General features: G+C 38.9%; 1 protein-coding gene across 1 annotated transcript; it reads left to right on the forward strand.

Annotated features, from left to right (window-relative positions):
- Positions 1-13952: 13952 nt before the first annotated feature.
- On the forward strand, positions 13953-103162 carry vangl1 (VANGL planar cell polarity protein 1). The gene is made up of 8 exons (XM_066706980.1): positions 13953-14071; positions 34734-34998; positions 51653-51779; positions 78716-79323; positions 87828-87961; positions 94569-94701; positions 99925-100159; positions 102138-103162. The coding sequence occupies exons 2-8, from the start codon at positions 34928-34930 to the stop codon at positions 102396-102398; spliced, it is 1569 nt and encodes a 522-aa protein (XP_066563077.1). The 5' UTR covers positions 13953-14071; positions 34734-34927; the 3' UTR covers positions 102399-103162.
- The last annotated feature ends 12945 nt before the right edge of the window (positions 103163-116107 follow it).

Genomic DNA, 116107 nt, shown 5'->3' on the forward strand with positions numbered 1-116107 from the left:
GGTGGTTCAAAGGCCTGTACGATTAACACATATTCACTTTGGCTTGTAGTTATAACAACCAAGAGAGTCCAAAGCTTACAGAACAAGTCTAGACTCTCAGCAAGTGTTTTTAAGTGATTTAGACTAAATATCAGCTAAGAGAAAAGTAAAATGAGATTAATAACAGCATGCAAAGTTTTGGTTAGGCATACTGGTGTTAACCATATCCTCTTTTCATAACTATTTTGCAATCACTTTTAGTTGACAGGCAGTTGGCCTGACTTTTCTCTCCATGAAGACACGTCAAACAATAAAAGATTTGTTGTCAAGTTATGGGTGAAACAAGTTCTGCCTTTCCATTGCGGTATTATACAATTAATAAAGGATTGGCTGTATGTATTTATTTATTTGCTTGCGTGCAACTGTGCACTTCCTCAGTACCCCTTATTCTTTACTGTTTTAAAGGTTTCATTAATTTAACAATTAAGTATAGCCAAAGGCTGGAGAAGCCTATTGTTATTGCCAAGATTATCAATTTTTTTAAATTGTTATTATTATTATTATTATTATTATTATTATTATTATTATTATTATTATTATTATTTCCCGTCTGCCCAAAACATCATCACACATGTATGAAAACACATACCTATATAGATGCACATTATCACAAAAAGAAGAGAGAAAAAAGAATGATTTTCATCTATTGCTGTGGAACCATGGTGAGAGTCTGTGGTGAAAGCATACAACAAACATCCTGAATATCTTGTCTCTGTCAACAGGATTAATTCAAATTCAAGAGTTTTTGTTGTTGTTTGATGTGTCAGATCTGGGCTTGCTACAACACATCTGACTGAGTTGCGATAGTGAAAAACAAATCTTAAAATGCTTCACCATCACAGGGAGGCTGTGATAAAAGTGAGAATGTCAAATCTAATTGTGTTGATAACATATTGCTCATTTATCAGTGACACCCTTTTGAGTTTGTGGAACATTGATTGAATCAGACAACACAAGAATCCAGATTGATCGAACTGTGTGCTGTGAAACGTTGGACTCTGTTGATCTCTATGTCAGCCCAACACTTATACCCCCCAGCCTCAATTTTGATCTATATACATTTTTTACAGTCAAATCTCAACTCAAGATAGAGCGTTGCATCTAAAAGTTGTTGTTTTGTCGTCGTCAAACTTTGAGATTACCGAAAATGATCCAGGTTTAAAACAAAGTATACCTTACCCTGGGCTGATGTAATATACAGCCTGTGTTTTGCACTCATTCCTTCATGCCCTGTAATTTGGAAATCACATCTGACGGAGAGTTATGACCTTGATAGGGTAATAAAAAACATCTTGTTATGACTGTGGAAAACATGTAATGGTAAACATGAATGTTCTGAACTTGGAGAGAAAGAAGGAAACAGCAGAGATCACTATTGTCACTTCTTGATGATGTCACTGAGCACACTCCAACAGCAAAACAATACTTTGAATAAGCACAGAAGCACTGTAGGATATTGTTACTTGCCAGTATGAGTACACGCTATTGACAGTAAGTAGCAGTAAAAGTTCTGGTTTCAGTTATTTCTCATTATAGGAGGATTAAAACATTGAATTAATTCACCAATTCCAATCTGTTGATTCCTATGTACTAGTTTTAGGCCATCAGATTAAATAATACAAACAAATACATATATGCAGCCACAGACAAATGTATTGGCAACTTTCCATAGAACCAGATGTCTTTACTAATTCATTTAGTTTAATGTGTTTATTAAACTGTAGTTATTTAGCAAAGATATCTTTTTCAAAGTTTATTGATTCATCCTCCTGTGTAGCACTAAATATTTCAGTTGAGTGCCAATGTATCTATCTTTCTTTCTGACATAAATGGGGCCTATTGGTATTCCCTGTCTTAACTCAATTCAGCCAAATAGGGATTAGTAAAACTTCTGTTCAAACGAAGGATGACAATATATACATCTAAATATACAAGTTATAAATAAATATATAGAGCTGCTAGATCAACAACAAGAGATTGATAATCGAGTGTTACTAATTCTGTCTGGGGATGGTCAGCATACCATTTTGAATAAACACTTTGCATGGACTATTATATGCAGATATATAAATATATCTTTATGTACATACATATATTTGTGTGGGTGGAAAACGTTTGTCTGAGCCCCTATTGCAATATATCTGGAACATTCCTCAATACAGCCAGAGTATTGTTATTATGGTGTCTGTGGTCAAATAAATCAACCACTCCACAGCAGACAGATACATTTTCCAGCAGGAGGGAGGGAAATTTATTGCAGCCAACCTGATGTTTTCTGGATTGCCTGGAAGTGTCTCATTCAGCACTTCCAATACACAAGACAAGGGATCTGAGTTACCATCAGGGTTTGCTGAAGATTCCTCAGAAGGCTGCTTTTCCGAGGACAGCAGACAGACACGTTGCTTGAACGCTGCATTCAGACACGTGGGATTAAGATAAATGTGTATTTACATTCCAGTTAAAGTGTCTGTTGCAGGCCCAGGTTGATGCCTTTGTTATTTATAACTGACTAAATCAAAACACTCAGCTATAGCTCTACTAAGCTGATATATCTGCCTGTAGTTAAATATTGATTTTGTTTTCATCCTCAAAATACACACATAGATATCCTTTCATGTTGAATATTTTACCTGCATTTAGTTGACTGTCTTTATCCACAAATGATTGCTTTGTTTTATTTTGTCAAGAAGTCTTCACCTGATCTTCATTTTAAAAAAGGGCAAGTTCATTTTCCTGCTTCCAGATAAAATTGATTGTTAGGTATATTCATGTTATTTTTGATAACTTTTATTTGTCTGTCCGTAGTGGCAAAGTGCTAATGATATTTGGAATTCCACTTCTGGGAACAAGATGGGGACCAAAAAATATTCAGATCCAGAAAGTTAGTACTTTGAGAGACAATTAATTATAGATAGTGAGGGTTTTTGTTTCACATATAGATCAAGCAATTAATTAAGTGACACAGAAAGGGAAAGATTTAAAGACAATCTACAAGATTGGATTTCCAAGGAAATTGAGAGGTGGTGCAAAAGCAATTTTCTGACTAAAGATGGTCCGGTCACATTCAAGAGTGAAGCTAGTATAAATGGCTGACTATATATGAGGTTTTAGGCAGGTGTGAAAAAATGCTTTAAAGTAAGAATGGTTTCAAAAATAGACATTATATTATATTATTATATTATATTTATCAATTAACTAAATGCAAAGTGAGTGAACAGAAGAAAAATCTACATCAAATCCATATTTGGTGTGACCACCCTTTGCCTTCAAAACAGCATCAGTTCTTCTAGTTACACTTGCACAAAGTCAGGGATTTTGTAGGCATATAGTCAGGTGTATAATTAAACAATTATATCAAACAGGTGCTAATGATCATCAATTCAATATGTAGGTTGAAACAATCATTAACTGAAACAGAAACAGCTGTGTAGGAGGAATAATACTAGGTAAGGAACAGCCAAACTCAGCTATCTATATATAAGAAATACAAGACTAACAAGTTATCCAAATGCAATAGTTTCTAGAGGCTAGCTATCACAAAAAGCCTTTTGAATTAGAGTCGGTTCTTTTCAATTTTTACTTGTACTTAAATTGCATTTTGGGCATCCTCTAAGTATAGTCATTCTGCATTCAACCAGTTAAGGGAACCTCTCTCAAGCCCATAGCTTGATTTGATGGAATCTTGTTTCTTTCCCTGGCCTTCTGTGTGACCGCTGGAGGGTATATTAGGGATGCGTAACCCTTTCCATGTTGCTTTTCTGAACCTCTGTAGATACAACACCCTTTGGTGATCAATTGCCATCACTGTAGGATAAACTGATTCTGGTTTTCCAAGAGACACACACAAAAAACACTTTTCTGTTATCTGGTAGTGGTAGTTAAAACCATGTCAAACAGATTTCAGTAAAAAAGGGTATTTTAATATGATGGGAAAGCATTGGCTTCTGTAAAGGCAGAGATGAATCCTGAAACAATGATTGACTGAAGGCTGTGTTTTTATACAGTTTTCTGGAGGTGACATGAGGTGTACCTAGGGATGTTATAAGATGCACCAAAGCCCTAATGCTCACTAAAAATGACACCTCTTGAATGTGTCAGTTATTAGTTATTACATTTTCATGAATAATATATCATCTTAATTTGCACCCCCCACTAAGGTAAGTAATTATAAATGACAGCTGATCAGTGGTAATTATTGTGCTGCAAATTAGGGTGATGTATTCATTAACAATGTGAGAACAGCACGAAACGAAACAACGCAAACTGTATCAAGGTGCATTTTAGGTTTAGGTTCAATTTCACAGTGGAATTTTGTACTGTCAAAACACATCCTGGCAATTAAGCAAGAGTATCAGAGTAAAAGTCTAACATTCAACATACATGATCAATGTTAGAAATAACACTCAAGTATCCATTGATTTCACCCCCACACTGTTTTATTTAGTGATAATAAATTAGACATTCAAAACAAAACTGATGAAATACTGAAACACTGAGCCCTTCTGTATTAAAGTGAGTGCCCTCCAAAACTATCAGCCTCTTGCAGGTGCATGGAAAACACTATATGATGCACAATGCTAAGCTAAAAGAAACTGATGTGTTGGTGCTGGCTCCATTCTATGCTTGGTGCTGTGCCACACAAAAAATGTCACATTGAACACAGGTTGAAATTGGGCAATTGCATCACCTCCATCGGCACATTTATTTAAGCTGGATGGGGGGCCCTGTTTATTTTCAAACAGGAGGTGTAAATGAGTGGCTCTGAAGGAGAGACAGGATCTGTCGCAAAGGAACAAGGCCGTTGACCCCGGTTCTTCGGCTGGATTTCTGTCTAGAAGCTTCCCTTCATCACTTTCCCATTTATTTCAGGGTCTCCAAGGGAATAAACCTTAAGATGAAAGCTGTCCTGAAAACAGGACAGGGTACATTCTTGAAAGAACCTGTGCTTGGATAACATTTAAGCCATCCCCTGTAGTCTCATTATATTTTCCAAGACTTTTCCTCCAGTGCCTTCTCCGAGGCCTGTTCTACTGAGAAATTAAAATGGAAATGGCAGAACTGACAGGAATGTGTGTACTTGTAGAGATCTACAGCAGCTCCAATTTGTGATTCTGACAGTTTGGAGTAATTCCAGACCACTCTCAAAATGTGCAGTTTGTAACGTGTTAGTAAATATAAAATCAACAGCAAGTTTGACCAGGGAAAACTAAACAAAAAACAAACAAACAACAACAGAGTGTCTTTTTTTCAAGTATATTTCACATATATATTTATATATAAATAATTGCTGACAAATACCATCACTGAGTTGCCTGTAAGCAGAATTTATAATAAATGAATACACCTAATAAAAAATGTGACCTACCTGCGAAATGAGTGCAAATCTGTACCCTATCGCAGTCTAATTTACTGCAGACAAACCAGTCTGTGTTAATGTTTTAAAATGGCCGATAGTTTTGATACATTTTATATGTAGTGTACTGCTCTTGGCAATATAAAACCAGAAACACTGAAGCAGAATTCATGGTAACCCTGAAACATAATGCAAATCATAAAAGTGTTACCAATCACAATCATATTGTGTGCCTGTCCTTATAAAAGATGAGTGTCATGTATCAGGGTAAAAGCCTAGTCAGGTGTATTAAAGCACAGTCAAATAATTGTGAGTGATAGGAAGAGTGGACATTATATCCATGGACATATCTTGAGGAAATGCAATGCAAATTAAATGAAAGAGTACACATACATTCAAGGTAATATTAAGCATTAGACGAACATGGATCAGGAACATTCATTATGAGAACGTAGTTCGTTTTATGGAAATGCAGCAGAAACCCTTATTACTTCCCATCTGGTTTTGATTGTTTTACTGACCTTCCTGTCAGTGAGAGTGACAAGTACAGAAAGCCAGTGAGCCTGGGTTTTCAACACAACACAGTGTGTGACTAGGCCCATTTGCACACTAGAATAACAGAAGAATATTTCTACAGGCTTTAGAAGTTCAGCAGAAGTTGCTCAGGGACACATGCATGTTTTATATGTAGCTGTAATTACATCAGCGTTCCTAGGAGATTGAGGCTCGATCCAAAACATAGCTCAAATCGAATATATTCTTACAATCCATTTGACGCAAAGTTATTCAAAGACTGAATGTGTAAATATCACTCATAGGAGAATACTTATGGATCAATTTGATGTGTTCTGAGTTCATTGAACACAAATTCAATACCTTAGAGGAAACTGGTGGATTGAACTGCGGAGAATTGTAAACCATTGACTGCCATTCAATTGATTCTAAAGTCCCAGCCAACACCCACACAAAAGACAAAACTCCAAGACCTTGGAGTATTTATCCTAATCTGTCTAGATGCGATTAACTTTGTTTATAAACAAACAAACTGCCAAAGAACCTGCAGGTTCCAGCTTTGTTCCAAGATCAACCTGATCAGAAGGAAGCACAAAGAAAGTACTCAATAATCAATACACTGTGTGGCTATTCAAGGCAGTATCTGCAGGTATTAAAGCAGTCTGAGGTCTTCAAGAATCATGGTGTTTCCTTTTGTGTATTGTTTGCTTTTTAAAGGGCAACAGTTTCAAAGCAAAACATGAAATCTCATCTAAGATCAACTCATGTGGCCTTGCCAATGTAAAACTATGCAGACATCTATCTTTATATTATGTAATTCTTAGCTTTCTGTATTTTAAACAGTGAAAGCTCTGAAGGGATAACATCATAATGAATCAGATACTATTTTTATTGTATCAATAATATAAGAAGATATTGGTTGAGGTCTGGCAATACAGGTGCTAATAGTGGGGTTGGGAAAAGTATACTATTTCTATAGTAATTTCCCTGTGAGTATTTTCTTTTATATTGTTTTGTGGAGGTCAATATATACATTCATACAAATACAACTGAATATCTGTAAAATTAAGTGGAATTATGTGTATTTCTCTTCCATCAATGTACTTATTTTCTTAAATGTTCATATTATGCCTTGAAATTAAAGGTTTCATACATTTCCTACATTTATTTAGGGAAGCAAAATAGTATCAGCAAGTGAAGCCGGAACTGGTCACGTACTTGTCTTATTTTCTTTTCATTGTTTCCTTTTAAGACAAAACCAGAGAAAAGTCTGAAGAAGCATCAAAATAATAATAACAATAATAATACTTGTAATATATATGCAACAGAGTATCTGAGTGGAATTATATTTATTTTTAAGAATAAAAAATACATATATATTGACATTATTAGCAAGATTTTAACAAAAGCACCTACATTTGACCTATCAAACCTTACTTATATGACTGGATCTCTTTGTATTTGTACAGGTGGACACATAAAGCATTCTATATAAAGCCTTTCGGAAAGAGTTTAAGTGGTCTGAATGAGATTTTGGAAATTACTTTGTTTGCCACATTCTTAATTTGCCTCTTTTGAAAAATAATCTATATATATTTACATCATTCAATTGACTCCACATACTTTTTTTGTCTCCTGTTAGCATAAATAGTTTTAGCTCATTTTAACAGGCAATTACTGCTCCCCATCTTTAGCAAGTTCTCTTTCTCCCCTGACACTCTTAGCAGCTGTGACTCAATTTCAGCATGAAATCAACCTTCCTACTTCCTTCTTGGCTCCCCTCACCTTATCTATTATACTACGAGAAACTGGGACATTTTCCAGCAACTACAAGATGCTTGGCAGTCCTGTAGCTCCTAGATTCCCCTGTCTTCTGAGGCTTTGTGTTAAACCAGCCACATGTGAGGTCTTTTGTTAATGCTACCTTCTGTCTTGCTGTTTTATATGAAGAGTAGTGCTCCACCCATGATAACAAGATTGTTGCCGTCACCGCAGGCAAAATGTCCCCTTTAATTTAATTGTGATATCTGTTCATGTGCTGGGACCACTAGCGCTCGAAACAGCCAACCAGCAGTTGTGAAAGTGGTAATTGTGAGTATTCAGGGTGACTGTCAGAGAAGCCAACTGGATCAATTTTCTTGGTAGATTAATTGTTGGGTGGAGATTTCAACCTGTCTTGATTTACTTTTTTTATGGCTGGAAGGTTTCTCCGTATTTGGACCTGACCACTACCTACAACACACCACTGAACTTAAACACTGATTGCCCTGGAAAACAATGCAACAGTAGCCCTTTGTGACAACTATAGTTTCACTCTAAAATTTAAAAAAACAACCACAAAAATAGACTGTTTTGCCATCACACCCTAGGACATATTAACATGCATGCAAAAATGTGTTGCAATTTTAAACACTATGGTCAACACAGTTGTTAACAAACATCAGAGTTCAGTTTATAGTTTACTTGTATTTAAGTGAATACAATATTGCATATTACTGTTTTAACTGTAGTCGCTTTAAGCTAAACTATGGATTTTCTTTTCTGATCCTACAAGTTCCTAACAAAGTAAATTAAAACTTCTCATGCAGCCCATTTCGTGTACAGATAATAGATAATAGTATTTTTCAGGATACATTATTTTGATACAGACATTATTAATTTGATTCCTCTTATTTGTGATCAAATAGAATCAAAACACCATCTGGGAACATTAAGGTGATATTAAGGCGATATATGTTTGCAATTTGCAATTTACACCAATGTATGATACCCTTTGTGAAGGTGGCCCAGTAATGGTGCCCAGGTTTATTGAAAACTGTGTTAAAAGCTGAAATATTTGCAATGACATGGGGACAGTGTGGGACAGAGGAGATTGAGAGACGTAAATGCTTTATTCCCTCTGCCATCCGTGAAGCGAGTGCTGTCATACACCTCTGTCCTCGTATTTCTGTGGCCATCAATTTTGTTGGTGAAATAGAATCCTGCCTGATAGTAATTGTTTACAGCCAAGGTCAAGGAATGCCTGTGCTGTTCATTATAATTTAATAATATTGCAGGAAGCAATTGTGAGGGTTTATTACAATATGTGAAATATAAAATAAAATCTACCCCCCCAAAGAAAGAAAACAAAAAATATTTTCCCAAACTCACCTTCAAAAATTATTGCCAGACAACATTTAAACTGAATGATATTCCCTCCCAATCCCCCCCCCCACAACACACACACACCCCCTCCTGCCCAAGGCGAATCAACCTGAAGCAATTCTCCCAGTTTATATTCAACACGAGGGCTAGTGCCACTTCAAAGCGTAGTCATATTGCTCTGTTGCTCAGAGGAAATTGCTTTTGAACTTGATGGCATTGTCAGTTGAAAAATAGATACAATATCTATAGATATATCTCTAGAGCTAAAGCTAAGGTAGTTTTGGGAAATGGAAAAACTTCAGCTGATCATGTTGTTTTACTATTAACACTTTTTCTTTTTTTACAATGGGTATTTACATATATTAGAAGAAAGTCTAAATGCAAGTGAATCTCAGAATTATCTGTATTATAGAACCACAACAACTTTAATAAGGGTTATATACAGTGCATCCGGAAAGTATTCACAGCGCTTCACTTTTTCCACATTTTGTCATGTTACAGCCTTATTCCAAAGTGGATTAAATTCATTATTTTCCTCAAAATGCTACAAACAATACCCCATAATGACAATGTGAAAGAAGTTGGTTTGAAATCTTTGCAAATTTATTAAAACAAAAAAAGCACATGTACACAAGTATTCACAGCCTTTGCTCAATACTTTGTTGAAGCACCTTTGGCACAATTACAGCCTCATGTCTTTTTGAGTATGATGCTACATGCTTGGCACACCTATTTTTGGGCAGTTTCTCCCATTCTTCTTTGCAGGACCTCTCAAGCTCCATCAGGTTGGATGGGGAGCATCGGTGCACAGCCATTTTCAGATCTCTCCAGAGATGTTCAATCGGGTTCAAGTCTGGGCTCTGGCTGGGCCACTAAAGGACATTCACAGAGTTGTCCTGTAGCCACTCCTTTGTTATCTTGGCTGTGTGCTTAGGGTCATTGTCCTGTTGGAAGATGAACCTTCGCCCCAGTCTGAGGTCCAGAGCGCTCTGGAGCAGGTTTTCAACAAGGAAGTCTCTGTATATTGCTGCATTCATCTTTCCCTCGATCCTGACTAGTCTCCCAGTTCCTGCCACTGAAAAATATCCCCACAGCATGATGCTGCCACCAGCATGCTTCACTGTAGGGATGGTATTGGCCAGATGATGAGCGGTGCCTGGTTTCCTCCATCTCAATCTTTGTTTCATCAGACCAGGGAATTTTGTTTCTCATGGTCCGAGAGTCCTTCAGGTGCCTTTTGGCAAACTATCGAGTGGCTTCCGTCTGGCCACTCTACCATACAGGCCTGATTGGTGGAGTGCTGCAGAGATGGTTGTTCTTCTGGAAGGTTCTCCACTCTCCACAGAGACATGCTGGAGCTCTGTCAGAGTGACCATCAGGTTCTTGGTCACCTCCCTGACTAAGGCCCTTCTCCCCCGATTGCTCAGTTTGGCCAGGCGGCCAGCTCTAGGAAGAGTCCTGGTGGTTCCAAACTTCTTCCATTTACAGATGATGGAGGCCACTGTGCTCATTAGGACCTTCAATGCTGCAGAAATTTTTCTGTACCCTTCCCCAGATCTGTGCCTTGATACAATCCTGTCTCAGGGGTCTACAGACAATTCCTTGGACTTCATGGCTTGGTTTGTGCTCTGACATGCACTGTTAACTGTGGGACTTTTTATAGACAGTTGTGTGCCTTTCCAAATCATGTCCAATCAACTGAATTTACCACAGGTGGACTCCAATCAAGTTGTAGAAACATCCCAAGGATGATCAGTGGAAACAGGATGCACCTGAGCTCAATTTTGAGTGTCATGGGAAAGGCTGTGAATACTTATGTACATGTGCTTTTTTTTGTTTTTTATTTTTAATAAATTTGCAAAGATTTCAAACAAACTTCTTTCACATTGTCATTATGGGGTATTGTTTGTAGAATTTTTAAGAAAATAATTATTTTAATCCACTTTGGAATAAGGCTGTAACATAACAAAATGTGGAAAGAGTGAAGTGCTGTGAATACTTTCCGGATGCACTGTATATACACCGATCAGCCATAACACTATGACCACTGACAGGTGAAGTGAATAACACTGATAATCTCGTTATCATGGCACCTGTCAGTGGGTGGGATATATTAGGCAGCAAGTGAACATTTTGTCCTCAAAGTTGATGTGTTAGAAGCAGGAAAAATGGGCAAGCGTAAGGTTCAGAGCGACTTTGACAAGGGCCAAATTGTGATGGCTAGACGACTGGGTCAGAACATCTCCAAAACTGCAGCTCTTGTGGGGTGTTTCCGTTCTGCAGTGGTCAGTACCTATCAAAAGTGGTCCAAGGAAGGAAAAGCGGTGAACCGGCGGCAGGGTCATGGGCGGCCAAAGCTCACTGATGTAAGTGGGGAATGAAGGCTGGCCTGTGTGGTGCGATCCAACAGATGAGCTACTGTAGCTCAAATTGCTGAAAAAATGAATGCTGGTTCTGATAGAAAGGTGTCAGAACACACAGTGCATCGCAGTTTGTTGCGTATGGGCCTGCGTAGCCGCAGACCAGTCAGGGTGCCCATGCTAACCCCTGTCCACTGCCGAAAGCACATACAATGGGCACGTGAGCATCAGAACTGGACCACGGAGCAATGGAAGAAGGTGGCCTGGTCTGATGAATCATGAGTTCAAGGTGTTGACTTGGCCTCCAAATTCCCCAGATCTCAATCCAATCGAGCATCTGTGGGATGTGCTGGACAAACAAGTCCGATCCATGGAGGCCCCACCTCGCAACTTACAGGACTTAAAGGATCTGCTGCTAACGTCTTGGTGCCAGATACCACAGCACACCTTCAGAGGTCTAGTGGAGTCCATGCCTCGATGGGTCAGAGCTGTATTGGCGGCAAAAGGGGGACCTACACAATATTAGGCAGGTGGTCAAAATGTTATGGCTGATCAGTGTATAACTTACCTAAAAATACGTATCATGCACATTATATATATATATATATACACACATACAGACAGGTGACAAATTAAAGGAAAAAACAACATAAAGTGTCTCAGTAAGGTGTTGGGCCACCACAAGCAGCCAGAACAGCTTCAATGCACCTTGGCATAGATTGTACGAGTCTCTGGAACTCTACTGGAGGAATGGAACACCATTCTTCCAAAAGATATTCCCTAAATTGGTGTTTTGAAGATGGTGGTGGAGAGCGCTGTCCAACACGTTGGTCCAAAATCTCCCATAAGTGACCCCTCTTTCAAAGTCACTTAGATCCTCACAGCATAACAGAGCCTCCGGACCCCCTCACTGTAGGGGTCAAGCAGTCAGGCCTGTACTGTTCTCTTGGTGTTGCCACACATGCACTCGCTCACTTGTCGAGTGCACTATCCAGTTGAGCAGTCTTTATGACTGAAGCTCCTGCCATTCGTGCCCTAATAATGACTCCTATTTCAAAGTCACTTCGATCCTTTCCTCTTGCCATCTTGATCCAAAATCGAGGTCAACTGGGCCTGCTCAGCATTTTTATACATGCCACAGAGCATGATAAGATGTTAATTGTTTAATTGTATCATGCAGGAGGCATCCACATTCGTTATGTATCTCCACTCATTTATTCAGGTTTTTCCTTTAATTTGTCACCCGTCTATATACAGCTCTGGAAACAATTAAAAGACCACTGCAAAATTATAGGTATGTGTTTGGGCAAAATGAACAGTTTTGTTTTATTCTATAAACTACTGACAACATTTCTCCCAAATTCCAAATAAAAATAGAATGGAATGGAATGGCTGCCATCCATGTAGAGATGTGGATTTAAGAAAAATGTGCAGTGGTCTCTTAATTTTGTATATATATACACACACACACATATACACAAACATAAATACATATGTATGTATATGCTTGTATCCATTACAATTAAAAATAACTTCTAATGTTGTGCTTTTACTGTATCTACTGTTTCTAACCCCTGGCCTGGCTGCTTGCATACACACACACACACATTAATTTGAATATATATTATTAATTAAAGCAAACTACATAAACAATGTTTTTAGTTCTTTCTGAGATTATTGAACACTGATATCACCTCGAGGGAATTCCAGTTGATTGGGCTGAGTTAAGAAAGTGAGGGGTAAACTTTTGACAGCCCGCTAGCTTCATACATATGCATTGGTCTTGCTATTACGTGCCTCTCTCCTGCCTTTGAAACTGCTTCAATCTTTGTTAATTCTCCATTGAACCAAACCCACACAAAGTGATTTTCGGGACGATTCTACAATCTAGTTATCTGCTCGAACCTAAGCTATAATTATATCCAGCAGAATCTACAGGATATAATTATAGATTAAGCCCTGATGGACGAGCTACCCTTTGCTGTCAAGTTGCCCACTTCTATTCATTTGGAAGATGACTGTTTCCCTAGACCTACCTGCATTGGACTAAAGAGACAAAATATATCATGAGGTAGGACAAAAATGAATTCAGTATGCATGGATCTATTAAGAACTGTGAAAATATTGCATATATTATTGTTATACTATTATAGTATCTCTTTCTCTACTACTACTATTACTGTTATTACTGCTATTACTACTACTACTACTACTACTACTACTACTAATAATAATAATAATAATATAAATAAAAGTATTTGAAAAGAACCAAACAATATGAAAAAAGCTTGCTTAAAGAGGCACTCAAGATTTAAGACAGGTGTTCATCAATAATCATTAAAATACTGAATCTGATAATAATAAATCATGATTTATTTATTTTGTTAAAAACCTTTTGCGTTGAACGATGCATGAAATAAACAATTTGATTAAAATTAAATCAGTCCCATTTCTCCCCTAGCGCTGCCTTTTAGCCACTACACCCCGTTTCCTTTCGGTTTGTCACTAAGTGCTGCCCCCTGCTATTCCCCGTGTAAATCGACTCCTGCGGTTTCTATCCGGGTTAGTTTGTGTGCCCTATGTGCAGTGCTGCTTACATTTCATTTTTCCTTTCTTTCTCGAAACAAGGGATATATCTGTGAGAATGTTACCATTGTAAAGGGTAAGTTTCCTCTTCATAACATGTTCCTAATTCATAGGAGCTCTTTTAATCCTGTATTATATTCCGTGTCTTGAAGGGGGCTGGTGATTTTTTTCTCTCCTGTCTCGCTGTAGTCCAATTCCAGATAGCAGAGTAAAGTTATGTATGTCCCGGTTTGATTTTTTTCCACTTTAAAATGGGCTGATCTGTTGATATTTTCTTTCTTTTTTCATTTCGGTGTTGGTTACATTTAGTATTTGTTGACAGTCCGTGTGTCCTTGAATGTTTCTGGGTGCTTTTTGTGATTTAGATAGCCACACTATTTCACGTTGTAGCGCAAACTGGAGTCCAGAGCGCGGTGCGCTAAGTGTGAACTGCCGCATAGTGTCATTTTAATGTTAAAAATGCGGGGTTGTTTTCTGGTCGTGTTGCTAATAATCAAAGTGGATTGTTCTGTATTTTAGCTGCCTTTGCCTTCCATTATGTTGTAAGCAAGTGACACAAACGCCACTCCTGTAAATTGGCTGTAGATGATGCATGTTGCATGCACTACTCCTGTGTTGTAGTTGAGCATGCCCATGCCTGGTTGAAGGTCTCCCCCTGCAAGGCGTTTTATAAAGCGTGCTGTTCAGACCAGCTCCATTCCTATACCAACACGGGCTGACTCTTCTCAACAGCATTTTTATTTTTTGGGGGGGATTATTATTGTGCGTGTGTTTCCGTTGTCAACTGTAACTACAGCTTGGCTTGCCCACCGAGGCCCGGTACAGCCAGGGAGTTTCCTATCTGAGTCCGCCATTTGGGATGCAGTACAGGTAGGGCATAAATAAATAAATAAACAGAAACAATGTGATTGGACAATGGTGTTAAAAGCTAATTCGTTAATGAATCGCCACTGAATAGGGCACGATTGTGTTCCCCATTTCAACTAGTTTTAATCATATGAATAACAAGACCATCCGAATGTGTGTTTTAATCATGAATACAAGTATACGCCCGAAGTGTATCCTTAGTTACCTGGCTGCGTTACGGTTCCAGTAGTTGAAGCAGCAGTGCATTACAGTGAGAAGTGCCGTGTCCAAATCTGAACATGTTACTTTCGAGGTGCAGCGTTAGGAGCTCTGTGTTTCATTGAGCATCAAGGGATTTAACAGTGGAAGTCCTCTTTATGAATGCAAATCAGCCCAACTCCCTTAGCTGTTGTACAACGCAAGCGTGGAAAACACACACACACACACACACACACACACACACACAGGGAAGCAGTTCACTACCTCGCTGATGTGCAACAGCATGCATCTGCTCACGGGGCTGGTGGTTGTCATGCACAAATGGAGCAAATGTAACAAGCTGGACAGTGAATGGCATATGCATATTGCACTGCTTTTATCCGTCGGCAGGAATTCCATTCATTTTCTCTTTGTATCGGAATTGTACTGATTATATTTAGTAACAAGAGCAATACGTACTTTAGCAGGTTGTTATGAGGGGACACTGGCAATGGGCAGTTTGAATCTTGGAAAGTTAGACCCCTTGCTTGATTTCAAATTAGATGGTTCGATTGCAACAGGCATTTATAGGATGCTATTACACTGAGGTATTGTTACACAAAACATGTGTAACAGTATTTAATGAATAGACAGTTTAAATTGCATTACATCATATATATATATGTCTAAAACAAGAGCTTAGACTTAGACCATACATTGTTTGTAGTAGAGTGTACATTTCCACCCCCCCCCAAACAGGGTAATCATTGTATTGCAGATTCAGGAATTTATGTTCACATGCTCAGGATTTAACATACCCCACTCAAATAAATGAGACGGGTATGCAGGTGCACACTTTTCTCACTCACCTTTGGATAAAACCTGTCAAATCTGCATGAAAATAGTTTAGGCACAGCCTGTGTTGGGCATGCAGTCTGTTGCAATGACTTTAAGCAGTACAGTGTTTTAAGAAGTACAGTGATATGTTAGAATGTTTTAATGACATCTAAACTGATAGTTACATGTTCTTTTTTAATTTAAATACCCTGAAAACAAAGAACAGAAAAACAATACTTTTAAAGCCCACTGTTATGTAGGCTAGGATTAAATAAAATCTTTGACCCTCCTGCTAACTTACCACCCCTACAACCCCTGTATTCCACAGGGCCTATTTGCTTGATGAGGAGGCTTCTCACTTCTGCCTCTCTAGACCCCCACCCCCAACAGATGGGTTGTAGTATTTATTTTTTTCAAAATCCATGCCTTAAAAATACCAGATTAGCCTAAACTGAAGCACAGCTGTTACACTGAATTGGGAAAAGCCTTTTTGACACATCATGGTCTTTATTGGCTGCAAATGAGGTCATGGACAGGCCTTTTTACAATTTAACTTTTTATCCTCATTTAAACTTGCTTGTATGTTTGAAGTCCTATTATAACTCTTGAACTTCCAATTCAAGGGATGGGACAGCTTCTATTTTCACCTGTTCCACTGTTATTTGACTAACTTGAAAGGAGGTTGTATCTCGCACACCTTGGCATCTCCCATAACTGCATCCCTCTGTCTCCCCCATCCCAGTCTTGCTTTCGCTCTCCACTTATTGCACTATGGTTTCCTCACCTTCCATGCTGAGGCAGAACTGGGACTCCCTCATTGGCCAAATGACTAGGATTTGGATCTTAAAGCCAAGAGTAAAAAGGAAAAATCATCATTGTTCACTCGCTTTTGAACTGATAGGATTCTTACGGTTTCTTCACATGCATTATCTCACAGTTGTCCTGCAGAGTTCTAAAGGTTCCAAGGAAGACGTTGCTCCTATTTGTTGAGCAACATCATCAAGCATTTGTTGAACAAAATGCACATAGTAGAATCTTACCCGTTGTTCACAGTCCTGCTGATTTTCAACCAGGTTTTAGGTTTTAGGTATTTCTTCAAGCTCACACGAGTTTTGCAGGTGTCACACTGATCCCCAGCAGCTGTATTTTTGTTTTTAAAGGAAGGAGAGTAAAATTCTCTGTATTGTACAACATGTATATGCTGTCACAGAATGAAATGATAATTTGTATGGAAACACTGTCTGGATCCTGTCCTAATAAATAATTCAGTGATGTCGTTTCTTAGACTTTTATCTATCTCATGCAGCTCAGTTTATAACATTAGAAAATGTGTTATTGTAGGTAATATCCTCTTGGGGATTTGACACTTCTTTTTCCCCTTCTTCTCCTTCTCTAATTGCTGTACAGTATGTGTATTTACACATTTTACACTGCTGTGAAAATGATATGTAATGCAGCAGTTGTGCTGTCAGATGCTTAAATCATTCTGATAGACAGGTAGTGTGAACCAGTGCCTTGCATTTTCGTATGCCATGCCCACTGTGAATTTACGAAAAGACCTGAAAGTCTGCCTAATATAGCATATATATACACCATTGCTTGTTTCCTTGTTTTTTAAATTCTGGTGTGATTCTTATGTAATCTTTTCCCCTTATAATATTTTCATAATTTATACTATACTATGGATATAAACACCATGTCACAAGACAAGGATACTTCAGGTTATCATAAAACATTCATGACCATTTTATGGCTGCATCTCCAAGACAACAAGCCATACCAGTTGATATTTAAATGAAGAAAAGAGAGGAAGAGCACTAGGGCACTTCCTCCCTACCCTTCCTTGTTAAACCTTTTCTTTCTAACAGCTCTCCTGTTCAGATGATACAGGTGAAGCCAGCATATGAGAGGGGTTTTGTATATCCCCCATCTGCAGACTGTTGAATTTTTCTGTTTCATGGGCCCTGTAATGCATAGCCTACATTTTTCAATTACTGCTGGATATGTTAATCTCCAGCCTCCTCATTAGTCTCCAGAGACGAAACGGTCCTCCTCTCCTGACTTGACAGGAATTCTTGCATTTTAAGGAAGAGGCTGTCCGTGTCTGATGGACTTAAGATGCCTTTGTGCCAAGTGTGGCAATGGCTAGGGGATTACCCGTCCTCACAATGTGTGGCTGTGCAGATTTTTGACTGTGTTAACCTGAACCCCTTTTCTTTCTGACTGAACCAAGATCAGATATGAAGAAGTATCTACTAAGTCTTTGAGTTGTTTTAATTTGTGTTTTGTAGGCTTCTAGTTGATATCTTTATAGGCGCTAGGTTTTGCAATCTTTTGTTGAAGATGTTTTTAAATTGTGCTGGATTTGCATTGACTTCTCATTACACTTTAGCTTTCAGCATCCTTTAAATGGCTACTTGGTGTGCATCACTTAAAAAAAAAATGTCCTTTTTACATTGTCTAGAGACTGCATTGATGGGAACATTAAACCTGCATCTTTGTTGTAGTTAGAGAATGTTTTTTATGGGGCACATTCTGAATGTATGATGTAATCCTCAGTTTCCTTTGCCTCCTCAGTCATGACAGAAATCATCTTCTGTTTGGTTCTTCATTATTCTTCATAATTGATTCTTGACCTAGGGGGATGTGAATTAAAACATCAAAACAATTGTAATTAGGAAAATTAGTTACTCGGATATGTAGAGTGGTTTTTTAACAGCATAGAATGCTAGTTTAGCCCTTTGTGAATTAATTTCAAATCTCAGAAGAACAATATGTTTACATTTTGAGTACCATTGCCTGCTAAAGGAAAAGGTTATGCAAAAACAGTGGAATAGTCTAAATATGTGGGCTGCTGCTAGGTATTGGATCTTGGGTGTATATGGTGAATTTCCTGAGAAACTTAAATCAAAGGATTTTATAGTGCTCAAAAACATTAGTTTCTAAAAGATGCACTTTAAAAATGAAATATTATTTGATGTTTTCTAATCACTGGGCCGGTTTGCGAACTTCATAACTGCGTAAATCCATTTAACCTTTTTCTTTAAAATGAAATCTTAATTAGATTTTACTGGTGCCTCTCAGGCTAAGAAAACATTCAAAATGATTTCTGCCGATGTTGATGAACTTCGATTGTCGGTTCACCATTTGCTAATTGAATTGCTGCACTTATGACTTTCCTGCTCTGCGATCATAGAGTAAATATGCAGAGGATTAGGGGAGTGGTGTGTCCTAAACCACCATTGCTGCTGTCACGTGCTTATGCTACTCTTTGCAGCTCTGTCCCAGCAGTGTGACTGAAGGCTAGGGTAATTTGTAGATTAAGCTCAGCTCCCTTGCTAATTGATAGGGGTGGTTACATCTTTATAATGATAGGCAGACACAATTAGCATTAATTGCTACCTGACAGGCCAGAGGTTGGCTGTATGTGTAGTGGCTGAACTTTGGTGACCTCTCCTGTCATCATTAGGGGGGGTCCCTGGAGGCTACATTACTGACAAAGGACATACAAGGGGTGACTGTATTGCCATGTGCTGACCAACATCACCAGTGCAATTTCTAAACAGCTGTTTATGAAATAATTGTGATGCCGTTACTCACTTTTCCTGTACCATGTGGTCCCAAGAGGAACAAAAACATGAAGCTTGTGAAAAAAACGTGAATACTGTGTAAACTGCAGTATTTTGGAGCGTATCATGCATTCCTTCCTGATCCGTAAAAAAATATGACAGATCACCCCTCCTCTAATCTTGGGAACGTCTCCACCAAGAATTAAAGCTGGAACCCTGGATGTATGGTGAGGGTTCTTGAAAAAGGATGTTGCGTCTTGAATTGTCACCTGTTTAAATGAAGGCTAAAAAGACTATTGCCTTTTTACATAGCCCTTAACAGAATTGCCCCAGAATTTGCTCAGCAGAAGGAAAAAAACAAAAGAAAGAGAGACCTTTTACGCAGTCCATTGGCTCTCCCGGTCAGCGAGCGAGTGCAGCTGCAGACCCCTGACTAGAGTCATTAAAATGAGCGGCCGCTCTGAATGCTGAGAGCTCTGGGATTGATCGTCCTGTCATTCCTCCTGCATTGCTTCAGTTTCCAGAGACGATCTAGGGGGCCGACTGTCTCATCTCTGCTGCTCCGGTGGGGAAACAAGCGCTCAAATTAGAAAGGCTGATTGCGTCTGGAATTAGGCTTTGCCTGCGCCAGCCGCATTGAATATCCACTGCTCTGGGTGGCTTGGATTTTGGTGCAGTGGTGTAGGAGGCCTGACTTACCCAAACCTTACCCTCAGCCCTCTAACCCTAGATGAAACTCTAACTTAAGCTGACCCTTTGGAATAATTTAATGCCCTGGGATTTCACCCTTTTCTTCCCCAAACTGGCTTTTCCTTCTGTAGCTTTCCTGAGTGAAAGATGTTCATCAGTTTCAGCATTGAACTGACCATAGTATTAAGACTTTCCACACACTATTTATTTTTGCAAGGCACAACACAGTATACATTTATTTTCTTAGAAAGCAGACTGTTGTTGTAACAAGAGAATAGGTGTCACGGGGGTCAGACTAGCCCAATGTATAACTGCACAGTTTAAATATACCCACGTAAGCGCTTTATATTAGCGTCCCTAATGAACTAATTTGAGTTCTCTATAGCTGTATTTGTGATGTCCATAACTGTTTCCAATTTAAGGATTTCAGTTTCCCATTTCCCCACCCCTTTTTTTTGTTTGGATTTCACAGTTGGTAGGTTTTTGGATGTTGCTGCCAAAAGGATTCAGTTCCATTGACAATGAGAATGATTTAGTTACCAGCAAATCCAAAACGGTCAGAGAGAGCTGTCCTTGCGTGCTCTTGCTGGTTGTATTGGCAAAAGAAAGCCTCAGCCAGCATTGGGCATGCTGTACTGTTTAAACACTAATACAGATAGACTGACTGACATGCAGTGAGCTTTTCAGCAGCAATCAGAATCATTTTTAGTTACTGTGGTTACAACTGCCCGTTTTCTTTTGCAGTTCCATTTCATTGTTCAGCACAAATGTTGCATTAAAATTTCTTCATATCAAATTGCCTTTTAGTTCTTCTTTTCCAATACGTTTGAACATTCTCATTTGAGTCTTTCTGTGATGCACTGCAAGTTTGGTTGTTTAACATTCTCATCCTCGCTTTCTTTGTTTTCAGTAGGCCATAAAAATGATTAAGCCAAATCACTCAAAAGTTCTCCACTAAAGATAACCAAGACATGAGTTATGGAATGTATCTCGTTCCTGAGCTGAAACTGGTTGAAAAGGGTTGTGAGAAGAGTGAGCTATAAGAAGTACTTTATGTCATTCTTGACCCATTTAACAACATCATGTTCTGTGCTTGGCTCTTATTATTGTTTTTTTTTGGGTTCACATTTGTCCTGTCAGCTCATTTTTTAATAATACACTAGCATCTGAAGGTATACACTGGGTATACATTTGGAATTGTAGAAAAGTCAGACATGGTCTTATTCTTAGCCCTCTTTCCTGCTCTGAGTCTCTAAGTTATGATTCTGGTTGTGGCTGTTTGGTAGACTGTGCTTCAGGGTGACCATTCTGACCTTTTTGGTGCCATCTTAGTGCATATTTTTGCATTTGTTTGTGAGAGATGCAATGATGTGAAGAACTAAGTGCAGGGGTGTTGGTGGCCGTCAACTCCCAGTTGTGACGATTGATGTCACAGATTTGATTAATCAGTCGTACAAATGTATCTCTAAAGTGACACTTAATCACATGCATCTCATACACAACAGCAAGACCAACAAAGGACACAGAGCAGAGTTAATTAAAAGCAATTCAAATTCATAATAAATCCTGAGATTGTATGACAACCTTTGTGTCTTTATAGTGCTCTCTCTGCTGCCTGGTTTGACCTCACTACTTGGGCACACTTTGGAAGGTTATTGTCTGGCTTATAAGTAGCATTGTCTATCCCGGGCTAACCTGGGCTTAAATTTAGAGTTGCGGTGCTTGAGCACGTCAGGTTTTTCATCACGCACAGGTACTTTTGCTGTCTGCACTCTGCATTTTTCATCTGCTTAGCTTGTCATTTGATCTCATTTGCATTTTATAGACTTCGAGTAGTCGTGATTCTCATCCTCAGTTTTCAATGTTATGTTTTGTTTGTGGGAGAAGCTTTCAGTCAACAGTATTGCCCAGAGAAGCTTGCAGCTTAAGAAAAGTCTCTTTCTCTGCTACTCTGGGTTTTATCTCTGGGCCACAGTTACCATGTTTAGACTGACAACTTAGACCTAAGCTGGATTAGGTCTGACAGATAGCAAGGATATTTATCTTTTTAATGTTGCTTTTGCAGTTAAAGGGGTGTGTGTGTGTGTGTGGGGGGGGGGGGGGTGGAGGGTGTGGGGATGGGGCATAATCTGATTAATGTCAAGACCTGAATGCACTTACTCTAAATTAAAGGACATATTGGCTGATGTCTTGTGAGCTACTCTATAAGAAAGGAGTTTTCCATTCCCCAAAACACAGAAACAGGAGCAGTTATTTAGCATTAGTAGTTGTCAATGTTGATGGCCACCTTTCCAGCTAAAATATATAAAAAAAAGACCTGCTGATTGTTTGCAATTGTTCTGAAACTTGCTGTGGATATATTTTTTTCCCTGAGGCTGCTAATTTACTGTTTAAAAACTCACTTGACAATTATCTACACATGTAAGTACTCAAGGATTTAAATTATTTATTGGTAATTGTCAGGGTTTTCTATTATTTCAGATAGGGGTTCTGCAATGACTGAAGAGGTTTTATGTCCTGTTTGAGCCATCCTAAAGACCTAAAGTTTAAGCTTAATCTAGCTCTGAGGTATCTGTGGAGACAGTTGACCTGGAGACATTTTATACAGATCAATTATCAAGTGGATGTTTTGATAACTTTAGAAATGTAGAGATAATTGGAAGCAAACATCTGAATGTTCTTCAGTCCCTTACCTGTTAGTGACTTGCTTGAGTGATGTGTGCCCCCTTTTTAGAAATTGGTGATTACAGCTGAACTATTATACAGTGAGGGAAAAAAGTATTTGATCCCCTGCTGATTTTGTACGTTTGCCCACTGACAAAGAAATGATCAGTCTATAATTTTAATGGTAGGTGTATTTTAACAGTGAAAGACAGAATAACAACAAAAAAATCCAGAAAAACGCATTTCAAAAAAGTTATACATTGATTTGCATGTTAATGAGGGAAATAAGTATTTGACCCCTTCGACTTAGTACTTGGTGGCAAAACCCTTGTTGGCAATCACAGAGGTCAGACGTTTCTTGTAGTTGGCCACCAGGTTTGCACACATCTCAGGAGGGATTTTGTCCCACTCCTCTTTGCAGATCCTCTCCAAGTCATTAAGGTTTCGAGGCTGACGTTTGGCAACTCGAACCTTCAGCTCCCTCCACAGATTTTCTATGGGATTAAGGTCTGGAGACTGGCTAGGCCACTCCAGGACCTTAATGTGCTTCTTCTTGAGCCACTCCTTTGTTGCCTTGGCTGTGTATTTTGGGTCATTGTCATGATGGAATACCCATCCACGACCCATTTTCAATGCCCTGGCTGAGGGAAGGAGGTTCTCACCCAAGATTTGACCTCCACCTCCATGTTTGACGGTGGGGATGGTGTTCTTGGGGTCATTCCTCCTCCTCCAAACACAGCGAGTTGAGTTGATGCCAAAGAGCTCGATTTTGGTCTCATCCGACCACAACACTTTCACCCAGTTCTCCTCTGAATCATTCAGATGTTCATTGGCAAACTTCAGACGGGCCTGTACATGTGCTTTCTTGAGCAGGGGGACCTTGCGGGCACTGCAGGATTTCAGTCCTTCACGGCGTAATGTGTTACCAATTGTTTTCTTGGTGACTATGGTCCCAGCTGCCTTGAGATCAATAACAAGATCCTCCCGTGTAGTTCTGGGCTGATTCCTCACCGTTCTCATGATCATTGAAACTCCACAAGGTGAGATCTTGCATGGAGCCCCAGACCGAGGGAGATTGACAGTAATTTTGTGTTTCTTCCATTTGCGAATAATCGCACCAACTGTTGTCACCTTCTCACCAAGCTGATTGGCGATGGTCTTGTAGCCCATTCCAGCCTTGTGTAGGTCTACAATCTTGTCCCTGACATCCTTGGACAGCTCTTTGGTCTTGGCCATGGTGGAGAGTTTGGAATCTGATTGATTGATTGCTTCTGTGGACAGGCGTCTTTTATACAGGTAACGAGCTGAGATTAGGAGCACTCCCTTTAAGAGAGTGCTCCTAATTTCAGCTCGTTACCTGTATAAAAGACACCTGGGAGCCAGAAATCTTGCTGATTGATAGGGGATCAAATACTTATTTCCCTCATTAACATGCAAATCAATTTATAACTTTTTTGAAATGCGTTTTTCTGGATTTTTTTGTTGTTATTCTGTCTCTCACTGTTAAAATACACCTACCATTAAAATTATAGACTGATCATTTCTTTGTCAGTGGGCAAACGTACAAAATCAGCAGGGGATCAAATACTTTTTTCCCTCACTGTATTGGTTTAGGGAATGTGTAGAAAGTTATTAACCCAAAAGTTAATAAAAAATATATATACTTTTTTTCTATCAGTCCGTAATGCAACCCGGTTTTGCATTAATGAACAGAAAATACTGTTCTGGAAACACCCTAGGAGAAGAAGCATCCTAAAAAGAAATTCTGGACCTGTGTGGAATATCATGGGTATGGAAGTGAAAAGTGTGTGGGGGGGGAAAGAGCTTTGCTACTCTACCTGGTGAACAAAACATACAGTGAAGATTTATTTGACTTGACTGACATATTCAATGGATTCCACTACTGTACCTCAAGCATAACAGGTGAACTGGAAGCTCTCAACACTGATGGAAATTAAGTCTAACGAGACTGACTGTGAACAAGTGCAGAATACAGAACAGAAGGGCTAAGCTGAGGCTGATGCTTCACTTGGACCCTTCAAGGCTTGATTAGGTGCTTGGATCAATAATCTGCAGAGAAGTAAGATAGGCCAAACAGCCTCCTCTTTGGTTGGTAACCTTTGTTGTGCTCTTAAATTCTTGGCATTATTTTTTGGTGTTTTGCGATCAATACTTCACTGTCAAGTCAGATAGGTACATGGTATGTGTCGTGACATCTAGTGCTTAGATGAAAAGACATCTTAAGTTAAACTGCTTTGAAGCCTTGTTAAAAGACCACAACGAAACTGCGCCCTGGGGACATTTTGTGCTGGCTTCTGTAGCACATACTGTTGTGAGATCAGTTTGGTAATTAGTAATGAGTGTCTTACCTTTCTGTTTTTGGTGTTCTGGGTCTAATTGTGAGAAGTATGCTTAAATGGAATATTTGCTAATTAAGCAACAGAAGAATAATTCACTGTCAGGATTTGGATATTATTAGAAAGCAAACCCAACCTATGGTAGTTAATCGCTGAGCTAATCTAGGTCAGTCTCTTTCTGTTAGAGCTTAAGATAGACCCTCACATATCTTCCCTGTCGGAACCAGGAACTAAAAACAAGGAAAGTAAAGTCTGTTGCCAGGGAATTATGGCCCACTGAAGTATGTACACTTTTCACTTTTAATCACTGTGCATATATGTTGTTCTCACTGCTTGAATGCTGTGCTCCACTGTTTGCCTTAGACTTGGGCATGGTTGATTCCAAATTTGCTTTTTGTATGTGTAATCCAGGACTGTACTACACAAACCATATTCCTCTAGTCCTTACACATCTGTACTGGGCTCTTTCTTATTTCTGGGTTCATGTTTAGCATCTTTTGCTAAAGTGCCACAGCTTGGCTTGTTTAAATCACCCTGCCGTCCCTTGCATTCAAAGGACTCTAAACTTGATGACAATACTTACAGTGACCTTCAAAATAGTGGGCAGCAGGTCTTTTAGCTATCAGTCGAGATGTATTTCCCTCCCAGATTACAATGGAGTTTGTGTCTAGTGTTTTTGTATCCGAACTAAAGACTTCTCTCCAAGTTGTTTGCCTGTGTGTAAAGGCAATCTGTACATGTACATTTCAATGTACCTGTATGTTTAGCTGTTTTCCCTTGCTTGTACAGCAAATTAAAGTCAAATGTTCTTCAGACTTTTTTTTTTTATTCATCTCCCCCTAAACTTATCACTGCAGTTCCATAATGATTTTCTTTTGCATATTTTACAGACAGGAATGGGGATTCCTTGGGGGTTGTAAATACCTCATCATAAGTAATTTGGTCATTCTTTGATCTTGCCTTGTGCACCACAGACTGTTTTTAATTTAACTCCTAATACAAGTTTTTTGTTTTTCTCTCCTCTGTGCCTCATGGTTTTCTTTTGGCTTTTCACTGTAAGAAGGGCTCTGGAGAAATTATTTGCAACAGACACTATACAAAATAAATTGAATAGACTGGAAAAAAACAGGCATGTGTTTGCAACATGTGACTGTGTTTGGGTTGGTAATTATTTCGTAACTGTATGTTGATTCCTGAGGAACTAAACCACAAAAACAACACAATTTCATGAAAGCTGCTTACATTTTAGATATCCAAATGTCTGTGAGTGTGAGGAATGTGAATTTTCTTCTTCCCCCCCCTTCCTTTAATTTATTGACTTTACTATATATGTCCTGTTTCCAGCGTTACTATGTTACCATGGCAACTCATGCTTGGGGGGAAAACAAACTCTCGCTCAAAACTGCTATTATACCAGCTATGGTTAAAATTTAATAAGATACTTTTTAGTTTAGGCTTAAGGCAGCAGGCAGTAGGCAGTATGGAATACATCTTTCTGCTCATGTCACTGTGCAGGTGAAATTTGCCTTTCTTTCTGTGCAATAAGTATTTTTTTCTTCTTACTGTGCATGGAAAAGACTTCTCTGCCTTAGTGGTCAGATGTAATCTCTGTACGCCTGCTTTTGAACCAAAACTGTCTTTATGAAGGCCATTCTATGCAAATGGAAATACATTCTATGGGAATTGTTTTGGTATTTTTCAGACATTGAATAGAATCCTGTTGGGATTATATATTGCTGTACTCTATTTATATCCTCAGCATTTTAATCTCAATCCCACTAGATGTGTCGAAGGAGTCTAAAATGTTGAAGGAAATCCTGTAGGACTTTTATATTCAGTTTTGCACATCATTGAAAGTGACACCTCCTTTATACCACGTCAGAAATGATTTTGCTCCCAACTCCCTGGTTGGGTCTGTGTGTTTGTACCTTCTTGCTTTGGCTACTGTTTATGCATCATTCTGTGGGACCTTTCCTTATATTCCATTGAAAGGTTACAGGTAACCAATAGGCAAAATAAGAACCACGAACCACCGTTAACATTTCATGCCGTGGATGTGTGTCTCCTTGTTTATTTCTGTATTTGCACTTCTGTTTAGGGTTCCAAAATTCAAATGTTTTTGTCTTATCCATTTTGAAAAAAGGGATAATAAACAACTGTCAAGATAGCTGAACAATTAAATGCTTTTTCTATCATTTTCCGCATGTTGGCAATCTGGAGGGCAATTTGAAATGTAAATAATGTACCTTTTATTTTGGAGGTTATTCCAGAAAGTACTGAAGGAATCCTAGAATGTGACTGTGATCTTTAGCACAGTTTATATTGCTTGGTTTATTTGAACCCTTTCAGTTTCTTATTGTATGTCACGGCTGCATTGAATGATTTTACTAGACATTCCAGCATTGTTGCAGAGAGTTTTGCCAATTCAGGTTGACAGTAAAAATTGACAAAGTGTCTCTAACTTACAACTCGAGTTGTCGACAGACTTACAAACTAGTTGCTAGAATTTGACAGCTGCTCTGTTTTCACAGACTAAGATAACAAAGTTCTGGGCCAATGTGCAAGCAGCCAGCAATGAATGCATTTTATCACCCAATTCCTTAAGAAATTAGAACTGCAGACTACATAGAGGATGTAGGAGGCAAGTCTGTAGTTGATTTCAGGGCTTGTTTAGAGAGTCCCTTAACACAGAGGTGTAGTCCATTTTAAGATCTGCAATATGCAGGCTTCTATAGATTGTACTAATGAATGGGGGGGAGAAAGCATATGCAGTTCCAGATTTTATAACATTATGTTATCTCTGTGTCCGTCTCTACAAATTGTGTTAAAATGTCTAACCAAACGTATTATCCAACACAAATTGAAACTAGCTTATAAAGTGTAGAATTGACCAATCTGCTGTGCAATATTTATATTCCTGATTTATTCCCCCTTGCATGCAGTATTACAGAAATTACAGACTACAGTAACAAGTGCTTCTGGGAAATCATCAGTTTACAGGGAAACACAAACTTCACCACCTCTGTGAAGGAGGCTACTGCATGCCTGTTCCTGTTCATAGCCTTTCTATCCCTAACCCACCACCCTTTGAACAAATTATTCCAATTGCCAGAGCACTTGCTCAATTGAAAGCCATCTTAAAATTGCTTGAATAACGGTAATTTTCCCAGTGAGTGGGGTACATTTAGCCACATGAAGCTAGTTTGTTGGCCACGGAAATTGACAATCCATTCCAAATTGCTTGTGTTTACGTGGCCTTAAACTCTCCTTCAAGTCAAGTGCACTTCTCCTGAGCTACATGTAATGATTTTCTATTTGATGTATTATGTTTCACTTACCTGTGTGAAGGCGTTCTTTTTCTTTTGCCCCTTATCTTTTTAAAGTTAAAAGTACTTACCTATTGTCAGCCTTTGCCTTGATGGGCTTTGTGAATGTGGCTCATTATTTAAGATCAGGTGAGATATCGTGGAATGCTCATGGGCTGCACACTTGTGATTTTGCCATTGCATCACATGTATAGGCCATTATGCCTTGACCTGTAGAAGAGGAGAAACTTTGCATACCTGCCTGCTACGATAGTGATGTCCAGCTGAAAACAAGTCCTACAATTAGTTTTAAATTTAGAAACAATTGGAGTGGCCGCAGTATTGTGGCATCTCCCCTTTGTAATGTTACCAGAAGTGGAGCTAATTCTCATTCAATTACTTGACACAACACTACAGAACTGCTGTCTCTGCCCATGGGAACATTATTTACATAGCTGGTGTCATTTTGGTGTCATTTTTGTCCACCAGCAAAGACAGTGTTTTGCAAACTTCAGCATTGTGTGTTCCTCCTATTCCTTTTGGGTCGGGGGCAGGCTTAAGCCATCAGATTTCCCCATTAGCCTTTACCACACCAGTCAGCGGCCTTTGTGTCTTTAGGTTTGCGTTGCTTTCAAAGGATCGTAGTCTAGTCTCGTTTCCTGTCTGCACCGTTTACAGCCAAAAGATGGAAGGAATGTGCAGAGAGATCTTTAACTGTGATAACTTTCATTGGCAGCTTCCCCCGGTTTTATCAATGAGTAAGCATTGGCATGTGGTACTGTAATGGAACACAGCGGGGGGTTCTGAGAGAGTGCCATGGGCTATAGGCTGCAGTGTCCCAGCTGTGAAATCTCCCAAACTTTCATGGTTCTTTTTAATCCCATTAGAAATTGGCTATGGCATTTGTACTTGCTGCTGTGCATGACTCTATGGCATTCACCCGGCACAATGTCGCAAAGTCTCGCATGAGTTTTAATTCTGTAACACTGCCCAGAGTTTTGTGTAACACTGGATAAACAAAAACAAGGGGAAACGAATATCCTTGAAGTAAAAAAAATTGAACTTCCAGTTTGTATGGCTTCAACAACCTGTTGCTGTGTCTGTAGATTTAGTACACTGAATATATACAAATAAAACTTCTACCAAATAGGAGTTGAGTTGAATTAAGTGTGGCACTTATTTACACAATTATGATATTATGTAAATTGTTTATGATTTACTAAACCAAATGATAGGCAATGAAAAAGACATTTCTGGCTATATCAGTTTTTCTCCATTGGACCTTGTCAATGTGAAACTAAGTGGTAAGAAAGATTACATATTTGGTAACATACAGAGATGTTGCCATTAGGTTACTGTAAGAAAATAGGTTCAGTTTTAATCAGTCAGAATGCAGGATTTCAGATTTTTGCTTTCTGTATTCGGTGCTGTGATGGTTGTTATTGTTTATACAGCGGTGCTGTGAAAAAGCACTGTTGTGCTGTGTTCATTTAAGTGCTTGACTGAAGGAATGTTAAATGGATGTCAATGTCATTCTGCAGCTTCGTACTTTATACTGTAGTCAGGTTGCTGTGTGTATTGTGGAGCTGCCTCGGTGTCTCATATTGAGTTCTCTTGTGACAAAAAGGCATGTCAAATTCCCAGCAGGCATTCCTCTGCTTAGAGCAGATGATGGGTCTGATAAGGCCTGCTATAGTCTTGGACCATAATAAATGGTAAAACTGGAGTCTCTCAATGTCAAAGATTGGTTTAAATGGATTAATTAATTAATTTATTTATTTATTGAATTGCTGGACTATACTTTAAACTAGGAGCGGCTATCTATTTTAAATTATTTTCTGCATCTTAAACAATATGTAATAGTGCACATGAAGAAAAAAAGAAAGACTCAACCTTCAGTTTTAAATATTTTGTAGGCTGTCTTTTAATCCCACTGGCTGGAGAGATTATTTAACAGTATTATGATATTTGCATAATCCCTTAGTGTTGTAAAAGTAGGCGGGTCTGAAGCACATCTGTACAGTGAAAAGCAGTCAAAATAGCACACCTTAAAAAGCAAACTCCTAACCTTATCCCCATGAGACCCTTCTTTTTTGATGCATGTGCTTCCTAAATTGGCTTCCTTTTACTTTTTCCTTCTATAAAAATACATTTTTGATCTTCGCTCTTTGTTGTAGCCTTCAATAATGCAGCAGTGATTTATTTACCAAACTCCAATCCCCCTTTCTCAGCTGTCATTGCCCTATTGTTTCAGGAAAGATCAATTGGATGAAATTGTAGGCTGCTGGAACACAGCCTTGAGAAAGATGCCCTTAATTTTGATGTAACGTTTTTGGGAATGTTATTTATTTAATATTTATTCATTAATTAATTCATTTCCCTGATTAAATAATCCTTAATGCTGTCTTTGTGTTGAGTCTGCTGCAAAGGTATCCGTGCAGTCAAGGCTAAGCACTGCACTGCACCCATCAGTCTTATCCCTTCACTCCTTTAAGCCATATCTTATTACTACATGCTAATCTGGTTTACAAATCAGTGGAGCACTTCTCAGTTAGGCACTGCATCTTATTTTAATGCAAAACAATACAATATGGCTAAGTGGTTTTGGAGTGGGGGTTGGGTGTGTGTGGGTGTGGGTGTGTGTGTGGGGTAGGGTGCGGGCAATTTCTTCAGAGTAGTTTTCATGCCACGTTCTGTAAAGCACAGCCTTAGAACTCAAGCCATGGAACAAAAGGGCATTTTGTTGTATGTGGAAGCACACTGCATTGCAGATTTACTCTCAGCCTGTGTCTCTTCTGCTGTGCTTCTGTACCCGACCATTGAGCCCGTCTGCCTGCCAAAATCTGCTCGTCACAGTCACCTTTTGTAAAGCAGAGATAGACACTCCAGATCCTTGGTTTTCAAGGTGCAGTAACACTGTTCTGTGAATGATAGCTTGTAAAGTACAGTAAATGCCGGGATGCAACGTTCTAATACATGTGAAGATGTCACTTCCTGGTGTGTTTAAGCCTACGGTGATTGAGGAAGCAGTCATGGTAATTCCTGTCAGATGTAGTTTAGTGTTGTGTCACCGCTCCTCCTCTCAGGGCTGATTGTGTCTTGGCTTATGCTGGTAGTGCTGTCAAGACAAAAGCATGACACAATTGCTCTGGATGAGTTGGTGTGCCACTCACATGTCTTTGTTTGGGTGGAGATGGACATGGTTTGCATGTGCCTGGACAACCATTACCCTCCATGGCTCTAGGACAGAGACGCTTAAAGCCAAGTAGCAAAACTGGGGAGACAATGATGTAATATGAAATTTTGTCTCTTGTGGATGTGTTAAGGAGATTTCTATGGAGATCCTTCCTGCAAGAGTTCTGGAACAGGCCTGGGATTCCAAATAATTTTGCATGCAAGGATAGATCCTGTGATCCTAGATAAGGAACTGTATTCCCTGAACTGGTTCAAAGAACCCCAATGCAGTTCATCCCGAAATCACAAGTTTTAGAAGACTGGGAAATGCATGTGTGTCATTACTCAGTTAAGCAAGTCACTGATTAATTTAAGGGAACTCTGGTCCTTTAGGGTGGAAAGGTATTCAATATATATATATATATATATATATATATATATATATATATACACTCACCTAAAGGATTATTAGGAACACCATACTAATACTGTGTTTGACCCCCTTTCGCCTTCAGAACTGCCTTAATTCTACGTGGCATTGATTCAACAAGGTGCTGAAAGCATTCTTTAGAAATGTTGGCCCATATTGATAGGATAGCATCTTGCAGTTGATGGAGATTTGTGGGATGCACATCCAGGGCACGAAGCTCCCGTTCCACCACATCCCAAAGATGCTCTATTGGGTTGAGATCTGGTGACTGTGGGGGCCAGTTTAGTACAGTGAACTCATTGTCATGTTCAAGAAACCAATTTGAAATGATTCGACCTTTGTGACATGGTGCATTATCCTGCTGGAAGTAGCCATCAGAGGATGGGTACATGGTGGTCATAAAGGGATGGACATGGTCAGAAACAATGCTCAGGTAGGCCGTGGCATTTAAACGATGCCCAATTGGCACTAAGGGGCCTAAAGTGTGTCAAGAAAACATCCCCCACACCATTACACCACCACCAGCAGCCTGCACAGTGGTAACAAGGCATGATGGATCCATGTTCTCATTCTGTTTACGCCAAATTCTGACTCTACCATCTGAATGTCTCAACAGAAATCGAGACTCATCAGACCAGGCAACATTTTTCCAGTCTTCAACTGTCCAATTTTGGTGAGCTTGTGCAAATTGTAGCCTCTTTTTCCTATTTGTAGTGGAGATGAGTGGTACCCGGTGGGGTCTTCTGCTGTTGTAGCCCATCCGCCTCAAGGTTGTACGTGTTGTGGCTTCACAAATGCTTTGCTGCATAGCTCGGTTGTAACGAGTGGTTATTTCAGTCAAAGTTGCTCTTCTATCAGCTTGAATCAGTCGGCCCATTCTCCTCTGACCTCTAGCATCAACAAGGCATTTTCGCCCACAGGACTGCCGCATACTGGATGTTTTTCCCTTTTCACACCATTCTTTGTAAACCCTAGAAATGGTTGTGCGTGAAAATCCCAGTAACTGAGCAGATTGTGAAATACTCAGACTGGCCCGTCTGGCACCAACAACCATGCCATGCTCAAAATTGCTTAAATCACCTTTCTTTCCCATTCAGACATTCAGTTTGGAGTTCAGGAGATTGTCTTGACCAGGACCACACCCCTAAGTGCATTGAAGCAACTGCCATGTGATTGGTTGTTTAGATAATTGCATTAATGAGAAATTGAACAGGTGTTCCTAATAATCCTTTAGGTGAGTGTGTGTGTGTATATATATATATTCTTTTTCCACATAGTCTCTAAATGACTGCACAATTACTTATGTAAACAAAAAATGTTTGTACTCAAGTACTGCATTGCAAATGTATCGGGAAGCAGAAGAAAGACCATTTGCATTTCTTTTCCTACTGTAGTGCATAGAAAAACGTGTTTATTTATCTTTCTCAAACCTGTACTATCTCTTGCCAAGTTAGAACCTTCCAAATTGTTTTATAAACATTTAAGCCTTAAGAAAACAGAATCAAATTTTGGCCCTGGAGCAGAAAAGCTTACAAATTCTCCCTGTTAGTAGTTAATTAGAGAAAACTTTTTTTTTTCTTCTAGGGAATAAGTCATTATGAAAACAAGAAATGTCCTGTGTTTGAATATCAATGATAACAGTAGTGATTTCACTTTCACATCACACATTTTTGCATTTGTCATGTGCGGTTTGTTTTCTTAGTGATCCTCTTAAGCAATGTGTGATTAATTTGAAGCCAATGTAAGGTGTGAATATGTTGTAGATTTCAATCAGTCTGAACATTTACAATGCAAATTGTTTGCACACTCAGTTTTGAAATATGTCCCTTCAGCACCTTCAACCTTCTGTTTTTTTGCTATAAATTATAAAAGCCGATTAAGGAAAACGATCACACTGTGCATTTTGAGAATTGCATGGTGCTTCTTGACATACATCTGCAATCCTGCCAAGCCAGCTTCAGATTCATAGGCAAGGACCTGATGTGTCATGCTGTGTGTCTTCATCTCTTACATGTTACACTTTCATGGAAATCCCTGATACAAGGTTGTTGGCCTGACACCTTGCTGAGATAAGAGAGGGCATGAAGTCTTAGGAATCACCCTTCTGAGTCATAGTTTGCCATATTTGAATTTCCATTAATTAATTTGGATCTAATGTTCTTTGTGCTGCCAGTTTATGCAGGTAATGTGTGTGTGAGTTGTCTCCATTAATATGTGTTTGAATTTCATTACACCTTTGGTATTATAAGTCATGGAATACCTTGGGTCCTGCTGAAATTTTTTAAAATTGAATGTGTGTTTGATATACAAATGTGAAGGGAGAGTAGCTTATCTCTGGTATGTGTGTTTATGGTCTTGACCCTGTTTGTCTACTAAACCCAACTGAGACGCTGGGTGTTTCAGAGTGTGGTGTCTAAAGCAGGGCATGGACGAGCAATAGCCCAGCACAGTTTGTAGGTTTCTTTGAATCCTCAGCACCATAAAAACTGGAGTATGTTCCTCAACTGGTCCAATTGAACCTGCACTCAGAGGAAATTGGAAAGTTATAAGCTCAGGGTGAAATGAAAATCTGAAGACACTGTGGTCCTGCAGGATTGGAGTTGGACAACCCTCATACAATGTTTATATGCCCCTCTCTCATTCTTTCTCTCTTTCCCTCTCTCCACAGGTTGATGTTTTGCTTTAAGGAGCCCCCAGGTTGCATTCAAAATAGACCCCCTACAGTACGCGACCTCCAACCTTCTGACTGAGCGTCCCTGTCCAGACAAGACCGCTCACAAGCTCCCGCTTTCTCTGCCCAGCACCAAGATCAGCAACCTGCAGAGGTCCCTCAGCCAATCTGTGGGCCAGGATTGTGTCGCTATGGATACCGAATCCACCTACTCTGAGTATTCCCACTACTCTGGCCGATCCAGGGGCTCCCACCGACCCGGGTAAGGGGTTTCTAGCATGCTCTTCCAGGGGCTGGGAAAGTAGCTTCTAGTTTCTAGCTGGTGTGTTTTAGCAATTTGTCTGTCACTGGCCGAATTAGCCTGGCAGACAGGCTCAGGAAGAATGGGACAGGTGCTGAAGTGGTAGTCTTGGTAACCTCCCCCCCTACCTCTCCCCAAGCTGAATGTAGGTAGACACATTGGATGCTTTCAAAGGCTTTTTTTTTTTTTTTTTAAGAAATGTTCCGTTTCCCTAGTTCTGGTTACGTTTTTGTTTTTCAGCCTCAGGCAAAGCTGGGGTCCACTTATTTGAAACCCTACCTTGGTTTCCCGGACAGCAGATCTCTCTTGTGTTTCCGCTAGGCTCCCTTAATCTGCACCGTCGCATTCGCACTTCATTCCATTTACTGCCATAGCTTGCTTGTTGAAAGGCACCAGTTGCTGTGGCACATTTATCTCTTCTGACCTTTTTCCCCTCCTTGTTGTCACCAGGCTGGGTTTACCGAGAGGGCCTGCTATGGAGTGAACAGGGGTGGGGATAGCTGTTGAGTTTCAGTGAGCCCTTACTTCATTTTTGCATTCCCAGGAAGGTATGAAGGGCTAGAAATGAACCGTGTAGACAGCGCACTTCACTTTAAATGCCAGAGCAGCAGCAGCGGGGCTATGAAAGGATAACAGCTGTCCACCAAAGCCTAAGAACTGTAAACTGCATTGTGAGACTGGCATGCTAGACATGGCAGAATAGGTTAACACACAAAAAGAAACAAAGGAAAGTCATGGGTTTAACCCAACAAAACACTGGGCTCCTCTCCAACTGCTCTCACTGAGCTCATGGGGAATTGCAATTGCCAGTGAGTTTAAACGCCATTGAGGTAATCTATTTACCCAAGGGTGCTAGGCATGATAAGTCCATTACGTTTTTCATTATGATTACATTTCCAGCAAGAACCGCACGCTGCCATCCACTGTCTGACATTGGATGAACGTCTCATGCTACGCTGAGAGTTGGAGGATTATGGGGGGCCGAATGTGCTTGGTCGATTGAAAGACAAAAACGCAAACTAATCTTTTTAAATTTCACTCACACACATCACATTGCCAAGAAGTAAGTTGTCCTCAGAGTCATATTTCAGACAGTGTTATAAGAGCTGTTAAAATGCAGGCGGCTAAATGAGTCATATAGCTTGTAAAATCAAGCCATTTGTAATAGTAATTTCTAGTAACCCATGCCCCATTTCAATGCTCAGAAAAATAAGGAAAGACCCAGTTCAAAAGTTATGTTTTTACCCTATCATGTTATGAAGTTAAACCGATAATGTTGCTCGCTTTGGCTTGTTCCCTCAGGCAACATAGACTTGCTCCTAAGCCTACACTGACTTTATTCTTTGTAAACGAATCTCGATCTTCACAAAACTTTTATGAGGCTTTTGGGTCTTCCGGACGGTGAATGTGGTTTTACAAGTTTATAAACTATCCTAGGTATGCTAAATGCAATCATGCATTGTGTAATTTGAAATTGTTTGAAAGAATACACTAAAATAACTGCCAGCAGTGTAGAATAAGGCTTCAGCAAATTCTAAGAGGGGGTTCTCTCTCTCTTTTTTCTTTTCTCCCACCCTCTCTCCTATTTCTGGTGGCGAGACTTGCATGTGGAGACATGGTTTGGCAGCATGTTCAGATTGTGTCAGCAACATCTTAACTTCATCTGCTAATGCTTCTTTGTGTTGATCCTGCTGTGTGGCAGTTCATGTATAACAGTAGACTTGGAATGGGGCAAAAAGAGCAGTGGATACATTGTATTTTTCTGTATCTACAGCAGTGCAGTCACTCTTAATCTAGACAAACATTAGGAACGTTGCTCTGCCATTAACCAGCCTCTTATGTGAATTCGCCTTGGATAAAAGGCATGTGGCAAATGCATGGGCAAATGGATTTTCTTAGGCAAGGAAAACTTCTTGTTCACTATATTTGATTTTCTCCTTGTGTTCTTACCCCAAGATGCTATTATAGCCTGTACATGTGTTGCTTCCTGCCTTGATTATACACTACAGGGCCTCTCCCTAGCCATAGAAATTCTCTGCTGGTAACAATGCACTGCAGGGATAGTCTATGCTGCCACCTATTAAGTGTTTTTAAGCTAATACAATCAAAATGGATGCTTGTTGAAGTTATTATTTGGGTGATTTCTATGTTTAATCCTGTGGTTTGCATCATAATAGTAACAGCTGCATATATTTCCAATCCATGGAAAGAAAACAAATGAAGTACACATGTAATATGTACGAGTCATTCCCAGACAAATCAGATCAGGCAGGTATCTGAAGGTGGAGGCCATGACCCTTACAAATAGTAGAAAACATTTAAGGAAGCTCTGGAATGCAGAGCCAGACCACTCACTTATTTCTTTGAAAGGTCTGTCACCAACAGTTCAAACATTGTGGCTTCTGACACATTGAAACCCTCAGTAACCTCAGGGGCACATTTCAAAACTCATGCCTTTTGTAACCAAGCGACAGAACCACGAACTTAGTGACTCACCAGATTTTGATTAATCTGGTGGTAGCTTTAAATAATATATAAAGTACAACCATTCAGTGTACACGTAAGGACAATAATAAATAGTACAGAGGTAGCAAGTAAGGTGCAGATGAACAGTAAGCATGATTAGCATTTATGTAGAACTATAAGTGAAACACAGGTGTGATCTGATTATTACTTTTATTATTTATTTCTTAACTGACAACCTTATCCAGAGCAACTTAGAGTTTAATTTATTTTAAGCATTACAAAAGTGCAGTAGTACAATCAATACAATATACAAAAAGCATACTTCTCAGTATTGATCCTCAGTACTAGGCAGTGTGAAACAACTCTGTACTGCTGATGACAGATTGTGGGTTGCACAACAGAAAGATGAATCATGGAGTCAGCATACAAGTTGGCCTATATTGTAAAGGACTCCTTCTGCACAGCATTTGCAAATTCCGTTCATTGGATTCAATTTACCAGTCAATGGATGTGTAAACGTATTCGTCCAACGATAACAAACTGTCCAGATTCGCAGTTGCCATGTGGTAATGGTATTTTAAAACTTAACATTTCCTAAGCACGTTTGCGGAAATCTGCTTTAACAAAATAATCTGATTTACCTAAATAAGCTCTTTAGGTCGGGAGCCTTTGAAGATGGCTATTGGGGGGGGAGAAAAATTAAATGTTGTGATTTCTTTCATCTATGGAGAGTATATGCTGGTGTTTTTAAATAGTCATTAAAGCATTCTGTATTTCTATCAGTTCAGCTATTTTTGGCATAGTTTGTATTTTCACATTTGCAATTGAGGTTCCTAATATTCTTTTCTTTTGTTGTATTCCATTTAATAATGCTGACTAGATGATGTGTATAGAATAATTTGTGATAATACATAGATGAACATTTTAAAAGGGATATACAGTGTATTATAGAACTGTCAGTTTTGTTAATTAAGATTTGTGAATTAAGTCATTTTTTAAGGAGCACCATATAGTATATTGTTAATCTGAGAGGCCTTTGTTAGTCCTGAAAAGACAACCTTAATGGTCACAATAGTTGTTGTAACATGCAAGCAATTAGCTTTTCAAATGTATTACATTTCATATAGTTAATTTCTTCATTAATTGTTTCTGAACCTGGGCAAGACAGATTCTTGCTGGCAGAGGTTGTCTTTGTATACAAATCCCTAAATGAAAAATATTGAGCTTGGTTCTGAGATGATGTATGAAATCACAGTGTGGCAATCTAGAGGAAATAATTCCTTCTTTTCCTGCCAGAATGGTAATAAGATTCCAAGGGTTAGTGTTAGTGTGTGCGACTGTAACTCTGTACTGCACTGGCGTCACTCTGGGCACGGAGAATGAATGGGTGGAAGAGGTGATTACGATTCCGCATCCTGTCAACTCTTTGGGCTTATTCTCCTGGAACAATATGATTTCAATGCACACATACACCCTGCCTGGCTCTGTCAGGGGGACTTACTGCTCCTGTCAGTTTACTGAGGAAGTCAAACTCACTTCAAAAGCAACAGGGTTACTTCAGATGTAAAAGCTTCTTCATTGTGGCTCCTCATTTTCTTTTAGGGCAAATGCAAATGTGGGTTTCAGGTGTTTTTAATACAATTATTTTTTTCTTCTTAATACATATCTGCTACTATAACATACAGATACTAGTTTAGATGAATATTTAGAAGATTTCTAGAAGTGGAACCTTAACATAGAGCATTCTGAGCAGGAAGCAGGAGATGTTTCTTCACACACAGAGTATGTAGGGTCTGGAACAATCTCCCCATCCATGTTGTTGAAGCTGACTCCCAGGGATGCTTCACAAAATGTGCAACTTGACGAGAACCTTGGAACATTAAGCTGCTGGCCACCAAATGCACAAGGTTGACTGAAAAACTCCCTTTTGTTCATAACCTTTCTTATTTTCTTATGTATTAACTTATTTATTCTTATGAAAGCTTTGTTTGGATAATGCTTTTGCCCAGTATGACAGCAGCACAAATGATATGTGGCTTTGTTCAGCGCTGTCTGGATGAGTTTATCTGCAGTGAAACAAAACGGGAAAACATGTCCGCCTTAATTCAAACTCTTATTTGGTAGCTGGCAAGGTGATAGAAATGGATCCAGTTATTTGACGGTGGTATAGCTGGATGGCATATGAAGAAAAGAGGCTTATGTTTAAACAGACTTGCTTTTTATAGCTCAATGCAGTGGTAAGGCCATATGCTTCAAAGGAAATGTGATGTCTTGTAATTAAGGCCCTGTGTGTGAATCGGAACAATCTGGCTAATGTGGTTTTAAGTCAGAAATCTCAAGATGTCAGTCAAGCCCCTGATCTAAACAGTAATTAGCTGATCAACACATCAGCTAGTGGCTAATTATCAAATGTTCTCTAATAAACAGGGACAATTAAGCTTGATCTCTTAATTAGGAAAGGCAATATCACACTACTTCTGGTTTTCCATAATTTTTTTTGTCATATTCATTATTAATCTGCTGTAGTAGCTTTAACTTGATAAATTGATAATTTGTAGAATGGCCCTAATTGTACTTATATCTCAAGCACGATTGTTACATTATTGGAGTGTTGATCACTTATGCTGTAAGTCTGTGACATAGGTGTGGCTGTTATTATTATTTGTATTATTATTATGTGTCTTGGGTAATTGCTGGAAGGTTGTCAGAGAATCTGCTGTCCTGACCTTAGTGGGAAGCTTGTTCCACCACTTAGGGGCCAGGGTTGAAAAAGAGCAGGCTCTGGAGGAAGTGTAGCGGTGAGGGGGCAAAGATAATCTTCTGGCAGAGGAGAACAGGAGAGGTCTGTAGGGAGTGTAAGGTCTGAAGGTAGCTCAGTGCAGTCTGGTCGAGACAACGGTAGGTAAGAGTCACTGTCTTGAACGGGAACAACAGATGAGCTGGAGTGGGCGGGTACTAGGCCAGCCACGAGGGAGTTACAGTAATCCAGGTGGGAGAGGACCAGGGTCTGGATGAGCAGCTGAGTAGAGTAGTCTGTGAGGAAGGGTCAGATTCGGCACATTGCTCAGGAAGAATCGTCAGCTGAGTGTGAGAGCTTGGAGATGTGCTGAGAATAGGAGAGAGCAGGATCAAGGGTAACTCCTAGATTATCAGTGGAAGAATAGGGAGAGAGAGAGGGTGGTAGAAGAGGGGGAGAGTTCCCTTCTGATTTTGCAATCATTAAACTTTCCAATAGACTTAATATTTAGCATCTACACAATCTACTCTAAACTGAAGATATATTCATAGTTTCTCAACGACAAACCAACCGTGAAGACCAAGCAGTTTTCAAAACAAGTGAGGGAAAGTGTTAGAGAAGCACAGGTCAGTGGAAGGTAACAAGAAAATGTCAAAGTCACTGAATAAGGTGAAGACCATCATAAAGAAGTGGACTATGCTTCATAGCACTCAAGCACTACCCAGATCAGCCGGGCAAGCAGGTAGCTAGTTAGGAATGCCACTGTGAAGCCAGCAGTGACTTTGAAAGATTTACAAAGTTCTATGTCTGAGATGCAAGTCAGTGTACATCATACATACATACACTCACCTAAAGGATTATTAGGAACACCATACTAATATTGTGTTTGACCCCCTTTCGCCTTCAGAACTGCCTTAATTCTACGTGGCATTGATTCAACAAGGTGCTGAAAGCATTCTTTAGAAATGTTGGCCCATATTGTTAAGATAGCATCTTGCAGTTGATGGAGATTTGTGGGATGCACATCCAGGACACGAAGCTCCTGTTCCACCACATCCCAAAGATGCTCTATTGGGTTGAGATCTGGTGACTGTGGGGGCCAGTTTAGTACAGTGAACTCATTGTCATGTTCAAGAAACCAATTTGAAATGATTCGACCTTTATGACATGGTGCATTATCCTGCTGGAAGTAGCCATCAGAGGATGGGTACATGGTGGTCATAAAGGGATGGACATGGTCAGAAACAATGCTCAGGTAGGCCGTGGCATTTAAACGATGCCCAGTTGGCACTAAGGGGCCTAAAGTGTGCCAAGAAAACATCCCCTACACCATTACACCACCACCACCAGCCTGCACAGTGGTAACAAGGCATGATGGATCCATGTTCTCATTCTGTTTACGCCAAATTCTGACTCTACCATCTGAATGTCTCAACAGAAATCGAGACTCATCAGACCAGGCAACATTTTTCCAGTCTTCAACTGTCCAATTTTGGTGAGCTTGTGCAATTGTAGCCTCTTTTTCCTATTTGTAGTGGAGATGAGTGGTACCCGGTGGGGTCTTCTGCTGTTGTAGCCCATCCGCCTCAAGGTTGTACGTGTTGTGGCTTCACAAATGCTTTGCTGCATACCTCGGTTGTAACGAGTGGTTATTTCAGTCAAAGTTGCTCTTCTATCAGCTTGAATCAGTCGGCCCATTCTCCTCTGACCTCTAGCATCAACAAGGCATTTTCGCCCACAGGACTGCCGCATACTGGATGTTTTTCCCTTTTCACACCATTCTTTGTAAACCCTAGAAATGGTTGTGCGTGAAAATCCCAGTAACTGAGCAGATTGTGAAATACTCAGACCGGCCCGTCTGGCACCAACAACCATGCCACGCTCAAAATTGCTTAAATCACCTTTCTTTCCCATTCAGACATTCAGTTTGGAGTTCAGGAGATTGTCTTGACCAGGACCACACCCCTAAATGCATTGAAGCAACTGCCATGTGATTGGTTGATTAGAAAATTGCATTAATGAGAAATTGAACAGGTGTTCCTAATAATCCTTTAGGTGAGTGTACATCAACAATACCCCAGTCCCTACACAAAGCTGGCAAGAAAGCAGCAATTACTGAAAAAGACCCACCTTCAATCTCATTCAGGGCTTGTGACAAATAATTTAAATGATATTGCAGACATGTGTCAGATGGTTTTATGCTCAGACAAGACAAAAATTAAACATTTTGGTCTAAATTCAAAGCATTACATCTGGCCCAACGCAGGAAATCACCTATTTGACACCAGCCCAACTGTCAAGCTCGGTGGTGGCAGCATCATGTTATGGGGATGCTTCTAGTCAGCAGGGACTGGGAAGCTTGTCAGGATTCAGGGTTAAATGGATGGTGCAAAGTACAGGTGAATCCTCGAGGAAAACCTGCTTGAGTCTGCCAAGAATCAATACTGGGTTGAAAAAAATCACATTTTAGATGGACAATAACTTGAAGTGCAAGGCCAAAGCCACACTTGAATAGTTTAAAATGAAGAACTCTGTGTACCATCATGAAGACAGCTATGGTTATTTTCAGATTTTGGCCTGGTTTTGAAAAACAGATTTTGAGATAGCAGTGATTGGCAGTTATATTCAACCCCTACTGTGAGCTATTTTTATTTTCATACTAAACTGCAGGTTGGTCATGATATTTATGTTTTCGTAGAATTTTTTCATCCTATGTGGCTTTGAAAAACAAATGCTGCTAACACGTGTTAAACTATACAGTAATGTCTTTTCTCACTTTCTAAGATGGTCCTACAGTTTCTTTTTTTTTTTTTTTCTCTTTCTGCCTTTGTGTCCTTTTCTCTCTGGCTGTGTTCACATTTGCATGTTGGAATCTTCACGTCAAGATAATGGATAATTATTTTCCACACAGCAGGGGTATATGCAAAGAGATGAATGTTAGAGAATGAAAGAGCCTTGTGATAAGTACAGGCTGCATTGATAATATTTACATTAATAAAGTGACTTCTTATCAAAAAGAATAAAAGCAGAAGGATTTCAGTAATCCATTATTTAGTTGCTGCTCACCACTAAAATAAAGAAAAATAAATGACTATGGTACAAGATGAGATACTCAATGGCTAATGGGGATTAAAATAGTCCAAATATGCATACTGTTGCATTTTACTAACCTATCTTAACTAGATGTTTTGCAGATACATTTGTTTATGTATATATTTTGTATAGTGCCATTCATATCAAAGGCAACTCGAGGTGCTTAACAAAGGATATACTTTACACATTAATATAAATAGAGAAAATAAAAACAAGTCTATAACAAGCTTGTATGTATTTATTATAATTCATAACTTCAGCGATTCCATCATTTAAATTCTCCATTCTCATATATACACAGATGCTTTTTGATAAAAAGCCAAGTATCCCAATAGATAGATCGGTCATGCATTCCACTGAATGTCTACTTCAATACGTAATGCATGAAATGAATGCCTTTCTATTCTACTTATTTTCATCCCCAATTATTCTTTCTGCTACACCCTTTTATGCCCTCCTATGTACAGACCCTCTGTCCCAGTCAGAGTCCTGACCTTAATCCCATAGAAAATCTGTGGCATGACCTCAGAATTGCTCTCCATCACCATTGCCCAACTTTTTTTGTCACAGTTTCAGCAATTTTGCAAGAAGGAATGGGCAAATATTGCTCCATCATGGTTAATAGAGACTTATCTGAAAATACTACTAACTGTAATAGCTGCCAGAGGTGGTTCAACCAAGTATTGGTCCAGGGGGATGAATACTTAAACAGAAGAATGTGTAACAAATACAAATTCACAATCTAATGCATCAAAATCCCAGACTGTGAGACTCTTAAATGTGGAAAAATACTATGGAGCTCACAGGCCCCTGGTAAGCTACAAGGGTGTCTAGTACCCAGCAAGCTGAGGAAACGCTGTCCTGATTTTGAGCCCAACAAACCCCAGCAGTGATCAAACACTTATAGGGAAAGGTAATTTCTTATTGGGTGGTGACATAGCCCAGACTGAAATCAGTGATGTTTTAGAGTATATTGTCAAACCTATGCTCTAATCTTGAAGTCCTGGTTAATTGGATTTCAGTTTTAATTAACTTAACAGATGGGTGTAAACCCATCACTTGTATGTTTTGATTTGTACATTTTCGCACTTGCACATTTTGGATTTGTTTTCAGGTGTGCATCTCAGCAGAAACAATTCCCAGCAAAAAAACGCAGCTCTGATAATACCCCTCTTCTTGCCTAATGCCAACTGGCACAGACTACATAAAGTGTGATTTAATATTGTAATGCGTTTTTGTTCCACTTCATCCATCACTATAGGCCTCTAAATGAATTGCTTATATGGCAGCGAATATTTGTTGAATTGTGTTTGAAGCTCGCCCAGATTTAACTGCTACCCTGAGGACTTTATTTCCTTTTTTTATTATTTTTTTGTTTCCTTATTTATTTCTTAACTGTTCCACAGTAGGTAATCCTGTATTGTGTAGTAAGAGGAGAAATAAGAATGGTAAATAAAGAAAACAAGCCACTGGAACTGTATTGTATTCATACTACCCTGTCTAAGAACTTTGGGTATAATTGCAATTCATGGAGGATAGGTACTAGGCTACATAGTGCAAGTCACGAGTTTGGGAAGTTGTTTTGAGATTATTGAACAGTGTTTTGCATACTTATTACTTAAGCATAGTCTTTTTGGCACGATCACCTTCTCCATTGAGTTTTGTGTTGACATATTTGCTCAGCCCATTGAAAAACATGAGAACCAATGCAGGATACGCAATTTCATCCATTATGTGACCACCTTGGTTACATCCTTTCTCATTCCTAATCATTGAGATGGCTAACAGCACACGTCTGTTATCTTTTTCACAGTGTTCAAAAGATACATGATTACATATATTTCTGTTTGGCTGCAGAATTATTCCCACAGTCAATTTAATACGGGAAATGTGTGATAATGCACATATAGAAAATAAATGGGCACCAGTATATCCAGTCTGCTCCCATTGACAAGCAGTTTGAGAGTCTACACATTGGCTGGAGACCTTGAGAACAATGCAGAGCAGGGAGGCAAAAGCTTCTTATCTTATCAGTGGCTTTGGAGAGAGGATGCCCAGATTCATCCACATCCACTACAAGATTCATTATATGTATTAGATATATGATTGAAATGTTATTATATTAAGCCCCTAGGTCAAAGCTTCCCGCTGTGTTGCCACTCCTCGGGTTGCCACAGAGGACCATTCAGTGTTAAAATCCTCTAGATCAGATTCAAACCTACACTTTCACCCCAAGGCTCTGGTACAGTTAATGTATGTGACCGAGTTTGACCACAGTGCATTCCTCTGCAGCGCTCACCCTTGGGAATTAAGTGTGTGGCAGCCATTGAGTGTGGCTGTTTCCCTCTGGAAATGGGGCCTCCACCAAAGACGCTAACTAAGCAAGAGCAATTAACACTCTTAGCAAGGCTGAGTTCATATAAGATTACTGTTGTTGTCTGCAGCAGTTTGTAATGAAAAACTGACAGAAAAGTTCTTGAAGTTCCTCAAAGTGAATTAGCAGGTGGATTAACTGTAAACATCTGTGGATGTTGAGGACCAGATTATTGTCCAGAGATTAAGCTGCACGTGAGTTCTGCTTCACTAGGAGTTCTGTGTTGGCAAGGAAAGGTTTGGAATCAAGTTTTCAGGTTAAAGTATGCCAACTGGTAATTTTACAGAAAACCAAAACCACTTTAATCTCTTCAAGTTGGCAAGATACTGCTTTTCCGTCATGAGGTCAGAAAGAAAAAGAAAGGATGATACCTTAGGCAATTCCTGTTAGGTGTAGCTGTTGGTTATTTTGAGCCAATTTATGCATTGTGGGATTGCTTTGATGACTGATATGCGCTTATTATGTTTTGCTGTTCTGCCCACCTCACCACCGGTCTCCCCCACCCTAAGCCAGCAACCCTTGTCAGATGAACGAGGAACTATTTAATTGATCATGTTACCAGTGGTATCTATTTTTCACATTTGTTTAGCTCATGGAAATGGTATGCTTGACATGCCCTTCTCTATCCTTTTCCACATTTTATTTTTTATTTTTTTCTCTCCATATCATGGGAGCAATTCTTTATTAAACTGCCATGACAAATATTCACAGATGCCAGGTCTAACAGTAGTGGCTTAAATCAAAGCAAATGAACTGACATTTAAGACTTAAAAAAAGGATTTACTGCAATCATAGAAATCTTTAGGAATTTTCTTTTGTCTGCCCTGTGGGGTAAATATTAAATGCACGTGGCATGCATTAAATATGTGTCTATGTGCACTTTATGACCAAATGTATTGGGACAAAGACGCAACATGACAATAGAAAGTTGTCCCCAGTTCATTTCATAGGGTGTAAGCTCAATGTTGGCCTTTATAACGGTTGGAATCCTAGAGGGGACACAGCGGCTGATGGCAAGAACAATACAGTTTCTAGTGAAAGGGCGGAAACTGACTCACCATTCCAGATAATGCCTATTGTTCATAGTTCATACCTTGAAGTGCAGTGCTGAGCTCCCAGCTTTGTGACATGGTGCCTTATTGTGCTGGTAGATGTATAAGTCCTCCTGTTTGTCAGCACCCTGTCTATCATATTGTGTGGCCTGCTGGTCTTTGGTTCCTCTCTGGCATTTCCACAGGTCTGCCACTTCAATGCAATACAATATCTCACTGTGCCCTTTGGGGGCTGTAGAAGTCCCTACATCGTATTGATCCTTTAAAATACACAGTAGTACTCCTGTAACTCCCATTTGTGGAATGTGTGCACCTATATCAAGTATTTTATTTTTTATTTTTGTAGTGCCCTGGAATAAAGGCATCAGCCAAATGAATACATAAAATACAATGTTACAAAACATATTACACTATTAACTCTAGTAGGAACTGGCTGTAGCAGGTTGCAGATTGCCGTTGTATACCTTTGGGCTAGTGCATACCTCCTCTACAAAGTAAATGATGCTTGGTAAAATCTGTTACTGGCAGGGAGAGACTTTTCCTGATATTTTGTAATATAGTGTGTGTGTGTATCTCTATGTTCTTTGAGATTAATTGATTAGTGGTCTATGAATAGCCTTATTTTATATAGTTTCCATACTGGAGGTTTTCAGGGGATCTACTTTTGCCTGCTGACCAAAGTTATAGCCCAGCATTACAGCTTTTACAAAAAGAAAAAATCTCCATGACAAGTTGGCAGTTATTGTACAGAAATGCAGCTGAAGTCATGGCAAATCCATGTCCCCCTTGCACACGCTCCGATTAACGGTCCCCTGGATTGTGTAGAGACCGAAATCAGGAGATGAAAGGTTTCCAAATTTGCTGCCATGTAACGTGGGCACTTTTCCTAATATTTGTGTGACTAGGAGGCAACAAATATTTAATGGGATGAGCACTCTCCTGGGAATGGTGGATTAGAAACCTCGAGCTACTGCACACCAGAAGTCATTTCCCACTCTGCATAATAACCTTTTCTGTCTTTTAGGGCCCTCGTCTCCTGGGTTTGCACCTGAATTGCACTGAGGCTTTCTGAAATCATGAATTGAACTTGTTTTGATGAACGGAGAAACTACTTTTAGGCATGCACCATATGAAATGTGACTCGATGCATTATTCATTTCTAAATGGCTTTTCTTATTGGGTAGTTTTATTTGTAGCCCAACAGGGGCAGAGTGCATAGTTCAACTTTCTCAGAACACTCCAGTGCTACTTTGCTTGAAGTTATTCTTTATTCCGGTTATGAAATTGATCTAAGTAAGCAACCAAATTTTGTTGTCTACATTATGATCTCCTTTATCAACCACAAAAGCAATACATTTAAAATGTATTATTATTATTATTATTTTTTCTTGAAGCAGTTCTTTAAAATGCCAAATTAAAACTTTAAGAAAAATGGGATAAGTTTAGACCAGGGATTATCCTCAGGTCTCTGTTATTGATGCCTAAGGTGGCTGTACTAACAAATTGCCGTGATGTACTTGTTCAGACCTTTTTCCTTTTAATTTGTTTAATGTTTTTCAGTTGAGAAAGCAAAACAAATGCATAATGTATAATTGCATCCTCAAGGTGACACAACACAGTTCATCACCAGCACTGGAAACTGACCACAAAGTATTATGGAATAAGTGTTTTTGGAAGGTGGCAGATGTAATTATTATTATTTATTAATTTTGTGACATTATCCCTAAGCAGTGTTTGCTGAATCAGACTTGAGATACCTAAGATGAATATATATATACATTTTTCTCTATAGAAAGTTAAGTCCCAGCTATGAGTCAAAATGCACGTCTTCTCATTTCCTTGGTGTTTTTTTTTGTATTGTGTTGAAACTCTTTTGCCTCTGAAAAGACATTGAGCTTTTATCCCTAGGGCATATATTTTAAACAGGTCAGTGTTATTTAATAAATGGGACTGCATTTTTTTAATGTCAATTTGTAAATTTTGACAGATGATACTAAGCAATAATGTGTGCTGTACCAAATCCAGGGAATGATAGTACAGTGTAGTACAATGGAATACAATACTTTATTATTCCATTTAAATAAATGCCATATATCATGAAAGGTATGCACTGATGACAGAGGTTGTGTTAGGCAGTCAGCACTAAGAATATCTCATATGTCAATTTCTGTCAGTTTTCTAACACAGTAAATGTGTCTACTTCATGACATGTCCTTAAAGTGATGTACAAAAATTACATGAAACTCGTCATATCAGGAAGTTTTAGAATGCATGCATGCTTTGCAAATTTCAGTGTTAAAGCACAGTAAGAGGATCTTTTAGCCTAGGGTTGAAAAAATATAAATAAATCCCATTGAACCATACTGAATTCCTGTACAGATTGCATTACAATTTTACAGTACATATGTAGTGAGGAGGACAACAACAACAAAAAAAATCTGGCTTATCCAAGAAGATTTGCTTGAAGGAAGAAGCTGTTCTTTTTTTGGCAAGAGCAGTTATTTGCTAATTAAACATCATTAGCATGTTTTGTAGGGGGGGGGAATAAAAATGGCTGCATATGCAATTCTTTGGAATAGAAATGGAAATGATGATTCCTGTGTGGTAAAATCAACAGTGTTGGCAAGAAGAAACCCCATATACCACAGGGAGACGTCAAGAAAAATGATCTTTTGTAACTAATGAAAGTTCACCAATGGAGGCTAACAGAAAACACCAGCTGTTGTGTACAGCATTTCACCCAACGGGATATTTTAGAGCACTGTGTGTTTATATCTCTGAAGGCTGATTTCAGTTTTTGCAGAGATATTTGACTATGGTATCTCTTTTGTGTTGGACGAAGTCCCTTTACCACACTTTTCCTCTTTGGCTCACCCATTGAACATCCTTATATGATAAGGTGATCTTTTTATAAAGATCTAATTTTATTTTGTTTGTGTTTGGGGAGCTTTTGACTGTGTCTTTACAGTCCACAGTCTGAGAATTCACTGAAAGAAACATCTGCTTCGGTATTGGAGGAGGCTGAAAGCTGCACTCTTTGTTACACAAGAAACCTTGAAGCACTTGATGGACAGGGGAAAAAATCCCCATGGATTTACTTTAGCATAATTAAAATCAATACATCATCTCGCAGCCTCTCAGTCATGGTGCCCGGGACCCCCTGTGCCTTCTGCTCTTCCTTCCATTCTGAATTCTTAATTACTTAGTCTAATTGAACCCTCTAATTGAACTATTTGCTTGATTAGTCCTGGTTTCAACTGTTCTCAGGTCTTAAAAAGGCCAGAAGGGGGTTAGTAAGAGCCCTTAAATGTGATTCAAAAGCAGCTCCCCTCCAGTGGGTGTATAATTTCAAGGTCACTGGATCTAAACTTTAAGCAACTGTACATGTTGTGAGACATCAACAGGACAAAGAATAATTAATTATAAAAAATATATGGGGTAAAATTGGTAGAATCAATTAATATTCATTAAATGCTGATTGATATGCAAGTCTAACATTGTATTGGTTACTGAATAATCAACAATATGGATAATGAGAAAATATGATGCCCCTTGGTTTTGTTATCAGTTTATGCATGTTTACCTCATTCCCCGAAAAGGTCAAGGCAAGGAACATAAAATATTTTGGAAACCGAGTGTCTCTGTCTGCTATGGACATCTCAAGACTCAGAAAGGGCAACTACACACAGTCCCCTTATTAGCCAATTTGAAATATTTTCATTAGTTTAATATAGGTGCTGATCAATACTCCCATTTCTCACTGTGTGTATACATTTACATAATACTGGACACATTTTAAGGATTGTTTAGATTGCTATAGTAGGCTACCTCTGAAATCTGACTGCAGAAACCAGTTCATTACATTTAATGTTCTGTGTGGGGAAAAAAGTTTCTTACCATACCGTCTTTGGGTGCTTATACAACAATACACACTTCTATTGATTAGCCTTTTTGTGTTAATCTACTATATATATATATATTTAAAAAAAATATACAAAATGAACATATAGAATTACTTGTACCTATTTTAGTGTAATATTAGGAGATAGTTAAAATTGATGTTTTTGTTTGTTTAACCTACCGATTTATTTATTTGGTATTATATTATATGCTTTTCATTCTTAGGTTATTTTATATGTTATAGTGTAAAGTGTTCAATGACACTTTGCATTGAAAGCTGTCCTATTCAAACAGCAATACATTTGACTAGCGTGGGTACTGTTTCTCAAGATGATGCTCCAACTCTTCAGAGATAGAAGGTGGAAGGTTTAATTGTGACTTAATCTCTCTTAAGTAGCATGTTTAAAATCTGAGGTACGACAAAGAGTTTACACTTGCATTTTGGGTGGTGTTTGTGTATAGTTTTCCAGCAGATGTCTTTTGTCAAGCGAGGCATGAAAGGACGCTTCTGTCTTATAAGCTTGTTCACAAGGGTGCTTCATAAGAGAGGTTATTTAACAGTTGTCATAAAAGCTAGAATAGTCCTGACAGGAGTTTTGTTTGTGGAGATTGTGTATCAATCATCCCAACACCACTTTCAGTTATATGCCCTTACCTTACATGGTTTTTAAAGGTTAGCTGAAAAGTCTTTCTAATGCTAGTACCAAGCTGATATGCTTCTGCAAGCTTGAGTAGTTTTGTCTTTCATTAAGGGAGATTTCTCAGTATTCAGAGATGCATTTCTTAGATTAGGTTTATGATTAGTTGAAGTGGGGAATGAATACAGCCTTTGGTCCCTCCTTTTGTCACTGATCTTTTGCTGGTGCAAGATCAGATCCGAATGCAAGAAGAAAAGTCAAAACTGATGTATTGTTTTCTCCAATACCATTTAGAGATCTGTATTTTTTGTTTTGTTTTGTTTCGTGACCCCACTACAAATTTGTGTCTTTCCAGAGAGAGGAACAAAGAGAGACATAAATCGCGCAGCAAGGACAGTCGCTCGGAGAAGTCTGTTACTATCAAAGCCCCACCTGCAGAGCCTCTTCTTGGGGATGAATCTACCCATGGAGAAGAAGTTCAGGTAGGTCAAACCATCTCTTCCATTAATGGGGGTGGAGCTGCAGATTCACATTGACTAGAACTTTTGTCTTTAGTCCTCTCCCACAACTTCCCTCCAGTGCATTCCTCAGGCCAGCAGAGAAACCATATAAAAAAGACCAGAGGAGCAGTTGAAGAAAAGTTCATAAAAGGCCATGTTGCCCATAATGTTCCCAACTGTTACTGACCCTCAGGAGCAGTATTTTGAAAGATCCAAATGAATCATCATCCACAACCTTTCTTGGCAGTTTTCTTTTACCCTGCAAGAATTCACATTAGTCACAAATGTACATTCTTTCAATTAATTTCAGCATTTGCATTCTGTCCCTGGTGTCTGGACTCTTAAGTATGTTTTAAAAAAGGTCATTTCTTTTGTCTCTCTTTGCAGCTGAAAATGAGTAGTAAACATCCTAAATGGTGCTTGGTAGAGACCTGTTTCAGAGAGATGACCTGCAGCAAACCGTATCGGCTCTTCATTTATCTGGTCTTAGCCTGCTGGGAGGTTAAGAGTCTGGTGAACATTTTGCTAGGCTGCAAACCAATGCAGTGTTCTGCTGTTTCTATATGCGATAATGCAGCTTTCAACAACACATGCATGATTATTTCTAGCTCAGTGAAAGTCAATGGGTGAGCACTATCTTACTACTTCATGCCAGGGAAAAGACATCCTAATTCCTGCTTAATCTACCACATTGATTGAGAATGGAATATGAAAAATATATTTATAATAATTACAGTCGTGTTTATAGTAGAACTTTATCACATCAGAAGCTTTAATGTACCATAGCTTCTGCTACTGTGTCATTTAAAATGTGCTAATGGATTTCTGTTTCAGATTTCTGCACAAACTTATAATAAGCAGGATTTTGGACTCCTTTTTAACTCAGTGCTGTCTCATTTACCTAGGCAATGCTAACAAAATGCATTCATTTAGCTGACACCTTACATCTTGCACACTTGATATGACTCATAATCCAATACAATCAACACATGAGGTTATGTTTACAACAGTATACAGTTATGTTTACAATAGTCTGTCACCCTGTAGGAGTTGTTTTTCTCACCTCTGTGCCTAATGGTTTATTTCTACACCTTGTATTCATTATTTTAATCTGTGAAGCATTCTGTGACTACCTTTGCGACGGGCGATAAACCAGATAGAAATTGATTATGTTTACAACATTACTCAAGTGCAGTTGTATGGATACAAGGAGAAATGCAGGATTAGTATAAAAGATTAGTGTTGCAAGAGCAACAAGCAGAATAAAAGCAGTGTCCTTAAACAAAAGGAGAGTCGGCTGGGTGGTCCTGCACTTAAACACAGGCATAGGAGGGACCACAAGTAAACTAGAGGCCAAAAGTATGGAAACCATAAATTATGATCAGCCTGGCAAGGGGAAGTGCAGACTTATTGGTGGTTCTTCCCTCTGCTCCTGGGATTCATAATACATATATATTGCTTCCAAACAGATAACTAACTCCACTTTAAAAATACTAAATTCTTGTAAGCACCATACGTCAAGTCATCAGGAAAGACACAATTCCTCCCCAGTTGGCTATCATTGCTAATAACTGGACACATTGGATTGGACTTCAGAGACCGCTTGTTCAGCTTGGTTTTCTGTTTGAGAAAGGGAAGATATTCGTTCTCCAGGGAGTGGGAGGAAGATCATCCACACATTGATGGTCTCCCCCAGTCAATCTGTGGATGGCTTCTAAGCTGTTAACCTGCTGTGCTGTGTTTTCCATCCAGTGTCCCATGGAACACTGGTGTACCATTAGTCAAGAACAGCATTCCTATGGAATTTGTGAAACGTCACGCATGAGAAGAATACAATAATAAAACACATGAATCATTTCAGTTAAATATTTTCCTGACAGAATTAAAGAGTGATATTTAAAGTAAAGTATGTGTGCTACTTTGTTACCTGCCAAACTTGAAAATCTGAAATTCCTTTCAGATACTTGACCTACAGAGACTTGACTCAATACAAAACCTTAGAAAAAAAGCCAATGTTTACTGGGGACCTGTTTTGCACGTTAAAACTTAGCTTGATCAATGTGATAAGCATTGCAGTGTTTAAAGGAGATATTTGTACACCATGGAATTACATCAGGATACCTGCCCCCAATTAAAATTGACCATTTTCACATTTCCTAATTTCAGGTGTGCAATAGAGTTGCCAAACAATGAGAACAATAATATATGAAATAATGATTCCTACTGGAATTACTTAACTCTGTACATAAGGAAAGGGTTCTGGTTTTTCATTGAATGTATGTGTATTATAATAGTTGACAATTTAGTTTTGGTGTGTTGCACAACATTTTATGTTATGTAGGCTTGAAAAGCTTGAGAAATACTGCTGTGTGTGTGTGTGTATATATACACTCACCTAAAGGATTATTAGGAACACCTGTTCAATTTCTCATTAATGCAATTATCTAACCAACCAATCACATGGCAGTTGCTTCAATGCATTTAGGGGTGTGGTCCTGGTCAAGACAATCTCCTGAACTCCAAACTGAATGTCTGAATGGGAAAGAAAGGTGATTTAAGCAATTTTGAGCGTGGCATGGTTGTTGGTGCCAGACGGGCCGGTCTGAGTATTTCACAATCTGCTCAGTTACTGGGATTTTCACGCACAACCATTTCTAGGGTTTACAAAGAATGGTGTGAAAAGGGAAAAACATCCAGTATGCGGCAGTCCTGTGGGCGAAAATGCCTTGTTGATGCTAGAGGTCAGAGGAGAATGGGCCGACTGATTCAAGCTGATAGAAGAGCAACTTTGACTGAAATAACCACTCGTTACAACCGAGGTATGCAGCAAAGCATTTGTGAAGCCACAACACGTACAACCTTGAGGCGGATGGGCTACAACAGCAGAAGACCCCACCGGGTACCACTCATCTCCACTACAAATAGGAAAAAGAGGCTACAATTTGCACAAGCTCACCAAAATTGGACAGTTGAAGACTGGAAAAATGTTGCCTGGTCTGATGAGTCTCGATTTCTGTTGAGACATTCAGATGGTAGAGTCAGAATTTGGCGTAAACAGAATGAGAACATGGATCCATCATGCCTTGTTACCACTGTGCAGGCTGGTGGTGGTGGTGTAATGGTGTGGGGGATGTTTTCTTTGCACACTTTAGGCCCCTTAGTGCCAATTGGGCATCGTTTAAATGCCACAGCCTACCTGAGCATTGTTTCTGACCATGTCCATCCCTTTATGACCACCATGTACCCATCCTCTGATGGCTACTTCCAGCAGGATAATGCACCATGTCACAAAGGTCGAATCATTTCAAATTGGTTTCTTGAACATGACAATGAGTTCACTGTACTAAACTGGCCCCCACAGTCACCAGATCTCAACCCAATAGAGCATCTTTGGGATGTGGTGGAACGGGAGCTTCGTGCCCTGGATGTACATCCCACAAATCTCCATCAACTGCAAGATGCTATCCTATCAATATGGGCCAACATTTCTAAAGAATGCTTTCAGCACCTTGTTGAATCAATGCCACGTAGAATTAAGGCAGTTCTGAAGGCGAAAGGGGGTCAAACACAGTATTAGTATGGTGTTCCTAATAATCCTTTAGGTGAGTGTATATATATATATATATATATATCAAATCCCGAATGTCTGTAACAAAGTTGAACATGGTTTTGTTATCTGTGGTTATGTGAATCAATTCAAAAGAGTAAAATCTGAAGGATACACGTGCCCTGAGTGAGGTTTGTTTACATTAGCAGAAGACAATTAATGAAGAGGTTCATGAGTGTCCCTCACCTGGTCCAATCATCAGTGCGCTTCATCTGTCTGCCCTATTCATTTCTCAAGATGCCTGTAATGGAAAAAGTATCTATTTTATTGCAGTGATAAAAATCATTTTATTACCCCTGTTATGTCATCCAAACGACCATCTAATGTTAGTGGCCTTACTATACAAAAAGTGCAGTGTAAAACCATCTTTTTGAAATCAAAATTGTAGATTGTAAGGTCAGAAGAGAAGTGACCCTTTCCAAGCAGACAAAGTGATGGCTTCGGTGCAGCAAGACATATAGACATTATGTTTAGTTCATTTTTTATTGTATTTTTCTATTGAGGTTACTGATAACAAAGTTATGTGATGGAATGCTTCTACTTTGTAAACTAAGATGGATGTACAGTGAGGGAAAAAAGTATTTGATCCCCTGCTGATTTTGTACATTTGCCCACTGACAAAGAAATGATCAGTCTATAATTTTAATGGTAGGTGTATTTTAATAGTGAGAGACAGAATAACAACAAAAAAATCCAGAAAAACGCATTTCAAAAAAGTTATAAATTGATTTGCATGTTAATGAGGGAAATAAGTATTTGATCCCATATCAATCAGCAAGATTTATGGCTCCCAGGTGTCTTTTATACAGGTAACGAGCTGAGATTAGGAGCACTCTCTTAAAGGGACTGCTCCTAATCTCAGCTCGTTACCTGTATAAAAGACACCTGTCCACAGAAGCAATCAATCAATCAGATTCCAAACTCTCCACCATGGCCAAGACCAAAGAGCTGTCCAAGGATGTCAGGGACAAGATTGTAGACCTACACAAGGCTGGAATGGGCTACAAGACCATCGCCAAGCAGCTTGGTGAGAAGGTGACAACAGTTGGTGCGATTATTCGCAAATGGAAGAAACACAAAATAACAGTCAGTCTCCCTCGGTCTGGGGCTCCATGCAAGATGTCACCTTGTGGAGTTTCAATGATCATGAGAACGGTGAGGAATCAGCCCAGAACTACACAGGAGGATCTTGTTAATGATCTCAAGGCAGCTGAGACCATAGTCACCAAGAAAACAATTGGTAACACACTACGCCATGAAGGACTGAAATCCTGCAGCGCCCGCAAGGTCCCCCTGCTCAAGAAAGCACATGTACAGGCCCGTCTGAAGTTTGCCAATGAACATCTGAATGATTCAGAGGAGAACTGGGTGAAAGTGTTGTGGTCAGATGAGACCAAAATCAAGCTCTTTGGCATCAACTCAACTCGCTGTGTTTGGAGGAGGAGGAATGACCCCAAGAACACCATCCCCACCGTCAAACATGGAGGTGGAAACATTATGCTTTGGCGGTGTTTTTCTGCTAAGGGGACAGGACAACTGCACCGCATCAAAGGGACGATGGACGGGGCCATGTACCGTCAAATCTTGGGTGAGAACCTCCTTCCCTCAGCCAGGGCATTGAAAATGGGTCGTGGATAGGTATTCCAGCATGACAATGACCCAAAACACACAGTCAAGGCAACAAAGGAGTGGCTCAAGAAGAAGCACATTAAGGTCCTGGAGTGGCCTAGCCAGTCTCCAGACCTTAATCCCATAGAAAATCTGAGGAGGGAGCTGAAGGTTCGAGTTGCCAAACGTCAGCCTCGAAACCTTAATGACTTGGAGAGGATCTGCAAAGAGGAGTGGGACAAAATCCCTCCTGAGATGTGTGCAAACCTGGTGGCCAACTACAAGAAACGTCTGACCTCTGTGATTGCCAACAAGGGTTTTGCCACCAAGTACTAAGTCGAAGGGGTCAAATACTTATTTCCATCATTAACATGCAAATCAATGTATAACTTTTTTGAAATGTGTTTTTCTGGATTTTTTTGTTGTTATTCTGTCTCTCACTGCTAAAATACACCTACCATTCAAATTATAGACTGATCATTTCTTTGTCAGTGGGCAAACGTACAAAATCAGCAGGGGATCAAATACTTTTTTCCCTCACTGTATGGACATTTCACATGTCCATTTCACCTTAGCCATTGTTCGTTTGACTTGATCCAACCTGTGAAAAAGCACTCCCATCCGAGAAGTGAACCAAGGTAATGGATTGGCTTTATTTAATACTGAGCAGCTTACATTTTTTTCCACATTTCCTATATTTCCATAGCTCACACAGATATTGCAGCAGTGCAGTGGAGTAAGATTAGTGTAAATCAAAGGGTTAATTATTTTTAAAACACATTGTTTACTTCGTCACACGTTATGGTTGTCCTGCAAAATGGCCCCATCGCACAATCTTACAAAGCTTTAGACAAGTCTGAATGTATTCACAATATTTATGTATTGGTTCCAGCAGTGGATTACTGGCTGGTAAGATCTCGGAGTGTGATCCACAAGATGTCAGGTTCCAAATAAGAGCCTCAGTGGCTTGACCTAGTTGGCTCTGACTGAACAATGTCTAGGACTCGAGCAAGTCTATTTTAGCTTATGCCTGTATACTAAACCGTGAAAGGCTGACCAATTAGAGCATCCAAAAACAACAGCATGGAAATGTAACATTCCTGCATCTGTGTGCTAGGCTGTACTGTAGAGCAGCATTTGGGAACTTGCCGATTTTGTTTCGTCAAGCTGAGGTACTGGTTTCTTTCTTTCTTCCTTTTTAAAATTATTTTTCAATTTGTAAAGCACATCGGACACCAGAACAACCGCCCTTTGGTGCCGACAGAACGAGATTGATTTGGGTTGATGGTTTTGAAGTGTCCTTTCACAGTAGAGGTGCATTGTATAGCTGGAGACTGGCTGTGCACTGCACCCCCCCGCCCCCAAGCAGAATTACGGCTAACAGTGAATTAGAAATTGAAATATGTTGCTGGATTTGATCTTTGAATTAAGTTGGATTTGACAGCTCTCTTTTTTTTAATGGATGCATCATTTAATAAAAATACCCTCCCTTGAGCAGCACAAATGAAGAGTGTTTATTCATATTCAGTGCCCAAATGAGCAGTAATACAGCTGCATTACACTAACTTCGAACTGAAGCAATAATCTTAATACTTTCTTTCCCACAGGTGTCATTTGGGAACATATAAATATTACTCCAGTTATTCATATGACAAGTGATGTGATATGATGTGAGATTTTCAATGTGAAATAATAGCTTAATACAAACATGTTCAAAAGTATAATTCCAGGTAACACGCAGCATTGTCAGAACATTTCAGAAAATTGCTGTAAGCTTGTGGTCTGGTTGTGTCAGATGAATTGTTGGAGCAACATTACAGAAATGTAGTAGACATTACTGTATAGATTTTGAAATGTGTTACTAGTTGAGGACATTTTATGTGTGTTATAAGAGTATTCTATGTTTACTGAAATAGACTTTGCATAATTATAATCTATTTCATAGCAGACAGCCTTACCCAGGGCAACTTGTATTTAAGAAAACATTTCACAGAACATAATGAGGTACTAAATGCAATATACTATAGAAGCCCTAACTGAAGTTAACTAAGACAAAGTAAAAGATGCAGTGCAAGATACTCTTAAGAGGAGGAACGTGGTAAGGGTTACATCAGGGCTATGTGCAGTTAGCTCAAGGCAGACATAATTATCAATAGTAGAGACACAATTACAATTAAAGCCATTGAATGTACAAGTACAGATTTCAGATTTACAGATGTATTTCCCACATCACTTAACAACATTTGAAATTGTTTTGTATACTTTAGTGTATAATAAGCCTATATTCCTTCATACAATAAAAGTCACTAGAGTACAGCATTTTTATGCTAAAAAACACAAATAATGCATAGAAACACTACCAAGGTAAAGAAGAGTGTAACTATCAAATTAACAAGGGATTGTTGATACACGCTAATACTTGTTTTACCGGTATTCAAATAATACATTTTATTGCTTTCAAAAAATGGCATGAATTAAGATCTGAACACAGCATTCAAATTATTCAAATCTGGTATTTGTGCAATCAAACCAGAAGGGTATGTTCACACTCTTTTCCACATATCGGTATTGGGGGGCAGTCAGTGTGCCGTACCGATTGTGTAATATTGTACCTCAGCTCTTCTAAACCCTAGGGTTTTTATTTCTTTAGGCCTTGCTAGGAAAATACCACATAAGCACATTAGGTAGTGAAGGTGTGGGTATGAGTCCATTAAAAGGCATGTTGAAGTCTGTTTTTAGAAACGCTGCCAAACTCGCTTGCTTTTTGACTCCGAAGACTCGATTAAGATCTGAAAAACATTAAACGCAGCAATCCTGGGAACGGTGTAATTTCCCACTGAGGCAGAAAGCCTTGAGCTTGAGAAGGAGAAGGATTGTGATCATATCTTGCCAGTTTCATCCCAGCTCCATTGGCTACCCGTTAAATTCAGAACTGATTTTTAAAAGTTCATATACAGAGCTTTAAATGGTTTGGCCCCTCTTAAATTTCTGACCTTATCATTCCCTCTTTCCTTGCATGTCATTTACTCTGTCGATGCTGGTTGCCTAGCTATTTCAAATTCCCAAAGCAACAATGTTATTATTGTTAAAATGAAAATAAAAAAATCTTAAGATTCATAGAAGATATGGCCCTCATTATAACTGCAAATTTGGGACAAGCATTCAAAAACTGGCAGTAAGAACGGTTGGCATTGTTAATGGAATGGTAGAGAGAGCGGCAACTATGCTGGTGTAAAAATATTCAAGAAGGGAAAACTGGCAGTTTGCAAGGGTGGCATTAGAAATGTGGGTGGTATGAAAAGGAACTACCGTGCTTCAACACAACGTTCTTTGTTTTGTGGATGACATGTAAAAGATATTTAGAAAAGAAAAAGTTTATTAAAGTCTAGTGTAATACAGTGCCAGGCGACATGCTGCAGGGCTGTCCCATGAGGCTCCGGCACTCCCCGGACCCAGGTGGGGGCGATTTACCTGGAGCTCAATCACCTACTCAATTAAACACGAAGAGATCCGCTTCCTGGTGTGGAAAGGCATTGTTTGTTTAAGTGTAAGTACAGGACAAGATTTACATTTGGATAACGGACTTTGATTATTGGATTTATGTACTTTGATTATGGATTGGACTGGTTACTGTTTGTAGTTTATTATTAGTTACATGTGTAGGTAGTAGTGTAGTTTAGACTCCAAAAGGAGTTTTGTTTGCGTTTTCGGTCTGTCCTTTTGTATTGAGCATGACACACTTTAAAATACAGTTGTGCTCATTTCCCCACATTCCTGCCTTTGTGTCTCCTTAAACACGCCTACGAGCCCTGACAATGCTGGATCACCCCCCACACTGTCACAACACTTAATGCTTTCTATGACTTTCAAAATAAACAAGCAAGAAGATCACCGTATTCATTCCAATATAATTCCAAAAGCAAGGAACATGTTAATACCTATTTATATTTCAGTAGGAAAGGTTGAATATCTGGTATATAAGTACGGGATTTGCTTTAAAAAAAATAAAAATAAAAATGGCACACTGTTAAAGCATATTGGATATCTGATTAAGATTCTGGAGAAGTAAAACAAATGAATACTATTATTCCCAGTGGTTTTTCCCATCAGATGGGAGTGCAGTATGCCTGATTTAGGGAACACATAGAGAGGCTGATTGCCAGCGGTACTGCCTCCCACCTCACCGCCATTTGGTTCAGTAGATGACAGCCATGATGTCTGTAGCTTTCCGGAGTTCGACAGCAGTCTGACCAATTTCCATTGGCATTCTCAGTTGTTGCCGACAATTGTCAGCAGATGAACCTGCTCATTGTTTAGGAATTCCTTCTCTCAGATGTGTTCACCAACCCTCATAAAACTCACCTAGAATCTGCTGAAGCAAGTCGGCAAAAACTAATTTGCATTTCTACAGCTCTTTCCAACTAGACAAAGTCTTGACTCTCAAAGGGAAAGTGAGGCCCCCAGCCATTCGTAGACACTGTGCCTCAAAAAACAAAAAATAACTAGTGCTGCAAAAAACAATACTTAAACTATTGGGTTGCTGTTTACTGGTATAGAATTACCCTGGCATAAAATGGAAGGATGGCTGTGAGAGGTTATACTAAGCCAGCACTCAAAACCAGTTTTCACTTGATTGCGTGAAAGGAATATACTGACAACTAATACGCACATATATGAATGCACTTCCTCACCCCAGTCCATCATTTTCTCCTAGTGAACCCCATCTGAATAATCAAATAATCAATTCATAAAGCTCCACAATCAATGTGAGAATGTGTATTTGAATGCCAAACAGTTTAGCATTCCATTTGGCCCCGACACATTATGCCTGAAAATGTGGTTTTATGTGCAGAATTTCTCGCCTCCCTCGCCAGGCGAATCGGTTTCTCTCATTTCTTCCCACACAGCGCTGATTAATCAATACAAAAGCTTGCTGCTGCTCTTTAATTTGAAGTGTCAGTCAGCTCAGTCACCGTCTTTCCACAGCCCTCCCAGAAAAGATTATTTGAATAGTCGAATAATTGTTTTTGTGCAAGTCAAGGTGACCTTTACCTAGAACTTTTCCAACCTAGCATTATACTTTAAGAGCTGCTTTAACGTGAACAACATAGAGAAGACCCTGTAAAATGGACAGCCCCTATTCTTATTGTTGGAGAAAATGAGTGCCAACCCAATGGTCACAAACTACCCACACTTGCACCAATCTGATTTAAATAACTGGGCTAAGAAATGCCACTACTGATTTAAAAAAAAAAAAAAAAGTGTCATGGCTCATGTTGAAAGCGGTGTGGACAGCATGTGGATTCTGTTTGTCAGCCAGGTCTCCCCATTCAATTTTAGTACTTGGGCATATAGAGCACTAGGCCCAACCCAGCTTGGATTGTCAAACCTGAAGAGATGATTTTCATTTCAATTCTAGGTGGATCTCTCAGTAGGGAGGGATTTCTTTTTGTCCTTTAAACCTCCACCCCTTTGACCTTGCATTCAGTCACACTCATTGACTTCAACTCCAGGGAGTTGTCTTCCTTCATATTGACAAGTGGAAGCAGTGCCCACATTCCTAAACCTCTGCCTTTTGCCCAAATCCTCAACTGACACAGTCCTCCCACAGTCGTCACACACACAAACAACACTCAAGCTGCAGACAAAGATAATGAATTAAAGGGCTGCAAAACATTTAAACCATCTAAATTAAGTGGTGGAGGTGCATCAGAAATCACAAGAATAAAAGTCAGGATTCAGTGTGTGATTGTAAACAACAAAACAAACAAACTATTTTACACCAGTCAGATATTCCTTCCTGGAAAGCTTTGAAACTATAAACAGGCTCAGGCACCAGGTGCGCACAGATGAACAGCCTTTCTCGAGTATGTTTGGCTGCCGTTAATATCTTTGCCTTTTAAGTCTACAAATGTGCAATTAGACTGAGTGCCAGTTGAAATGGTATTGAAAGTGTTAAGAGGATGAAAAAAAATCCCTGACTCCAGTAGTACGGAAAGAAATGGAACAGGTCCCTAAGGGTAGAGATAGTGGAAAGTGGGCATCACTGATGTGCGTTAAGTATGGGTGACAGAAGTATCCTGACACTGCTTTTAATAGGTTTTATTTTTTTCTTGTTGCCTATTTTGTTGCCAGAAAGCACCTCTGCTATTTGAATGGACCATTTGCCCTTAGACGACCCTGACTTTGTAGCTTCAGTACCCATGCAGGCTTTCAGTTTTCGAGTGGCTGGCTAAGAAAGTCATTTATTTTGACCTCTCTTCCTCATTGTAGTTGTGTTTCTAAGCACTGTAGCGTTATGTTATATCACATTATATAATACTATTATAGCGTTCTCCTGTTGTTGATATTAAGAACAAATTGAGCAAATTTAATGATTTGAGGTAGAATAATCCCTTCCACAGTCATTAATTAGACTGCATATAGTAGCTCAGATGCCCTGGTATCAGGTGAGCTGACACAATAGGTTATGTTCTTGAATGTATGTACACAATGAATTGGCTTTCCTCTGACATATTACACATTCCTTTTCTAGCATTTTATGCTTCAAACTGTAATCAATCTAATTAAAATGTCACACATGGTGCACTATTAAGTATTTGTAAGGCTCTTCATAAACCTTTATTATAAATTGTAACTAAATTCAGTGACTCAGTTAGGCAAAGATGATGCTGGAATGAAACCACAAAGTCTTTTCGTTTAAAGACAGTTTTGAAATCCCTGTTGTGTCTTACTTTCCCGGTGACCATGGAGGCAATGGGACACCATACCCACAATTGCTGACTTTTAGCCTGTTATACAGTACTTCAGCTTCCAGATTTCTCTCCCTTTTCAATTTGAGCCCTGAGGGTAGCGAGAGCTCCTTAAGCATCTCTGAGAAGTAGCCCCATTCCTATTATTTTAGGTCTGATGTTATATTTTCCTTCCTCCACAGTTCAAAGTCAGAATTAGCTTTCATTTCACTGTCTGCATATGCACTAACATCTCTGTAAGTTGTTGAAGTGGGGTTGATGGCAGGAGAACAGCTGAGTGTGAGAAATTTCCACCCTGCATCTCCAGGTACCAGCTCAGGGCAGCTGGCTGCTATCCGATAAGGCCATGTGGAACCCAGGTGTTTTCATTCCTGTCCTTTACATTGTGAAGTGATGAAAGATGATTTTGTGGTTACCTCATGGACTGCAGCCAAGATATGTCTTCATCTGGTTCATGTCAAGGAACTAAAGAACCCCAGTGATTGACGGACCTTGAACATGCAAGCGCCATGTTATATCATGGACATAGGCAGTGTATTAAATATCATTATCAATATTTTATAATTATTTGTGAACCCTGTCTCTCAGGTATTTCTTATTAAACCAGTAAAGAGATCTGGAAGGAAAGGTGATTCATAAAGAGAATAGTGAATGCAGACTCTCTCTTTCACTAACCCACATATCTGGACTTTGTGATAAAGAAAATGTAAACGGGATCTTCCTATACTATGAAAAATATAATAAAGATAAATTAGTGACATGAAGCAGAACTTTGAACCAGTGCGTGTTGCTACTGTATATGATCCCATGGCTTTGACTACACATCCTGTCCTTCTGTCTGTTCCTGTTATATCCTTCATTTCCTGTGTTATGACGTCAAGGGTGAAGTTAGTGGTCTTGCCTTCAAAGTCCCATTGTGAAATAATGTCAACTTAGCAGAATGTACATTGACAGGAAAAAAAGAGAGAGAAAAAAACAACCCTTCAAAATTCCTGACATGTTCTTGTTTGTTCGATGGTTGTAAAGATTTCAAAAAGGTCTTCAGTGAAATGAGCAATCAACACAAACAATTGTGACCTAAAAATAACAATCGTTCATTTTCTGCAAGTTAGATTTTCCATTTCAAAGGATGAAGATTTTTTAGAGGAAATTAGGAAAATATTCACCCTGTATGAGGGCGTCTGCTTAGAAATATAATAGTAATAATAATAATAATAATAAAATTAAAAAGATAAGCCATTTGAAACGGTACTTGAAGAAATGGTTTAAGGAGCAGTGGTCCTTGAATATGTTTTAATGAGAAATAAATATGTAAATAAATCAAATAAGTCTTACAATCCAAGCAATGAAATGCAAAGAAATGTTGTGACAGATGGTCCCAGTGGGTTGGTGTTCAAAGTGTGAAGCTTAATAAGCCAACCACACTGATGCCTTTTTTAAATTTAATTTATTTTTTTTATCCTTAAGCTTTCCCATCCATCCAAGAGTTAACCAGACCCTCCCTGGCTTAGTTCCTTAGTACTGTGCACCTCAGCACCAGACGGTAGAAGCACATTCTTTGAAATACAATTTGACATAAAGCTGGCTTTCTATATGAAAAGGATGCTGTCTGAGCTTTCCTGACAGAATGACAGCCGACGCATAATGTAATGCACTTACAAGCACATGTGCCTTCTGTACACTCGCATCGACACGGAAATCAAACAAAATAAACATGTTCCAATAGTGTATTCTGAATTGTATAATTTTGTTGTGTGCCAGGTACTTTTAATCCTACCAGAAATGACTAGAAATGGAATTTCTATATATTAATACAAGGATATTATGAAAATATAGAGTACGGTAGATTATTAGAATAGGACTATACTACTCTTGAACTGCTGAATAGCTCAAAAACATGTTTTTGTTTTTTGTATATAATTATTTTTACAAGCAGGGGTGGTTAATGAAGAATTTGCAGTACTAGACTATATATAAAGACAAATAATGACACTATAGTATGTAGCGCAAACAAATATAACATTCAAAGCCAGCAAATATAAGACTTCTATGACTTTTCCCATTTTATTAGTATTATTATATATTTTTTGTGTCCCCCCAGAGTTCCATTTCACATTATTAGTAACAGATTCAAAGCCAAATATATTGTATAATGAAGAATAATCAATGGCCATCAAATTTGTGATCTGGTCCTAACTAAAGTTGATATTGAGGTGTTATCTTACTACACAGTACAATTGTTCTTTTTTTTTTTTTTTTTTTTTCTCCAATAATTCCTTCTCTCGTGTGAATTAATTTTGAAAGTACAGGATTAAAGGGACCATCTTTAAACAATAAAATACTGCACAGCAAACGTCAGAGGCACTGTAGTAACAAGACACCCAAGCTTGGATATGGAATGAAAAGAAATTGGAGTTCTAAAATATGGTGACAGACCTTTTATTTCAGTCACTCCCACCTTCATTAACTGCACCCGGGGGGATGCAGAAATGCAGTAACTGATACCCATGTTTCAAGCAGAACAGAGATTGACATCAGATTTGTTCAGAGTTTTGTAGGTTCCAGCCCTTCATTGTGTGCTGCTGTTGTAATCTTTTTTTTTTGGATTTGACACCATTACCCACTGCAAGAAAACATTCTGGCTGTGAAATCCCGGCCACACCCCAGTGTAATGTGACCCAACGGCAAGCTTTCCTTTTGAACCTGCTGTATGTGTGGACTGTGTGGTAATATTAGTCCTTCTGGTGAAGCCAGTGTTTATTACAGAGTAGCACAGCGTTTATTTGGGTGCATTTTTAGGGAGGCTTTACAGTGAAATCTGTGCTGTGCAGGCTGTGTTTGCAAAAAGCTTTGACTGATGCTTTTGCTTTTCATTTATTGAGATCTATTTATATATATACAGGGTCAGGGTTCCTGACTTTGTCTAAAGTCTTCTGTTTGAACATTTGTGACCTATGCAACAGTTTGAGTAACTGGATCATTGTCATCAATACCAGATATACATTTAGGTTGAATATTAAGTATGCAGGTCTCAAAATTAGGCACAGAGGTGTGTGATTTTACTTGCTGTGCTGGTGATAAGAGTTTATAGTTTGTAAAGCAGAGAACTGAACCATGGAGTCTCCTTTTCCTGTCAACTGGGAGAAAGACTGCCAAGTTGGACCACAGCACTCCAAGCTCCTTCAGGGCAGAGTAGTAGAAAGTGGAAGCTCGGAGGGGAAGATAACATGAGCACAGGATTGTACCCTGTTCACAAAGAGCTAATAGGATGGCTCCTCTCTTTTGCTGTGTGAATTGCCCGTAGGGGCACAGAGACTACACAAGGCATTAGAGGTTCATAATAGCATGAAGGCTACACAAACAGCCCTGAACTATGTCAAACCTGACCTTATCATATTATGCATTATGGATGTTATACAGTGAGGGAAAAAAGTATTTGATCCCCTGCTGATTTTGTATGTTTGCCCACTGACAAATAAATGATCAGTCTATAATTTTAATGGTAGGTGTATTTTAACAGTGAGAGACAGAATAACAACAAAAAAATCCAGAAAAACGCACTTCAAAAAAGTTATAAATTGATTTGCATGTTAATGAGGGAAATAAGTATTTGACCCGTTCGACTTAGTACTTAGTGGCAAAACCCTTGTTGGCAATCACAGAGGTCAGACGTTTCTTGTAGTTGGCCACCAGGTTTGCACACATCTCAGGAGGGATTTTGTCCCACTCCTCTTTGCAGATCCTCTCCAATTCATTAAGGTTTCGAGGCTGACGTTTGGCAACTCGAACCTTCAGCTCCCTCCACAGATTTTCTATGGGATTAAGGTCTGGAGACTGGCTAGGCCACTCCAGGACCTTAATGTGCTTCTTCTTGAGCCACTCCTTTGTTGCCTTGGCTGTGTGTTTTGGGTCATTGTCATGCTGGAATACCATCCACGACCCATTTTCAATGCCCTGGCTGAGGGAAGGAGGTTCTCACCCAAGATTTGACGGTACATGGCCCCGTCCATCGTCCCTTTGATGCGGTGCAGTTGTCCTGTCCCCTTAGCAGAAAAACACCCCCAAAGCATAATGTTTCCACCTCCATGTTTGACGGTGGGGATGGTGTTCTTGGGGTCATTCCTCCTCCTCCAAACACGGCGAGTTGAGTTGATGCCAAAGAGCTCGATTTTGGTCTCATCTGACAACAACACTTTCACCCAGTTCTCCTCTGAATCATTCAGATGTTCATTGGCAAACTTCAGACGGGCCTGTACATGTGCTTTCTTGAGCAGGGGGACCTTGCGGGCACTGCAGGATTTCAGTCCTTCACGGCGTAGTGTGTTACCAATTGTTTTCTTGGTGACTATGGTCCCAGCTGCCTTGAGATCATTAACAAGACCCTTTAAGAGAGTGCTCCTAATCTCAGCTTGTTACCTGTATAAAAGACACCTGGTAGCCAGAAATCTTGCTGATTGATAGGGGATCAAATACTTATTTCCCTCATTAACATGCAAATCAATTTATAACTTTTTTGAAATGCGTTTTTCTGGATTTTTTTGTTGTTATTCTGTCTCTCACTGTTAAAATACACCTACCATTAAAATTATAGACTGATCATTTCTTTGTCAGTGGGCAAACGTACAAAATCAGCAGGGGATCAAATACTTTTTTCCCTCACTGTATATATATATTGTTTAAGGAAAATGCCCCTGGAGTGTTTCCGAACATGCAACATACTGTGTGAAAATAGCTTTAGAACTAGCCTGTAAGAGAGATGCATAGTGGTGTAGTTATAGTTCTAAGTTGCAGCCTCAGTAATGTAAGTGATGCAATATCATTATTTGGACCTTTGGAAATATTTCTGAGATTTTGTTTGTTTTTAAGATATTACTTTCTTTATTTTACTGACCATTTTGTCCAAAGTTACTTACAAGACTACCCATGTCGTCGTCGTCTTTTTCTTTTTTTTTTTTTTTTTTTTTAAATCCCTGGATTGGTATGGGTAAAGGACCTTTCTCAAGGGTACAACAGCAGTGTCTTAGCTAAGATCTGAACCCAGGAACCTTATGTTCACAGCGTCCACAGTGCTAAGCTCTGCTGCATATATTTGATGATTAACAAGATGTACTCAATTCATAAAGTACATGGCCCTCCTTGATTTATCACAAGCAGTAACTGGTTCAAATGTAGTTACTGTAATATAGAGGCTTCTGTAAATCAACTGGTAACTCCTACTGTTCAGTGTGCATGCTGAGCCCTAGTCTAGGCCGAGTTTTTCTGAATCTGGGCTGTGTCACAGCCGACTGACTTTGGGACTATGCAACTGAGTTAGTTTTATTTAGACAACAGAGTTGTTAAAATGTGACTTGAAAGGCATGACTATATTTGCTTATCTCATATTTTCCAGATATTTATTCTGCTGTTTATCATAAAGTATAGTGCTGCACTGGCCTATTTTCATAATCTAAAAAACTCATCCAACAAATGCAGGTAGATTAAGTTTTTGCAGTGAAAAGTAAGAAGCCCTTTGCCTTGTAACTGCATATTAATAATACACATGTAGTTTCAGATGTTGTACTCTGTTGCATCTTATGTCAGATTGTGACTTGCCAACTTTCTAAACTAAAAAATTCTGAAGCAGTTGCTTCAGTAGCCATGGAAACAGTAGACTTGAGTAAATGTTAGCTGCATACGTGTTTCTACTTATTGAAACAGCTCATGATAATGAGGGATATTATAAGCTTTTCACTTTCCGCATACACTGGCTACATACAGATATGTTGGTATCAATTCAGTTTGCTGCTTCATATGTTTGTATGGTTATTTTGGTTGAATGTTAATAGTGCACTGTTAAACTGTTTTTATATTAATAATAATAATAGTAATACCAGGATGTAAATGTGTCAATCAAATATTTTTCCCCTTTTACTTAAGAATCTTTCTCTGTTCCTAATGCTTTCTGTGTATTCCCAATTTAAACCAGCTGCAGTTGTGTGCACTGTGAAAGGATTAGAATGCAGGTTGGCTTCAGCCCAAGTTAGGATGCTGCTTAAGAATGGGGAATTTGCGTGATTCAAAATAGAACCTAATTTGTGAGATAAATCTAAGTCAGGGGGTTATGTTTTGGCTTTTGAGTCTGTGACAGAACTGGTTTTAATATTTACCAGAGGCAATCTGACCGTGCCCGCTGTTCAGAGTCAAAGGTCCAAGGAGCTATGCTCACTGCATCATTTATTTTATTCCATGTGATGTATGTATTTTGTATTCTCTTTTTATTGGAAAAATACTGTCCAAAAGTACAAATGCCATATGATAACTTTACAATTTGTGCGCATGATATTGTTTTTTTCATTTAGTTTCTTTATTTTCCTTGCCGTTTGTAAGACAAAAAGATTGAACTTATCAAATTGCATGTTCCTTTCCCCACTTGAGTACAAATGCTATCGGGGCAAAGAAAATTAAATGTGTTCTATGGAAGTTTGGGTGTTGAATGGAAAAATACCCTTGACTGGTTTTGGATCACATATTCACAGAGCAATAGAATAATATAGACTAGATACAAGCTGATACATTATTATACAGAATAAGAGAGTAGAGCTACCAAAGGAAACCTTTTCAACAACTGAAGCTGTTTCCTAGATGCATTCTTTATAATGTATTTTGTACAAATCATGAAATTATGTAAACCTGTCAGCTGTGTATTTCGCAACAGCTTATGGTCAGAGCTTCCCTTCTGTGTTTTAGAATGGCAGAATTGGACATCACCATTTGAAACTAACGACCACAGTGAAAACTCGGGGGGGAGAACCCTGCAAATAAGCATTAAGGTTTGGTTTGCCCTTTATAAGAATCTGGTTCTGTGTTTTTGTGGGCCTTTTATTTTCTGAACCTCATTTAATGGAGAAATGCATCTGTATGCAAGGTGTGTTGAGCTGGAACTCTTCCAAATTACTTGAAACATGATCCGGATTATGTACAACACTGCCAGAGCCCTGACAGTCTGCATTTACATGAGCATGAGATTACCAATATATAATTTTCCAAAAATGTATTTTGATATAAAAAGTCACACTTTCTGGAAAATGTATCATAATATTTTGAAATTCAATTCCATGAAAAACAACCCCCAGAAATATCCATTTAAATTCTGAAAATGTACAGAACTGGTGTCATCTAAATGTACTTTTTGCAAACAAGAATTCTGTTAGTTTACTGCACATGTGCAAACTGAACTTCATTTCTACTCAGCTGCGAGTTCCCTATGTTTTATATTAAGATCTGTGGGTCTTTTCAGAAAACCAATATTCTGAATGTCAAGTAAATGTACTGAGGGACTTCCAGAGATAGATTGTTTGTAGATTGCCCAGGATGTAATGTAGTGTAAGATAGAGGGATAGAAATCAAAGAAGAAGAAGACATCTGCTACCCCAGAACAAGCTGGATAAATTAAACTGAACTGGAGATTTGAATGCTTGCAAACAGGTGTTCCTGATAAGAAAACCGGTTTGCTACAACATATTACAAATATAACTACAGTAAAGATTCCTCTCTTTCTCTTGCATGTTTTGCTGAATGATTTGCAGTTAAAGTTACCCACAGATTTGCAGAACTCATTATATTTCAAAGCAGACGCCCTTATCCAGAGCAACTTGAAATTGTTACACTATATCATGTTAATATACAGTTACCCATTTATACAGCTAGGTTTTTGCATGAACGCTCTAGGTAAAATACCTTCTTCAAAGGTATGACAGCAGTGTCCCCCACCTGGGAGTGAACCGACAACCCTTTCGAAACTTTCAGGAGTCCAGATCCCCAACTATAACTCCACACTGTTGCCCAACTCTTGCGGAACATTAAACGTTAACTTAAAATGAGCGAGAATTTAATATGAGAGAGAGAGTGAGAGAGCGCAAGAGAGAGAGATTACAGAAGAATATTGAATCCTAAAATTGTTTATGATAATTTATACAGCAGTGATAATATCCAGCATTTTCATGTCTAATATCCCCTAATATGTTTGACAAGATGTAAGCACTTTTTATTTAGTCAGTTGTTCAGAAATCACACCCATTTATCTTTTTAGAGCCGCACTTGGGTGGTAGTAAATCCTGTTTGAACTCGCTCCCAAATCCAATGGAGAAACGTTCTATAAAAAAATATTCAACACCACACCCCCACCCCCTTTATCCTGAGATTTCCCAGATTTTGGTGTTGAGAAGACCTTTGAAGATGTCAGGTTATCTCCCTCAAAGGTCACTCGATGGACTCATTAAACTTTTAGTACTACTAATGATGGCTTAATTACACCAGCATGCCTGCAGCTATCGAGGGCTCAATTGGAATAGTTTTGTAGCTGAGCAGTTGGTTAGGATACCAACAAGACATACTGTGAAGAGTACCAAACAAGTTCTATCTTGGCATAGCTGTTTTTGCTTTGAGAACCATACCTTAGCTGTGAGATTGTTTGCACAGTCTTAGCTGTAGCTGTCCTCAAAATGAAAACCACATGATGTGATTAAACGTGCAGCACTTTTGTGTGCTGCCTATACAATAAGGAGAGCACAAATGGACTTTGAATGACACTTGGGCGCACAAGGCCTCGCAGTGTGCTGTCAGGGGGGAATGGGTGTTATTTTGGGTATACTTCCGCCAAAAGGCTATCATGCCACAAAAGTCACTAGAGTATCTGGGAGAACCGGTGGACTAACATCTCTCCATCTGGAGTTATTTGAGACAATGCAGGGGCCTTCAGTGGCTCTGAAGTATTCATCCAAGGCACTCTGAGAATGCCCCCTTGTTTGGCTGTGGGCCAGACAAGATATTGCTAAGATAAACAGAACTAAGCTGTCTTAAGTGTGTTCCCTGATAAGATCCGGTTGACAAGACCGCACCCCCAGGGCTCCTGAAACAGAGGCCCCATTAGAATCCGGTCGCGGGAATTCTTTCAGAAATTATCCAACCCTAGGACGGCAATCGTAATAGAAACCTACAATTGACCTAGTATGTGCCTTTACAGATGAAAAAAAAAAAAGAAAAAGAGTTCGCTCCATACATTTCCATTGCCTTTTAATGTATAGGAATATGGGTATACACAATGTACCTACAGGCTGAATAGGTAAGAAGTCCCCCTGGCAGTGCCCTTCTTTCAATTGACAAGTAAATGCTTGGTTACTGAGTTGATTAATTTGCAGTAATTGTACCACGTTTCCTTCTTGTCCAAGGTTTATACTCATGATGATAACCTTCCCAAAAGGTCACTTCTCAGCTGTCCACATTTTCTGAAGTTTCCACTAGTTTCCCATGATGTGTGTTATCTTTTAGATACTGTACTTGTATCCTCCAGTTCCATTCAAAGATGTAGCGTTTGTTGGGCCATGACCATAAAACATTCACAACCTAGTCTAAATTTACAGCTCTTTTTTATTTTTTTATTTTCCGCCCTGTAAGAGAAGACACAATGGATTTGTTGAGTGCCACATAAATCTTTCAGCATAGTTCATTTAAGGGGGGCCCTACAAGTGCTTTCTTTCTGATTGTGACTTCAGCTGTTTTTCCCTTTTCCCCCAAAAGTGCACTTAACCACATATGGATACAAAGTAACAGGGAAGAAGGTAATAGAAATAGTTTTTTTTGGAATTTGCAAATGTTTACTTCGGTGTTAGATGCAGAACCTATCTGTTACAGTGCTCATATAGCGATGGGTAAATTAATAGAGCACATCTAAATCTAAAAATAGATTTCAAGGTTAGAGCTACACTTTATAACTACACAGGATGCCAACTGCATTGCCACTTATGCAAAACACCAAATGTGATCCAAATAAAAAAATAAACATTCTTGATTATCTGTTTTTCCCAACTCAATATCAAGATTTCCCTACTCAAATGGCATAGGTTTAAGATTATACACAGATAAATCATAATGATGTTCCTGTTAAAATACTAAAGGCTTTGTGATTGTGCCGCATCAATTTAGTCATTTCTTAGACTATATCCTTACAATCCTTTTAATGTTTGCCACACTGTTACTTTGACTGGTTGAAATGTTTATTTGACAGTTATGTGTGAAAGGCTGAGTCTTACAAAGATTCACAGACCTCTGTTCCAAACAAGTTTAAAATATAAGCACACTTTCCGCTCTGTATGGTTATGTTACTGTAGTTCTCGCACATGGTTGTTAATTTAGCTTGACTTGGTTGATGCCAGGTGCCTGAGATGGCATAGATTTTTTTTTTTTTCCTTAAAACCAACCACCAAAATAAAAGAAGATGCACATTTTTTCATTGTTTGCAACCTTGTTTGCTGACCAGGTTAACACCACGTCCATAGAGACATTACAACCAATAATGGGGATAAACAGCTTCATCTTTTCAGTGTTTTTGGTTCTTCCAATTTTATATTAAACGTTATTTTTTCCTAAATAATTTCCAGCACTTAAAGTGTATAAACCAAAGTCTGTGTTAAGTGCTTTAATGAATTGATTTAGTCTGAAATGTTGTATAAAATGCTTCATTACCAGTTGATTTAAGGCTAAATGTTTTTAAATGGCTGTTTCTATTTATATTCATAAAATATTTTTTAATGATTCAAATATATATATATATATATATATATATATATATATATATATATATATATATATATATATATATATATATTACAAGCACAGACTTCTGAGGGACAGGCTTGGCTACTGATATTATATAATCAAACATCACACATCAGGCATTATAACCCATAGGGTTATTCCTTCACTTTCACAAATAGAAAAACAGATTTTGCATCTCAGTGTCAACACCGTGAGTAACAACTTACATTTTCAAGTGATTTTTTTTCATGGCTAAAAAAAAGAATAATCTGAAAGCGTCCAGACACACTAATAATGATACCGTGGAGTTCTGTCAATTTGGCTGAAAACAACAGCTGTTCTATGCAAGTGCACCAAACAGAAGCTGGGCTTTAGGAACAGCATGAGAAAATAGACGTTTCATCTGAATGGAGGTGGGGGGGATTGAAGCAGGGCAGATTTGATGTAGCCATAACACCAGGGCTATCGTAACACCTCTTTCTGTAATGAAGGGCTCTTTAACAGGCTTAGTGAGGAGACGGTTGGAAGTCACTTCTGAAGGGCCATAGCTACAATACACTGATCCACGTCCAAGATTCCCCCCAGAGATCATCTGTAGCTAGACTTTTTTCTTTTTCTTTTTTTTTTTTTTTTTCTTCATGCAGGTCCACCCCTCACATTTTTTTTTGTATTACTAAGTTTTGTATGCTGGCGCTGATTGCTGTTTTTCAATCTACAAACTTTCAGTCAGTTCATCACACCTAGTTGGAAAATGTAACTTAATTAACTTAAGACTACGCTTACTGCGTGTCAACTTTCAAGAGCTGTTCCAAAACACTCACCTTCAGAAGTGAATTGTTTTATCCAAGCCGATTCTGATGATTGCCTGAAAATAATAAGCATAATTTGTTGTATCATCCAAGATGGAAAACTTACCAAAACAAATGCCAATTCATGTGATTCAAAGATCACATAAAGAAAAAGGGAAACTGTAAGATATTTTGTGCAACTGGCAACTGTTCAACTGTTAGCTTTACTAATGGCAGGTTAGAAAACTATTTACTTGAATTAAAATTAGCCACTGACCTTGGAAGTGGTTACTGGGTAACTTCCTTTATAGTTGCTTTAAAACAGGGACTAAAGCAAACAATTGTTGTGAGGGTACTCTTTTTGTAGCTGGACCGGATAGAACACCATTTCATTGTCTCGTTGTTTTCTTCGTTTTTTTTTGTTTTGTTTGTTTTTATTAATACTGCTTTTCATTTGTATGCTTTCTCCATTTATTAAGTGTCACTGTTTTGGCAACCTCTTTGCTTCGATGATGCCATAAAGGAAGTACATAATTGAATGCTGCCATTTATAGCTTGTCTATAGTGGTAGTTTGGAAGGCAATTCCTCCACCCCGTTTAAACCCCCCACCATATCCTTTGTACTGGGGGGGGGTCAAATTCCTGCAATTATACAGCTGGCTCTGTTTAGATTTTTTTTTTGTTAGTTTTGTTTTTTTAACATATTGTATCTTTGTCTCGAGAGTCCTCTCTTTTTGACATACATCCTGTTTTTCCTTACATCCCTCCATTTAAACATCAGCTTGTTTGGTATCTCTTCTAATACATTGACAGATTTTGAGCCATAAGCTGAAGTACAGAAGGTACTCTAAACTCTTTGTTCAAAGCTCCCAGCACTATCTTATCAGGTCGGCAGATATCAGAAAGAGACTGAAAATGCTGGGAAATACATAAAATAATTCATGCAATAGGAGTGTATGTTAGTATTAACTATGTTTGCCATAGCAATACAAATAAAAGGAGTGACTATTGCAGTATCTGTGCAATATTTTTCTTTGCTCTATTTTACAGCTGCTTTGGACTGATTGTTACGGATATAAAGTAAAGATATATGGAAAGATAAAATGAAGCCATGGAAATCACAATGTGATTTATATTCCACAGATATAAAAACAAAGCATCTTAATGTCAGACTTTTGCAGTTATGCAGATTAGAACACATTCAAATTTCTCTTCATTTGGAACACACACACCCCCACCCCTTCCACAATAAATGTCCTTCAGCGTAGCAACATTGTATAACTGACTTCAAAATGTTAATGTGGGACAAAGCAAAGATGCATTTCACGCCAGAATTGTAACCCAACTGGTTTTATAGACTTTGCTGATGGCATAAACAAAATGATTTGGAATTTTAAAATGTAAAGTTCATTCCTAAAAATATAAATACATAAAATAAATTATAATAATGCAACTTTATCACTAATGCATAGGGTCATTTTAATCTGTCTTTGAGCCATTCCACTCGTTGCTTATTGATGAGATTTTGTTTTAGGATAATAAGGCCTTTGCCAGCAACTGGACAACCTGCTACAAATTCTAATTTACTGTAAATGACCTCTTGAATTGGAAAGCTTATTTGTATTCAGAGTACTGGCCATTTATTTCATCGTTAATAGCCTTGTGTATGTGCGTGTCATCAATTTTGAAGGGAAATTGTCAAGGAGATTTTTTTTTATCACAATGTATCTGTACAGTCTGCTCTTCAGGTTGAGGTCAAAAAGTGAAAGGTCAGTAGGGTATGGGCCCATGAGATAAACGGAAAGCTGAGATCTTATTTATCTCATTCATCACAGGGAAAGGTATCCATGGCAATTCCTGTATCTGACTGATCACACTTTGCACTACTATTTATCTCTGTAATGAATAGCCAGCTCATATGGTAATAGATAATAATAATAATCATAATTGGGTGATGTCCTTTATTTTTGCTAATTATAAATTCAACTCTGTCCTGTATAGTGTACCTGAATACACACAAACTTACGTGTTTTTTTGTTTTTTTTGTTTTGTTTTTTTTAACACATGAAAACAACATTACTGTGCAGTATTGCTAGTCCTGTTAATTTACTAAAATAATTACTTTTATTGACATGATATTGCAGTATGGATTTAGTCTCACTCGTCTCACTGTTGTTGCCCTGCGGCTGGGGGAAATAAAGAATATGACATTGATAAAAGAAGAAATAGTATGTTTAATTACTGATAGAAACAACAACATAATGATCATATTTACTTCACAAGGAGGACTCATGGGGGGAGGGGAAGTGCACACAGCTCAGTGAGGCAGATTTGAAGATAGTAGAGGGAAACAGAGATGATAAGATTTTAAAATCATGTACAAGAAAATAACAACCCCGATAATGTAGCCTTGATTATCGTTAGTGATAAAAATTTCAATGGATTGATGCATGAAGACTGCTTTAACACGCATCCATGTAAGCATCAACAATTTGATGGGAAGTGGGAAGTATGCATCTAAAAGAAAACTGAGTGTGGGGTGTGGGGTAGTGATTTTTAAAAAGGCAGTGGATGAAAACAAAAATTTGACATTTGTAAAAGAATAACAACAAAATAAATAATAGTTCCCTCTTACAGGAAAATATGTAGTAGCTTGATTAAAACAAAAAGTGTACTGTTTTTTCAATAAGTTGCATCCCTAATTTTTGAAGGGGGGTTATGTCAACTAAAAAAACATAATGAAGCTTTGTACTTCAAAAGGCACTGTATCAGAAATCCAGTGCAGTAACCAAAGCTGTCAGAGTGGAAGAGCAATAGGAAAGAGGAAGAGACAATACTCGTTGGGAAATAAAATAAATGGAAAGTTGGTTTAAATGGGTTCCTTCTCAATAATGATGCAAAAGACAACTGCTAGGCTGCAACTGCGAGTCTCAAAAGATATGTATTAATTAAGACATTGCTACCCACATAAAATAAACCACTAAGCAACCAGGTCTACACCGGAGTAGTGGGATTGTTACACAGAGGAGTTCAGATTTGAATTTTTTTCCAATGATTAAAGAGCGTACACTAAGCTTGTGTGATGGAATGTGAAAAGTAAGGACAAGATTTGGGGCTGCAAAAAATAAAAAAAAATCCCCATTGGTGGTTTACACCTACTGTAGTACAGTTACAAAGAGTGGAGTACAGAAACTGGAGTCTCTAGCTGTGTTTGTTTTCCTTGTGTTTTAACATTTATTGGATGTACCACTACGAAACCAACAACAAGAAAAGCTGTTATCTGCATACATAAATCAACCTTATTTCTTCACAAATATGGCAAAGGCCATTTCCCTTGTCTATGAAGGCCTCATCTGATTCCTAGTGCTGAAGTGTCAGCTGATCTTGAGAGTGCTTGAGCCCAACTCCCAAGGAATGTAAGGCCTGGACTTTTTAATAGCTAAACAAACAATTTCCAAATCCCATGTTTTTAATGTGGAATTGGGGGTGGGGGTCTGGGCCTAATATAAATCAAAGACCTAGAACCGGTTAATCCAGTACATGTAGTATCCAGAGCAGGAGGCTTATTTGAACACATCTTTTTCCCTTTAGGATGACAACTGGGGAGAGACTACGACGGCCGTCACAGGGACCTCAGAGCATAGCATCTCCCAGGAGGACATTGTGCGGATCACCAAGGACATGGAGGATAGCGTGGGACTGGACTGCAAACGCTACCTGGGCCTGACGGTGGCAGCCGTGCTGGGCCTGCTGGTCTTCCTGACACCCATAGCCTTCCTCATCCTGCCCCACGTGCTTTGGCCTGACAAACTCAAGTCCTGTGGCACAGCCTGCGAGGGTCTCTTCATCTCGGTGGCCTTCAAGCTCCTGATCCTGCTGCTGGGGGCCTGGGCTCTGTTCTTCCGCACCCCCCGGGCCGATATGCCCCGTGTCTTCGTCTTCCGGGCCCTCCTCCTGGTCCTTGTCCTCCTCTTCGTCGTCTCCTACTGGCTCTTCTACGGCGTGCGCATCTTGGACTCCCAGGATGAGAACTACCAGGGCATTGTGCAGTATGCCGTCTCACTGGTGGACGCCCTGCTCTTCATCCACTACCTGGCCATAGTCTTGCTGGAGCTCCGGCAACTGCAGCCCACCTTCTCCCTCAAGGTGATCCGCAGCACTGATGGAGAGGCAGGCTTCTACAACCTGGGCCATTTAAGGTAAGACCAAAGCGGGCTCAGGGCATTCACAGTACTGCTTAAGATTGTGCTCTCTACCCTGTTCATGCTAGGGATGGCAATTTAGATTAATTTGCTATTTGACTACTCGTGATCCAAACTTTTTGTGTATTCGATTAACCTAATTAGAGTCCAGCTAATCTTACTTCGCAAAATATAAGGCACATACAGACCTACTATAAATTTACACAGCATGATAGTTTAACATTACTAGCATACCATATACATTAAGTACTGGCATCAGATTAATTTAAATCAAAACTATGTATTTATTCCATAGTATTTTAATTAAAAATAAAATAATGCAAATTTTTACTTGACATTTATTGTACTTATCCATATAAAACTTTCAGTTTGCATGAAATAAACAATGTAGCGCGTTAACCCTTAACCTTTAGTTTAAGTCTAGGTAATTTTATTTTCTTTAAAAAAATCCCACGTAAATTACATTGTTGGCAACGTTGTGTGTTAGCAGGGAAACTCTATAACAAATGTATTTATTCTTTAGCGTTAAAGCAGAAAAAAGTAAATGCTGCTCATTAATGCTGCTCAAAAAATACCAAAAGTCAAAACCACAGCAAGCGCAGGTGGCACCAAAACTATCCCTGTGTTTCCTATATTTGTATTCGAATTACATATTTTTGTTTAAGAATATTAACATATTTACATGTTCAGACGAGAAACAATTACGTAGCCTGTCCAGCAATTGAAAAGATTCTCTCTGCTGGGACCGTAGTTGTAGGAATGCACAAATATGTCTTCGCTAATTCTCCAAGCCTTATGAATCGAAATGTGTTTATTCACCATCATAAAAGTGCACCCTGATCCAGTGAAATGCAAGACTCAGTGTCAAAATGCGGATTAATTTAATCCTTCGCCAAGGTTTCGTCTTGCAGGTAATAATCCTCCCCAAGAAACGTCGCCATGTCACTCTTTGCAGAAGTAGTGGTTTCTTTTTGTGTGTTCAGCATACCTGGTGATTCTGATATGTCTCTGTTTGTTGATCGGCTGGAAACAAGTTCGCCTTGGCTTCTAAAAGCCATCTGTATATTGGAATTAACACATTTTATGTGTTTATGTATTGGGTCCAAGGCTGCTGCAATTAGTGCTACTTACTGTTTTTAAGCTTTACACTGCCATTTGTATTCCAAGTGATTGTATAACTGTTGTTTTGAACTGCATCACCTTGTGGGATTCGCCGGGCACACTGTGCTTGTGGTATTAACGAGGTACACAATTGAACTAAAACATCTGATTCCCTTTGCACAAGTATTTGTTTTAGCCAACAGCTTTACCTTTTCTTTTTTTGTTTGTTTTTTTTAGCTCAGGAATAATAGCTCTCTCCTCAATTTGTACCATTAATAAACGTCAATTGCAAATTATATATTATATCTCAAGTTTACACAAAAAAAAAATTGTATTCGAATTGTTAACTCGTTTTCGTGTAGTCGAGTAATCAACTGCACTAACTAATCCCTAGTTCATGCATCTGAGACCTTCTTATCCCACCTCATTCTAACTTGCATTTAATCAGACTCACCTGTTCACAAGCTTGTCCTGTTTTGAAAGTGAGTTGAAAATGTCACTGGCAGGAACAGGGGATTGAATTGACAGGATCGTAATTTGTACCACTGATTAGGTCTCACCCTACAACCTTATAAGTATTTGATGAGTGTGGAAAATGAGCAGGGTTTCACTTCCCAATTTGTTTTTACACACCCTGTTTTCACCCTGCAAGTCCATCTCACAAACAGCTGAGCTATAGCATTTCGGGGAGGACGCAGCTCTCACTAAGAACACTGTACACAGGCACCCGGTAAGCTACAGGAGTCAGTGTCACATGACAAAACGAATGAATCCTGGTCCGACATAAGCCTGTACAACCCCAGCAGCTCTATCCCAATTGTGTGCTGCCACATGAGGAACAGTCACAGTCTTATTATGACAAAGTCCAGACCAGAACCAGTGGTGTCTGGACTAAAGGGCTCAGCCTGTGCTCTGATCAGAGGCACTTACCGGTTTAACTACTCTGGAGTCTCCGAAGAAATGTTTGGAAGGTGACCTATTTTTGGCCTACAACCGTGTACACAATCACAGTCACAATGAAAACAAATGAATCTGTCGTGACCGCATTAAGATGAAGAGTGGTGAACTTCATTTTATGGACTGATGGGTTTCTAGTACAACAAAACATGAATGTGCGAACTGGAAGAGAATTAAATACAGCTGCACAAATGTAGATCCTAGGGGAGCACCAAAGACTATGTTTTGACATTCAGTTATTTTTAACGGCTTTAACAAATGCTGCAGTCTAGTTAAACACATTCTATGCTTTTAAATTCCAGTTAGTCTGCTTCGTTCTCAGCGTGTAGTGTATTTTCGCACCGCACAAACAGTATGATATTCTGCATACTCTTGATTGTTTTCAGCATGTGGCTTGGCAATGTTGGTACTGACTATTGATTTTTTTGAAGACATACAGAAATGAATCCTACTGGTTCTCCATTCTGTGATATTTAAAGGGGTACATTCAGAGTACTATGATTCTCTCAGTGGGGTTTGAAGCCATTTTGTGTGAATAATACTCTGTGTATCAATTTAAGGTAAGTGAGATTGGTTTCCCACTCAAGATCAGATGAGAAGTGACCATAATTGCACAGTTATTAAGTATATAATATATATATATATATATATATATATATATATATATATATATATATATATATACAGTGAGGGAAAAAGTATTTCATCCCCTGCTGATTTTGTACGTTTGCCCACTGACAAAGAAATGATCAGTCTATAATTTTAATGGTAGGTGTATTTTAGCAGTGAGAGACAGAATAACAACAAAAAAATCCAGAAAAATGCATTTCAAAAAAGTTATAAATTGATTTGCATGTTAATGAGGGAAATAAGTATTTGACCCTTTTCGACTTAGTACTTGGTGGCAAAACCCTTGTTGGCAATCACAGAGGTCAGACGTTTCTTGTAGTTGGCCACCAGGTTTGCACACATCTCAGGAGGGATTTTGTCCCACTCCTCTTTGCAGATCCTCTCCAAGTCATTAAGGTTTCGAGGCTGACGTTTGGCAACTCGAACCTTCAGCTTCCTCCACAGATTTTCAATGGGATTAAGGTCTGGAGACTGGCTAGGCCACTCCAGGACCTTAATGTGCTTCTTCTTGAGCCACTCCTTTGTTGCCTTGGCTGTGTGTTTTGGGTCATTGTCATGCTGGAATACCCATCCACAACCCATTTTCAATGCTCTGGCTGAGGGAAGGAGGTTCTCATCCAAGATTTGACGCTACATGGCCCCGTCCATCGTCCCTTTGATGCGGTGCAGTTGTCCTGTCCCCTTAGCAGAAAAACACCCCCAAAACATAATGTTTCCACCTCCATGTTTGACGGTGGGGATGGTGTTCTTGGGGTCATTCCTCCTCCTCCAAACACGGCCAGTTGAGTTGATGCCAAAGAGCTCGATTTTGGTCTCATCCGACCACAACACTTTCACCCAGTTCTCCTCTGAATCATTCAGATGTTCATTGGCAAACTTCAGACGGGCCTGTACATGTGCTTTCTTGAGCAGGGGGACCTTGCGGGCGCTGCAGGATTTCAGTCCTTCATGGCGTAGTGTGTTACCAATTGTTTTCTTGGTGACTATGGTCCCAGCTGCCTTGAGATCATTAACAAGATCCTCCCATGTAGTTCTGGGCTGATTCCTCACCGTTCTCATGATCATTGAAACTCCACGAGATCTTGCATGGAGCCCTGACCGAGGGAGACTGACAGTTATTTTGTGTTTCTTCCATTTGCGAATAATTGCACCAACTGTTGTCACCTTCTCACCAAGCTGCTTGGCGATGGTCTTGTAGCCCATTCCAGCCTTGTGTAGGTCTACAATCTTGTCCCTGACATCCTTGGACAGCTCTTTGGTCTTGGCCATGGTGGAGAGTTTGGAATCTGATTGATTGATTGCTTCTGTGGACAGGTATCTTTTATACAGGTAACGAGCTGAGATTAGGAGCACTCCCTTTAAGAGAGTGCTCCTAATCTCAGCTCGTTACCTGTATAAAAGACACCTGGTAGCCAGAAATCTTGCTGATTGATAGGGGATCAAATACTTATTTTCCTCATTAACATGCAAATCAATTTATAACTTTTTTGAAATGCGTTTTCCTGGATTTTTTTGTTATTCTGTCTCTCACTGTTAAAATACACCTACCATTAAAATTATAGACTGATAATTTCTTTGTCAGTGGGCAAACGTACAAAATCAGCAGGGGATCAAATACTTTTTTCCCTCACTGTATATGTATATATATATATATATATATATATATATATATATATATATATATATATATATGTATATGTATGTATAAAGGATTCATTGCTGTATTACTAATGAAGAATGGGCACATCTTAGCTAGTCGTGAGGGGAAATCGTATGCACAAATTGCCAATTTCAACAATTGTTTTTTTTTTTTTAAGTGACTCCAGTTGACATTAAATCTGTTAATAGGGTTCTCCCGAGAAATTGTCAAATGTCAATAAATGTGTCAAATGATGGCCTGGGGAGACTGTTTTTATATTATATTTTTATATTAACAGCATAGTTAATTCAGTTACACCAGTGGTTGAATACATTCAGGTATAATCCCCCCCCACACACACACACACACACACACACACTCTTTTCAGGTATTTAAATTGTATTTTGGAAATCAAACAGAATACTTGAAGTGCAGTGCCACTTGCATAGCTTTAACACTCTTTGAGAATCTTGAAAGCACTAGGTATAACATACTAGTTAATGTTAAGGTTTACTAGTTGTAACTACACAGTAAGCATCTGAGAAAAGTGTTTGTATTCTGACATCCCTACCAATGCGTGCGCCTCACTCAAAACGTCCCTGAAGTGTACTTCCTTTTTGAAAGGAAGCAACCTCCCAACTGTATCAACGTCTGCCAAAAAACTGCACCCACAACCGGTAGCACATACTGTTCCTGTTCTTGTCCTGGTCTTATGAGGCTCTATTAATTGGGAATTCTTAAAATGTATGACCAAATAAAATAAAAAACAAGGATAGGAAATGCAGAATGTTTATATTTATTTGCATGCTTCAATGCTGTTATCAGAACTGCGATAGAATTATAGTCTTTGGCTTTTAGGGTGTAGCCTATTTCTTATCATAATTACAGTAGCCTGTAGGCTTAGGGCATATTTATCTCCACATTGATGTCTAACTGACTGCCTTGTAGGAAGGGTGGCAAGCTGCTCCAGTATCTATAATACTGTGGCTCATGTGTCTTCAACAATAGGGGGGTGTGGGGGGGCATATATTCAAGTCAGATTTTTTTTGCTTTCACACCAAAGTGAAGCTGATGTAGCTCATCAAGGCCGATTTTGTTTCCTGTGTGCGCTTCTTTAATATTTCATCAAAAGCTTCAGCCTGACACAGCAGAAATCTGTGTGCTCACTGCAACACAGTTTCAAAGAACGTCCGCATGACGATATATTGAATATTCATAAGGTTGGGAGAGAGAAGTATCCACATACATAGATGACACCACATACTCCTGTATTCAGTTATAGTCGCAGATATTCACAGCACTTGCCTATTGCATGTATTGCACTGGTAAAGAAAATAAATATTCTAGCTGATTGAAATGATATGGACATGCTGTGTGTACACTTTTGAGTGTGTCTATGGAGTGACAGTCAAAAGTTGATGTGCCCCTTCTCTATGTTCAGTTCTATCAACTGTTTTCTCTTAGCTGAACAAACTCTGAAAATATAATTGGTAGTAGTGTAATGCACCACATTTATTAAACTATAAAGGGAGCACTGAATGACAGTTTCCAAACAAGGATCTGAATACTACATATCGATTTTATTTTATTTTTCTTATGATTAATATGTGAATCAAAACATCTGTTTCCCTGCTGGTATATAGTGGTTTTAATTTCATAGTTCTGTCAGGTTGCAGTTTATATGAAACCCCTGTAATTTAGTTTTCCTTTCATTTACATTTTTATATATCAGTGCCTTGTGCTCTACTGTTTAATTAACTTTACAAGACAACTGTAATCAACACCCCAGTGGGTTAATGTCGAGGTGAAGTTCCCTATATGATTGTGTAAAATTCTGTGTATATGATTCACTCATAGGGGAAAAAAACACAGCTCTAATGGAAGATGTTAAAGATGGTATTTCTGTGTATTGTGTTGACAGCAGACAATTGTGGTTCTGCTTAATTAACATACATTCCATCACTAATGATTAAATGCAAACAAAGAAAACTAGGGCACATGACTCAAGCAATATGTTAGTTAACTTGTACATTTGGCCAACTTATTTCAGTTTTTGGTATTGTTTTTGTATTGACTCATCCTATCAGCAGTGAATGAGAAGTACTTTCAAGACATTACTTTATTCACAGAAGTAAAAAAAATATTCCAAATAAGCCACAAAAATAAATCTAAAATAAAGAAAAGAAGATTGGACAACAAAATCATATGCACTGTTTACTGGGCCTCAAAAGTAGAGAAAATTATAAATTGTGTCCTAACTTGGGTAAAAGACTTTCAGCTTTTGGCCTCCAAGAGAGCAACAATATATGGGATTAATTATGGTCCACACCGAGATTTTATAATCGCAAGATGGAGCTAAGGGGCAATATTAAAAACCAACAAAAAATGTCCTTTGAAGTGGTTTAATACTATGGTAAGAAGCAAAGTGCCCTTAATATAAAAAGAAACATGAATCCCAAATTAAGAATAAAACTCCTTGAAGGAGGAACAAATATATGAGACTCTTCAAGGGGGGGAACTTTAGATGTTGAAAACAAAGATCAGTCCTTGACTATCCAAGAGGTTGTTATGCAGAGTAGGTTGTGTTATCCACAGAGAGGTCTTCACACAATAATGTAGCTGTCCCTGGTTATGGGAAACACATGCTCAGAACAGCCACTTTTAACAATTAGATTACTGCCAGTTAATGAATTACCAGGCTGACTGGTTTAGTGTTTGCCACAGCTATTCTTGGAATGTTTTTTTCCAATGTAGTGATGGTGAGAGATGTGTAGGCTTGGCTTGAGAAAAGAAGAACGGTCTGTTTCACTTGATCTGCATACTTATCAGCTTTAGCCAAATTACTGGGACTGGTTAATGATGTGAGCAGGGCTGGGCTGAAACACCCTCGCATTTGAACAGTTTAATTTGTGTACATAGACCTAAAGGGCAATTATTGTTATAGACCAGTCACTTAATACAATGAGACACCCCCTATGTGTTCTTTCAGTCTGTGAACAGCTCACAGTTGGAAGCCATAAAGCATATTTTGATAGTCAATGAGGTGACAGTAAATTTAAATGAAACCAAACACAGACAATTCAAGAACTTGCCCCAAAGCCAACAGAACTGACACTTCCTGTTCTACAGAGGGTGTGTGGGAAACATAAACACAGATACTACGCTCTCTTCTTACCTTTATGAGTGCTGTCTTCTTAGTCTGAGGAGGCCACCATCTTCACAGTTCACGAACTAGGTCATGCACAGGTTAGAGCAATCTCCACAGCAGGACTGTTCACGGACTTATGGTTTCCATTCCCTCTTTGTATTCTACTGGAGTCCAGGTTGTGCTGTACTGAGACCAACTGAAATTATTGCAAAAGCTCCTGCAAGGGACAGAATGACACTTGTAATTGTCTGTGGGAGACCCTCTTCCCGGCTGTTTAAATCACAGGGTGGTGTCCTTGCATGATATCCCAGTCCAGATCAAGACGCATGCTTCAGTAGCAGTTCCAGTTACAATCCCCCACCTCCCCGCTCCTCAAGTCATCGCTGTTATTATGATGCATTAAGCACTTTACGGATTCAACCTTGGGAGTTTGACTAGAGGAAGAATCCTTGTCATACATTCCATTTGCATCCCACAGAGCTGGTTTAGTTTATAGAGACAAACTAACAAGAATCTTCTGCAGATCCTTTGTCTCGAGTTAAATAGATTCCGTCGTCGTGGACAGTAAAACAGGTTAATTTGTCCAGCTTGTAAGAGAAAATGAGACACTTGTCTCTTTAAGCTGCAGCACTGTTTAGCATTTTATGATTAAAAACATTCAAAGCAACAGGTATCTTATTATTGTAATAAACAATTCTGGAAGTGTTGTAAATTAATAAATTGGCTACAGGGTGGATAATGTTGCTTTTAAAATGAGGGTGATACATTAATTTTACATTATAGCTATGAGAGTTTTTTTTCTTTGTTCTCTTCATACATGATACAGGAAAAGCACATTAATTATATCACAGAATGAAGACTATAAATTAGCCCCAATATAATGTTGCACATCATTAAGCCGTCTAACCTATGAAAAGCAAATTATTTGGTCGATGATCCCTCAAAGGAAACAAAAATAAAATAAAAAATTGGATACTGCATTATCCTGTGTATTTATATATTTTTGTTGTCTTTGTTCATTTTCAGTATCCAGCGAGCAGCTCTGGTCATCCTGGAGAATTACTACAGAGATTTCCCTGTGCACAACCCTGCTCTTCTAACCGCGGCCAAATCAAGAGCTGCCAAGCACATGGCCGGTCTGAAAGTCTACAATGTGGATGGTGAGTGCAGGCCAGGCAACAACACTGCCTGTAATCATTTTGCAGGATAAATAGCCCTGGCATCTGAGAATTGGCTACAGCAAATTATTTGGTCTTTCCAAAATATGAAAAACAATCAATCAAACAGAGGTGGTGATACCCCAGCCTTTATCTTTGACTTGACAGATGAATACCTAAGCAGCCCTGTAAACAGCAGCATCAGACTATATTATGTATGTTGTGGACCAGAGCCAGTAGAGAACTCACTGCTCTGAAAATAGTCACATCAGTGTCACTGTCCAGAAAACACTGTAATTATTTGAACCTGCCTATGAGCGTTATTTTATTAATCCGTACATCTGTCTCTGTTCCTCACGCACTTTATTCAGAAACCATGCCAGGCTCTTTAAGATAAATACAGGGGAAAATCATCCAAGTAAATACAAGGACTTTGGATAGGCCACCTGTTTGTGAAAACCAGTATAGTGCTGCCAAAAATACAAGTGAGGTGAACAGTTTTGGGGTGTATGTGCAGATAGATATGCCAGGAATGGTCTGCAGTACTGCACGCAGTCTTTGCTAATTTTTAATTCAGTAACATCAGGCCTTACTGCTTTAAACAACAACTCATACCCTGAACTGTCTTTTCGTTATTGCTCTATATGGTTTCCATTTCACAGTTCTTCTTTGTTTGCCACTATTATCTCAGCAGTGTTCATGACTGGGATCACCTTTTAGTTACTGATTAACAGGGTTCAGGTCAATTCCACTTTCTCAATTCCAATTCACTTTTTCAAACCCAATTCCAATTATTTTTGCCGTTCACATCATAGGCTTGGCTGGAATTGAAGTAAATTGAAAAGGGAATTACCAATGTAATTGGAATGGAAACAACTGTAATTGACGCAAACCCTGCTGATTAACAAAGCAAGGCAATAGTTCCTTTAGGTCTTAATTGCTTAATTGCTTAATTGATCAGAATTAAGTGTTTCCATCATAATTGCATGGTTTAAGCAGAAGCTATAGTATATGCTATAATGTAGAAAGGGTGATTAATAGAGATTAGATGTATTCTTTAGCAATATTACATAGGTTGAAAAAGAAACATGAAATCTGGCAGCACATTTTTTTATTTCATGTTATTTTTGTATGTACATAAAGTTAGTTAATTCCAGCATTATGTGAGAAAAAACATCTACCAATGAGATTTAGGAATGATCAAAATAAATCCGGGTTTGGCACTTTATACTGTGTTTTTAAAAATAATCTCACTTTAAGAACTTCATGGCATCAACCTCCCAAAACTAGATTTGTGCATGCAGTTTTTTTCCTGGTAGAGAAATACTAATTATATGCCTAAAATAAAACTAAACTTTCTGTGATTTTATTTTTAAAGTAAGTCAAGGAGAGGGGAAACCCTATAGGGACTTTAAAGGTCTCCCTTAATTTAAAATGCACTATAAAGTCATTGTAATAATTTATCAGAGCTCCTCTCATTATGGAGATTTGAACAGTTTGGCTTCTTACAGTGGAAGTTCATGTTGTGTGATCCATAAAACCTTCTAGATTAGAGCTCTCTAGGAATGGGAATGGAGTACTCTTCCTTGTTTAGTCCTCTCCTCATTGTTTATTAGAAAGCACCACAATTGTGAATAATAAGCTTGACATACAGTCTTGGCCCTTTCTGGATCCTGAGGTATCCTCTTATGCCTTTTGTCTGTGTGTCTCTGTCTGTGCTGGATCCCATGTCTCTGTGTTTGTGTGCTTTGTGTGACATTCTCTCTCCCTCTGTGTCTCTCTGCTCTTGTGCTCCCCTCTCAAAAGCCACCTTTAGAGCTAAACTGAAAGCTTACCTTATGAACAGTAAGTAAAAACTCAATTCTCTCCACTCCCCCCTGCTGTTTCTGTTTGGGGATCTTTGTTCCCTGCCCTCCTTTGATATGCTGCCTCTCCACATACTCTAGGACTAATAATGTTACCTATATATGTATTTTTATATCATTAATTGTTTCAATATATATGTCTTTACTATGTGCTTTAAAAATAATTGGATCCCTCCTTGATTTGTATTTAGTCCCCTATAAGTTTTCCTTTGTATTTATTTATTAATGTATTTGAACATGTTTTACATCTATTATTTTGTATGTTGCCACGCCTGCATGTTATCAACATTTCTCCTCTCAGGTTAAACCCTATTTTCAGAATAAAAACTTGAAGCATTACCTTTTCTGTCTTCGTATCTCCCCAATAGAACTGTCATTTCCATGGTCATCACGTTCTAGTCTTGCATATGAAAAGGTTTTTTCGCATTATAAATTCCCTCTAGAGCGTTTGTGTGTAATCGCAGTGTGAGAAAGGTCAGACCCAATCTATGCGGACCTCAGTTCAGAAACCGTTCTTATGATGCCTTCTGAGTTTCTGAAGGAAGCAACTCTTCACCACATTTGTCCTTAAGGAAATAATGGATGAGCACTGTCTCAATGCACAATGAGATGGTTTCCAGATGTAAATCACTAGATAAGAAGTTAAATAAACAATGCCTAATTAGATAACATAAAAGGGGAAAACTGTAAATTTAGATCACAATATAACGATGCAGTCAATTGATATTAATACATTTTATTCCAAAGTGCCTAACAAAACACAGAATGCAATTAAATGTAACATTAAAAAGCATTGTAGTTAGAGTTATGCGCAAAACGATTTGTCCGAGCCAAGGTGTAAATGTTTTTTTCCAACGTGATTTAAGAAATACGAACTGGTAGGCCTTGGAAGACAATTTCACTGTACTGGAACCCATCACCCAGAGAGAGAAGTCTTGTTGCAAATATTCACAGGAGACCAGAAGCTGTAGAGCATAAACGGCCAGATGGGATGTGACTATGAACCAGATCCTTCAGATGTGTTGGTGGCAAAGTAACATTTTACAATCGGTTCCAAACTGAGCAGACAAGACTGATAGAACAGGAGTTATATGGTAATGTAATTCCAATTAAAATATCATAGACTGACTGATAGAAGCTATAAAGAATAATGTGCATTATGGTGAATATGGCGCAAAGATTTTAGCATTAGTCTTGCAGCCTAAAGCAGCATTCAGTCTGTCCTTAAAGACCCTAGTAAAGTAAAGGAGAAAAACCACTATAGAGTCCCTCAAGATTTCCTTTCTTTTAAAATGCGCATCCTTAAACACATCTTAAGAATTTATCTCCGCTCCTTTTAATCTAGACAGGAGTGCAGCCTGATACAGAGCTCGATTTTATCAACTGTGCTGAAAGTCCAAAGATCTGACACAGATAAATAGAGCAGGAAATAAAGGTTAAGCTAAATAATGTAACTTACACATTTAAAAAGGACTGCAACCCACAGAAAAACAAGTCAGAAATGAAAGATCAGATTGATTTCGTTAACGGTACGTTAACACCTATACACAGCTGCTAAGAACAGTTATCCTCTTCATTGTAGGGAGTAACACAAGCTTTATATTCTGTTATGAGTAATAGCAGTCATCACTGTTATGGTCATGAAAGAGACATGAAACAATGTACGTGTCTATCCTAATCGCATCTTAAATTTCCAGAACCTGTACAGTGATTTCACTCTGTTTTAGGGAGATGCATGAGGTCAGGAGCATCACAATCTCACCTACTATTTAGTTGGAAACCCAAATATGTCAATCAAGGCTTACAGATCCAGCTGATCTGTGGAGTAATTGAATAATCAACACATTAGCTACCAGTCTGTATTGAAGAGATGTCATAATAGCATGGTGCAGTTCTGTAAAATCTGTTTAAAGGCAAAATCCCAATATTCCCAAAGAGCAGCATGAGCTGTGCATTCATTAAATTAATACAAAATAAAATACATTGAAACACTAAAGTAGCAAAAAGGTTGACCAAAACAGTTTCAAGTTGACCTATAAATACACAAATCCTCACAATTGAGCTCAGATTCTTCAGAAATACAATTATTCTGAATCCATGCCATACCACTCTAGTGTGCATGCATTGCTTTGGATCAGCAGCTGTATAATGCAATGGTGCACTAGACTGATAATAATTATGGTTGATTTGCACATTTTTCATCCTAACACATGGGCATTACAAGCTATTGATGTTTCACACAGTGCCCTGTTCGTATGATTTGCTGAAGGAATCCCACTAATATACCACAGATGATTGATGAAATTCGTATAGTTTTGTATGTATATATTGTTATCGAAGGAATATGGCACGATATGACAAACCCCAACTATGTATCTTTTTTGTTTTTGTTTTGTTGGTTTGCTTATGTCCTGCCCATTTTGCATTCATCAACTGGCTGATTAACAGGTTGATTCCGTTTAGGGTTTGTTGACTGTTAGGGGCAATCTGTACCTGACCACATCTGTTGTGAAGTATTGCTGTAATTGTCTCTCAGTCTCAGAGAGGTGTTTTATAATTATCCCAAAGTGGATGTGTTGATTACTTCCATTATCTTCCATGATCAGTCTCACTGGAGCCTTGATTGACAACTCAGACTTTCCCCACAGTTGCCCAGTCGAGTTGGTGGTTTGAATGTGCCTGTCAATATAGCTGGGCTTTAATCAGTGCTTGCCTAGCCGTCCGTCAAGACTAAGTGATAAACATTCCTCTAAAAAAATAACTGCTTAATAGGGGTTTTCATGTGACATAAAGAAATATATATTCACCACAAGACAGCTGAATGCAAAACAATTACAGTGTATATTTCTTCAGCCCCACGGTGTTAACCTAGATCAAAATTAGCTGTACTAAAATAGTTGCATCGCACGTAGTCTTGATTTAGAATACATTTAGTTTAATTCATAGGGAGACGACAGTTACTTCAAGGTCTTGGAAGACATTAGTCAGAATGACAGCTTGACTTTTCCTCAGGACAGTTGGCAGTAGAAGCCAGGAATTATGCAAGTTGTGACAGTAGAGTTGTATATATTACTAAAGGGTGGGAGAAAAGACAATATCTCAAAGAGAAAATAAAGCACATATGGAATGAATTCAGCACTCCGCTCTACACATTAACAAAAAGAGGCAGATAGGTTCTGAGATTTTAAAATTGGCAATATTTAAAAAAGGCATTTGTGCTCACAAGAACCTTCTGTAGATTAAACAAAAAATACATTATACATAATAGGTTATTTCTCTATTCTTCACCAATAACCTGGACACAATCCCTCCCTACTTGTAAGTGATATCTAGTTAAAACATTGATTTTCACTGTGAAGATTTGGTATTATAATATTATTGTATTTTATCTTTCTTTAAAAAATGCACGTGCCCTGTATTGGGGTTTGTCTAGCAGAGGTACTTAAGAAAACACTTTGATCAGCAAGAAGACATTTTACATGAAGGCGTGCAATCTCCAGAGTTTAGATTAGCCCCCCACTTCAGAAGCGCGGCATATTCAAGATGAGTTCCTTTGGGCAAACCTTTGTTAAAGGAATCCAGAGACAAAAAAAGAATGGCTTTGAGGAAATGGAAGAAATGCCAAGATGTATATATTTAATGACTGTGTTGACATTTATCTGCTTTTTATTTATTTATTTTGTCCCCCCCCCCCCCCAACAAATGAGTCATGACTCAGTCAGAAACATGAAAAGGGATTACATTTGTAGATTTGTACATTAGACTTAAGCCTGCATTTTTCCTTCTTTTTTATTAGCCAGTTTTGACCTTTTTCAGCACTTCCTTTTAGTACAAATATCAAACTGGTTTATCTAAATCCTTACAGCTTCCCCCATAGAAAACTGGCAGCACAGCAATACATAAATTAACCAAGCAGAAAGGTTCATTATATAAATGAAATTGTATTTATTACTGAGGAGATCTTAAAACCACATAAATTAATTGAAGTTTTTAACAAGGTGTAGATTAGCTTGTTCCCCCTGACCCCTATATTTATAAGCAGCACTGGCTATTGTAGCAATGGCATTAAACCCAATTGGAAATGTCTAGTCTGACCAGGGTATGCATACATTTGTTTTTCATACATTTACTTGATCAAACCAGTCAACCAAGGTGTATGCAACTCTACAGACCACCATTCTGAGTGCAGGAACAGCCCTATAGAAGAGACAGGGCTGGTGTCAATCAGAGCTCTGTCATAGGCGACTGCAACCAGGATTCCCCTAGGGAGTGGCATGTAGTTGGCGGGAGGTCTGCCAGAGTTAGGTGGGTTTGAGACAGCTATACGTGTAACCGGGGCCTGTGATCTCCACCGTGTTATCAACGACAGTCGAAGCAATCCTGCCCCAACATGTTATTAGGTCTGCTGTGTGTGCTGTGGACTCACAAAGAGCCAGGTGGCTTGGCAGGGCACCTTTCGCAGGGTGTGAGTGTGTGTGTGTGTGTGCGCGCACGCACGAGTGTTTGTGTGCAAGTGTTTGTGCTCATGCATGCGTGTGTGTGCGTGCGTCTGTGTAAGTGTGTGTTAGCTGTCTCATTAACCACCTGAGGCATATCGGTGAACCGAGATCCAGAGCAGTTGGCGATTCCTAATTAGGAAAAAAGTAGCTAAAAACTAAAATAATTAAACCTCCAGATTACTATGCACTGTAAGCAGCTTGTGTCACTTGTCTCTTCAGCCCCACTTAGTATCTTTGTGTTTTCAGGTCCAGGGAACAATGCCACCAGCCAGTCGAGGGCCATGATCGCGGCTGCAGCCCGGAGACGGGACTCCAGTCACAACGAGCTGTACTACGAGGAGGCAGACCATGATAGACGCGTGAGGAAGCGTAAAGCCAGGTAACCTCCCTCCACACCTCTCGTCTGCCTTGTCTGAGCAGCAGAAGGGGCTTAGAGACGAGGTCACCCATGAAAAACGTGTCCTCGTTTTCAGCACCAGCTAAAATACAAACTGACAGATTGTTTATTGCATTTTTGCTGAGAATTGAGGTAAACATTATTAGTAGGAGGATAAGTAGTATTGTAATACATTCATATTTATTAATTCTTCTTAACAATGATAATGTATTTTTATTACAGTTACTAATATAATTTACTTGAACAGGAACATCTTCAATTGTGTTAATTAATGTATGCACACAGCACACAGCACACATGGACCTAATCAGGCAACTTGAATAAGAGAAAAAAAAGAAAAGCACAGGATGCCAAGTTACACTTTGACACTTTTCCAATCAGGCACATCACAACACCCCCAGAAACATTCACTAACTGCATGGAGCGGTACAGAACTAATTAGTAATTTATTTAGAAATAGAGGTGCCATACTTTCTTAGCCTTCACGGTTGAAGCTCGGAAAAAAGGTGGATATGAGATGTATCTTCTTTTGTAGCAGTTTCTTTCTTTCCTATGAGAAGTACAAACACAGGTGTATTGATGTAATGCAGAGCCCCTACTAGGGGAAAAAGTGCTATAAAAATAATTAACCTACTATAGCAGATTAAAGTGTGATATACACTCACCTAAAGGATTATTAGGAACACCTGTTCAATTTCTCATTAATGTAATTATCTAACCAACCAATCACATGGCAATTGCTTCAATGCATTTAGGGGTGTGGTCCTGGTCAAGACAATCTCCTGAACTCCAAACTGAATGTCTGAATGGGAAAGAAAGGTGATTTAAGCAATTTTGAGCGTGGCATGGTTGTTGGTGCCAGACGGGCCGGTCTGAGTATTTCACAATCTGCTCAGTTACTGGGATTTTCACGCACAACCATTTCTAGGGTTTACAAAGAATGGTGTGAAAAGGCAAAAACATCCAGTATGCGGCAGTCCTGTGGGCGAAAATACCTTGTTGATGCTAGAGGTCAGAGGAGAATGGGCCGACTGATTCAAGCTGATAGAAGAGCAACTTTGACTGAAATAACCACTCGTTACAACCGAGGTATGCAGCAAAGCATTTGTGAAGCCACAACATATACAACCTTGAGGCGGATGGGCTACAACAGCAGAAGACCCCACCGGGTACCACTCATCTCCACTACAAATAGGAAAAAGAGGCTACAATTTGCACAAGCTCACCAAAATTGGACAGTTGAAGACTGGGAAAATGTTGCCTGGTCTGATGAGTCTCGATTTCTGTTGAGACATTCAGATGGTAGAGTCAGAATTTGGCGTAAACAGAATGAGAACATGGATCCATCATGCCTTGTTACCACTGTGCAGGCTGGTGGTGGTGGTGTAATGGTGTGGGGGATGTTTTCTTGGCACACTTTAGGCCCCTTAGTGCCAATTGGGCATCGTTTAAATGCCACGGCCTACCTGAGCATTGTTTCTTACCATGTCCATCCCTTTATGACCACCATGTACCCATCCTCTGATGGCTACTTCCAGCAGGATAATGCACCATGTCACAAAGGTCGAATCATTTCAAATTGGTTTCTTGAACATGACAATGAGTTCACTGTACTAAACTGGCCCCCACAGTCACCAGATCTCAACCCAATAGAGCATCTTTGGGATGTGGTGGAACGGGAGCTTCGTGCCCTGGATGTGCATCCCACAAATCTCCATCAACTGCAAGATGCTATCCTATCAATATGGGCCAACATTTCTAAAGAATGCTTTCAGCACCTTGTTGAATCAATGCCACGTAGAATTAAGGCAGTTCTGAAGGCGAAAGGGGGTCAAACACAGTATTAGTATGGTGTTCCTAATAATCTTTTAGGTGAGTGTATATAATACAATGATCTACAGGTGTAATCTAAACAATTGCTAGTGGAGAAAGTTTAATCCCAGGCCTTCAGCACATGAGGGAAGGCATAACTAATCGAACAGAAGAAAAGGGACAGAAAAGGGTGAGAGGATATAGGGAGACAATAGACAAGGTAGGAATGAGTGGCTAAGAAGAGCAAGGATTTGCAGGGACAGTATGGGGATCACCCCTCTGAAAATGCTATTCACTGCCATCATGTGGTGACAAGCTAGTTCTTTATTTTCATTAAAAATAGTCTTCCAGCTTGGTAATTCTCATTTGGACATCCAAATGGCCACTATCCCATATGTGACAAGTTCTGAAACTTAAGACTCTAATTGTGATCCTGGAGAGCTCAATGTATAATTTCAGTCATCCTCTCAGTTACATAATTAAGCTGATTATTGTTAAGTAGTTTAGTAGTTGTTAACTAGGTTTTAAGAGCTGGTTGGAGACACCACCTCTCAAGCTTGACAATGTAAACTTTGTTGCAGCTCATAAGTCTTGTTGGTGTTCATGGCTCGTCAAATGCAGCAAGGCCTGCTCCCCTATTGCTGTAATACTGACATTCTGTTGGATTACATTCTAAGAAGTTAACCGAGAGATTTCCCCTCATTCCAACAAAGCTTGTCTCAACGAAAGTTTGAATCCATCTTTGTGGAGTGTTGAGTAATCTTGCTGTCATATAGACTTTGTTATAGCCAACGATATTATAACAGAAGGTGGAAGCTAGTTGGAAGCCACCAGTTGTTGTTTTTTTGGTTTAGTTTTTTTATGCCTTTCCTGACGGTGTATGTAATCAGCAAAGACATTCCAGATCAACTACCCTACCTGGAGGTCCTTTGATCTGTATCGTCCAAATAACTTCCCATCTTCCTCAGGGGCCATTGCTGTCTAATGAGAACATTTATTTTTATGGTCTTGCAAAAAGCATTGCTCGAACCAGTCTGCTTTATGCAGCTCTTACTATCTCCTTGAACTTTTTTGCATAGGATCTATCGTGGAAGGTAAGAGACCTGAAATAAAACTTTATATACTGGTATAAACTGAATATAACATAGTGGCTAACATTTAAATGTTTAAAGTCAAAATTAAAGGGCTGCACTTTAACTTCTGATTTTCATCTTTTTAAATGGTTAATGCTGTTAAACTCTGACGATAAATATATAGGGGTGACCAATATAGATTTTCCAAGCCGATACTGATATACAGTATTTTCGCAACCATATAAGTCGATAATGATACCACTACCGATATTTCAGGGATTTTGGTACAAGTACACAGAAAGCTCTACAAAACTCTTCCTCACAACAGACAATCCTGGATATTAATCAATATCAATGCAAGAAAGATAAAGCAAAACCTTTTATGTGTTCTTTAAATTAAAACATCTGTTAGCTCTGTTGTGCTCACAAGTGAATTTGCTGTCACAATACTGATTACCGCTAGCAGGTATTGTAGGCTTTCTCAGTAACACACATCGTTTTCATGGAAGATTGATCAAAAGATTCTGTCATTTTGTGTCCGTTTGTTCTTTTTAAATACATGTATAAGCCAACATGCTGTAAGCTCTTTCTAACACATATGCCGCATAATATTATTAACATATCTAATATGTTTTTTGTGTGTAATTTATTTTGCTTTAGGACTGTCGCAATCGAATTTCTTAAAATGTTGCAGTGAACGTCTGCAGTCTAGCTTTGATTTTGTACCAATAGGCTTGAGACAGTTGATGTGCATGTGCTGCAAATGGCTGTTTTATTGTCCTCTTCAGACACTTTAAAAACGTCTATTATTATTATTATTATTATTTTTATTTCTTGGCAGACGCCCTTATCCAGGGCGACTTACAACATAAGACATAGAACATCTATACTGCTGACATTTTAGCGAAGTTATCGGCTCTCGGGGCCCAAGCACGTGGCTACATTTGGCACACAGTTTGTGTCACTATATCGGTTTAAAATATGATATGTCATAAAAATGTGATAGCCGATTTCACATTTTAAGCCTTTATTGGTCCAATTCTGATAGGTGCACCAGTTGACTGCTAGAGAGGCTCCCTGCTATTTGTCTCCTAACATGCCATGTCATCCTCTATGCCTAAGTGCAGTGTGTGTTCGATAAACTTTGTAATGATGCTTGAAACAGAAAATACATTTGATGTTTAAAAGCTGTTCACAGCTTAAAATTCCTTTCTCTGAAGCATGACCGCTTGTACTTCACTACTGTACTGTATACTTAGCGAGTCCTCAAGACCACTTCTGTCTCCTCGTCCTTGTTCCACCTGCACTGCTTAGAATTATTGAACGATTTTCTCCTTGACATCTGTTTAATTGTTTCCTCCACTCAGCCCTGTACTTCAGAAATACCTTGCTTCAGATCTGTTGTTGCCAAGAAACTTTGAACACGGAGCTCTGTTTAGTCTGTCCTCTGTATAATACATACATTGAGGCTCCTCTGTTGCCGTCTCAGTAAGTTACTCATTAATGGTGAGCAGACACAGGCAGGAATCTGTTTTTAAACACTCACATGCTGTGAATTCTGTTGTGTAGGTATGTAATGGGTCCAATTGGTCAATCGGTTCTGGAACATAGCATGTATTAATAGTTTTTTAGACCTTTATTAATTGTTTTACAGTAGATTTTTTTTGTTGTTGTTGTTAATTGCCCTGACTATGCAATATTCAATACTTCAATGAAAGAACAACTGGTTTCGTTTTTTAACAAATAAACAAGATGACACAGGGTGCCTACACTGGAAAGAAACTATTTGCACAGACAAAATTATTGGCACCTTTTCAGTCACTCTTCTATATATGATTCAGTTTTTGTACTGTACAGTTTGGAAAAATTTAGAAGTGGATTTCAATACTTACATGTTGCAACTATTGATATCGACATGTATGCACTAGTACACCGATTAAGTATTGGCACCCCCAGCTTTCATAACTCAAAGAAAGGCACCTGGATTCATTACTGGTTCCAACAAAGGACAAACGAGTGTGGGATAAAAGATACTGACACTTTACTAGTCCCTGCCTGATGAAGGTCCTCAACAGGCTTTTTATTTTTTGCAAATTTGTATCATTATAGTTGTTATTATACACCCCACATGAACCTGTGGTTTATGTGAACTTCAGTGAAGTCAGCCTATAATAAATCTCATGACTTTTGATTGGTGGGTTGTGGCCAATCAGTACAGTTTGAAACACACTGACATTGTTTCCAAGTGAAAGGGGGGTTCCTTCTGCAGTGGTCTGTAACTGTGTCCTTGACAGCCACTATGCTTTGTCTCCTGCCTCAGGCTGGTGGTGGCTGTCGAAGAGGCCTTCACCCACATCAAGCGCATGCAAGAGGAGGATCAGAAGAAAGCCCCCGGGGAAGTGATGGATCCCCGAGAGGCCGCTCAAGCCATCTTCCCCTCCATGGCCCGAGCACTGCAGAAGTACCTCCGCACCACGAGGCAGCAGCACTGCCACAGCATGGAGAGCATCCAGCAGCACCTGGCCTTCTGTATCACCAACAACATGACACCAAAGGTAAACCGTCAGACAGAGAGACAGCAGCCAGTGACATCCTTAACTAGCTCCCCCCCCCCACCATTGGGATCAGGGAGGGGTTTAGCTAAATTCATTCAGTTTTCAATAATTTCGAACAAACACCCCCACAGGGACTAGATTTCTCTGCATTGAACCAGTGCCATGATTAAGTATTCATTAATTAATATGTGATGAGTTATTAGGAATTGACGATATGGGGTGACTGAAATGAGGCTCTCGTTGAAGCCCTTTCCTGGGCCTGACGCTCGTGTTGGTTTAAAGACAGTTACCTGATGACCCTTGAGGGGACTGGATTTCAATTACACTGCTGTAGACTGTTGCATCTCCACGTTGCGGTAACAGAGCTGAGTTTATTTATTTCAGCTGAGAACACGTGCCCTATACTCTTTTGTTTGCTTATACTTTTACAGCAACAAAAACATAATTTTAAGGAAGTGTAATATTGTCTAGGAGTGACTATTACATAATAAATGCACCAGCAAATCCCATAGCATCTGTTATCAATTAATTGAACTCAAAGGTACTACACATGAATGGTCTCCAGCCCTGGTCCTTGAGAACCTCACACCCTTAGGTTTTATAGGTGTATTCAGTCAGTGACTAGAGACAAATGTGAATCTTGACTGACTAAGACAATATTGTTGGTTCAATTGTGTGACTGCCAACTGGGAACTAAGAAGAATCTTCAGGACCGGGTTTGAAGACTGCTGGACACAATATTTAGGCATCTCTGGGGATAAACAAAGTGACTATTCAGTAGCTGTCCGGTTTATTTATTTTTACAAAATGAAATTGGTGCAAGACAAGAAATTCAATTTGTCACAGTGTGACTTTAGTGTGTGTGAGTGTGTATGTATGTATATATATATATATATATATATATATATATATATATATATATATATATATGTGTGTGTGTTCTGTGACTTCTATTTTAAAACCAAATTGCCTAAAAGAATGACAGATATAGTCCAGAGCAGTGCGTTGTCTCTACCCCTAAGGCTGTACAGTTCCTGTGAAGCACCACATATCAGTAGTGCAACTAATTGCCGAGGCTGGGGTAGGGTATTGAACAGATTACCCGTCTGCTACACATAACTCCAGTGATGAAGATAGTTTGCTAATTAAACACCGGCAGTAAAATGGCGTTAAACTTTCAGCGAATCAGACTGGTTCATTGATGAGAGCATGCCCGTGTTTTCCTAAGACCACAATAGTGGTAAATTCTGCTGTTTTGCTATGCTTGTCACAGCTTGATATGCTACGTGTAACAGACCCTCATTAGCAAAGCAGCCGTGCTCTTGTCTTTTCTGTGTGTGGTTGATGTCCTTGGATTTTGCCATCCTGTGTACCTTCACAAAAAAGGTGGAATTGGAGTTGCAAAGCCTGCTTAGAAGCTGAGTCTGTCTTTATAAGTTAAGTGATCAAATTTGGCGGACGTGCAAACGGGACAATCCAGAACACTTTCAAATAGGCGTGTACAAAATACACCATAGGGCAGAACAGGGAGATGAATCTGTGTGTCTCTGTTAACTATATTTAACGTGAAACATGCACAATTATCACCAGTTTCTTGCCTGTTAGAGTGTAGCAATAGTAGGTATATGCCAGTGATGCTAAGACCTCATGATCCTTAGGCCTTGGGATACTAGGTAGATCAGGAGCCAAGTTGGTAATCAACATTATTCCAACTGTATAAATGGGTAATTTTATGTAACAATAATGTGATATATCGTAATAAGTCCCCTGTATAAGGGCGTCTGTTAAGAAATATAATAATAATAATAATAATAATAGCCACAATACTATGATTTTTGTTTTAATTGTATAACTGTATAAACATAGAATTGTTATATAAACAATGTTAGCAGTCAATATGGAGGAATGCACTGTATTCATATTAAAGTGTGTTGGCGTGTTTGGATTTTGATTCTTTGTTTTTGCCAATTTATTCCAGGCTTTCTTGGAGAGCTACCTGAACCCTGGCCCGACACTGCAGTACAACAAAGATCGCTGGTTGGCGCGCCATTGGACTCTGGTGAGTGAGGAAGCAGTGACCAGCGGCCTAAAGGACGGGAGCATCTTCGTCCTGAAGTGCGTAGACTTTAGCCTGGTGGTGACCACCAGGAAGATCCCCTTCATCAAACTCTCTGAGGAATTCATCGACCCCAAGTCACACAAGTTTGTGCTTCGGTTACAATCTGAGACGTCGGTTTAGTCTGTTTTTGGGGCGTTTTTGTTTTTCTCGCTTTTAGTTTTTTTCCCTTTTTGGGGGGGATTTCATGTCCTTTTTTATATATACATATATAAATATATTTTCTTTTTTATTATAAAATAAAGGTGAAAAAGATGGGGAAAAATAAGAACCTTCGCAAAACTCTCCAGACTGACCATCTTTACATGGGGGCAGAGAATCGAACCCTTATACAGAATCATTTCTGTCTGCGCCAAAAATGACCAGGCAGGGGAAGAGGGGGTGAAGGCTTCTGACGGGCTTATAGAGCCTGTGAGAGACATTGGCCTGAGCACTGACATCTTTCCAAAGGACCGCTATGAAAAGCAAAAAGACTCCGAACCCCTCACTCCCCATGAAGGACCTATCAAGAGGATCCAGAAGATAAGAACTCCAGCCTTCCCTCAGAGTAAATTCTCACTTTTTTGATTTCATTTGGTTATGCTTTTTGTTTTGTTTTGATTTTGCATGTCAAAAGAGCAAATTACTGTATACTCTGCTGGGGTTAAGCAACACAAGTACATTCTTTGATACTGATGGTTTTACATCTGCTAGTTGCCTAATCAGCAAGTACCTTCATCGAAGCACCAGCAATTCAGGTGTTTATATCACTTTTTATATGAAATGTTTGTGTATATGTATAATGTGTTTCTAAGTGTGTGTGCATACATGTATGAATACACATATATATTACTATATATGTATACACACATACACCTGTGTACATGTACAAACATACTTTGTGTACATTTATGCTATATATATATATATATATATATATATATATATATATATATATATATATATATAAAGCTGCTCACTTGATACTTTTCATACAATCCACATTTATTTTGATATTTTTGAAACTTTGCCTGCACATAAATTTTCTGTCTGTGGAGCCCTGACATCACATTCACATACATGGTTATTTTCATATCAAGTATTTGTGTGAATTTTGAGGTAGATGTTTTTTTTTGTTTTTTTTTTACCATCCTGTTCATGTTCATGTCCTTTTATTTGTTCAAACAACCTCACATATTTACAGCAATTCGAATGAGAAGAATGTGTCTTTTTCACAAGGCGTACCTCCTCCCTTTTATGCATGCGGAAGCAACTGCTGTCCATTTCTGGAGCCCTCCGAATTAAACAGTATACAACACCAAGAAAGCCCCAAAATTGGTTTCATTAGAATGATCTCTGTTGTTCAAAATGAGTCGTTCTTTTCTGCAGGGCAATGGAGTTGGGAACCATAATCTCTCCTACATGGTCAAAGTGTATTTCTTTCAACTACCTTGCAAGGGTGAGCTCTTGAGAATTCCTGATAAATTAAATCCACGTATTTCTAACTCACAACTGCACAGCAGTCATCAGATCCTGCTCAATGCATTTTAATTGAGGGGAGAAAACAAATACAGGCCAAAGACATTCCCATATCCAGCCCCCACATACATCACACACACATTTAAAAAAATCCAGTTTGATGACTCGCCTCTCTGCAATGCTTTAATGAGCACAACCACTAGACGTAGAAACTGTATATTTTGTCAAGTTAAGCAAAACCAATATTACAATTAAATATATCTTTTAGCAGAAGCATGTGCACATATGAACAAGTAAACCAGCTGCCATGAGGGGGAAATCATAAATTTGGATCGATTTAGTCTTTTTTTTTTTTTTTTTTTTTATTGGCACTTGGCCTTTTAGAAAAAAAAGAGAACAATACAGATATTTGAATGTAGACTATGTTAAATGGCAGTGGTGCTAGTTGCATTGATCATCAACAAATGTCCCCAAATCCTGCAGGCAAATCCCTCAAAGATCCCTCACTACTATCTTCTAACCAGGAGAAGCGGTTGATTGAAACTAATTGAACTGACTTGCTCAGAAACTGGCATTCACTCCAAAATGATCACCTAATTTCATTACTTTGTGACACACATGTAATTTCCAATCATCCTAAGTATATACCTTTACTGAACATCTAAAAGCTCATTTTTTTTAAATATTAAGAAGAGAGGGCATCCAGTTTATTTAGATTGGTGCGGCCTTCATATACAGACTGAGGCTTCTGTTTCTCAGCACGTCATAACAGAAGGGATTGGGGTGGACTGTGCGGGAGACGGGGCGGTATTTCGATTTTTTTTTTTGTCTGTGTTTCTGCCAGACGGTTTCCCAAAAAAACTGTGCTCTCTAATCCTTAATCACATTTCTGACTCACCGGTGATATAATCCTTGTTACACAGCAGAAACCTAATGCTCAGACCAAAGGCTGCTTGCCCTAAATTCAGCCTGCCCAATTTACAGCATCCAAAAATACAGCCCCCTGTACGTTTCATTCATTGTCAAAATGTCTTTTGTGTTCTCGGTAATAGCCATTTTCTTTTGCAAGGACCCAGCGGTGTTCAATGCGGCGGCTTGCTTCTCACTGACCATCTAGTGGTTTTTACCACTTCAAACACTCCCCAGCACAGTTTTAACTGCAGCCGAGTTTAAAAGAGCCGAAACCTAAAGCTCAATGCTGAATTGCTTATTAAAAGCTTGGCCAGCTAAAGTCTGCTTTTACCACACTGTGCCCTAGTATTGTCTTTTTTCTCTAAAGTAATAAGTCCTCAAACTTGAGCTTGCTTTTGTTTTGTTTCTATCAAAGGTAGGATTACAGAATCCCAGTTGCAAACTTTACATGAGTAGTCCTTCAAGAGCATAAAGAGCAAGTAATCTGTACTCTTTTATCATATTTTAACAGTACAGCACTGTCCTGCATGTGCTTTGACTGTTGCTCTGTGAAATTATTAATTAGAAACTAATATCCTGGTTCTACAGGAACCTACAGAAGCCTCTTATCCCCTAACATCATTCTACTAATAATCTTTGTTCTAGTCTAATTGGTGCCAAATGTTACACCTTCAATTTTTATTTTTAACAAATAGCTTAAAATCTAAAGGGACTGTCCATTCTACAGGTCTTCACTGAAGTGGCACTTGAGTAAGAAAGCACACAAGGAATTAGGGGGTGTCATCTGAGACCCGGTAGTAAACCAAAGCAAATTACATGCTTCATATATTTATTTAAATTGAGTGTGTTTCTTGACTTTTTAGGAAAAAAGGTGGTCAACTGAACATGATGCTGACGTTGATAAATATGGCCCCAAACATAGCGGTTTACGAAGACATTCTGTATGAGAATGCCTTGGGTGGACTTGGCTGTTAGTTCCTTGGTGAATAAGCGTGGTAGGCCTATATCAGATTGCTGTATTCTCCAGAGGCCTGACATCTGATGGATAAAGCCTTTGATTCCAGTATCCGCATCTAGTTTTAGTATATTTCCATCCTAGTTCCTTTCATTGAAATATAGTGGCGCTTTTAGACCTCTCTTAAACTAATAGTCATTCTCACTGTCCAGTTATCGGAAACCACTAATCTGAAGTTTTAATCCTAGCTCAATGCAAGGATCTTGTTATCTTGTTTAAGAACTTGGACTAGGTCAGCTCCAGTTGTTCCAAGCATTCCTTCATAGGTAGGTTGTCTCCCAATCAGATTAAGTTCACCAGCAAATAACGATCATAAAAGTGCTTTTGTCAACTCAAGAGACTTTCAGTACTTTAAGGCAGATGGTTAACGAATGAATCAGACACTGATCAAACTGAAAATGTGAAAAAATGGCATAAAAAAAGCATATAGAATTTGAAGAATATACTTCTTCAAATTACCGGCTAAAAAGTGCAAGTTGGGTGTGGGGGGTCTTTTTTCTTTTTTTATTATTACTTGTTTATCCCAATATAAAGCTGTCAGGAGTTTGCACAGAGGCCTAATGTAGCACACACATATTGCTGGCCTTGTTTATAAAATCACTCAAGAAACTGAGAAACTAGCAAATCAATAAAAGCCACAGAAGAATAATTACTGGGTCATATTTAAAGATGTATTAAGATTGTGAGTACATTATCAAACAATGCATCAGTGAGCATTCAGTAAATACTTCAAAGCTACTATTAGCTTCACTGCTGTCCAATATAACTTTTCTCCATTTGTAAATAAAGTAAAATATTCTAAGGGTCTATCTCATTAATGCTATTAATTTTTATATAAGTCTCAAATCTGACAGAATTATTAAGTCTGGATCCTTCTGGAAATAGCAACTGTCTATTTAGTCATTCCACCTGGAAAACTGAACAACTTATTCAAACCACCCCCAAACATCCCAATACTAGTAAAATGTATTATTTTCACTTCACCACTACTTGTAAGATTATTGTCGTGTCTTGTTTTTTGTTTGTTTGCTTGCTTTGTTTCAGGAATAGAGAAAATCATATTAAAATAAAAAAGAATACATGTAATAAAAAGAGAAATCCCAGGAAGCATAACAATTCAAACTTGAATGCATATCTGTGGAAAAAATAGCAGACAATGCCACCTAGTGGGTATATTTAAAAGCTGGTTTATAGTCATTCCCAAATAAAGAGTGTGTAGTTCAAAGAGCAGCCAAACCTCAATTCACAGGACCTGTTTTATGAATCTTTAGGCTCTTAAAGTGCTGTAAAAATATATATATTGTCTTTAAATCATCAACATGTTTCATTGGATTTTAATGTATAAATAATAATATATATACATATACAAGTTACTGTTCCAACTCTTCTGTTTTATTTGTTTACAAGAGATTCTAAAAAACTGTTACAGCTGTACTTTGTATGTACCTCTCTCACAATGTGAATATCTATGTGCCTGATTTTGTATACATTACTGGATGGCTTTGAAGCCCCTTCTCTTCTGAATTCTGAACTCACCCACATACAAGATTTTGCTGGCTGGTTTAAATGCTCTTTTTTTAAGCAGATCTGACGTTGCATTGTAACAAATGTTTTTAAGTTAAGAACATAAGCATTTGTACAAAATAAACATTTGTATTACATTTTTAACTGGTATCCCTTAAGCACTGTCATTTCTTTTTATACTAAAGATCACGTCTAACTAATTTAATCTATGCAATAAACATAAGCTAAATGTGTTAAGCTTTGAAAAGAAAGTGTGCGAAACAGAGAAATGTAATTTGGCCTTAAAGAAATCAAAACATTAAACTGCAAATTGCAAATTACAGACCTGTATCTTTCAGCTTTTTAATTCTTGATTTAAGAAGGTGTCTATTCATAATAAATTAAAACCACAGTTTTGTACAAGTGTGTAATTTGCAATTCACAATTAGGGCCAAGATTTGATTTATTATAGACCTTAGTTATATTTATGGAGTCTAACTATTGCAAGCTGTTGAATCATATTTAAATGGATGTTGGTTATTAGGCAATGTCTTACTTTTGACTGTACAAGAAAGCAGGAAAATGAAGATGCCATTTCACAGCTTTCATTACTCACGCATAATTGTTTGGACACTTGTCGAATAACCGAAAACGGTTCAGCCAGTGCCACCCAAGTGGACAGACAAACTGCTCGGAAATTAGATTTTATCTCACTGTCCTTTCTCCCTTTGCTTGATGGTTTTGTCAGTTGGCAGCCTCAGGTCGAGATTTTCTGACTCCAGTCGTGAGAGAGCAGGTTTTTCCAGCTTGTTAGAAAGTTAACTGACTTTTTTTTTTTTGTATTGCCTGTTGCGAGGCCTTCCTCCACTCATGTGTCAATCCTCTGAATCACGCTGAGATTTTTGTAGATAACAGTAGAGCCTTCTGAAATAGTCTCCCTATCAGTGAAACGCAGGGTTTGCAGTGCAAATACAGCCATTTCTGTCAGACACAGTTCTACCAGAAGTGTCATTTTGTTTGTTTGTTTTTAAGTTGTGAGCTATTTTTTTTTATGGCTTGTTCAATGCTGTAGCTCCGCAGTGTTTTCTTGTACTGTTGGTAATCATTTTTATGCTCATATAAGAAGGCTATGCATTAAGTTCTTAACAGCTTTCAGAGCACTTATTAGGAGACATTGGTCACTGAAAAGCATACAAAGCATTCACTGACAGATTCCTAATTTCTGCACAATGAAGAAGAGGGTGAGGGTTTTTTATATCCTGTACGACTGTAATGGTTATAAAAGGAAACTGTACCTTCACCAACGTGTTACTGTGTATAAATTAGTACAGATCACAGAGCCTAGAAATATTGGATCCTCCCAAAAGCAATGTGATGTTCTGTTGCAGTTCTGATGGCAAGAGGAAAGGATCTAAGTGACTTTGAAAGAGGGGTCATTATTGTGGCACGAATGCCAGGAGCTTCAGTCTCAAAGACTGCTCAACTGTGTTCTCGACAAGTGGGCGAGTGCATGTGTGGTGACACCAAGAGAACAGTACAGGCCTGACTGCTTGACCCCTACAGTGAGGGGGTCCTGAAGCTTGGTTATGCTGTGGGGGCATTTTCCTGGCATGGTTTGAGTCCACTTGTCCCCTTAGAGGGAAGGGTCATAATAAATCATTACGAAGTTATTCTGAGTGATCACCTTTTCTATGGTGAAACATTTCTATCCTTTCCAGGATGACAATGCCTCCATCCACAGGGCACGAGGGCTCACTGAATGGTTTGATGGGTATGAAAATGATGTGAATCATATGCTTTGGCCTTCGCAGTAACCAGATCTCAACCCAATTGAACACCTGTGGGAGATTTTGGACAGATGTGTTAGACAGCGCTCCCCACCACCATCATCAAAACCCCAAATGAAGGAATATCTTTTGGAAGAATGGTGTTCCATCCCGCCAGTAGAGTCCAGAGACTCATAGAATCTGTGCCAAGGTGCATTGAAGCTGTTCTGGCAGCTCGTGGTGGCCCAACACCTTACTGAGACACTTTATGTTGTTTCAAAAGAAAAATGATATTCCTTCCTTCCCGTTTTTAAGTGGTTGATCACAGGTTTGATACCAGTAAGCTGAAGTAATGTCAGTATCTGGACAAATGGAAATCAGCACTCTTCTAAATTGTGAAACTATTTTTTTTGTAATGTAAGAAAAAATAAACAACCAGAACAACGAACAGCAATTGTTGGTAAATTACAAAGTTTGCATAGATTGGTAAATCATTCCCTTCGGAAATGTTCATTTGTTCATATCTACCTTCAACTGTTTTACAAGCTATACATTTTGTACATGAACATATCACAATATAAGTTTAAATACCATTGACTTGTTTTGTGTCCACACGTATTCCTAAAATCTAGGATTAAATAGTCATCTATTTATCTATTTAAGTTTATTTGGATATTAAATGGAATGATTTTTAACCTTGTTTTCTGACCAGCTGCATTTGCTTTTCTCAAGAAAAAACAAAACAAAACAGGGCAAGGGTTAATATTTAATAATCAAATATGTTATCAGAGGCACAATGGAAAAATAAATTACCTTGCAAAACAATTATGAAGAGATTTCTGTAGTGGGTTTTTAATGTGTCTTGCATAAACTAGCTGTTTTTAACTAAGCTTCCAGTAAGCTGCTTGCGAATGATGTCGGGGGTTAAGGCAGAGAGGTGAGGTGTACTCGACTTCTGAGCTGCAGTGTTGATTATTCACACCATGACATAGTTATGGTAAATGGATTTAAACAACATGCAAGGGGCTCGTGGGCTTTCCCTTGAGGAAGGTGCGGACCTGGCATAACTGTCCCCTGAGCCCGTTGCTCATGGCTAGCAGTAATGGGGAGCCCAGCAAGCCGAACCCGTGGGCGAAAGCCAACTCAATAGACAATCTTGGATGCGCAGTCACACAAATCATCATAATGTACAGCCTGGGACCTACTCTAGTACATAACATACTGTTACAGCAGTCCTCCAAAACCTCAGCTGGTTCCAGTCCCCCTGAAGTGAATGCTGTCATCTATTGGCTGGTACATTGAAATGTGCACAATTAGCAGCTTGATGGATCCATTAGGCAGGCATGGAGGGATTTTCTGGTTTCTTCCCTCATAGTGTGTAATTCGATTAAAATATCCACTGAGACACCTAGTAACGGGGTGTTCACTACAAGATCTTCTAAAAGAAACTAACTGTTCCATTGAATATTTTTATTTTGAGGGACATCACGATGATGTTTGCCAGCTTCCATACAGCAATAGTTTGAAAGGGTCGATTTGATGACAGAAGTGACAGAATTCTTGTGGCAACATTGGTGGGAGGATTACCACGGTCCAGGGCTCAGTAGATACCACAGATACTACTGAGTTGCTCATCTCTCTTGCTATTTTGCACTTTATAAAACTATGCTTATTTAAGCTCCTGCCTACATTTGTGTTGTTAGCACTTCTTTTGTGTTACTGTGACTTCTCCTATGTCTTCCCCTCCATCTAGTACATAGTTAGGTCCATAAATATTTGGATAGTGACACAACTGTTACCATTTTGGCTCTGTACCCCATCACAATGGATTAGAAACTAAGCAATTTAATTTGAGGGTAGTTACATCCAAATTGGGTGAACGGTGTAGGAATTACACCCATTTTTATATGTGGTCCCCCTAATTTTAGGGGCTCAAAAGTAATTGGACAAACTAACATAATCATGAATTAAATTGTGAGATTCAATACTTCAATACCTCAATTCAATGACTACCTGAAGTCTGGAACCCATAGACATCACCAGATGCTGGGTTTCTTCCCTGGTGATGCTCTGCCAGGCCTGCACTGCAGCTGTCTTTAGTTCCTGCTTGTTCTTGGGGTGTTTCCTTTCAAATCAATTGTGGTGGCATACAGAGCCAAAATGTTGACAATTGTGTCACTGTCCAAATATTTATGGACCTAACTGTACCTAGGACTTAACGGTATTATATCTGCACTTGTGGGCTCATTATACTAGGATGTCTGCTTATTGTATCTTGTACTGATTGTATTACTGCACATTTCTAATGCTTTAAAATGTAAACTAAGTCTCCTAATAAATAAATAATAATAGTAATGTAAATAACATATTCTGTTAAGATTAGAGCTGGATCATATCAGCTATGTTCCAGCCTCCAATCCAACCTCCACATACACTGCTCTATATGTGAGTGTCTATTTACAACTTCATGTAATTGAGAGGTACGAAGCGTCTGATCCACTCTTCTTCAGAAAATAGGAATCTCTTAACTGTGTTCAGGGATGCAAAGGTCCCTGAGGCGTTGTTTAGTTGTGCTATAATTAACTAGGAATGTGATGTAAGTTAGACGTTAGAAAATCTCCAAAGAGCTGAGACCATTTCCCCACAGAGTCACTTGGAAGATATTTACTCCTTCTCTAATCCTCTTCAATCCTCAGTTTTACTGTCTTTACAGAGGATGGTTCTCAAATGTATTAGTGGATAACTTTCCATGAGTCCTTTTTAGTAGTTACAGAGAAAGCAACCCATTAGAGTTTCTTACAGCTGACTCTCTGATTACTATTAATCTAGTTCAGATTGATGCTGTACCACATCTTGGCACTAAATCCACTTCGCAATCCCAGTAAAACGAAAGTTTCAGATATTCACAAAACAACTTATTATTCCAAAGTATATATTAGGTATGGTGAAGACCTATCTAATATATATTATATTTTCTGATCACTGTAGTAGTGTGATGTATAAATTAAACAACAACAGCATTTTGAATATATACATATAAACAATTAGATTGTACAAATAAATCTCACTCTTTCTCTCTCTCTCTCTCTCTCTAACTTGGAGTGGTCTCTTATTTTTTTTCCAGAGCTGTAAAGTGTCTCACTAAGGTATTGTGCCACCAAGCCACCAGAACAGCTTCAATGTTCTTGGCACAGATTTTACGAGTCCCTGGAACTCTACTGGATGAAACACCATTCTTCCAAAAGATATTCCCTCATTTGGTGTTTTGATGATGGTGGTGGAGAGCGCTGTCTAACATGTTTGTCCAAAATCTTCCATAGGTGTTCAATTGGGTTGAGATCTGGTGACTGTGAAGGCCATAGCATATGATTCACATCATTTTCACACTCATCAAACCATTCAGTTACCCCTTGTGCCCTGTGGATGGGGGCATTGTCCTCCTGGAAGAGACCACTCCCATCAGGATAGAAATGTTTCATCACTCAGAATAACGTTGTAATGATTTGCAGTGACCCTTCCCTCTAAGGGGACAAGTGGACGCAAACCATGCCAGGAAAATGCCCCCCACAGCATAACAAAGCCTCCAGACCCCCTCACTGTAGGGGTCAAGCAATCAGGTCTGTACTGTTCTCTTGGTGTCGCCACACATGCACTCGCCCACTTGTCGAGAACACAGTTGAGCAGTCTTTGTGACTGTCATTTGTGCCGCAATAATGATCCCTCTTTCAAAGTCATTTAGATCATTTCCTCTTGCCATCTTGATCCAAAATCGACATCAACTGGGCCTGCTCAGCATTTTTATACATGCCACAGAACATGATAGGATGTTAATTGCTTAATTGTATCATGCAGTATTATGTTCCTCCACTCAGGTTTTTCCTTGAATTTGTCACATAATATACAGTACAAAATATAGGAGAGAGAGGTTAATTGTGAAGATAATGGATCTCCAATGGAGTGATCTTCCATTCAAACCAAACAATCTGTCAAAGATTAAGATATAAATTAATTTACTGAAACAAGAACATGAATGGCTGTGTGCTCTTTAGAGGTATGTGTGCGTACTACGCACTTTCAAAATGATGGTGATGAACATGTATTTATTTAGCTGGGCTCTAGTTTATGCAGACACTTGAGGGAGGAATCCATGCGCTGAGCAGCCTTTAGTCACTGCTGATTTGGTCCACTTTAGGACATCTACAGTATCACTTTCAATTTGCCGTCCCAGCTGTCTATACGCATTAAATGTAATAAAATCACTCCTGGGGCAGAGGGACGATGAACAGCTGCTACAACACCACTCGTTTGTGAACATAAACCACCTTTTGACTGCAGTCAGGTATTATCAGTGACCAGATAGATCAACTTAAACAAAACTCATCCATTGCAATCTTTGCAAATAAACTCTGCCGATAGCTATATGGTTAGAATTGCGAACTGTCTTCAAAAGCTAACCTAGCAGTCATTGTTGGGTTTTGCTTTTGCCCTGTGAAGAATTCAGATCTTTCTTTGGGAGAGATCAAATACAAGGTTTGAATGCATAACACTTGTGACAATGGGACGTGTCCATTGAGTTCATATCCCACACTGTTTACCTGATTGTGAGAAGGGTACCCAAGCACCTTAAAGTTAACCCAGATTTTTTACTATGGGAGATGTCCATTAGGAGCCTGTTCACTGTTTTTAACCGACCTCAGGAACCAGATTTGCCACCTTCCTAACTGATCTGGCTCCACACACTCGCACCAAAGTACACACTAGGTGAAATATTTCCCATGAACCCATGTGCAGCTGTAAAGTATGAAGAGCCTGTTCTTACCTTCTGTGGCCATCTTTGTAACATAAATCCCACCTTTATGTTGTTGCTGTTGTTATTTGTTAACAACTATCATGTCTGCAGAGCTTTGCTGGGATGGATCCACCTTTTCTTAAGCCTGCCATGTCAGTGTTATCAGATATGCATGGGGAAAGGCCTACATCATCAGGGGGGGATGGGGACTATTGAGCTGACAGGAAAACTATAAGCAGAAGTCTCAGTGTACTTCTCACCTTCAGAGTGTCAATAAAACAAAGCCAGGAGCTAGGCAGCATGTAGGGGCTTGACTGGCTCTGTAAATTATTAAACTTTTTAAAACTTTTAACTCTTTGAATGAACCTTCAATACCATTCCTAACTACAGCCTGCTTAAGGTGGTTCAAATGTGTTCAACTAAATCCTCCAAAACTGCACATCCAGTACACTTGAAATTCACAGGGTATACAGAGATTGGACCATGGGCACGTGAATGGCAATTGCATTCTTGCAGTTCTGTATATAAGAGATCATACTTTGTAGATTAAACGTGTATATATATATATATACTAATGCAATATAATCCACATTTGCTTAGTTGCTTTCTGGTTCTGTGCTCAGGATTTTTATTTCATTTATTTATCTCCAGCCTAATGAAGGCAGAATAATAAATTATTCAGTTCATTTATTTATTTATTTTAATAATTTAGTGATCTATCTGAAAGTCCAATACCTGGGAGAGATCCTACCCTCTATCGCAGTTGGTATTCTGACCACACTAATGAGAAACTGCCTATATCCCTAAGGAAACCTTGAGCATGCACTGCCTGGAACGACACTCCAAAAGTCTCCCGGTTCACGATGTACTGTCGTCTATTTGATCATCTGGTCCGTCATGTGATCTGCTCAGCCTTCATAAGCTGTGCTCAATTATTTACAACCTCCCCATCAGGAGAGCCAAAGGACCTCCCTGATTAACACAACAGAAAAACTACAGCTGAACAATCAGAACTTTTACACCGAGGTTCTCAGTTCTTACAGGACTGGGAGAGAATTGTTATTTGTATATCACTGATAGTCCTCAGCTAGGTGTCATCAGCTGCTTAAAAAATTATATCTTTTGGAGAGAAATCCCTTTTTAGAAATAACAGAACTGTAACAACAGTGGTTCACATAACCACAGTGATTCTCTCTCTCTCTCAGCCTGCCTGGAAGGAAAGGTTGTGCGGTGATTTCCTTTGCAGGGGTCTAGTCTGAGTCTCCACATGTCATTGAACTTGGGACAGATAATAAATCACCTGTTCACAGTTCACCCCACTGGATCTCCAGTATTCAGAGTAGCAGTTGACACCAGATGAATGACCCAGTACACTGTGCAGAGGGAAGCTTAATGTGATGTGACTGAGTTACAACAGCCCCAGCCACCACTTTTTCAGACCTAGTTTTGTTTCTAGTGCATCTGAAGTTGTTTTAAACTCCTACTTTCTGACGACCCTTATACATGTTTAATGTGGTATACCATGGTAAAATGGAAAGTTTGGGAAATCAAAGTGAAATCCTGTTATAGTTTGCAGAGGATTTGTAAACCATGATACAAACTATGGAAAACCACAGCAAAGCAATGTGTAATACTATATATGCATAGGAAAACCAATAGAAAACTGACCACTGACTGAATTAAAGTGGAATGTTACCTGGATGTTTAAAAGCAGTGGACATGACCACATTACCAAAGAACAGCTTTACCCACTCCCAGTCCTGAAGAGCTGCTGGGTCTTTTGGTATTCACACCATCTGAGCTCTTAATAACTTTATTGTGCAGGTTATATAAAAATAATGCTACAATAGGGTGCATTTTTGTAATTTGTGTTCCACCAGTGGATCAAAGATTTGATTTGGTGTAGGCCAAGCTTCAGACTACTCTTCCATGTCACTTCATGTCAACGATTCAAACGATTTATATTTCAGACAGATACCCAGTAAATAGTTGCAGAGGAATCACCAACACAGATCAGGCAGTTAAAGTACTTACTCTAAATTACAGTCGTTATCTATATGTTCATGGCCCACCTGTTTGTTTACTACAAGAATTTGTTCATAAATGAATTCTATGGAAACCATTCTATATGTTCCTATCTGAAGTTGTGTCAGGATTAAATACCCAATGAAGAAATGTTGTTCATTTTAAAATTAGAAAGGGGTGCCAACAATAAAAACTGTGTGAAGATTAATATATTCTCATTGGCTGGTAATGTGAGTTCATCAAGTTCTTTGGGATGAGAGTGCCATCACTACTGTTATGTACATTGAGATGAATTGTGATCTGGTAAGGCGCATTGTAAATATGCGGTGTTTTCATTCTTACAGAAAATTCAGACAGACTGAAT

Source organism: Amia ocellicauda, chromosome 6, assembly GCF_036373705.1.
Source record: "Amia ocellicauda isolate fAmiCal2 chromosome 6, fAmiCal2.hap1, whole genome shotgun sequence".
Lineage (NCBI taxonomy): Eukaryota > Metazoa > Chordata > Actinopteri > Amiiformes > Amiidae > Amia > Amia ocellicauda.

Coding starts and splice junctions, on each gene's coding strand:
- vangl1 (XM_066706980.1), top strand. CDS start 34,928: ATGGATACCGAATCCACCTACTCTGAGTATTCCCACTACTCTGGCCGA. Junction 34,999..51,652: donor AGGGGCTCCCACCGACCCGG/GTAAGGGGTTTC, acceptor GTGTCTTTCCAG/AGAGAGGAACAAAGAGAGAC. Junction 51,780..78,715: donor CCCATGGAGAAGAAGTTCAG/GTAGGTCAAACC, acceptor TTTTCCCTTTAG/GATGACAACTGGGGAGAGAC.